The sequence below is a fragment of the Lynx rufus genome, unplaced genomic scaffold (assembly GCF_022079265.1).
Source record: "Lynx rufus isolate CCGP_SWC_20201006 ecotype Redwood Valley unplaced genomic scaffold, mLynRuf1.p SCAF_12, whole genome shotgun sequence".
Classification (NCBI taxonomy): Eukaryota; Metazoa; Chordata; class Mammalia; order Carnivora; family Felidae; genus Lynx; species Lynx rufus.
The window spans coordinates 26,661,910-26,806,088 of NW_025814826.1; the positions used below are offsets into that span (position 1 = coordinate 26,661,910).

Here is a 144,179-nt window from a genome sequence, read left to right on the forward strand (position 1 = left end):
GATATGCAACGTGACTGGAGCAAATTGTCTGAGTGTGTGTGATGATTGGAGGATATGGTAAGAAGGCTGGAGAAGGGTGCTAAGGTAATCTAAGTGGTCAGGAAATTTTTTGCCCATAGTAGAGCCTTGGCATCTGGTTCACGTTTCTTTCTCCATGTCATGGATGCTACTCTCCTTACCTCAGGCCTTTGATGACTCCTTGTTGGCTGTAGACTGAAATTCAACTGTCTTACCCTGTGCTCATATCCCTTTATGGTCTGGCTCCTTCCTTCCTTTCCCATCTCATCTTCTCATCCTCACAAGGGCCCCTGCTCCAGTTACCTAAAACTATTTGCAATCTCCCAAATAGGACATGTTGACACATTGCACATGCTCTTCTCTCTTTCCAGTATGCTCTGTTTATCATTCAGAACAAAACTGAATTGTCTCCTCACACAGGCGAGCCCCGTCTGTGTAGCCAGGACCTCTAATAATTTATCTGTATCACTCTTTTTATTTTTCTGACCTCATGTCATGCTTCCCTCTCCCCAGCTCACTCTGTATCAGCCACACTTGCCTTTATGTTCTCAGGATTTTACACTAGCTTGTGCCCTCCTTGGAGGGCCCTTTCCCCACATTTCCATATGGTTCACCCCCTCACTTCTTTTAAATATTTGCTTAAATAGCTCCTTCTTGATGTTTACTTAACCTTAAGAAAATTGTGACTGCAAACCTATTTGCCCCACACTCTCTATCCCTTTCCTTGCTTTACTTTTCTACATAGTCTTTATCACTTTCCAATATACTATATAACTTATGTCATGACATCTCCTCACTAAAGACAAAATTTGGTCTGTTTTGTTTACTGTTTGTCCACAGCACCTGGACAGGGTCAGCCACATGCTAGGTCTCAGAAAACATTATCGAGTTAGTGAGTTGGGACTGAATAAGACATTACAGAGCACTAGGATGCTGGAAAATTTTAGCTCCTGTAGAAAGGTAATGAAACATGGGAGCAAAAGAGAGGTAGTGGATTTGGTGACTGTGGAAAAAGGAGGGTTGCAGAAAGCCTCTGAATGAACTAGAAAGTTATACCATCTGCCCACAATGAGAAGGGACACGTGCTCTGCAGCACCAGCAGAAAGAGGACTTCCAAAGAGAGAGACAGAGAGAATGACAAGTGCCCAGAATACCTGTCTAGCTCTGTGAGGCCGTACTGGAGTACATTCACATGGTTCCTCCACTAGCTGTAGCTGCATTTCACAGAGCAAGCACACGATTAGTGGAAGGAGATTGGCATTTGTAAGCATTGTTTCTTAACTGAAGAAATGGCAGTGGTCTGAGAATAACTGATAGAAGAAGGCCGGTGTTGATTTGACCTTTTCTCTAGGACTTGGCAAGCAAGAAGTAGAAAAAAAAGAATAAGTTCCACTTGGTTCGATTTTCAAGGAATGTAGGATGTGTGGGTGAGAAAGGTCCACCTTTCATTTAACATAATGAGTCGAAAGAACGTTTGCAGCAACCTTAATAAGAGATTGCCCTTGGGGCGCCTGGGTGGCGCAGTCGGTTAAGCGTCCGACTTCAGCCAGGTCACGATCTCGCGGTCCGGGAGTTTGAGCCCCGCGTCGGGCTCTGGGCTGATGGCTCAGAGCCTGGAGCCTGTTTCCGATTCTGTGTCTCCCTCTCTCTCTGCTCCTCCCCCGTTCATGCTCTGTCTCTCTCTGTCCCAAAAATAAATAAACGTTGAAAAAAAAAAAAAAAAGAGATTGCCCTCCAGCTTAAGCCAACTCATACCACCCAAGCACACAGTGGAAAAAGATAGATAGCTGGCCTGCAAGGGGTGTTGGAAACAGGACTGGCCAAAGAGAATGAAAAGTGGACACAGTAGAGATGAAGTCAGTCATCTGGGGTGGTGATCGAGATCACGATAATGAAGGAAAAAAGTCTGTTGTGAGTAGTCTTGAGGGAATTTAGGAAAAAGATGATCTCAGAGTAATGCATTCAGATGATGTACTTGTGCAGTGTGGTGTTTCTTAGGTTTATTCATATTTATTCTGAATGTCTTATTATTCCCCACACTCACTGCTCAATTTACCTTGCAAGGCAGATTACTGATTCCGTAAAACTCAAGGGACAATGCCAAGACACCAGCCTGTTAAAATTTCTTGTTTTTGAGAGTAAGAGTTCCATTATTTAAAGTACATGATTTCTGTGATCATATGCTGATTGGTTGTTTTCAAACTAAGGTTTTAAATTATTTATGGGGGCACCTGGGTGGCTAAGTTGGTTGAGCATCCAACTTCGGCTCAGGTCATGATCTCAAGGTTCATGACTTCAAGCCCCACATTGGGCTCTATGCTGACAGTTCGGAGCCTAAAGCTTGCTTCAGATTCTGTATCTCTCTCTCTCCGACCCTCCACTGTTCACACTCTGTTTCTCTCTCTCAAAAATAAATAAGCACTTAAAAAAATAAAATAAATTATTTACAAACAGTATTAGAGTGCTTAAACTCCTGAGGTCTGGGATATATACTTAATATGCAAGTAGCTTAATGTAATGTTGGGTATGGCAAGAAATAAGAACTTTAGTTTGCATCTGTATTAACCCTTGAGTTATTTATCAGGCTTTTTATTTTTCTTTTAATATTAAATTCTGAGTATTTGAGACCACTAAATTCTGAGATTTGGTATTTTAAATGTGCTACTAATATATCTAATTTTCTCATTTATATCATTTCAACTTATTCAAAATGAAGTTTATCAAAAAAAATGGAATTTGTCCTTTTACAGATTGAGAGTATACAATTTTTTAAGAGGGATACAATTAAGAACTGTTGATAGGAAGCAGTATTAAATACACCTACAGATTTTTACAAATATTATAAAACCTCTAAATTTTTGAAATCACTGTATTCTCACATATTAGGTTATTATGGGCTCAACTATTTCCAAAATTATACATTTGACCTATTAATCCACTGGCCACATTTTTCCATGAACAGAATTTTATACAGTGAAAAAAAAAAAACCATGCTATTCAAAAATGTACTCAACTTTAATCCAGCCTTACAGTGCTTTTAAAAGTACTTTCTTTGACAATGGAAGAATCTACATAGCATGCCAAAGTACACATAGCCAGCACAGATATGCAAGATTTCGCTTGTTTGGTTATAATTTTTAAACTAGTCTAATTATCTACTTATCTGGTGTATGACCTGTATTGTCACCTAATATTTTCTCACCATATTCTGAATTTTAGAAAAACATTCTACCAGGATATAATATCGTCTATGGGGTAAACAATGACGTGCTCATTAAACTCCCCTACAGTATAACTACAAAGCATTCTTTGAAAACTTAGTACTTAATGTAATTAGATTATAAAGAAGCTCAATGTCACAAGGAAAGTTTTTGTAAATGTTGAAAGTACATATGGCTACAAAAAGAATGAAATGTATATAAAAGTATTGAATTCATAATGCATTTTTAGGTAAAACCTATCATATACTGGGAATGACCATAATTACTTGGATTTAAATCAAGAAGGACACCAATCCCTTCTGAAAATTTGATTCTCTCCTTAGGCATATAAATGCTATATCCATCTGTATATTTAACCAAAGACTCTCCCTCCCCAGAGAACATGCTCTGTAAGGGTAGATACTGTCTTTTTCTTTCTTTTGTGGCAATCTCATCCATTGTATCCCCAAGACTTAGTACAGTGGTTGGCCCATACTAGGGGCTCAATATGTCTTTGAGTGAATTAATAGAATAAATCTTATGAATCACCAAACATTTTAATGCCCACATGGCAAAGTTTATTATATTCTAGAATACATGGTTAGAATCAAAATTAGTTAAATATCTGAAGCCTGTTGAAAGAAAAATCTGGGGAAATTTATTTTATTGTTATCATTTTTTCAGTTTTTAAATCTTCTATTAACCCTAAACATCCATCCTCAGGGAAATGTTTTCCTAGGCTCTGGGTACATGACCACAGATGTATTGGATCAGTGTTGAAAAACTAATTGAACAACTCAGCAAATCTGTTTTGCTAATGGCTGTTTAACATGTCATGAGTTTCAGGGCCAGTACTTCTAGCTCTCTACTGACGAATGCAGGCTTATAGATGAGTCATGATTCACTGTGCCAAGACAGTTTTCAGATTTTTCTGATTGTTAGTTTTAGCACTCAAACCATGATACATGATATTCATGATCATCTCACATTATTCACCAAAAATCTGAAAGTAACAGAAGTTACAGTTAGAGATCTATCCAAGACCTTTGAACAATTACAGGACGAAAGAAAGTAGAAGAGCATTAGAGGCCAACAGAAGTGGCTTTCCTGGTATATTTTCTGACTTCAGACTTAGTTGCTCATGTTCAGTAGCTTTATGTATGTCCTAATACCTTTAAACAAATTTGTTGTCTTCTAGGGAATTATTTATATCTAAATTTATTGGATACTTAGCCTGACCATAAAGCAAAAGAATCATAAAGAGGATTTGATTGTCATGTCCTAGTATAATCTACATAAAGCCAGACTGATTTGTTTATGCCTAGAAGTCAGCCTTCTGACTGAAGACAGAGTTTTATTAAAATAACCAAGAGTCTGGCAATAGTAACAGATTAATGTAAAATAAACTATCTAATTGTCTTAGGTAGGATTCTGGAATAGAAAAAGCACATTGAGAAGAAACTAATGAATTTTGAATTAATTCCGTAGTTTAGTTAATAATGTATCAATATTGATTAATTAGGTGCAACAAATGTACTATAGTAATATAAGATGTCAATAAGAGGGGCAACTGGGTATGGGCCATTTAGCAACTCTCTGGACTATTATTATAAGTATTTTGTAAATCTAAACTTGGATTAAAGATTTTAATGTAAGACCTGAAACCATAAATCTTCTAGAAGGAAACCTAGGCAGTAAGTTCCTTGACATAGATGTTACCAATGATTTTTTAAATCTGACACCAAAAGTTAAGAGCAATAAAGCAAAAATAAACAAGTGAGACAACATCAAACTAAAAGCATCTTCACAGCAAAGGAAACCATCTGCAAAATAAAAAGGCAACTTACTGAATGGGAGAAAATATTTGGGCTTCATATATCTGATGAAGAGTTAATAATATCCAAAATATATAGAGAACTCACACAACTCAGTAGCCAAACATACAAAAAAACACAAAAAAACAAAAAACAACAAAAAACGATCCTATTAAAAATGGGCAGTATATCTGAATAACATTTTTTCAAAGAAGACACGCAAATAGCTAACAGACACATGAAAAGATGCTCAACATTATTAATCATCAGAGAAATCCAAATCAAAACCACAATGAGATACAACTTCCTACCTGTTAGAATGGCTACTATCAAAAAGACAAGAAATAGCAAATGTTAGCAAGGATGTGGAGAAAGGGGAATTCTTGCATACTGTTGGTGGGAATGTAAATTGATAAAGTCACTCTGAAAAACAGTGTGGAGGTTCCTCAAAACACTAACAATAGAAGTACCATAGAGGTGCCTGGGTGGCTCAGTCAGTTAAGCATCTGGCTCTTGATTTTAGCTCAGGTCATAGTCATGGGGATCTAGCCCTGTGTCAGGCTTTGTGCTGACAGTGCAGAACCTGTTTGGGATTCTCTCTCTTCCTCTCTCTCTTCCCCTTCTCCCCACTCTCTCTCTCTCAAAATAAATAAACATCAAGAAAAGAAGTACCATACAATCCAATAATTCCTCTCTGTATATTTACCTGAAGAAAACAGAAACACTAATTTAAAAAGATATATGTACTTCTGTGCTTGTTGTATTTACAACAAATAGCTATTTACAATAGCCAAGATAGGGGAATAACCTGAGTGTCCACTGATGAATAAATGGTAAGTAAATCGTGTGTGTGTGTGTGTGTGTGTGTGTGGGCGTCCAACTTTGGCTCAGGTCATGATCTCACTGTTTTGTGGGTTCCAGCCCCGAGTTGGGCTCTGTGCTAACAGCTCAGAGCCTGGAGCCTGCTTCAGATTCTGTGTCTCCCTCTCTCTCTGCTCCTCCCCCGCTCTCACTCTCTTTCCCTCCAAAAATAAATAAACATTAAAAAAATGTTTCAATTAAACATTTCAATTAAACATTCAATTAAACATATATATATATACACACACACACACATATATATATATACACACACACACATATGTATGCATATATGTATATATGTGTGAGAGAGTGTGTGTGTGTGTATACTCACACATATATATATATATATATATATATATATATATATATATGCAGCTTTAGAATTTAAACTTTTTTTTAATGTTTATTTTTGAGAGAAAGACCATGAGCAGGGGAGGGACAGAGAGAGAGGGAGACAGAGGATCTTAAGTGGGCTCTGTGCTGACAGCAATGAGCCCAATGTGGAGCTCAAACCCACGAATCACAAGATCATGACCTGAGTGGAAGTCAGATGCTCAACTAACTGAGCCAGCCAGGCATCCCTAGAAAAATTTAATCGAAAGAGGTACAATTTGAGATTGAGATTAGGCAAACCTGCAGTAAATACATACCATAACAACTGTAATTTAGTCCAAAAAGAGTGTGTCATCAAGTTTAATAGTAAGTGGGGATGGAATGGGAAAGCTGGTAATCTGTGTTTTATCTTGTTTTTAATATAGGATGGATAATACATTCTTCAGGTTATACATATTTTTTAATTGAAACATTTTTTTAATGTTTATTTATTTTTGGAGGGAAAGAGAGTGAGAGCGGGGGAGGAGCAGAGAGAGAGGGAGACACAGAATCTGAAGCAGGCTCCAGGCTCTGAGCTGTTAGCACAGAGCCCAACTCGGGGCTGGAACCCACAAAACAGTGAGATCATGACCTGAGCCAAAGTTGGACGCCCAACCACCTGAGCCACCCAGGCGCCCCTAGGTTATCCATATTAATTAAATATGCTTTGGAAACAAAATTCCACTTCCTATTTTGGCAAACCCACCCTACGTTCCTTAGGTTAATATTTTTACACTATTAATCGTACTGCTATAGCTAAATCAACTAAATACCAGTTTATGTAGTGTTGCTCGAAAGACCTACAGACAGCAAGGTCTATACTTACCTCAAAGGGAACTTTTTAAAATAAAGGAGGAAGTTGGGGCGCCTGGGTGGCGCAGTCGGTTAAGCGTCCGACTTCAGCCAGGTCACGATCTCGCGGTCCGTGAGTTCGAGCCCTGCGTCAGGCTCTGGGCGGATGGCTCGGAGCCTGGAGCCTGTTTCCGATTCTGTGTCTCCCTCTCTCTCTGCCCCTCCCCCGTTCATGCTCTGTCTCTCTCTGTCCCAAAAATAAATAAAAACGTTGAAAAAAAAATTTAAAAAAATAAATAAATAAATAAATAAATAAATAAATAAATAAATAAATAAATAAAATAAAATAAAGGAGGAAGCAATAATGTTCCATATGAGTGGTACTGGGCAAAATACATAATGAAATATTACTCAGCCATAAGAAAGAATGACATTTTGCCGTTTGCAACAACGTGAACGGGCCTCAAGGGCATTATGCTAAGTGATATAAGTCAGACAAAGAAAGGCAAATACCATATGATTTCTCCTATATGTGGAATCTAAAACAAAACAAAACAAAACCAAGCTCATAGATACAGAGAAAAGATTGGTGGTTTTCGGGGGCAGGGAGTAGGAAGATGGGGGAGAAATGGGTGAAGGAAATCAGAAGATTAAAAAAAAAAAGAAACTCAATCTTAGGAACCAACTTGAAACCACAGTTCTGTGACCCGTCTTGACGGTTATTTTATAACATTAAAGTGGAAAAATGGAACATAATATGATATTTTTAAAACCAAGTAATAAATTGGTTAATTATAATTATACAGAATGCTTAAATGTACCTTAGTAAAGATAGATTATTTTGAATTATAAAAATGGTTTAATATTTATTATTTTTGGTCAATTTGTTTAAGTTTGGTAGGAAATTAAAATGGAAGAAAGAGATGTACAGAAGGATGATTCAATGCAATTTAAGTAGAATCAGTTCTAAACAAGTAACTCTGTGATACTTTAAAATAAAATTTTATTTTATTTTTTTTAATGTTTATTTATTTTTGAGACAGGGAGAGACAGAGCATGAATGGGGGGAGGATCAGAGAGAGAGGGAGACACAGAATCAGAAGCAGGCTCCAGGTTCTGAGCTGTCAGCACAGAGACCCATGCGGGGCTCGAACTCACGGACCACAAGATCACGACCTGAGCCGAAGTTGGACGCTTAACCGACTGAGCCACCCAGGCGCCCCTAAAATTTTATTTTTTAAAGCAAATTGCGTTGAAATCACTCTAAAAAAAACCACTAAAGATTCCATTAAACACACCAAAATGATTGAAATGCAGCATTTTTTATTCTTATTTTCCTTAGTATCTTATGCATCATACCTGCCTCAAAAACTCTTTACACTGCCACATGAAGATTCCTAAATTCTTATCCCACAACAGACTGCTAGAGCTATTTAATTCATCCTCCTGTTTCTCATTTCTTCCCATCTATACCACAGTTTCTCTGTTATCTGCTTCATTTTTTTCTTTTTTCTTTTCTTTTTTCTCTTTTCTTTCTTTCTTTCTTTCTTTCTTTCTTTCTTTCTTTCTTTCTTTCTTTGTTTCTTTTTCTTTCTTTCTTTTTCTTTTTTCTTTCCTTCTATTAAAGTTTTGCGTCCCTCTCTGTTTTTATCTTTTTTTTTGCTTCCCTTCCCCTACATCTATTTGTTTTGTTTCTTAAATTCCACATATGAGTGAAATCATGATATTTGTCTTTCTCTGACCAACTTCTTTCACTTAGCATAATACACTTTAGTTCCATCCACATTGTTGCAAATGACAAGATTTCATTCTTTTTGATCACTGACTAGTATTCCATTGCATATATACCACACCTTCTTTATCCATTCATCAGTCAATGGACATCTGATAGTGCTTCCATAAATACTGGGGTGTACATGCCCCTTTGAATCAGCATTTTTGTATCCTTTGGATAAATACCTAGTCGTGAAATTGCTGGGTTATAGGCTGTTCTATTTTGAATTTTTTGAGGGATTTCCATACTGTTTTCCAGAGTAACTGAACCAGTTTGCATTCCCACCAACAGTGCAAAAGGGGGAAACCTGCTTCATTATTTCACCATATGCTCAGTCATACTTTTCTGCAATCATTGTGCAAGGCAAATTTTTGTATGTGTGTGAGAAAATGACTGTACATATATTCATATTTTAGAAAGCTATAGATTATAGCACAAAACGCTTTCAGCAAAACAATATTTTATAAAATAGTTCAAATGAGGTTTGAAAAAATGTTTCTTTTATTATTTTTTTAATGTTTGTTTATTGATTTTGAGAGAGAGAAAGAGAGAGGCACAGAGAGAATCCCACGCAGGCTCCACACTGTCAGTACAGAGCCAAATATAGTGTTTGATCTCATGAGTCGTGAGATTATGACCTGAGCTGAAATCAAGAGTCAGACGCCCAATCAACTGAGCCACCCAGGCACCCCAACAATGCTTCCTTTACATAATCTAGCTGTCTTCCTTGACATGGAAATGAAAGCTTGATAGCATCATATTGCCAGTTCTCTACAAATTAATGTATGCAGTCATATAAACTCTAAAGATATTCTTTCAAAATATTATGGAGCTTAAAAACTAATTCTAAAATCTGTATAGAATGGGATGGGTTCAGAAGTAGCCTAGGTAGTTCAGGAATGAGAACAAGGATAAAGAGCTGTCATTGTAAGGTAAAGTTATCACCATCTGCTATACCTATATTTTATGGTTTTTTCCTCTTTTTTCTACAAATAAAATATGTTTCTTGATGGAATATTGTCTCTCCATCCCATTGTTGTATCCCTTGTTTCTTCAGCAATGCCTAGCACATGATAGCACTGTATTAATATTTATGGAAAAAACTAATTATACACATATTATCTTTAGGTCAGTGTAGTAATTGTGGAAAGTAGCCAAATAGCAAAAGACCAAGAAACAAACACAAATATACTTGGGATCTTAGTATAAATCAAAGAAAGCATTAAAAGTCAGTTAGACTCAAAGGAATCAGGACTTTTTGGTCAATTTCATAACTGGGACAAGAAAAGAAAAAAAAATGACATGAGCCTGAAACATCTTTTCTGCAAAAATAAGAGTAAGTAAAGATGTTAGGTAACTACATTAAAGACGGAACCAAAGAATGATGGGAACACCTGTAAAAGTCATAGAAGTCATCTTGAAGGGGCTGCCACTGGCCAAATTTGGGATAATTTACACATCAAAATAAATATGATATTGGGAGATAATATATTGAACAAATTAAGAATCCATGAGTCAACATTGATATAAATGAATGAATGAATGCTGAATGAATAAAGGAATGAATGAATAGTGAATGTTCTTCGTTGCAGGAGAATGCCATCTCATAAATGTAGAAGGAATGATAGAAATATAAAATTACCATTTGCCAACCATCATAAGGAATTAGATGCAAGAAGGGGTTAATGTAAATATGTGTGTGAATCTAAATAAACATTGGCTATATAAAATAATATAAATAAAATAATATAATCTAAAATAATAATATTATAGTCTAAGTTGTTGGATTAAAATTTAATAAGACAGAACTAAAATGCTGGACAAGACCATAATATAACTTTGTACAGGTTGATTAGAGTTAAAGCATACTACACTCTTTGTATTAATCAGAAGGAGTAAGAATAAGGATTGGTTTTAGACCTTTAAAGTTAAATATGTTTTGTTGCAAAAATCTGCAAGAAATTTCGTTTGTCACTAACAGTTACAAACAAAATGTTGGTTGGGGTTATGGTAATCCAGACTAGGAAAGCTGAAGAACTACTTGCAAAGCTCACTCATATGCCTGGCAAGTTAATGCTGACCATTGACAGGAGACCTCATTGCCTTGCCTCATGAACCTCTCTATAGGACTCCTTGGGTGTCCTTTCAAAGCAGCAGCTGGCTTCCTCCAGAACAAATTATCTAACAGAGAGAGAGATTGAGAGAGAGAGAGAAAGAGAGAGAAGCCCCAATGTTATTATGACCTAGCCTTGAAAATCATACTCTGTTTTTTCCATAATATTTTATTGGTTACATATGATAGCTTTATTACATATGGAAGGAACTGCACAAGGGCAGTGAATATCAAAAGGTAAGGATAATTGGGAGACATTTTCTAAGTTGACTTTTAAAAAAATGCATATTCTACAGTTGCTGGATATGATATTATAAATACACATTAGCCCAAGATTTTTATCTATATTAATTAAATCTTCTATATTCTTATTTTTTAATTAAAATAATGTATAGCATACTAATAATAAAGCATACAAATCTTGAAATTTGACAGATGTGTACATCTATGTAACTAACATACATATCAAGAAGTAGAACATTACTGGGGCACCTGGGTGGCTCAGTCGGTTGAGCAACTGACTTCGGCTTAGGTCATGATTTCACAGTTTGTGAGTTCGAGCCCCATGTCGGCTCTGTGCTGACAGCTCAGAGCCTGGAGCCTGCTTCTGATTCTGTGTCTCCCTCTCTCTCTGCCCCTCCCCCACTCATGCTCTGTTTCTCTCTGTCTCAGAAATAAATATTTAAAAAAATTAAAAAAAGAAAAAGTAGGACATTACTAACACCCAGAAATCCCCTCCAGGCCTCCTCTGAGTAACTACTTCTCCAAAGGAGACTGGCTTTTGACACTGTAGTTTAGTTTTTCATGCCTTTTTAAAAAAGGTACATAAATATAATCATACAGTATACACTCTTTTGTGTCTACCTTCTCTTGCTCAGTTTTATGAATTTCAACCATGTGGTTTCATATAGCAATGGTTCATTCACCTTCAGTGCTATATGGAATTAGACTATTTGATTACATGAAAACATTTCTATTGTAGCTATTAATGTTCATATAGGTTATTTCCAGTTTTCAGCTATTACAAAGAATGAACCTCTAAAAAGTTTTGTACTTGTATTTGGTGTACAGATGCTTATAGTTCTATAAATGTATATAACTACAGTGAAACTGTGGAGTCAGGGTCCCAAGTGGTTTACCGAGTTATATTCCTTCCATAGGCATATGAAAGTTCAGTTGCTTCACATTCTCACCAATCCTTAATGTAAACTTTTTATATTTTAAAATTTTAGCCCTTCTAATGTATGCATAGTATAACTTGTTATAATTTTAATTTACATCTCCCTCCCTGACACTTAAAAAAAAAGTTTGTATATAATAAATATACATATCTATTAAATATAAACTTTTTTAATATAGAAGATATGTTCTGCACAATTTAAAAATAAAAATTAAATATTTATTGTAAATTCTATATAAGCATTTGATTTTTATATGATGTTTTGGTGATTTGTATGGAACTCTTGTTTCTGTAGCTAATCTTTGGTTGTATTTCTTTTTTTTTTTTAAGTTTACTAATTTATTTTTGAGAGAGACAGAGAGAGAGAGAGAGAGAGGGGAGGGACAAAGAGAGAGGAAGAGAATCCCAAGCAGGCTCTGAGTTGTCAGCACAGAACCCATTGTGGGGCTTGATCTCATGAACTGTGAGATCATGACCGGAACCAAAATCAAGAATCAGGCTTGGGGCGCCTGGGTAGCTCAGTTGGTTAAGCATCTGACTTTGATTCATGATCAAAGGTCATGATCTTATGGTTTGTGAGTTCAAGCCCTGCATTGGGCTCTGTGCTGACAGCTCACAGCCCGGAGCCTGCTTCAGACTCTGTGTCTCCCTCTTTCTCTGCCCCTCCCCTACTTGTGCTCTGTCTCCCAAAAATAAATAAATGTTAAAAAAATTTTTTAAAAAAAGATAGGACACATGATATTTTTGTTTATTATAACATTATAAATGAATTGAAACTAATTGGAGATTAATCCTCCCCTCTTCATTTTTCTTTGTTTTTAAAAGGTTAAGTTCATGGGGTGCCTGGGTGGCTCAGTTGAGGCATCCCTTTAGCTCAGGTCATTATCTCACAGTCTGTAAGGTCAAGCCCCATGTCAGGCTCTGCGCTGACAGCTCAGAGCCTGGAGCCTACTTCAGATTCTGTCTCCCTCTCTCTCTACCCCTCCCCCACTCACACGCTGTCTCTCTCTCAAAAATAAAATAAAAACATAAAAAAAACTTTAAAAAAAGGTTAAATTCATCTTGTTATCAAGTTAAAAGAATTTAAAAGTATATACAATAAAATATGAAAGATTCTTTTTATTTCACTTTCCTCACAACTGAACTCTAATTTAAGACAAAAGTAGTGAATTGTTTGGTTTGCATTATTCCAGAATGTTTTCCTGTAAATCCATTTCTAATTTATTTGGTGTATACATGGAATTATACACAGTACTCCACAACTATATACATTTTTTAATTGAAATACTTTCATCAACATATATTCATGTCTGTACATTTGGGTCTCCTATATGCTTTTTATTTTTTTTTAAGTTTGTTTGTTTGTTTATTTATTTATTTATTTATTTATTTATTTATTTATTATCCGACTGAGCCACTCAGGCACCCTCATGTGTTCTATCTTATTCTTTAAATTTCAACCATATCTCCCACAAATTAGATATTTTATTTTACCTATTTATCTTTGTAAATATTTTTTTCACTTGTCCCAAAATAATCTTCTCTAATTCTCTTTTGTGTTATATTTTTATTTTATTTTTATTTTTTATTTAAATTCCAGTTAGTTAACATACAGTGTAATATTCATTTCAGGCGTACTATATAATGATTCAACACTTCCATACAACACCTGGTGCTCATCACAAGTACATTTCTTAATCTCTATCACCTATTTCACCCATCTCCCCAAAATAAAAATTCTGCACAGTGAAGGAAACAATCAGCACAACTAAAAGGCAACCTGTAGAATGGGAGAAGATATTTGCAAATGCCATATCTTATAAAGGATGAGTATCCAAAATATATAAAGAACTTATAAAACTCAATACCCAAAAAATGAATAATCCAATTAAAAATGGGCAGAAATGAATAGACATTTCTCCACAGAAGACATCCAGATGGCCAACAGACACATGAAAAGATGCTCAACATCACTTATCATCAGGAAAATACAAATCAAAACTACAATGAACTATCACCTCACACCTGTCAGAATGGCTGAAATCAACAACACAAGAAACAAGTGTTGGGGAGGATGTGGAGAAAGTGAAACCCTCTTTCTTGTACTGTGGTGAGAATACAACTGGAGCAGCCACTGTGGAAAACAGTATGGAGGTTCCTCAAAAAGTTAAAAATAGAACTGCCCTAGGTTCCAGCAGTTGCACTACTAAATATTTACCCAAAGAATACAAAAATACTAATTCAAAGGGATACAAGCATCTTGATATTTATGGCAGCATTATCAACAATAGCCAAATTATGAAAATAGCCCAAATGTCCATCAGTTGATGGATGTATACATATATATACATACACACACCACATATTCTTTATCCTTTATATACATATATATACATATACATATATATATACACACACACAGCACATCTTCTTTATACACATACACATACACACACACACACACACACACACACACACACACACACAGACTAGAATTTTACTCAGCCATGAAAAGGAATTAAATCTTGCCGTTTGCAATGATGTGGATGGAGCTAGAGAGTATTATGCTAAGCAAGATAAATCAGTAAGGGAAAGACAAATACCATTATGATTTCACTCACATGTGGAATTTAAGAAACAATATAAACATGCATAGGGAAAAAGAGAGATGCAAACCAAGAAGCAGACTGCTAACTATAGAGTATATTATATTTTTAAATTAAAAATAGAAAGACTTCACCACAAGGAAGATGCTAGGAAGACTAGGTATTCTGAATCATTGGAGGCTGTGATAATTTTTTTCAGTTATTTCTCTAAAGCCTTTTAATATGTCTAATTTCTTTATTACTGAATGGCAGCTAATGAGGAAGCCATTCTTTTTAATTGCATTCATTCTTACAGTCTGTTGTTCTCAACCCAATAATTGTTCTTCCAGGTAATTCAACACAGACATATGTCAAATTTCTATTCCGGAAGGGCAAGGAAGGTATTTTTGAATATAGTACAGGAAAACTCCAGATGCATACTTATTTCTTGTGTATAGAAGAATTTATGTTAATTTATTAGGGTGGGAGAATTAGGGAGATGTTGTTAAAGGGTACACATTTGTGACTAATAGATAAATTAGTTCTCACAGTCTAATCACAGCATAGTGATTATAGTCAACAATATATATTATAAACTTCAGAGTTGCTAAGAGACTAGATCTGAATTGTTTTCACTGCAAAAAAAAAAAGATAATAATGTGACAAGATAGAAGCGGCAGCTAATGGTATGGTGGTAACCATATTGCAATATATAGATATATCAAATCAACAAGTTGTAAAATTCAATCTTACCCAATGTTATGTCAATTATGTCTCAATAAAAATAAACTTTGAAAAATTTAAATAAACTGTTAGCTGTTAGATCAATTAAGAGTAAGAAAAACAAAAATCTTTATTTTACCTTCACTTACTCCTTCCTTTTCTAATTCTCTTCCTTTTTTTTTTTTTTACATACATCTGAGTTTCTGACCTATATTATTTTCTCTTTTTCTGATGAATGTCTTTTAATATGTCTTGCAAGGTAGGTTAGGTCTACTGGTAACAAATTCCTTTAATTTTGTTTGCCTGAGAAAGTCTTTATTTCTCCGCTTTTGAAAGATAATTTTTTTTAATTTTTTTTCAACGTTTATTTATTTTTGGGACAGAGAGAGACAGCATGAACGGGGGAGGGGCAGAGAGAGAGGGGGACACAGAATCGGAAACAGGCTCCAGGCTCTGAGCCATCAGCCCAGAGCCTGACGTGGGGCTCGAACTCCCGGACCGCGAGATTGTGACCTGGCTGAAGTCGGACGCTTAACCGACTGCGCCACCCAGGCGCCCCGAAAGATAATTTTATAAGGTACAGATTCTAGGTCTTTTTTTCCTTCTCTCAGCACTTTAAATATTTCACTCCACTATCTTCTTTCTTGCATGGTTTCTGAGAAGCTGGATATAATTCTTATCCTTGTTCCTCAATGGGTAAGGTGTTTTTTTCCCTTTGGCTTCTTTCAGGATATTTTCCTTATTTTGTATTTACTGTAGTTTGAAAATAATATGCCTGGGTATAGTTTTCTTGGCATATTATTCTGTTTGGTATTCTCTAAGCTTCCTGGATCTGCGGTTTGATGTCTGACATTAATTTGAGGGCGTTCTGTCTTTATTGCTTCAAATATTTTTTCATTTCTGTCTTCTCTTTCTGCTATTTCATTTTTCATATATTACACCTTTTATAGTTGTCCAGCAGTTCTTGTGTATTTTCTTCTTGTTTTTCAATCTTTGTTCTCTTTGCTTTTCAGTTTTGAGGTTTTCTATTGAGACACCCTCATACTCAGAAATTCTTTCTTTAGCCGTGTCCAGCTTTGATGAGCCTATCAAAGGATCTTCATTTTGTTACAGTGACAATGTTTTTGATCTCTAGTATTTGGTTTTTTTTTATTTGTTCTTAGAATTTCCATCTCTCTACTTACATTGCCCATCTATTCTTACATGCTATCTACTTTATCCATTAGAATTCTTATCATATTAAACATTGTTGGTTTATATTTCTGGTCTCATAATTCCAAATCTTTGCCATATGTAAATCTGATTCTGGTGCTTGTTTTGTTTCTTCACACTGTATTTTTTGCCTTTTAATATGCCTTGGAATTTTTTCTTGATAGCCATACATAATTTTTAGAGTAAAAGGAACTGTGATAAATAGGCCTTTAGTAAGGTGATGGTATGGTATGGTGGTGTGGGGAAGCATTTTACAGCCCTATAATTAGATCTCAGTCTTTTTATTTATTTAATTATTTTGAGAGAGAGAGAGAGTGGGGAAGGAGCAGAGAGAGAGAGAAAGAGAATCCCAAGAAGGCTCTGCACTCTCAGTGTGGAGCCCAACATGGAACTCAAATTCATGAACGATGAGATCATGACCTGAGCCAAAATCAAGAGTCAGATGCTTATCTGACTGAACCACCCAGGCACGCACCCCACATCTCAGTCTTTTAATGAACTTGTGCCCCTTGACTGTGAACTTTCCTCCTCATCCTACCCCATTATATATGGGACATAATAGCTATGATGTGCTAGAGTTGTGTATTTCATTTCCCAGAGTAGATTAGGCTGTGATGAAATCCCAGTAGTTTAGACCGTGATGAAATAATTTCTCCTGAATATAAGCCTTGTTAAGAACCTGGAAGATATGCCAAGTGAATAAGCCAGACACAGAAAGGCAAATTTCATGATCTCACTTATATATGGAAACTTAGAAAGTTGAACTCAGTTATAGAATGGTGATTACTAAGGGTTGAGGATAAAGGAAATAGGGATATATTTGTCAAAGGGTACGAACTTTCAGCTTTAAGATGAATAAGTTCTGGAAACCTATGTACAGCATCATGATTATATACAATATACAATATATTCTATGTTATACTACATACAATGTACTATATTAAATAATAATAATGTGCATTTGAAATTTGCTAAATGTCAAGTGTTCTCAGCACATACAAAGAAAATACAATATATTATATACTATATTATAAACAGCATACTTTAAACAACAGTAATAATAATATATTGTACACTTGAAAATTGCTAAGAGAGTAGATCTCAGTTTTTCTCACCCCAAAACAAAATGTGACTATATGAGGTGATGGATATGTTAATTAACTCGTTGTAGTAATCATTTCACAAAGTATACATATATCAAAATATCATGTTGTCTACTTTAAATATATACAATTTTATTTGTCTGTTGTACCTCGATAAATCAGTGGAAAAAACAGAATGAACATGCATGGTCCTTACTCAGTTAGATGCAGATGTGATGGTGGGAGCTGAACTAGCCACTTTGGTAGTAGACATAGAAGCCAAGGGTGATAGTGACAGAGCTGCTCTGTCAGCCCTGGTCCACTGACATCTGGGCTCTTGTAAGTAAGAAATAAACTTCTATCTTATTTTTTTTTAAAGAACAAAATGCTATAGCATACATCCAAATGGTTCCTTTTCCTCTCCTTCTGCTAGAAGCAGGCGGAGATTCTTCTCTGATACTCACTGTGAGAATCTGGTTAAATTCCTGAAGGTCAAACCCACATAAGTATGGGAGCACCTTATGACTGCTCACCACTTGAGTTTTTAACTCTCAAACTAGTCCACTCTGAGCCTCCAGCAATTTGTAAAATTACAATTCACAGTTTCCTACCCCAGCATTGGTTCTTGTGGAGGTTCTTGCCCAGAAAGTTTCTGTTCTGGTAAGTTGTGCTTCTCTGTATTAACTAGTCTCTCTAATTATGAGGGCAGCAGTTTGTCCTGTGACCTCACTTCTCTGACAGACCTAAAAAGAGTTGTTCGTTTTTCAGTTTTTTCAGTTTTTACTTGGTGTTACAACATAGTGATGACTTTTAAGCCACTTCCATGCTCTACCAGAATCTGGAAATCCCTCTGATTATGCTTTTCACTTCACTTTATCGGTCTGTGCTTCTACTCCAGACACACTAACCAAGATTTAGTTCTACTAATGTTCTTTGCTCTCAAATATGATTACATCAAAAGTGAGAAAACTCTTTCAAGAAAATTAGGTTTCCGTGGAAAAGAGAGTTATGATTAGTGGAGCGTTGATGGTGAGACTAGGGTCATGGTTCGATGAATTGGTTAAAGGGGATAAGGCAAATAGCAATTTTGAAGTCATTAGGCGAAGAGAATGTAAGTGATGGAGCAGGGCCCAGAAATGAAAATGAATTTGACGCAACTTTCTTCCAAGGATGGCAGAAATTTAAATATCTCACTCTTGGGCAGCAATTACTGATTATGATTAGTGAGAAAGGAATTATAGTCTCAGAAAGTTTAAGTGACTCACTCAAAGTTACAGTGGCCAATTAGTGTAAGAAGATCCTGACATCCCAAACACACCAATGACTATCATAATTTGATTTTAAATACTTTACCACCTCACAGAAATATGAAGCCAAAAATTTTATCTACCATGAGTTTTGTACCTTCGGACCATTGCTCTTTTTTTTTTTTTTCAAAAGTGAAGTTAATTTTTCAGGGTTGTTTTTAACAAAATTGACTGTCAGAAATATTTTTAAGAAAGCCATTAAGCCATCACATGTGTAGAACTATGGTTTCAGCTTGGGCCTTCATTCTACAAAACCATTTCTTCTGATTGTGAAAGGACTTCTATACTAAGCGCCATTTCATCTTGATTACTTTGGACATGATATAAACACACATTTATATGCAGGAAAATAAGAGATGGCATTTTATTTCAAAATTATCATGATATAAAATGAAGTAGATACGAATAATGAGAAAACTGCATTTTAATACTAAAAGAGTAGCTGAAACCATAGAACTTATTCAGTAGATTGACTTTTTCAGTATAATGATGAAATTGTGCAGGCACACAATGCAATACATTAAATAATATATCAACTAAGTACTGTTAAATCACAATTTAAATAGACTACCCTTGATTGCTGAAGTTCAGAGTATACACTAGGGAAATCAAGTTGTTTTGAACTAGTTATATGGTCCTTAAATAAGTTATGCTTTGCTAATGCATTTGCTTTTGTACAGAATTTTGTTCTAGACAAAAGAAGATTCTTATATAAATACCTAATATAAAATAAGATTACCAAAATATGCTCTTATCACAATGAGAAATGCAATCCTTCTCCAAGTCAGAAATTTGATCTTGGTAGTAGTCATAATGAAAGTGGCATTGTCTTAGAATCAAAAGGACATTAGATTTTGTTAAGAGAAGTGCATTATACAACAGTCTTTGTCATTAAGTAATCATACAGTTTGGGGATGGTCATCTAGCTTTGCCAGATTTCAGTTTCCTAACTGGAAAATGAGAGTCACATAAAATAACTCAAAGATTTCTGGTTCTAATATTAAGTATCATTTGGAAAGAGCTTACCATGTGCTAAACAATTTATAAACCTTTTAATTTTGTGCATAACAATCTGTAAGGGAGATATTACTCTCATTTACAGATGAAAAGCCAGAAGTTCAGAAAGATTAAGTGTATTCACAATTAAATAGTTAATTAGTTGTAGAACCAGATTTTGAATCTCTCTTTCAGTCCCCAAAACCCACTTTATTCCCTTTCTGTCACGATAACTATTATTTTTGACTAATACTATTTGCTACCCATTTTTGAAATGACATTCTTTAAGCTTTGTAAAAAATAAAAGAAGCAAACACATTAATTCCTCTTGTCTTTTCTGAAGAAAAACAAACAAACAAAAAAATTCTACAACACACAGTAGGAGGAAATCATCACTGAAGGGCTTGCAGTTGACAGACAAAGGCATGTCTCCCTCAGTCTCAGGAAGTATGTAATAATGTCACTGTGAATATGCAAAACCTACAAACCAGAAAGTGACGACCTGTGCTATTGGCACACTCAGCCAAGTCTACTCACAGTCGGACCTGCCCACAGTTATTTTCACATGCTAAAGTACGTCTGCAGGTGATTGATTTCTCCTTTTAATAATGGAGGAAAAGGAAAATTGACTTTGCAGTAACTGAGCACTCTATGTAGGGATTGTGGAGGTGATGTGGAACTATCCCATGAAGAAGGCAATAGTGAAAGGGAATGAAGGTGTATACCTTCCTTGCCCTTCAGGTGGAAGCTGTTATGACAAGTTAAACAGATGACCTTGAATCTCTCTTGAGTTTTGCATCCAGTTTAAAATCAGAGAAAATGGGGCCCCAGGTTGGCTCAGTCGGTTAAGTGTCCAACTCTTGATTTCAGGTCAGGTCATGATCTCACAGTTTATGAGTTCAAGCCTCACATCGGGCTCTGTGCTGACAGTGTGGAGGGATTCTCTCTCTGCCCACCCCCCTTCACACTGCCCCTACCCCACTCACACACACACACTCTCTCTCTCAAAACAAACTTAAAAATTTTTTTTTTAAATTAAAGTTTTATGAATAGAATACTCACAGGGTAAATTTTAATTGAGTGATTCTTATGATTCATATGAATATTTTTAAGAGATAGTCTTGGGCCTACCTGGCATCAATACATTTTTGCTACTGGGGGGCTGGACCCTCTGCTCTTCAGAGTCACCTGTTACCCAGTCAACCAGCCTCTGTTAACACTTCTGAACTAGAAGGAGACATTACACTACAGGTCATTTGATCTGGATATCATCATAAGTTGAACTTTGACCAGTGGGAAAGCAAGAGTTAATGGAGCCATGCAGATAAAGTCCCCCCTTTAACCCACCTACCATGAATTACCCTGAGAGAGTATTGTCTGTATAGCCCATCCAGGAAAGTCCTGCATGCTGAGTGACATTGTGACTCTTCCCAGCCCATCATGAGATAGTAGTGAGCACAGTAATGTGCTTCACATGGCTTTACATCTTTCCTTGCCTCACTCCCCTTGGTACTCACTCTTGCTTTTCTGGTTTTGTACTCTCCTCCAATAAAGCATCACCACTGGCATCCTTGCCTCTGATTCTGTTCACTGGGAAATGGTCTGTGACAGTGGATCTGCTGAACTATAGAGATGATAGAATAATTTGTGAAAACCACAAAGAGTAGCCTGGGTTCTGTCAGTTGGAAGCAGAAGTCAAAGTAAAACTAGTCTTTATAGATATTCAAGGTATGGTGGGCACAATGCCTCATTTTATCATATAATTCTCATTATAAAGATAAGGAAACAAAAACTTGGAGAGATCTGTTAACTTGCCCAAGCCACAGCTTTTATAGAAAAGTGCCAGGATTCAGAATTAGGGTGTTTTTTTTTTAATCCCTAAACTGTAAACTGTCTGTAACTAATAAATGGAGGAGGTGAAAAAAGACACATTCTTGTATGGAGACATCCTAATTAAAATTTCAGTATGATAATTCACACATAAACAACTAAATTAGGAGTTCTTCCTTAGAAACAACAGGAGCTAAAGTAAAAATATTATAACCATCCTGCCATTGTGTTCCTTCTTCCAAGTTGTGTCAAATAAAGTAATTTCATTTAGGAAACATTTTGAAAAGAGTGCAAACTCTTAAAATATAACTAGTGTATAAAAAAATGACTCCAATAAAAAAGAATGAAAAATCCAAAGATTCATTGTCCTGCCGGCATATTGTTGGCAGGTATTTTAAAATCCAAACTCCAGAACTGAATGTTCAAGCTACGTAAGGGAAATGCCCAGGGGCAGTTGGTCGGGGCCTGGACCACCACTCAGACCCGTACACTGGCAGCAGGTAGTCAGTGGTGAACTTTTCAGCACAGTTGAAGGCATTTACAGGAAAGCCAAGATTGAAGGTGAAGGGAAATGAAATGGAGGAAATGAAACAGCTGTATTATTCAAATGTGCTGCAGACAAATCTTCAGCTCTGGAAAAATGCATTCTGTATTCCAGGTAAATGAATTAGGTTAACTGGTTCCAGGTGTTTTAAAGGATAATTGATTCATTCAAAAAACATTTTTTAAGTACCTACTGTGTGAAAAGCAGTGCCATTAAAAAGAATGTGTGAAGAGCCTTCAGTCATTTCTGGAATTCTTCCCAAATCCAAATCATCAGTCTTTATTTTATTTTCATACACTCACAAAATCGGAATTTTCTCCAGTATAATTATTGCTTAAGGATCTGGGAGGTTAATATGCAGTCATTCTATTTACAATCTATACTTTACCTCAAAGGTTTTCTCTCCCTCTCCCCCAATAACCTGAACTACATTTACTCTGGTATTTTTTGTGAAAAATTCCATATGTTTAAAATGCTTTGACTTTATTGTTTGCTACAGAGAATTTTCCAGATTTTACCTAGAGAATTCTAAGGTAAAGCACATTATGAATACTAAGAGAAAATTTCATTGTTTCCTGAAGTAGAAGATCTGGATAAAATAAAACCACAGAACATAGTATTATTCTTTGTCCTCAGTTTGTGGTGACTACAGGAAAATAATTAATACAACTGAAATAGTTGAAATTAAAACAACTGAGGATATTTATTATTATTACTTGCTTGTTACTTAAGCATATTTTACTATAAGAAAATTCTTTTGACAGAGGTATTGATCCTTTAGAACCTCAGTTTCATTTCATTGTGCTGGAAGTGGAACATAATGTAGTGACTTCATAATTGTAATATATATGAATATAGATGTCAGCCAAGATTCTTTGACCAAATTTTAGTCAGGCTTGTGAACCCTCTCCTAGGCTCATCTGTGCATTTTCCTGTAAAATCCAGTTTTAGTAAGAATTCTACTAACTTAAGTTAGCAGGAATCCCCCCACCATCAATATCTGTTTGGGTTCCTCATCTTTCATGATCCCCACCCAAGTGATGTCTGATTATACCGGTCTGTCTTCTGGGTAAGCCAGAATTCCTCTTACCACTGATGTTTTCTCTTAGTTTTTTTTTTCCCTTTTTTAAAGTGTTTATTAATTTTTGAGAGAGAGAAAGAGAGAGAGAGACAGAGAGACAGAGAGAAGGGGAGGGGCAGAGAGAGAGGGAGACAGACGATATGAAATGGGCTTTGCACTGACAGCAGTGAGCCTAATGGGGGGCTCCAACTCATAACTGTAAGATTGTGACCTGGGTGGAAGTCAGACACTCAACTGACTGAGCCACCCAGGCACCCCTCTCTTAGCAACCCTTTCTGCCCACTGAGCTCCACCCTGCTTCTTGGCTATAAGTTCCAATTTGCCTATGCAGTATTTAGAGTTGAACCCAGACTCTCTCCTCCATTGCAAAATTGCATTGTAGTAGTCCTTATACCTATCACGGTGGTACCCCATCCCTTTAAATAAAGCCTTCGTTAATGTGCTTAAGATGTATCATTAAACATTTATTCTTTGACATTCCTTAATTAATATTTAAAAAATAATAATACTGTGATAAATATCCTGGAGGGCAAAACCTTAGGCACATCATTTATTCTTTTTATTCTTTTTTGCTACTCTGACAGGTTGAATTCCATTACTCTGTCTTCGAGCTGACTGATTCTTTCTTTTGTTTCATCTAGTCTTTTTTTTTTTTAATTTTTTTTCAACGTTTTTTATTTATTTTTGGGACAGAGAGAGACAGAGCATGAACGGGGGAGGGGCAGAGAGAGAGGGAGACACAGAATCAGAAACAGGCTCCAGGCTCCGAGCTGTCAGCACAGAGCCCGACGTGGGGCTCGAACTCACGGACCGCGAGATCGTGACCTGGCTGATGTCGGATGCTTAACCGACTGCGCCACCCAGGCGCCCTGTTTCATCTAGTCTTATGTTGGACCCCTCTAGTGTTCAACTTTCATTTCCAGTTCAGTTATCATTTTCTGCAGCTCTGTGACCTCTATTTGGTACTGTCTTATATTAAGAAGTTCTCACCGTGTTCATCCATTCTTCTCTCCAGTTCTTTATGACCATGATTTTGAACTCTTTATTAGGAACATTACTTATCTTCATTTTATTAACGTATTTTTTTCTGAGGTTTTATCTTGTTCTTTCATTTAGAATGTATTCCTCTGTTTCTTCATTTTGCTTGACTCTCTATGTTGGCTCCTTTACAGTAGATGAAATAACCAATCTGTCTCTTACTATTGAAGGAGTAGCCTCATGTAGGAGATGAAACTTGTCTTTCAACCCTGACTCAGTTCCTGGTTGTCTCACAAACTTCTGTGCATATGCAAACAACATATTACATTTTTAATAACTCCTAGTAGTTGAGGAAGTGCCAAGACTGATCAGTGTCCCACAGGGGAGGATGTAGCACCTAAATTCTGGCTGACTGGAAGCAGCATCAGCGTTTAAAAGTGTACGCATACATACAGTCCTATGGGACTATAAGCATAAGCCCTACTGACCCCCAGAGCCTGGTGATCTAGAGGCGTCCCCTGAGCAGCAGTTACAGAAATTGCAGCTCCAAACTAGCGTACAGACTTTTTTTTAGTGATACTGGTGAACTGGAGCAAGGCAGAGGGAGAGCACCAAGATGGCATCCATAGTCTATATTCCTTGAGAGCAGCTCCGTAGGCCACTAAATGTGTGCCAAACCTAAGGCCCGCCTGTCAGGCCAAAGTTCCAGGACAAAGTGGCTTCCTTCACAGAAAGACTGGGGAGGGTCTTTTTTTCCCTTTTTTAAAGTGTTTATTAATTTTTGAGAGAGAGAAAGAGAGAGAGAGACAGAGAGACAGAGAGAAGGGGAGGGGCAGAGAGAGAGGGAGACAGACGATATGAAATGGGCTTTGCACTGACAGCAGTGAGCCTAATGGGGGGCTCCAACTCATAACTGTAAGATTGTGACCTGGGTGGAAGTCAGACACTCAACTGACTGAGCCACCCAGGCACCCCTCTCTTAGCAACCCTTTCTGCCCACTGAGCACAGTGCCCACAGACAGTGTCTGTGCAGTGCCTGGGGGTGGTAACATGCCAGAAACTCTCTCTCCAATTTCCATAGTCCCATGGGACCCAAGAATGCAAGCCCCCATGAGCAGGCAATCAAGGGGTGTCCCCTCGGCAACAGCTGTGAAAACCACAGGAGCCAGACACAAACACCAGGGCACCAGACATGTGTAAAAACCCCCTTCTAGAGACACTGGAGCACTGGAGCACAGCAGAGGGTGAATGCTAAGATTAAGCATATAAATATATTGAGCAAAAGGTTTAACTCACATAAATATTCAAATATGCAGGAAATTAATGTAATAGCTTTTATTTAGTCTTTAAGTAATTGGGCTTTTTTTTTCCTATGATTCTACTCACTTGCTAGCAGGAAGAAAATAAAAGGCCAATCTAAGTCATTCGCTGTTCTGATCATTAAAATAATCCTAGGAAGAGTTCACTCTCCCCCAGGAAATAAACACATGTGGGGCAACTCTTAGGAGCTGCTTCCTTCTGTCTTCCCTAAATAATGCTAAATGGGGGTGGAAGATTACAGGAACTATGAGAAATTATCTTTCTAGGCTGTAGTCTAGCTAGAGAATTCTATTTTGCATATCAAAAAATGAACATAACGTCATGCCTTCTGTAGCGAAGTATAACTCTCTTCCGTTTCCTCCTACCTCCACCAGATAGATGGACAAAAACACCTCTTGTTTACCGAGATGAAAGTCACCTCAAAGGAAAAAGAGAACTAGACTGAATGTTTTTCATAATGTTACCACATGACAATGAAATTCCTAGGAATGCAATGCATTCCCTTAACATGTGAGAGTGCCTTCATACTACTTTACTCTTTACATATTTCCACCTTTAAGACCAAATCATTTTTCTAATTTTTAAATTAATTAATTAATTGTATTTATTTATCTTGAGTGAGTGAGCAAAGGAAGGGAGAGAGAAAGGGAGAAAGAGAATCCCAAGCAGGCTCTGCGCCGTCAGTGTAGAACCCAATGTAGGGCTCGATCTACTGGACCTTGACATAGTGTCCTGAGCGAAGATCAAGAGCCAGATGCTTAACCGACTGAGCCACTCGGGGGCCCCATTTTTCTATTTTTGATATTTTATTTATTATTTTTCTTTCTTTAACCCACCATTCCTTCTTCTGTGTAATGTCATAACGTTTTTGCAAAATTTCCCACGAGTTCATTGACGCTGCTTTGGAAATATTAATTTTTCCTTGCCATTTAATTTTAACTATGTTTGTATGTAAGTACTGTTTCTCCTTGTTACCATTGTTTGACTTGTACAAGGTAAAAATAAAAGGGGTTGAAGATAGGAAGGTATGTGATAGAAACATAGATCCTCTTTGACTTATCCAATCAAACTTAACTTACCATGGTATCAAAAGATGAGGACCTCTCATATAATCTGCTGGCTGCCCCCTGGCTTCCATTAACAGAGTTTTCTGCTTTTTAATGTGTTTAAGTGATTCATGCCATATAATTTTTCTACTTTTGAAAGTACATTCACAGTTTTTGAAACACCAATCCAAAATTATCTCAAAACCTAGTCTAAATTTAATATATCCATAAAATCAGGTTTACAAAAATCGAGGCTTACCTTTCCTTCTGGCCTACCTAAAATATTTTACAATAACCACAACAAAAGGAAACATGAATACAGTACTTTTTTGAGCCAGCTGTTAAACTTAATATATATTAATTTACTTAATCCTTAAAACAATCCCAAAAGATAAGTACTAAACTTTTCCAGAACATACAGATGAAGAAACTGAGGCATGGTGAGTTTAGTTAACTTATCCATAGCTTTACAGTTAGTGCAACATCATTTTTTGTAGGATTTTGTAACCAGGATATATCTTAAATTTTGAAAGATCTCTGAACCCCATGAAATTCTATGAAAAATTTGGTTAGGTATTCAAATATGGATTTTTCTAGGTAGAACATCTCTATCTTTGCAGTAGATTTTGAAAGTAGTCTGGGTTTCAAAAAATGGTTACAAACTAGCTAAAGAATTTCAAGTGTTATTCTCTAAATTATCTAAAAGTATACTTTTTTGTAATTCTTCTCAATCTACATTGGAATCCAATAAATATTTTTTTTATTTGACAGAGCATCTGTCTTAACTTAGAAGTATTTAAATTGATAATAAGAGAACAAGTAAATTAACTGAGCAGAAATAAATGAAATCACAGTTCATTCATTAATCATCCTTACTAAATTATAATAATAAATGTAATCTAGAAATGGGTAGGCATATAGCAGTATTTATCTCAATATACGATTAAAATTATATTTCTCAAAGAACATAGCACAACAAAAATATATGTTATTAGATCAAGGTCAATATGTTTAGACAGTATATCATAAAAGTAGGTTTACTGAAATCCAAGATGATACTTTACCTTAAAATTGAAGATTTTTCTATAATTCTTGTAGAATACAGGTGATAATGAATATGTATTTGCTTTTGTTTTGAATTACAAAATTTTTTGAGTCTGTGATGTGGGGTTTTTTGATATCCTTTTTTTAATACTTATTTGATCTTATATTTGCTTGTCAACAAATATAATTTCGGCACTTGAGGTCATACGAGCTATAATTATGACACAGGCACACACACACACACACACACACACACACATGAACATCTCTAATGTATAATTTGTTTTTTAAGAAGCATATTTAGTAACGTCTTCTCTAGAATTTACTTATTTATATTCACATCAAAATGTGAACTCAAAAAGTATACTTTTAACAAAATCACTTTAATTCTTATCCAGTTGCTTTGATGGTTCATTCATAAATATCCAAACCTAGCATTCTGTGTTAGCATAATTTTATTCAATAGAGTAGATAAGAATAATATACATTTATTTTAGAAATGGCAGGATCTGATAACTAGACTGGTCAAGAATATATAGAAATATGAAATGAGTCATTTAAAACAACTGAAGCCCAGGTGTGACATCTTTGGAGGACAAGATTACAGTCTTGAAATGACAATGAGAATGGTTTATGTTTACAATTCTTCATGATTGCAGGCTTGTCATGAAAATAAATTGCCTGTAGTCCCTGCCATTTTCTATTCTTGTCTCATCATGATAATAAGGAATCAAGTTTTTTTTATATTCAATATATTCTGATGCAATTTCATATAAAGATGTGTAGGGTACTAAAACGCTTGCTACCTATGTTTACTTGTAGATTTCACTTACATTCATATTTCTGAAGGTGTTTCCTGCTTTGCCTACTAATACATAAAAATTAAACCAAGATTCTAAAATATGGATGCAAATGATAGTATCCCCCAATCTCACATTAATTTCTTAGACGTGAATTTTTTTTTCTAAATTCAGAAATGCCCAAAATTTTATCCTGTAACCACTGGTAATTCATGAAGTAGAATGGGAAAAGCCAATATTATTGTCATACTGTTTTTTGTTTGTTTTTTTTTTTTTTCAAAGAAACATGAATGTTTTGTGTGGTTAGGTCACTTGCTATCTTATTATTGTTTCCTAAACTACTCCCATACATCAGTCTATGGTTGCAAGGTTCTGATTTTGATATGTAAGATAATTTTCCAGTCAATCTGAGCAAGACTGTAGTGCATAAATGCTGGAATTATCACCCTATTAAGAGAATACAATTGGAATAGAGCATGCTAGTATTTTTTAAACAAGAACAGGAAGCTGTTAGTTTCAAAATCTTAAGAACTATCATAAAGATCAATACTATGTGTTTACTCTCAACATGATCATGTGATTATATTTTTGGGGACTAGAAGAATGTCAAAAAATGAGTAAAAAAAACAGGAAAATTGTGGAGATTTAAAAAAACTCTTCGGAATCATAAATAAACAAAGGAATAAATAAATGTCAGGATAAAACTATCTTACAAAGTTTGAGTAAGAGCAAAATACCTGGTACTTTCTCTGTTATAAACCTTCTCAGAATTTAATGATTTAGTTAATTCTGTTGTATGTTACATCATTAGCTTCATGAGGACAGATATAGCATGGCTATATGTCTAGTCTATGGGCACCTGTGTTCAACACATGGTGGACACTCAATAAATGTTCGCTAAACTTGTGAGTATTTATCTTGAATATCCAATAAAGAACACTGAGTGGAGACTATAGAAATATTAATAGGTTTTAAAAGTAATAAGAATGCCAGCAATATTGTATCAAATATTGAGGTAATTAGAGAAAAAATAGGAATATATTGACAATACAAAAATATAAATACACGTGTAGCTTATAGAATTGTGCCTCACTTTATTGTGCTTCAACAGGTAATTACATAATTGACAAAATTGAAGGTTTGTGTAACTTCACATAGAATAGGTCTATCAGCGCCATTTCTCCAACAGCATTTGCTCACATTTTGGTAATTCACACAATATTTCAAACTTGTGCATTACTATTATATTTGGTACAGTGATCTGTGATCAGTGATTATGACTTATGGAAGCTTAGATCATGGTTAGCATATTTTAGCAATAAAGTATTTTTAATTAAGGTATGTACATTCTTTTTGTTAGACATACTGCTATTGCACACCTTAGTATAATGTATACATAATTTGTAGTGTAAACATAACTTTTATATATGCATGGAGAAACCAAAAAATTCATTTGACTTGCTTTGGGTTATTCACTTTATTGTGGTGGTCTACGACGGAAGCCATAATCTCTCTGAGGTATGCCTGTATAATATAAAAAATGGAAAATCTTACTGCCATTTGGGATGCCTATGTATCCTCCTACCCCTTAATATTATTATAAAAACTTTGTTTTAACTAAGCTGCTCTATTTTTGTTACCAATTTCCCTTATTACAAATTATATTTCCTTATTTAACTTTTGCACATATTTTCCTATCAGTGAAAATTGGCTTCACCCCTTATACCAATCATGATTGATTCGTATTGGCTATGTTGAGGATTGCAGAGACTACTCTGTGTTTAGAGAGGAGAATGCTTGACCCTATTAGCAATGTCTGCAGAGAGTGAAAGTATTAGTTGAGGCAACCTGAACTCATATGTTTGCTGATGTTTAAAATCTTTGTGTACAATTGTTTCTCCCCTTCTTTATACTTACCCAAATGCCACCAAATCTTCAAGGCCTAGAATACATGCTATCTCTTCTATAATAGCTTTCATAAGCATTAATGCTAAATGATCTCATCTTTATAGGTATAAATATTTGCCTAATTTTATTGTTGATGTTGTTAATTATGTACCCTAATGATTTTTTGAACTATGAGATTGTAATCTCTTAAGACCAAAGGCTGTATTCCATGTAAAATCTCACTGTATCCCAATTGAAAGATAGTTTTATATGTAAAATTAATCAAGGCAGGTTTCTATATCGGTATACTGGTGTGTTCCCTTTTAAGGTTAATTATCAGCAATATATGCTTAAAATTAGTATGTAAGTTCCTACAGTTTTACATATTACTATAGTATTCTACTGTAAATGTGTTTTATTTTGTAAAACTGGTTTCAAGTTAAAACTTTTCCAATTAAACTTTGTCATAAAGTCTCATCTGTATCTTAATTCTTTTATTATTTTTATTGGCATCATGCTTGAGAATTTTCCCCAATCCCTATTTTTTAAAATATAACATATTTAAATATATTATAAAACAAAATTTCATTATTTTGAAACTCTGATATGTTTAGAATAATCCTTTGCATTGTGAAAAGTTTTCTCTATTCCAAAATTTGCTGTTGGTAGAACCAGTCTCTTTTTTTTTTTTTTTTAATTTTTTTTTTCAACGTTTATTTATTTTTGGGACAGAGAGAGACAGAGCATGAACGGGGGAGGGGCAGAGAGAGAGGGAGACACAGAATCGAAAACAGGCTCCAGGCTCTGAGCCATCAGCCCAGAGCCCGACGCGGGGCTCGAACTCCCAGACCGCAAGATCGTGACCTGGCTGAAGTCGGACGCTCAACCGACTGCGCCACCCAGGCGCCCCAGAACCAGTCTCTTTTAATAAACACAAAATTGTTCTTAGAGGAATGTTAGCATTAAAATACTAAATGCAAAATGATCTTTCAAGTTCAGAGAGAGAGGGAGACACAAAATCTGAAGCAGGCTCCTGACTCCAAGCTGTTAGCACAGAGCCCAGCGTGGGGCTCAAAGTCACAAACCATGAGATCATGACCTGAGCCAAAGTTGAACGGTTAACCAACTGAACCTCCCAGGTGCCCCCAAATTAATCCCAATTTCTAAGTTTGAGGTTGAAATGCCCTTCTGTGTATGCATCATCTTTGACAACAGGCATCACCTGACAATCTCATCCTTAACCTTAAGCTTAGCTGAAGCTTCAACTTCTTCTGGAATGTTTGATATAATCACCTAGATCCTCGTCCTGAGAAAAAGGTTCAAGCCTTTCCTCTCCATATTCCCACAGCATAATCTAAGATCCTCCAGTTACTTCTGTTAGTCTTTATCACCCACATTAAATTTGTTTGTTTACATGTATATCTACATCACAACTTGTATCTTTTTTGGAAAGCTATGCTTTTTGACTTTTTTTTTTTTTTGCATTTTATATCCTCAGGGCTTGCTACTGATTAAATAATGAATAGAATAAATAAATACACAGAAAATTGATTCACTTGGTGCTAGTAGAACTTTCAGTGCATCCTACAGTTAATGAATCCAGATCCAAAGCTGTCACTGACACTTGAGAGCTTGGGAAAATTACTTAAGTTTTCTATACCTCAGACACTTCTTGAGGGAATGGAGATATATGAGATATATGGTTGTGAAGGTGAAATTGGGAAATGCACAAAAATTAATTGTAAGCACACAGTGTGTCAAACAAATAGTATGCTGTAAATAGGTAATTTGGGTTATTTTTCTTTGTTTTGATTTTGCTGTTATTGCTATTTAAATATAATAATTATACCACTAAGTGACTACTATAAATAAAGTATGTTTAAGGGGTATCCTGGTTAACACCCAAACTCTACATTCCCTAATCTCTCTTCTTGATCATGTACGAGGCAGAGAGATGAGGAAGCTCGTGGTGGGCAATGAAAGAGGTAGGAGGCTGGTGTAGGTTCCATGAGGTTTCAGAGTTAACTGCTTCTTATCCAGTATAGGGGAGAAAGGCCCTATATGGAAATGAGGCAGAAAGTCAAAGTCTAAAACAAGTTGGAAATCAAAGCAGATAAATCACAGAAGCAAAATATGATCTGACAAATGTGGCCAACTGGAAAGAAGACTAAAGCACACAAATGAGAATTGACCCTACATTAATACCAAGGATACATGGGTGTGCTATGGGTGGTGATTGTTTGCTTCCTTACTGGTATATTTTTAATGTAGATTTTGGTTCAAATCATTTGGGGCATGACTACACGTTACACATGCATTTAAAAAGGTTGAAGCAGAATAGTATATTTGGGTTATTCTCTTGATCCAGCTAACATTTAAAAAATATTTTCAACCTACCTTTGAATGCTCAGGGACCCTAATCAATCGAGCAATCAATAAAAAGTATATATCGATTACCAAATATGTCCAGCCCATGCTGGTCTTTTAGAAGTCTAACAGACACCATCAGGGACTATTTAGGTGATTGAGTGGGTAAGACCCTTACACACATAAAACAGATCTGAAAAATCTGACAGTAGAATTTCAGCATTTATTATTAATTAAACAACATTAATTGTATATCTTTCTTAAATGTATTGAACAATTTCCTAATTTCATAAAAAGAAGAAATTTAATATAAGTAAATGGCTCTTAATAATTAGCATCCCCAGTATAAACATTATTGGCTATTCTCTAAGTATAGTATTCAGCATTTTTTTTTTATATCAGAAGCAAAGCACTTATTTCTAAAGCACTCATTTGTAAAGCAAAGCACTCAATTCAGAATTGTTGAATTAAAGAATAAAGAATAAGGGCACCTGGGTGGCTCAGTCGGTTAAGCGTCTGACTTCAGCTCAGGTCATGATCTCACAGCTTGTGAGTTCGAGCCCTGTGTTGGACTCTGTGCTGACAGCTCAGAGCCTGGAGCCTGTTTTGGATTCTGTGTCTCCCTCTCTCTCTGCGTCTCCCCTGCTCATGCTCTGGCTGTCTCTCTCAAAAATAAATAGACATTAGCAAAATTTTTTTAAAAGAATAAAGACTAAATTCTCAGGGTGCTGGATAGCTTAGTCGGTTGAGTGTAGACTCTTGATTTTTTTTTTTAATTTTTTTTTTCAACGTTTATTTATTTTTGGGACAGAGAGAGACAGAGCACGAATGGGGGAGGGGCAGAGAGAGAGGGAGACACAGAATCGGAAACAGGCTCCAGGCTCTGAGCCATCAGCCCAGAGCCCGACGCGGGGCTCGAACTCACGGACCGCCGCGGGGCTCGAACTCATGGACCGCGAGATCGTGACCTGGCTGAAGTCGGACGCTCAACCGACTGCGCCACCCAGGCGCCCCTAGACTCTTGATTTTTGACTCAGGTCATGATCTCAAGGGTTTGTGGATTCAAGCCTTGCGTCTGACTCTGTGTAGACAGTGCAGAGCCTGCTTAGGATTCTTTCTCTCTCTTTGTTTCTCTCTCCTTTTCTCTCTGCCCCACCCCCACTCATGCATGAACGTACTCTCAAAACTAAACTTTATTTAAAAAAAGAATAAATTACCTTATATTAAATATTCCTTATATAAAATATTTCATGTCTGAAGTGACATGTATACATTAAAGTGTATAATTAAATGCAACACTGTTGGATACAAGTTCCACAACTCACTTAATCTCAAAAATAAAAATATCTATGAAGTCTGCATAGTGAGGAAAACAATTAACACTCAGTAGTTATGTTTCTATTGTGTCTCCTTTGGCATGTGCTGGGTACTAAGGAAAGCCTGAAATACGTACTTAACTGAAAGAAATCTGTGCAGCACTAAAGGCATTTCAGGCAGACTCAACTGCATGTACAAAGAAACAGATTCAAGGGGGAGAGAAAACTTGGTGAACTCAGGAGATGGCAAGAAATTTTGGTTTGACTTACATGAAGGGAAATAGAGGATAGGGCAGAGAAGAGAAGATGGATGGATCCAAATGGCCAAGAACATAGAATATTCTGCTTGGATTATGAATATGGTTCTTTTTAAATTTTTTTTAACGTTTATTTATTTTTGAGACACAGAGAGACAGAGCATGAACAGGGGAGGGGCAGAGAGAGAGGGAGACACAGAATCTGAAACAGGCTCCAGGCTCTGAGCTGTCAGCACAGAGCCCGACGCGGGGCTCGAACTCACGGACCGTGAGATCATGACCTCAGCTGAAGTCGGACGCTTAACCGACCAAGCCACCCAGGCGCCCCTGAATATGGTTCTTAAATATCAGTGTGTTTCACGACAGAAAGAGAAATTAAGGAATCGATCCCATTTATAGTTGCACAAAAAACCATAAAATACCTAGGAATAAATCTAACCAAGGAGGTTAAAAATCTATACACTGAAAACTATAGAAAGCTTATGAAAGAAATTAAAGAAGACACAAAGAAATGGAAAAAGATTCCATGCTCCTGGATGGGAAGAACAAATATTGTTAAAATGTCGATATTAACCAAAGCAATCTACATATTCAATGCAATCCCTATCAAAGTAACACCAGCATTCTTCACAGAGCTAGAACAAATAATCCTAAAATTTGTATGGAAGCATAAGAGACCCCGAATAGCCAAAGCAATCTTGAAAAAGAAAACCAAAGCAGGAGGCATCACAGTCCCAGACTTCAAGCTATACTACAAAGCTGTAATCATCAAGACAGTATGGTACTGGCACAAGAACAGACACTCAGATCAATGGAATAGAATAAAGAACCCAGAAATGGACCCACAAATGTATGGCCAATTAATCTTTGACAAAGCAGGAAAGAATATCCAATGGAATAAAGACAGTCTCTTCAGCAAGTGGTGCTGGGAAAACTGGACAGCAACATGCAGAAGAATGAACCTGGACCACTTTCTTACACCATACACAAAAATAAACTCAAAGTGGATGAAAGACCTCAATGTAAGACAGGAAGTCATCAAAATCCTCGAGGAGAAAGCAGGCAAAAACCTCTTTGGTCTTGGCCGCAGAAACTTCTTACTCAACATGTCTCCTGAGGCAAGGGAAACAAAAGCAAAAATGAACTACTGGGACCTTATCAAAATAGAAAGCTTCTGCACAGCGAAGGAAACAATCAGCAAAACCAATAGGCAACCAACAGAATGGAAGAAGATATTTGCAAATGACATATCAGATAAAGGGTTAGTATCCGAAATCTACAAAGAACTTATCAAACTCAACACCCAAAAAACAAATAATCCAGTGAAGCAATGGGCAAAAGACATGAATAGACACTTCTCCAAAGAAGACATCCAGATGGCCAACCAACACATGAAAAAATGCTCAACATCACTCATCATTAGGGAAATACGAATCAAAACCACCATGAGATACCTACCTTACACCTGTCAGAATGCCTAACATGAACAACTCAAGCAACCACAGATATTGGCGAGGATGTGGAGAAAGAGGATCTCTTTTGCATTTTTGGTGGGAAAGCAAGCTGGTGCAGCCACTCTGGAAAACAGTATGGAGGTTTCTCAAAAACTAAAAATAGAACTATCCTACGACCCAGCAATTGAACTACTAGGCATTTATCCACAGGATACAGGTGTGCTGGTTCGAAGGGACACAGTCACCCTCATGTTTATAGCAGCACTATTAACAATAGCCAAAGTATGGAAAGAGTCCAAATGTCCATTGATGGATGAATGGATAAATAAAATGAGGTACACATATATAATGGAGTATTACTCGGCAATCAAAAATAATGAAATCTTGCCATTTGCAACTACGTGGATGGAACTGAAGGGTCTTATGCTAAGTAAAATTAGTGGGTCAGAGAAAGACAAAAATCATATGACTTCACTTGTATGAGGACTTCAAGAGACAAAACAGATAAACATAAGGGAAGGGAAACAAAAATAATATAAAAACAGGGAGGGGGACAAAACAGAAGAGACTCATAAGTATGGAGAACAAACTGGGTTGCTGGAGGGGTTGTGGGAGGGTGGATCGGCTAAATGGGTAAGGGGCACTAAGGAATCTACTCCTGAAATCATTGCTTCACTATACACTAACTAATTTGGATGTAAATGTTAAAAAATAAAAAAATAAAGTTAAATTACAAAGTTAAAAAAAAAATCAGTGTGTTTCAAAATCACCTGGTGACATGGTTTAAAAATGCAACTGTAACCAAGAAGGTGAAAGACCTGTACTTTGAAAACTACAAAACACTGATGAAAGAAACTGAAGATGACACAAATAGAAAATATCCCATGCTCGTGGATTGGAAAAATTAACATTGTTAAAGTGTCCATACTACCCAAAACAATTTATAGATTCAGTGCAATCCCTATAAAAATACCAAAAGCATTTGTCACATAACTAGAACAAATACTAGTGAAATTTGTATAGAACCACAAAGACCCCAAAGAGCCAAAGCACCTCTCTCCTCCCACTCCCTTCTCTTTCTTTCCTTCTTTCTTTCCTTCTTTCCTTCTTTCTTTCCTTCTTTCTTTCTTTCTTTCTTTCTTTCTTTCTTTCTTTCTTTCTTTCTTTCTTTCTTTCTTTCTTCTTCTCTTTCTTTCTTTCTTTTCTTTTTATTTCTTTCCTTCTTTCTTTTTCTTTCCTTCTTTCCTTTTTTCTGTCTTTTTCTTCAGCTGTAATTTATTGAGGAGCTACTACCTACCAGTCATTTCATTAGTGCAAAGATTCAATGTGAGCAAAACTGGGTACATTTCCTTGGAATGTCTTTGGTTTTGGCATTAGCACAATGCTGGATGGCCTCATAGAATAAGTGAGCAAGTATTCCTTCTGTTATCTTCTGAAGGAGACTGTAGATAATTGGTATGATTTCTTCCTTAAATGTTTGATAGATTTCACCAGTGAGTATATTTGGGCTTTGTATTCTCTGTTTTGGAAGGTTATTAATTACTGATTCAATTTCTTTAATGAGTATAGGCATTTTCAGATTATCTGTGTCTTATATAAGTTTTGGCAAATTGTCTTTCAAAACTTAGCTCTTTTTATCTATAGGTTATCACATTTTTGGGCATAGAGTTATTCATAATATTCCTTTATTATCCTTTTAATGTCTATGTGATCTGTAGCGATGTTACCTCTGTAATTTTTTCTTTTTTTGTAAATGTTTATTTATTTTTGATAGAGAGAGAGTGAGCGGGAGAGGGGCAGAGAGAGAGGGAGATAAAGGATCTGAACCAGGCTCTGTGCTGACAGCAGCAAGCCCAATGCAGGGCTCAACCTCAGGAACCACAAGATCATGACCTGAGCCAAAGCCAAACATTCAACAGACACTCGGCTGATTGAGCCACCCAGGCGCCCATACCTCTTTAATTTCTGATATTAGTAATTGATGTTTTCTCTCTCTTTTAGCTATCAAAAAGCCTTTTCAAGACTTCTCAATTTTATTATTTTCAAAGAACCAGCTTTTGTTTTCTTTGATTTTCTCTTTTATGTCTTCAATTTCATTGATTTATGCTCTAATTCTTATTCTTTCTTTTCTTCTGCTTACTTTAGATTTAATTTGTTCCTCTTTTCCTAGTTTGCAAGTTGGAGAGTTAGATTATTGATTTTAGATTTTCAAAAATTTTCTAATGTATATGTCTTTTTATACTACAAAATTCCCTCTAAGTACCATTTACACTACAACTCACAAATTTTGGTAAGTTGTATTTTCATTTTCATACAGTTGAAGTTTTTAAAGAATTCCTCTCGTGATTTGTTTTCTGACACATGTGTTATTTAAGAGTGAACTGATTCAACTCCATCTATTTGGATTTTCCAGTTATCTTTCTGTTATTAGTTTCTAGTTTAATTCCATTGTGGTCTGACAACAGACATGGTATGATTTCTGTTCTTTCAAATTTGGTAAAATGTGTTTTATGACCCAGAATCTGTTGTAAGTAAGTAGTCCTTGTGAGCTTGAGAACAATTCGTATTGTCCTGTTGTTGATTCAAGTAATCTGCTGATGTCAGTTATACCCACCTCACTGATGGTAGGTTATTGAGTTCAACTATGTCCTTACTGATTTTCTGCCTGCCAGCTCTATCCATTTTTTTTAATTTAAAAACAATGTTTATTCATTTTTTGGGGGGGGGGGGGCGCCTGAGTGGAGGAGGGGCAGAGAGAGAGGGAGACCCAGAATCCAAAGCAGGCTCCTGGCTCTGAGCTGTCGGCACAGAGCCCGATGCGGGGCTCAAACTCACAAACCATGAGATCATGACCTGAACCAAAGTCGGACGTCCAACCAACTGAGTCACCCAGGCACCCCTCTCTGTTTTTGATAGAGGAGTGTTGAAGTCTCCAGCTGTGATAGTGGATTCATGTATTTCTTTCTGCTGTTTTATCAGTTTTGCCTGCGCATATTCTGATGTTCTGTTGCTTTGAGCATTTAAATTAAGGATTGTTTTGTCTTCTTGGAAAATTGACCTTTTTATCATTATTTAATGCCATTCTTGATCCCTGGTAACTTACCTTGCTTTGAAGCTTGCTCTGTCTAAAATTAATATACCTACTGTTGCTTTCTTTTGATTAGTGTTAGTATGGTATATTTTTCTCCATCCATTTACTTTTATTCTGTAGGTATCTTTATATTTAAAGAGGGTTTCTTATAAGAAAAATGTAATTGAGTTTTGTTTTTTTTATCCATTCTGACCATTTCTGTCTTTTAACTGGTCCATTTAGTATATTAACATTAAAACTATTAATATAGTTGGATTAATATTTATCATATTTGTTACTGTTTTTATTTGTTGTCTGTTCTTTATTCCTATTTTTGACTTCCACTCTTTTTTACCTTTTGTGGTTTTAATGGAGCATTTTATGATTCCATTTTTTCTCTTAACATATGTTATGCTATTTTTAATGCTTTTTATTGAATTCCTTTGACTTTGAAATATATATTTACAACTAATCCAAGCTCACTTTCGATTTTTTTAGTGTTTGTTTATTTTTTTTTTAATTTTTTTAATGTTTATTTATTTTGAGAGACAGACACAGAGTGTGAGTGGGGGAGGGACAGAGAGAGAGGGAGACACAGAATCTGAAGCAGGCTCCAGGCTCTGAGCTGTGAGCACAGAGCCTGATATGGGGCTTGAACCCACAAACCATGAGATCATGACCTGAGCCAAAATCAGACACTTAACTGACTGAGCTACCCAGGCACCCCAAGTCTACTTCCAAATAATATAATGTCACTTCACTGGAAGTGTGAATACCTTATAATGATAAAATAATTCCAATTCCCTGTACCTGTCTTTTGCTATCATTGCTGTCATTCATTTCACTTATATATAAGCTAAACATAAATATATATTTATACATAAGATATGCACATAAGCATATGTAATCTGTTAGATCAATTAAGAATAAGAAAAATAAAAGTTTTTATTTTATCTTCACTATTCTTTCTCTGATGCTCTTGCTTTATTTAGATCTGAGTTTATGACCTCTTCTTTTCGTCTCTGAAGACTTTTTTTTTTTTTTTTTTACTATTTCTTGCAAAATAGGTCTATCTGGAACAAATTCAAATTTTGCTCTGAGAAAATCTTTGATTTCCTTTATCTTTTAAGGGTGCTTTTACAGGGTACACATTCTAGGTTGGTAGTGTTTTGTTTTGTTTTTTGTTTTCTCTTAATGCTTTAAATACTACACTCTGTTCTTTTTGCCTGCATGGTTTCTGAGGAGAAGTTGGGTATAATTCTTACCTTTGTTCCTTCACAGGTAAGAAGATTTCTTCTTCTGGCTTCTTTCAGGAGTTTCCCATATCTTTGATTTTCTATAATTTGAAAATTATATGCCCACATGTAGTTTTCTTGGCATTTATTCTGCTTGATTTTTCTTGAGCTTTCTGAATCTGTAGTTGGGTGTCTGACATTGGTTTGGGGACGTTCTCAGCCATTTTTGTTTCAAATATGTCTTCTGTTCCTTTCTTTCTTCTTCTGGTATCCCATTATGTATATGTTACACCTTTTGTGGTTGTCCCACATTTCTTGGATATTCTGTTCTGTTTTTTGTTTTTATTTGTTTTTTGTTTTTGTTTTTTTTTCAGTATTCTCTTCTCTTTGCTTTTCAGTTTTGGAGGTGTCTATCAAGATACCTCAAGCTCAGAATTCTGTCCTTAGCCATGTTCAGTCTATTAATGAGCTCATCAAAGGCATCCTTTATTTTTGCTACAATGTTTTTGATCTCTAATATTTCTTTTTGGTACTTAGGATTTCCATCTCTCTGCTTATTTTGCTCATCTGTTTTTGCATGCTGACTACTTTATCCATTCAAGCACCTAGGATATATATCACAATTATCTTATATTCCTGGTCTGATAATTCCAGCATCCCTGTCATGTCTGGCTCTGATGCTTGCTCTGTTTCTTCAAATTGTGGTTTTTGCCTTTTAGTAGGACTTTTAACTTTTTCTTGGTAGAGACACATGGTATACTGGGTAAAAGGAACTGCTGCAAATAGGCCTTTAGTACTGTGGTAGTGATGTGGCGGGGGGGAGGGAAGGGTTCTATAGTCCTATAATTAAGTCCCAGTCTTTTAGAGTCTGTGCCTCTGGGCTGTGAATTTCACAAGAGTTTCTCAGGCTTTCTCTCCTTCCCTTATGTAGAATAGAATGGCTAGAATAGGCTGGAATTGGACATTTTCCTTCCCTTGGGTCAGTTAGACTGATAATATCTCACAGGTTAGACTCTGGCTAACTAGTTTCCCCTGAGGGCAGGCTCTGATAAAAACAAAGAACTGTGGAATATATCAAAATGATTCTTTTTCTTCTCTTCTTGCCGGAAGCATGAGATGATTTTTCTCAGATTACTGTGATAGCCTGGTCAGGCTCCTGAAGTAAAAACTGACAAAAGTATGGGAGCCCTTTATAACTGCATCCCTCCAGACTTTTTTTTTAACTATGAGGGCTGTCCACATTGAGCCTCCAAAAACTTTTAGTGGCAGTTTGGGTTTTTTTGTTTGTTTGTTTTACTCTGGTATTGGTCCAAAAAGCAGTTTCTGCACATGAGTCTTTACTCTGGTTAAGTTTTTACTCCCTGTGTTTACATGTCTGCCTCTCCACTATTGGAAGCAGTGGTTTGCCCTGTGTCCTCCACTCTATCATGGATCAAGAAGAGTTGTTGATTTTTCATTTTGTTCATCTTTTTACTTATTGTTAGGGTGGAGTGGTGTCTTCTGGCTCTTTACATGTGGAACAGAAACTGGAAGTCTTCTAGATAGATGTCCTATCTTGTAGTTTGCTCTTCCTACCTAGATGTCTTACAGGGGAGAAGACTAATGGGAAATTATGGAAGTGGTTAAGGGCTAGGAAGAGGTGCATTAGAAACTAACCTCATCAAACCAATGTGATGTCTTGGTGGTGTGAATGTTGAGTGGGAAGAAAGAAGACACATTTATAGATAAGAATGATATGTTTCTACCAATGCAAAGAATTTTGAATCAGAAACCTTACATTCGAGTATAACCCCGTTCTTCCACCATTAACTTACATAAACTTTTTTAAGGTACTCAGTGCTCAAGATTTACTTACCTGTAAAATGATAGTAAGCGTAAAAATGTTAAAAGGCCAGCCAGCCCACAACATTAAAAGACCAAATAAGATGAAAGTGTTTTATAAATTATAACAGGCATGTTGATATTATGTGACACTATTAAACAAAGTGCCATATGAAGAAATGCTTATGCTCTCTTGAGCTTAATCTATAAATACTCATTGGCGATGATTTGTTTGCAAGTGTTTATTGTGACAAGAAGTGTAGCTATAAATTGCCCATCTCTTTGGCATTTAACTATCACAATAAAATGAGCAATGGTCATAGAGTCTGCACCTTTAGAACTGATTTTTTTGGTGATTGTTGAAATTCCTTCTTTTAGCTTCTCACTGGAGGATTTTGAAGAACCAGCCAGTCTGAAATTCCTATACAAACAAATCTACCTTTAATGTAGTCACAGTTCCATACGTTAAGTTATGGAGTTAAACTCAGGTTTCCAAAAAAAAATCTTCCTTAACAAAAAACATAAATACTCTGGCTTTCCAACTTTTATAAACTGGGTCAAAATTAAATTTCAAGAGTGAGATGTTTCCTTAATGTTTCCTTAAATGAACTGTTGACAACTCTTTGGACCATTTCAGTATTAAATTTGGCTTCCCTCACAATAAGGCTTCTTCTGTACAGATTGTTAAAATCTAGTCACCACACAACCGTAGATCCAGAATTTTCATTTTTGCTCCAAAATGTCACTGGAAGGGATTTCGTCCTTACAAACTGCATAAAATTTACAGTAGTATATTTGTAAAAGCAGAATGCTGAAATAGATCTGCTTTGATTCCTTGGTAAAGAGAAAAGGGCAAGAAGCTTCAGCTTCTATTTACCCTGGCATTAGCTCAAGATAAGCCTTAAAATTGCTTTTTGGTGTACAAACAGTGTGGTTTCTCCATCAAAAGGTTATTTGTTATAAAAGGGCTTTATTCTGTAAGACATTGGGTACATTCACTTTTTAATTAGAGCTGCCAAACTCTAGGCCAGGGTGAGGTCAAAATCATCTTTTTATGACACTCTTTTTCCTGATTATAAAAGTAATAAGTGCAACAGAACCAATTTCTTTCCCAGAGGATTCTCTCAAGTTAACTGCACCATGAAAAAAAAAATTAACCACAAACTGATGCCCCAGTGTTGCCCTTTCATGTCTTGAAGACTTTTTTAAATGCTGCATTGTGGTACAGAGAAACTATGTTTGGGCTAAAAGTGAGGTTGTGTTGTTATTGTTATTTTTTCTGTACCTCTTTCTCGTAGTCCTCTGGCACTCAATGAATGAATAAATGAATATATGAATGAATAAGTGAATGAGCTTTTACATGAGACGTTCTTTATTTTCTCACGGCCTGCCAGACGGGCAAGCCACAAAATACAGTGGCAAATACAAATTTTATGCCACTTCAGTGTTTATTGCTGAGAATTATGGCGCAATATCAGGAACACAGTGACTAAACATGAGAATTTTTATCACTTAAGTCAGTAATGAAACAGTGACAGTATATTTGAGACATTAATTGGATGATTTGTGGAGTTTTTGTTTTGTTTTTTTTTTTTTTTGGTGATGAGTTTTTTTTAGTTCTTTATATATAGTTTTTTACATTAACCCCTTTTGGATATATTGTTTGCAAATATCTTCTCCAGTTCATTAAGTTGCCTCTTAGTTTTGTTGATGGTTTCTTCTGCTATGCAAAATCTTTTTTATTTTGGTGTAGTCCCAATAGCTTATTTTTGCTTTTGTTTCTCTTGCCTGAGGACACATATCTAGAAGAATGTCGTTAAGGCCAATATCTAAGAGATTACTGCCTATGTTTTCTTTAAGGAGATTTATAGCTTTAGCCCTTGCATTTAGCTCTTTCTTTAGTTCATTTTGACTTTATTTTTATGTATGGAGTAAGAAAGTGGTCCAGTTTCATTCTTTTGCATGTAGCTGTTCAGTTTCTCAACACCATTTGTTGAAGAGACTGTCTTTCCCCCATTGTATATTCATCCTCCTCTGTTGGAGATTAATTGACCATATAGCATGGGCTTGTTTCTGGGGTCTCTTCCCTGTTCTAGTGATCTATGTGTCTCTTTCTGTGCCAGTACCACACTAGTTTAATTGCTATAGCTTTGTAGTATATTTTGAAATCTCTGATTGTAATCCCTCTGCTTTGTTCTTCTTTCTCAAGATTGTTCTTGCTGTTTGGATTTTTTTTTTTTTTGTGGTTCTGTACAAATTTAGAATTATTTGTTATGATATATTTGAGATATGAAATCAATGTGGTTTTTTTTTCACTACAGATTCCTGTTTTTCACGTCCCCTTATCAATTTAATTCTTTAATTTCTCATTTTACAGAAGTAAGGTGAACAGAGCTTAAAACAAAGACCATTCTTCAACTTTGAGTATCAAGCTTTTTAAGTATGCTTTCACAGATAAATGAAACTTTTGAAAAATAAAATCTTGTTTCAAAAATAAAAAAGAAAGGATATATTATTTCCAGTTCACAAAACACCCCTTTGCAAAGCCAGAGCAAAGTTTGAAAGTTTGAGCTTAGGGGTTTTCTATGAAAGACACAGAAGAGAGGCTGGAGCCATGTAAAAAATAAGTCCCTGCCATTCAAAGGGAAAGGACAGTCCTTTGGTGTTGGGATGGGATTGGAAAGATTTGGAAGAGAAGACATCATGTGCAGAATCAACTTTCCCTTCACTCAACCACTCAGCTAAACCCTGAAAGACAAGGCAGGATGTTCTGATAAGAAATAATAAAGCCCAAAGAAGGTGATGGGGATTGAAAGTAAAGGCCTTTTTGGTGCCTGGCTTCCTATTTAAAAAGCTGAGTGCAAACAATGTTATAGGGCATATCATAGCATCATGGTTCTTCCAAAGCAGGATGAAAGTAGAAATTTCAAGCTTGGGCCAGTTCCCCATAGTCTGTGTGGCACACATATTGGTTCTTAAGGGATTAGAGAGGAAATATGGACATGATGAGAATCCTGGTGGACCATGACTTCCAGAGTGGCCCTATTGCAGGATACCAGTGATATGAAGTCACCAGGACATCACCATGAGACAGCATGGACTGAACTAGAAGACTTTTCTTTCCCAACTTGCAAGACAGGTACTGTTTGCCCTCCACTGTATCCTACAATATTCGTACAGAAAAGAGGAAGAAAAGACCCTTCCAGATCGGAAGAAATTTGAAATGTCCATCCAAAAGACACTGACAATAGGAATAAATATTGGCATACTCAGACTAAGGTTTGATTTTGCTTTTCTCTTTTTTTCTTTCCTTAATCAGTGAGAAAGAGTACTTCAGAGCAAGGTGAAATCAGATACAGAAAATAAATCATACCACATTTTAACATGTCTGAGTTGTATATAAATTCTGACCCCACTAAAATGGCATTACCCAGACTTTCCTAGGAACTCCTCAATCTCTGCTTCCATTTTTGGCTATGAGACTGTAGCAAGGTAATATTAACATTCCCAGGTTAATAGTTGCATTTTTGGAGGAATAGGGCAACTTGTTCATTCTGAGGAAAATCCCATAATTGTGAATATGCACAACTATGCTCTCCCACACAAAATGATAGTAAAGGCTGATTATGCTAAATCGTTTCAGTATTATTGGTTACAATTTTAAATATAAAAATGTAAGTTATACTTAAAACTATAACCAAAACAAACTAACATAAATGGCTTGGAAATATTTCAGAAAAAAATATATCGAAATGAATGTTATTTTTGGAAAATAAAGGTGTGCTAAATTAATGTACCTTACACAAAGTTTTCTAAGAATCAATTATGTTAAAAACTAGTACTTGACACAGTTGTGGTACTCTTGGTTTAGTTATTTTCATTAAAAAAAATGTTTAATGCTCATTTATTTTTGAGAGGGAGACAGAGTGAGAGTGAGGAAGGGACAGAAAGAGAGAGAGACACAGAATCCGAAGCAGGCACCAGGCTCTGAGCTGTCAGCACAGAGCCTGATGTGGGGCTCGAACTCACAAACCATGAGATTATGACCTGAGCCGAAGTTTGTTTTGCCTAATTTTCCTTATGAATGCATTGACACAATGAAAGCAAAGTGAAATTTGATCATTTGGATAAATATAATTTCTTGAGTAACTTAAAGAAATAAGCCTCTTATTTTTTTTATTTTTAGAGTAGTGTTAGGGGTAGTCCTGATATCCTTTCCCCAATCCTGCATTTTAATTATCTGAATATTGTGCTTAGATTTTGCCAGTGAAAATAAAGCCCAAAGATGGAGAAATGTATATCACTTAGATCTCAAGTTCTTAACCTATAAAATCAAAAGTTTAGACCAGAAGAGAGTTAATATTTAAATGTTCAAAGTTTTGTGATTTGGACATTCTTTAAAATTCATCACATTAGTCTGATACTTATAATAAAATCAGAAGAAACAAACACACACACATAATTGCATTCATATCCATTATAGCATCACACTTAAGTTATTTCAAAACTCCATAAAAATTATGTAAGGAATTGCTTAAATCTTTGGTTTTGTAGAAGGAAAAAAAAAAAAAAACCAAAACACTGAACTTTAAAATCAAGAAAGGCCCCACATAGCCATCTGGTGGCTTCTTAGGGAAATACATCTGAATCTTCCCATCAATATTTGAAAATTGTTATATTAAAGATAATAAATTATTTTGGGGCGCCTGGGTGGCTCAGTCGGTTAAGCGGCCGACTTCGGCTCAGGTCATGATCTCGCAGTCTGTGAGTTCGAGCCTCGCATCAGGCTCTGTGCTGACCACTCAGAGCCTGGAGCCTGTTTCAGATTCTGTGTCTCCCTCTCTCTCTGACCCTCCCCTGTTCATGCTCTGTCTCTCTCTGTCTCAAAAATAAATAAACATTAAAAAAATTTAAAAAAAAATTATTCTAAGTATTTGTATGATTCTAAATATAATCTAAAACATTTTAATTACTACTAAATTTATATTTGCTTTTATATTTTTCTTCAAAGCGTGAAGATTTTCCCATCCTAATATCATTGTTCTTTGCTATTTACTCTAAATTAGTTCATTGTTACATTGTTAAGATACAGCTTCTCTAAAACATCATCCCCACATACACTAAGCACTTAAAGTTAGATAACTTTCTACATTGTCTTTTTATAAATACCTATATGTATTACTTACATATATAGGATCTTTCAATCAATACAATATACTATTATATATATATATATATATATATATATATATATATATATACACACACACACACACACACACATACACACACACACACACACAGTATACTTTTACTATTACTTATATTGCTTATACTTATACTTAATATGTATATATATACTATTAAGTATCAGGCCTCATAATCATATGGAAGGCATAGCCCAAGTTTTATAAATAACACAAAAAAGTATCTGTGTAGTAATAGATAAACCTATGCTAACATTGTTAAGCTTCATGGAAGTATAAGAAAATCAGAGAAAGACCTCATGTAGCTCTAAAGAAAGGTAATTACAGAAAAAAAAGCCTATCTGTGTATTGCTTTCATATACTATATATCATTTACATAATTTTCAAAGATTCTGAATATGTGTTTTTAAAAAAAGGCTTTGTTTTTAAGATAGTTGTTTCTAAGCAGTGACATAAAAACAAGTTTATAATATAATATGAACATGATTAAATGAAGAAAAATTATAAATATTTTAACTGAGGTTTTGTAGGCAGAGACAAAAATATGTAAATTTATTAAAAGAATGTTTTGCTATATGCCTGTATAAAAAAGGAAAGAAAGAAAAATAAATTTAAAATTATGAAAAATAATCCATGTAGTATATTTTCCCAAAAGGCAACAATATTCTCAATATATTAAAATATAAGGACTGTTCAATAAAGCAAGTAGATGAGGTTATCAGTTCATTTGCATAACACAATGATTCTGTTGGTAACAGTATTTTGCTAGGCTTTTATGGATGGCATCATTCCTTATGAAGGTTAATGTAATGTTCACTTAAATATGGAGGCTCATCTACACATATAACTGAGGTGAAAACTGCTTAGAATTGATTTTCAAATGTGTAATATCTTTATCCTGTATGATTTTATTGCCAATTTTATGAATAGTGAGTTTTTCAGTCAATAAAACTTATAGAAGCAATATAGTGAGGTGAGGATACCAATTTAGAATACAATCACTCTGATAACTAAGAAAAACATTAAAACAGTCATCAGCACTTATTCTTCAATTCTAACATTTCAATCCAGAAATGTTAGTGTGAACAAGTTCTCATTAAAATTTGAGACTTTTAGGGTGCATCTGGGTGGCTCCGTCGGTTAACTGTCTGACTCTTGGTTTCAGCTCAGGTCATGAGCTCAGGGTTTCATGAGTTTAAGCCCCACATGGGGCTCTGTGCTGACAGTGTGGAGCCCGCTTGGGATTCTCTGTCTCCCTGCCTCTCTGCCCCTCCCCCATTCATGCTGTCTCTGTCTCTCTCAAAACAAATACAAGAAAAAAAAGCTTCCAAGGGTGAGTTAAAAAAAAAAAAACACACAAAACTAAAAAACTGTGACTTTTAAAATCATTGTAGTAGAAGTAGAACTTAGCTAAGATGATCAAGACTAGTTTCCTCAATGTCTGACTTCTCAGTGTAATTTGTCCTCTCATCCTCAAGCCAAGAAAAATATGGAAACATTAATTTGTTTAGATTTAATTTTTTAGAGGTGTGTTAGGTCACAGAAAAGTTAAGAGGAAGGTACAGAGATTTCCCATATACCCTCTGCCTTCCCCCATTGTCAACATCCTCCACCAGAGTGGTACATTCATTAGGACTGAGGAACTTATATTGACACACACACCAAATCATTCAGTCTATAGTTTACCTAAGGGTTCACTTTCGGTATTGTACATTTAATGGTACATTTTATGGTTCTGACAAAGGTATAATGACATGTATCCATCATTATAATATCATACCAAATATTTTCATTGCCATAAAGTCCTCTGTGCTCCACCTCTTTATCCTCCCAACCCCCACCCTCAACCACTGGCAATTGCTGATCTTTTTACCGTCTCCACAAGGCTTGACTTTTCCAGAATGCCATATAGCTTGCGGCCTTTTCAGATTAGCTTCTTCCACTTAGTATTAAGTATTTAAACTTCCTCCATGTCTTTCATGGCTTGATAGTTCATTGCTTTTTACGGCTGAAATATATCCCATTGTCTGGATATACCACAATTTAATCCATTCACTGTTTTTGATTTTGACCATTTGAATAGGTGTGCAGCGGTATCTTGTTTTAATTTGCATTTCCCCAATGACATATGACATGAAGCATCTTTCTTCTTGATGCATCTGTGCATCTTCCTTGGTGATGTGTCTTCGGCTCATTTTTTAACTGGGTTGTTTGTTTCTTATTGTTGAGTTTTAAAAATTCATTGTATATTTTGGATAATAGTCTTATATCAAATATGTCTTTTGTGTATATTTTCTCCTATTTGTGGCTTATCTTCTCATTCTCTTGACAATATCTTTCACAGAGCAAACATTTTTAATTTCAGTGAAGTCCAACTTATCAATTCTTTCTTTCATGAATTGTGCCTTTGTTATTGTATCTAAAGTCATTGTCATACCCAAAGGCAGCCCTATAGATTTTCTCTTATGTTCTCTTCTAGGAGTTTTATAGTTTTGCATTTTATATTTAGGTCTATGATCCACTTTGCATTAACTTTTGTGATGGATGTAAGGTCTGTGTCTAGATTTTTGGTTTTTTTGCATTATGTTCATTTTGCATGTGAGTCTCTGGTTATCCAGCGCTGTTGAAAAGACTATCACTGCTTCTTTGTGTCTTTGTCAAAGAACAGTTGACTATATATGTGTGTACCTATTCCTAAGTGCTCTATTGTGTTTCACTGATCTGTTTGTCTATTTTGCCAATACCACAGTGTCTTGATTCTTTAGTTTTAAAGTCTTGAAGTTGCTACCGTGTGTCCTCCAAATTTGGTCTTGTCTTTCAGTATTGTTGTTGGCTATTCTGGGTCTGTTTCCTCTCCATCTACACTTTAGAATAAGTTTGCTGATATCTACAAAATAACACTCTAAGATTCTAATTGGGATTGCATTGAATCTATAGTTCAAGTTAGGAAAAACCAACATATTGTAATATTGAATCTTCCTATCCATGAATGTGGAATGTGTATCCATTTATTCAGTTTTTTGTAGTCTCTTTATCAGAATTTTGTAGTTTTCCTCATATTGATCTTGTCCATGTTCTGTTAGCTTAATACCTAAGCATTTCTTTTTCTTTTCTTTTTTTTTTAGGTTCTAATGTGAATAGCACCATATGTTGATTTAAAATTAAAAAATTTTTTTAATGTTTTACTTCTTTTTGAGAGAGAGACAGAAATAGAGACAGAGACAGAGACAGAGAATGGGAGGAACAGAGAGAGAGAGGGAGACACAGAATCCAAAGACAGGCTCCAGGCTCTGAGCTAGCTGTCAGCACAGAGCCTGACGCAGGGCTCGAACCCACAAACCGCAAGATCATGACTTGAGCCAAAGTTGGATGCTTAACTGACTGAGCCACCCAGGCGCCACAACCATATTTTGATTTTAAATCTCACTTCTTTATTGCTGGAATATATGAAAATGATTGACTTTTGTATATTAACCTTGTTACCTGTAACTTTGCTATACTTATTAGTTCTTGGAGTTTGTTATTATTGTTGTTATTGTTAATTCCTTAGGATTTTCTACATAAATGATGATGTTACCTGTAAACAAAAATAGATTTATATCTTTCTTCCCAATATACATACCTTTTATTTCCCTTTTTTGTCTTATTGCATTATCTAACACTTACATTGCAGTGTTAGAAAGGAGTGGTATAAAGGGACTTCCTTGTCTTGTTCTTGATCATACCAGGAAACTTTTATTTTCTCAACATTAAGTATGATGTTAGCTGTAGGGTTTTTGTATATATTCTTTATTAAGTTGAGGAAGCCTCCTGCTATTCTAATTTGCTGACAGTATTTAATATGAATGGCTATTGGATTTTGTCAGATGCATTTTCTGCATCTGTTGATATGATCATGGGATTTATTTATTTTTATCCTGTTGATGTGATGGATTACATTTACTGATCTTTTTAAAAAAATTTTTTTCAATGTTTATTTATTTTTGAGAGACAAAGAGAGACAGAGCATTAACAGGGAAGAGGGGGAGAGAGAGGAAGACACAGAATCCAAAGCAGGCTGCAGGCTCTGAACTGTCAGCACATGTCCCAACACGGGGCTCAAACCCATGAACCATGAGATCATGACCTGAGCCAAAGTCAGATGCTTAACCTACTGAGCCACCCAGGTGCCCCCACATTTATTGATTTTTTCATGTTGAACCAATCTTGCATACCTTGGATAAATCCTATTTGGTCATGGTATATAATTATTTTTTGCATTAATGCATTGAATTTACTAATATTTTGTTGAGGATTTTGCATCTATGTTCATGAGAGACATTGGGTCTGTAGTTTTCTCTTCTTGTAATGTCTTTGTCCAGTTTTGGTTTTAGGGTAATACTTGCCTCAGAGAATGAGTTAGGATGTATTTCTTCTGCTTCTATCTTATGAAATAGAATATAGAAAAATTGTATAATTTCTTCCTTAAATATGTGGTAGAATTCACCAGTGAACACATCTGGACCTGATGCTTTCTGTTTTAATTATTGATTCAATTCCTTTAATAGGTATAGACCTATTCAAATTGTCTATTTCCTTTGTCAGTTTTGGCAGATTGTGTTTTTCAAGGAAATGTTCCATTCATCTAGGGTTAACAAATTTGTGGGCATAGAGTTATTCATAATATTCCTTTATTATTTTTTTCATATCCATAGGATCTATGGTGATGTCTTCTCTTTCATTAATATTGATATCGATATCTATGTCCTCTTTCTTCTTAATCTGGTTAGGGGGTTATCAATTTAATTGATCTTTTCAATGAATAAGCTTTTGTTTTTACTCATTTTCTCTATTGATTTCCTGTTTTTAATTTCATTGATTTCTACTCTAATTCTTATAATTTATTTTCTTCTACTGTGAATTTAACATTCCCCTCTTATTCTAGCTTCAAAGATGGAGAGTTAGATTATGACTTTAAATCTATTTTTCTAACATATTCATTAAATGCTATAAAGTTCTCTCTAAGCACTGCCTTTACTGCATCCCACAAATGTTGGTAATCTGTTTTCACTTTTAAATAGTTCAAAATATTTTTAATTTCTCTTGAGATTTCTTCTTTAGAAGTATCAAATTCTGAAGATACAAAAAAAAATAAGCAAATATGTGTGGGAAGAACTGAAATCATATATATGATTCATATATATGAATCATATTGTTTTGTATTTGGGGGTTTTTCAGATTTGTTTCCTACACCTACCTAAGATTTTTGTCCAAGCTTTGCGGAGTGGCAGTATTGTAGCCAATGAGGTTTACAGAGGCGTGATTATTGCTAATTGAAACCTTTTCCCAATACCCCACCATGATGACTTGAAATATAGTACACATTGGCAATTTTTGGTAGTCTCTAGGGAGACTGGGAAAAAAGGAAGATTTTTGTCCAAAATGTTGATATAAATGATCTATATCAAAAGGTTTATGCCTTTATTACTATCCTGAGAAACACGGGTTGCATTTGTTTTTGTGTGTGGTGTGTGCTTTAAAAAAAAAAAAAAAGGGTGAGAGCGAAGATTCTGGAGTAGATATTCCTAATCTAAATGCCCATTCTACTGCTTAATAAATATCTCTTACTGAAAAATGTCTAAGAGTAGGGTAATATTGGTAATATTTTTTTCATTGTGAAATAGGGATTGTTTTCATGTCTATAAGTCACATTTTTGTGCTTCTTTACTCTTTTGTTGCTTTTGTTACTAGGCATTGTGTATACAACAGTGGAGATTAAGATATAATTTTCTTTTATTTAGTTTTATGTATTTCTCAGAAAATTCAAGCATTTTTCTCTGCCTGACATTTAGGGTGAAGGGCTAATTATTTAGATACGTCCTAAAATTGAGTTGAATGGGGGTTGGGTTATACCTTTAAATTCAATTGACTTTGCCCATGATAAGAGTAATATCCAACCTTTCATGTTGCTACCATTTTGATCATATTATTGTTGTTATTATTATTATCATTATTTTAAAGCTTATTTATTTATTTTGAGAGAGCGAGACAGAGAGCGAGAGCGAGCGCGAGAGCGAGAGCGAGCGCGAGCGAGAGAGAGAGAGAGAGAGAGAGAGAGAGAGAAAACAAGTGGGGGAGGAGCAGAGAGAGAGGGAGGGAGGAAATCCCAAGCAGGCTCCACACTCAGCAGGGGCCCTATGTGGGGCTCCATCTCACAATTGCAAGATCATAACCCGAGCCAAAATCAAGTCGGTCGCTTAACCAAGTAAGCCACCCAGGGACCCCAATCATATTATTATTTGAGGCTGGATTGCAGTTTCAGATATTTTTGAACCAAGTGGCTTTGGAAAAAAGCAGAATAAAATAAGCCTTGGCTTGGGTACACATGTAACAATCCATGACTGAATGTGGTTCTGTTATTTCATTCTGGTTTTTTCCAAAGCCACTTTTTTTCTTTTTTTTCTTTTTCCTTCCTTCCTTCCTTCCTTCCTTCCTTCCTTCCTTTCTCTTTTCCGTTTGTTTTTTGTGAGGGGTGAAATTTACATTTACATTGGAGGAGGCAGGGGACAATTGTTAGTGCCATTTGTTTTGTATTTGGGGGTTTTTCAGATTCTGTTTTGTCTTTCCAGCCCATCCTTTTTTCTAAGACCTAGATGATTCCTTCTCATCCTGCTCTTTTTTAATGACAGGGCCTTCCTCTGTCCATTCCTATCTAGACTAGATGCCCACTTCCAGTAATGGAAGCTGACACCATGGCTCTCTGCTTTCATATGGAGAGCTTATTTTGTCTGGAATTCAATTCATTGAATTCACTTTCCTTATATTCAATGTTCTTTACTAGTTGCATGGGACGTTGTTGTTGTTGTTGTTGTTGTTGTTGTTAATTTTGTCTGTGTTTTGTTGTTGCTATAGAAGCAAGAGTTTCTCACAGGTCTACATGCTAAGAGGAATGCCATTTATCTGCATTCCATATTAGACACAACATCATGTAGATCCAAGTTTAAATGAGGTAAAATAAAAATTTAGAGAATTCTATTTATTAAAAATTTAAAAAGAATACATATGCTTAAATCAATGCATAATTCCAAGTTGTCTGCTTATCTTTCTATGGCTGCACAAATATTTTCAGTGTCTCAATGTCTCGATGTAGCTTTAGGATAAGTATTGATAATTATTAGGTCAAGTTCTCCTTCCTTTTTCTTCCTCAAGACTGTCACAGTTTCTCTTGGCTTCTTGACACTTCATCAAAGCACCCATTCCTTCAATTGTATTTTAAGAGGAATTGAAATAACCACATTAATATGTGCCATAGTACAGTGACCAATAACCTTCTAAAAGCCTTAATGTCTTTTCAAAGACTTATTATCCCACATTAGACTCATATTAATGAATTTTCAGGTAATTTGATAAAATGAACTAACTTCTCAGCCAAAGGTTATGTATATAGTTGAAATGTGTATGTGTATTTTAAATAGTCTTTCTGCCTCCATTTCTTTGCTTGTGTACTTACATAAGTACAGAATTCTTTTTCATTAAAAAGAGTTCTGTTTCATTTTACCATTAAAATCTTCTGTTCAAAATTCTTAACAGGATTTAGTACTGCATGATTCCTTCTTTTATGGTTCTGTCCCACACATATCCCTTATTCATATGAACTTTTATTGAATTTTAATTATAGAATTTTGTTATGTATTATTCTCGTATTCTATAATCCTTCCACACATCTTGAATTCGGTATTATGAAACTTCTGGTTGCAAGTGACAGAAACCCAACTCAAAAAGCTTAAATATAAAAGTAAATGTATTGGCTCTACATAACTAAACCATAGAAAGACAGAAGTAGAGCGTATTTCAGTAACACAGGCTGGAGCTTGGAATTCAAATAGCATTAGCACTCTCTCTTATTTTTCCTCCAGCTTTCTCCACCTGCAACCACCATCACTGGTCTAGACTCTATATATTTTTGACTCAGGTATTTCAGAGTAGTAGGTAACTTGTCTGGGTTTATATCTTAACCAGTTTATGATTCTAAAGGAAAGAGCTATTTTCCATCTACTGTAGAAATTTAAGGAAAGACTCGGATTGTCCCAGTTTGGATCACTTCCCCACCTCTCACACACTATGACCAAGTGGATACAAAACTCTCATTAGCCCAGCCTGAGTTATGTTCCTCTCTTTGGCTGGAGAATGGGATAGGCTAGGGTAGAGTACTCTGACTGGCAACCCATCGTCACCTATCAGAACACGTAGGGTTCTGTGAAGTAGGCCCCAATGTCTGTATGTGTGTGTGGGAGTTAGGTGTGGGGATGTTCTGATATTACCCAGAAAAGAGGAGGATTTCTTGGCAGATGGAAATAACAACAAACTCTTGGAAAGCAGGAACTATAGCTTATCCTTTAGTGGCTTATTTTTCCTATTTCTCTTCTGAAGAGAGAGATCATAGGAAATATGTATGGCCTAAGTTTATTGATTAATGCTATAGTTTTAAAAGATACTTATAAGAAATTTTGTTTTGTTTTGCAATTGTATTTGGACTGAATTGAAATGATCTTGTTTTTTATACCTTTTTTTTAACATTGGTGAGGTATAATATTTATTTTTGAGAGAGAAACAAAGCATGAGTGGGGGAGGGGCAGAGACAGAGACAGAGACAGAGACAGAATCTGAAGCAGGCTCCAGGTGCCAAGCTGTCAGCACAGAGCCCAGTGCGGGGTTTGAACCACGAGCCACAAGATCATGACCTGAGCCAAAAACAGACACTTTGCCGACTGAACCACCCAGGTGCCCCAAGAAAGAAAACCAGAGAATGATAGAATGTTTACAGGATGATGTAAAAATGCTGAATTCAAACAGTTTAAGATTCATATCAATCAGTGGTAGAGCATAGGAATATATGTTTATGTTAGTTGTAGAGCTGGAATAATTTTCGCTCTCTCCCCAAGTCTTAGGCGTAATTCTAGGCATAATTTATAACCCTTCCTTCATAATCTTAGTGATCTGTGGAATTCTAGCCTTTACTAGCCTCTCCTTTGACTGATCCTACTATGCTTATTTGTTTTTGTACTGCTCCAAAGTAGAAATTTGATCATTAATTTGAAATCACAGAATAATGGGATGTTTATCTCCCTTAGTCACTTCTCACAAATATGTCTTAGCTGTTGGGGTGGCTCAGTCAGTTGAACGACTGACTTCGGCTCAGGTCATGATCTCAAGGTTTGTGAGTTCGAGCCCCATGTCGGGCTGTATGCTGACAGCTCTGAGCCTGGAGCCTGCTTCGGATTCTGTGTCTCCCTCTCTCTCTGCCCCTCCTCCACTCATGCTCTGTCTCTCTCTGTCTCAGAAATAAATAAACATTTAAAAAAATTTTTACAAATATGTCTTAGCTGTCTCAATTAGGTTGTATATTTTTCTAACAAAACAGCATGCCTTCTGCTTCTCTTTAAGTCTGTACAGTACTGATCATAGTTCTGAACATACAGTCTTTCAGCTAATATTTGTGAACAGTAAGGAGTCAGAATAAATGTCAAGAACTTTCAATAGGATGTGTCTTGTTACTACTTTGAAAGTAGTTTGGGAAAAAAGCATAATGCCTGCAAAACATGCATTCTTATGTTTACTGTTACAGATGCCAGATCTTTACCATCCTCCTAGAGATCTGGAAAAGAAGAGGATTAATGTCATAACCCTGGCTCCTTAATAGACAGGTGAATTTATGCCACTAGAAGTGTATAATCAGGAGAGGAAAGGATGGGAAACTCTGCTGGCTTCTGTAAATATATCTTCAATATAGGGGGACCAGATATTTCTCTTCTTACACCATTCAGGCTGGAACAACAATTTAGATCCTTCTGGAGTTCATCTTCAATTCTTTGGAGAAAATGACAGCATATAAATAATTGAAAATAAAAGAATTCTTTCAAAAAATGACCAAAGTCTACCTTGCCCGTATTACCTGAAATAGAACAAAGAATATATCTATTTCCATGAGAAAGCATCTGTGTTAGGGTCCTTTTCTCAATTAAACTTATTACCAGAGCCCATGAAAGTTATAAGGCAGGAGAGCCATTATTAGAGAGCCAATATTAGAGCAGCAGTACGTAGTGGAGACTAGAACCCAGGTACTAGCCCTATGTAATGTGGTTTTAACTGGTCTGCCCTTACTAAGAGGAAGATGGAGACATAGGTTTTCTGTATTCATGACAGCTATACCCTACATCTGTGGCCTTGCTAATACACTGGATACACTTCCAACATGGCATAACTAAATCAAGCAAATCCATTTCTCACTAACTACCATGCATCGCTCTCTTCTACACCTCATGATTTCAAATTTGGGTCACATGGAGCACCTGGCTGGCTCAGTTGGAAGAACATGCAACTCTTGATTTTAGGGTCATAAGTTTGAGCCCCATGTTGAGTGTAGAAATTATCAAAAACAAAGAAACCTTAAAAACAAACAAACAGGGGCTCCTGGGTGGCTCAGTTGGTTAAGCACCTGACTTCGGCTCAGGTCATGATCTCATGGTTCCCGAGGTCAAGCCCCATGTCAGCCTCTGTGTTAACAGCTCACAGCCCAGAGCCTAATTCAGATTCTGTCTCTCTCTTTCTCCCCTTCCCCTGCTTATATTCTCTCCCTCTCCTTTTCTCTGTCTCTCTCTCTCTCTCTCTCTTTTATCTCTCTCTCTCTCTCTCAGAAATAAGTAAACATTTACAAATTAAAAAATTGAGGCACCTGGGTGGCTCAGTCAGTTGAGCTTCCAACTTCAGCTCAGGTCATGATCTCACAGTTCATGGGTTTAAGCCCTGCGTCGGGCTCTGTGCTGACAGCTCAGAGCCTGGAGCCTGCTTCAGATTCTGTGTCTCCCTCTCTCTCTGCCCCTCCCCTGCTCGTGCTTTGTATGTCTGTCTCTCTCTCTCAAAATAAATAAACATTAAAAAAATTATTTAATTAAAAAATAAAAACAAACAAATTCAGGTCTCATAATTCTTCAGTCTGTAAATCACTTCTGTAAAAACTCAAATCAGTTAAGAAAAAGATAACATTTTTGTTTCCAAATATAGAGGAACAAGATCACAAAACAATATGACAGTGATAAAAGAACACAGTTGGCCTTATTCTTGAATTCCAGCACAGAAAACATTTAATTTCCTAAAACATAAAGATGCACAGATAGTTAGCAGCTGTTTTTATTGTAATGCAGACTAGTAAAGTTTAGCCCGATTTCTGACTTAGAAGTATGGTTCTTCTTGAGGCCCAAGCATGGCCCCTGGTAGTGGCTTATTTCTCTTTGCACCATTTAGACCACAAGTTTTTTGGGTGGGGTGTATTGACTGGCCATATCTGATTCCCTTCAGGAAGATTTGAAACCCAGAATTTCCCTTGGTCAGTAGAGAGTAGAGGCAGAAGAAAAGGTCGTGTATCTATGCATATACGAGTCTGAGGCAGCCTTAGAGTGGCATGGCCCAGAGTGAGATCCAAATGGACCTTGTGCCCCTGAGAGAAGTGTGGAAGTAGCCAAGAGAAGTGATTCTAGAGAAAGCCTGCAGTCAGGACCCAGGAACAGTGACACAACAGCTGGTAGGTCAAGGACCAAGAATTTTCGGGGACCACAGGCAGCTTAGGAGAAGCCAGCAGGGACAGATGGATACTAGGTACTCTTTACTGTTCAGCGTTTGGTGTTAAGAAAGCTACTGAGAATTTTGATGAGGTGAAGGTGAAGGATTGAGGAAGGATCCTGAATTAACTAAGATCACCTGGAGTTGACTAAGGCTAATTTTCTCTCACAGAGACTGGAAACTTAAAAACACATTGTTTGCTATCAAAATATAAATTTCCATTTCCAGTACAACTGGTTTTGTGGACTGAGAGTCACATCTAATACATTTGCAAAGCAAATTTGTTCCAAGAAAACAGATAATCAGTGGCAGTTACTTTAGGTTTTAAACTTTGTCTTTTGTGAGTTTCCATTATTGTGGGAAATGATTTAGGAACACAGCTGAAGAAAAGCAGACAGCAGCAGTTCCAGAGCAAGGCCCTAAGCTCTTCAAATGTGAAAGCAGACATGCCCAGGCCTGTAAGGACTGTAGGCAAGAGGAGCGTTGAGAGGCCTGCGTCGGGGGTGGAAATGCTTTGTGGGAGGAAATGGATATTAATGAAGTGGCGTTTTGTGACAAAATTTCTCAGTTTTGAAGAAGACAAAGAACAAAGTCTCCTCAGAAATTCAACCTAAATAGAGTCACAGGAATCTGGTTAAAGGAAAGTTGAGGGACAGAGGCCCAGGGAGATTTGAGTATAACTTCTGCATGACACACAGATGGACACAAGTGGCTAAGAACAATTAATTCTTCTGGTCTTAGTGATGGTGGGTCCATCAGTTCACTTTTTTGTCCCCTCCTCTCCCTGGTGGCCACTTGATGTTCCAGCCAGTTGTTCCATAGGACACGAATCACTGTGGCCAGTGTGAAACAAGGGGCTTATAGGTTAGGCCTACATGAAATGTGAAATAGAAGGTGAACAACAATGTTATAAAATATGTCATAAAATAAACTGTTTCCTTTTACAATAAACACTTTTGGCAACAAGAAAGCAAAAAAATCCTAATTGTCAAAAAATTTAGTACTGAAATTTGTTTCTCAGGACAATTGATGATAAATATATAACTGGTCTAAAATATTTGCTGACCCTATCATCTACGGTGGGAGTATAATGATATTACTAACCACATAAAAAACAGAAGAAACAAACCTGATCAAAAAGCATTAATAACTATTTCAAAAAGCAGCAGTTAAGTTAAAAAGATTATGCTTGAAGACAAAGACTGAATGAGTGTGGCTGCAGAAGGTACATTTACCTGTGATACATGACTTTTCTTATGGATCAAAAATCTGGGAGTGCCTGGGTGGCTCAGTCCCTGGGTGCCTCAGTCGGTTAAGCATCCGACTTCAGCTCAGCTCATGATCTCATGGTGAGTGAGTTCAAGCCCCAGGTCTGGCTCTGTGCTAATGGCTCAGAGCCTGGAGCCTGCTTCAGATTCTGTGTCTCCCTCTCTCTGTCCCTCCCCAGCTTGCACTCTGTGTGTGTGTCTCTCTCTCTCAAAAAATAAACATTTAAAAAAAAATGTTATTCTGAATCAATTTCAACTCTTTTATATTGGAACTATGGGTAATCATTGTATAAGCCAATTGTAATAATAACCATAATTCCTTCATACAATTTATAGAATCGGAGAGCTTTGAAAGTTTATTTTTTCTGAAGTGAAATATTTGATGTTGTTATGAATGCCACTGTGAATTCAACTAAGAAGATAAGGTTAAAGATAATTTTTTGTATTGATAATGTAAACTAATATGTTTTCATGAGATTTGGCGTCATGATCAAACAATGTAATTTTTCAGTTAGAAACCTATGGACCAGAACTATACTTGGAATTAGTTGTACTGCAAATGTAATTCACAATTGCATCTGTATTAGTTTTCTATTCCTACTGTAACAAATTACCACAAACTTCCTGGCTTAAGCAACACACATTTACTCTCTTATAATTCAGTAGATTACAAGTCCAACACAGGTCTCACTGGGTCCAAATTGAGGTGCACCAGGGCTACATTCTTCTAAGGAAGCTCCAGAGGGGAATCTATTTTGTTGTCTTTTCCAGACTCTAGAGGCTGCCTACATTCCTGGTTTGTGTCCCTTTTTCTCCATCAGCAAAGTAGCATCCTTTGGACCTGCTTCTGTCACCACACCTCTTTCTCTGAGCAGAAAAGGTTATCCATTTTTAGGACTCATGGGACTAGATAGGGTCCATTCAATCCAAGATAATCTCCCCATCTCAAGGCCCTTAACTGACTTAATTTACACAGTCCATTTTGCTATATACGTGTTCGCAGCTTCCAGGTTAGGGCATAGAAGTCTTTGGGGGACCAATATTTTGCCTACTACAGCATCCAAATAAACTGTGATATCCTACCAACCCAAATATAAGCTTCTGTAAAGACTCTGAAGTTTAACAGTCTCACGGTTACAAATCTACAAACAATAATAAGCACTATAAAACAAAATCAGAAGGGCCAGGAGAACATAGAGCAGAAAATGTTTCCTTGAAGAAGTTTGAGCTGATACCTGAAGGATGGGTAGAAGATAAATAAGCCAAGATTGTTCAGCCATGTCAGCTATAGATCACAATGCTTTCAAGAAACTAAAAGAAACCCAATATAAAGGATGTCTAATGAGTAAGGGGAAGAGTGCCATAATCTAATACCCACACAAGAAGCAGAGAACAGATCAGACAGGCTTTTTAGGTTGTTAACTTTTTTTTTTTTTTTAAATCTTAAGTGCAGTGAGAAGTAATTTAAGAGTTTTAAGCAGGAGGAAAAGTGTGGTAATCAAATTTGGGATTTTATAAGATGGTTCTGGCTTCACTGTGGAAAATATGGGAAGACACAAAAGTAGATGCAAGTTACTCAGAGGGTAGACACAGGTGCTATGGACTCATAATCTACTCTTAGACATCTGACGGTCACCTTGATCAATCTCAGGTCTTCTCACACAAACCTGGTTTTCTTTAGCATCCTCCATGTGAATAAAAAACTATCTAGTCCTGCAAGCCAAAACCTTGGAGACGTCTATGCTATTCCCTCTCCCCACTTCCCAATATCCAAGTCCCATTAGCTTTGTCTCCTAAATAGGTCTTGAATCTGTATCCATCTTTCTATCCCCACTGCCAGACCCTAGTAAAAACTGCTTTCATTTCTTGCCTGAAATCTTGAAATAGCCTTTTAACTGATATCCACATAGATTCTCGCCCTATCTGGTATTTGTACTGCAATTGGTGTGATTTTTCAAAAGCGCATATTTTATTAAAATCCTTCGATTATACTTTGCATTCCTCACTTCCCCCTCTTCACATTCACACAACACACACACACACACACACACACACACACACACACACCATGCACACATTTAGAACTCATAGATATTCTAGGCTCTCTCTGTCTCATGATAGGGCCTTTTCATGTGCAAGTTTCTCAGTCTTTCTTTCTAGAATGTTTTTCCCTATGCCTAGATCACTCTAATCTCTTTCATATCCAAATAACTCAGGGAAGCATTTCCTAATATTTTGGGTTTTTTTTTTTATGCTCTCATTAAACAGTAATGTGGACATCTGGACCCAAATCCAGCCGAATTTGATTCCTAAGCCCTTGTTTTTAATCGCTAAGATATACAACCCCCCTCTAGTATAAGTTCCCTTCTCCATTGTCCCATAGTTCAAGAAAGGCTACACTATTGAATATGTAATCGGTTTTCAATTTGATTTTCAATAAGGACATGAACCTAAAAAGCAAAAACCCGACCAACGTTGAATGAACTTTTTGTAAAAGTAATTTTTTAACTAATCTTTGTGCCCAACATGGGGCTCAAGTTCACAACCCTAAGATTAACAGTCACACGCTCTACCTACTGAGCCAGCCAGACACCCCTTTTTTTCTTTTTCTTTTTTAATGTAAAGGTAATTTAATGTTTAGTAGTTTTTGTTAACACCTCAAGTAGACACTTAATAAATGAGAATTAATGATAAGAATTTCCAAAGTCATGCTTTAAGAACAGACATAGCAAGCGGATTCGTTAGTGCTTCCGTCTGGAAGCAGGACAAATGAACCAGTGCCACTGGGAGGGCTCTCAGCCATTAACCTTCATGAAAAAAAAATTGTGAACTCAATAGGTAACTCTGCAAGTCATCTTAGCAAGTAAAAGAATAAGTAAGAAATCCTCTGTTCTTAGAGAAAAGAGGTGAGATGTACTAATGAGGCTGCTTAGAGAGGTTTGCATTTTCACTATTTGTGCTGAGATAGATAAAAAGGGCTCCAGTCTCCAAGGCTGTCACTCCATCACCCTTCACAGCACTAAATTCTCTTAATTCTCTTTTTTTACTTTAACAGCTAAGGATGTTATCACTTACTCTGAGGTCACTGAGAGGGTAATACCACTCTTGGTGACGCTAATGAAAAGGTACAGTGGTGTCATGAGTTAATTGCATAGTTACCACACAATTACCAATTTATGCTCTACGGATGTTAACAGAGAATGGAAGTTGCTAACATTATGTGTACTGAATACTGCCTTATATATAAGAACAGTGCTTGGTAGCATGTGACATTTTCATGAACAGGTTTAACTCACATAAATAGAGAGGATTGAGAAAATGTATGCTTTCCCATATTATTGTTCTAAGGCCACTTAAAAAAAGACCTTATAACAATGATCTTTCTTTTAACTATCTCCTTCCAAATCATTCAGATTTCAACTACCTGGTTGCTACATTTAAAAAAATTAATATTCAGCGACAAAAGTAGTTGTTTCACTCCTGAATATAAGCTTCAATTCAACTTTGCTTTTCTGTAAGAAAAACATGTAAGTCATATGATGAGTAAGATGTACAGAAGGTAGAAATAGATTAGGCTACACGGACTCAGTTTCCACAACAGAAAACAATTCATTAAAATACCATTTTTGTTAGATGTAAGTAAATCTCTTTTTCTGGTATTTGGTTCGTTCTTTACTTCCACCTAATTTTCAGGATCTTTGTATGTGTTTTCCCTTTTGAATCAAGTTTATTGAGGTATAATAGGCATATGGTGGAATTAATTTATTTGAAACATACAATTCAGCAAAACCCACCAAATTTAAAACAAGGCTTATTTGGTGACCCTCTGAAAGGTGGCTTCACTAAAAGCTAGGAATTGATTGCTTCTATAAAATGATCCATGGCATCTCTAGAGTAACCTCTTCAGAAATTTTACCTGAACACTAAGCAGAGTCCATATCTTACCTATAACCATACAGATGAAGAGTAAATATATGTAAAATTTCTATCAAGTAATGTCATGTTAAACAGTTTTCAGTTATACCCAACTTTAATCTACACTTTTGCTAATAATGAGGCACAATGAGCAGGGTGATAAGAGACTGTGATAAAAGTTATGAATTCCTGACATTATTCAATAAAATATATTCATTAAGTATGAGGCACTTGTAGGAAGTAGAGATACAGTAGTGAACAGGACAGAAACAGTGCCTGTAATTTGTTTCTTCATCCTTCTTAACATTTTCATAAGCTATTCAGTACTGTGTACTAAATCAGTTCCCACTTAACTGACTAGAGTAGATTCTGTTCTCTGAATGCTGACCAATACAACTACTAATGCTTTCTTTTATATTTGCATGGTCCCAAAGTCTTCTGTCTTTCACTGAATATGCCTTGACTGCTGACTCAGTATACTGCCCACACTGTAGAGTACATATGGGATTACCTCCCATTTCCATCGATGGGGAAAGCAATTTTCCAATTGTTTAGAGGTTGAATAGAATCTCCATTGTGCAGAAAAGTGACCCCCATTATGCTCGTCCTTAAACAGCTTCATGCTCATGGTTACATAGGCTGAAAAATAATGTTAAGGTTAATACTTGTACACATCAGGATCAGGATTGATTAGAACAGGTTCTCAAGTGTGGTCATTGGAGCAGCAGCAGCAGCATCACCTGGGAATCTCTTAGAAATGCAGATTCTTGGTACAACCCCAGATCTAAGTCAGAAACTCAAAAGGTGAGGTCCCAAAATCTGTGCTTTAACAAATCTTCCAGGTAATTCTGGCACACACTTAGTTGGAGAAACTCTAGGCCGAATTATGTTCAAATAATAAACTTGTAATAACTTAAAACACCAAAGGTTTATATCTTGCTCATGCAGGATACTGTGGGGTGTGTGTGTGTGTGTGTGTGTGTGTGTGTATCACCTGGGTGCTGTCTTCTATGATGTCCTTGCTTCAGAACCCAGGCTGAAGAGATGCTGCCGCCACCATTTTAGAGGGAAAAATATATCTGGCGATTAAATGTCCTGTCCTAAATTTATGCAAGTTGCTATCACTTACTTAGAACTCACTAGCTAGATGTGGTTACTTGGTCCCACACAATTATAAAAGCCTCAGGAATGCTATCTAACATATCCCTGGAAGCTTGAATTCAGAAATAGTGAAAAGCTTTTATGATGACCACAACCCATAATCTGAGAATCAAATATTTGACTCATTCTCATTTATGTAGTCAAAACATACTCAACCTCTAACCAAGGGAAATAAAACAAAATTCCCATCCAACAGAGCATCAGGCTCAAAGTCTATATTCTTTGGGTGATGCCTCAGTTTTTAAAGTTGGGGGTGATGTGTGATAGTCTTTATAGCAGACCTGGATGTAGTTCTTCCTGATCTAGACACCTGTGCATAAAAGACAGGGTAACCTCACCCCAGTACCAATAGTGGGACCCTACACCCTATGAATAGTGTGTTCCTTCAGGCTCTCCAAGAAACAGATGCCAAGTTGCAAATAAACACATAATTATTTTGTAAGGGGTAACGCCTATGAAAAAGAATGGGGATAGATCCAGAGAAGGGGAGAAGAGATATCAGAATGAAATGTAAATCTGACCCTGAATGAAGGAGAAAGGAAAGAAGTGTTGGGTATAAGCATCCTAGATGGCTGTGCTGTCAAAAAAAAAAAAAAATGCTCAACCTAGGCTTTTAGGAGTTTCTATAAGCAAAGTCAGCTATCAGAGTAATTCTTTATCTCCTAGAAATGGGCTACCTTAGTATCCCTGGTAACTCAGTCACCAACTGTGAGAACACATGGGAAGAGTGATACAAAGGTAAACATGGAAACAGATATCAAAGTGGAGCATGTGTTCAATCAAGATCCATGTAGTCAGAGGTCTGTAAGGCAGAATCTCATGGACACCACAATCTTCAACCTGTGTCATACAGATACACTTCTCACACAGGTTCGAGGTACAGCTCCTCATGGTTCCTAGGGACCCCTTTTCCTGAATGGAACTTCAGGAGAGGGAGTTTAGTGGGATGAACTACACTCCTATTGTTGCATTTGATCCTGGGGACAGAACTGGTAAGCTACCTCTCCCTCCTCCACCCTCCATTCTAATAACCCTCACCTTTAGCTACCACCTTGGTATTTACAGGTGGAAAAGCAGCCTTACCTTCTCCTGATAATCCGGATTTATCCAGTAGGATGATTCCTTTTATCTGCTGGGCCCTGGAAACAAGGAATCCCAGCTGCTCTGATAGCAGCCATGACTTGTAGTTCGAGAGGAACCTTGCTATGTCCTCTTCAAGAGTATACCTCTTTAGGTACTAGAACTTCCAAACCTACAGATACCAGAGTTGTGGGGATAGGAAACACTGTATTTCTTAGTGGGTCATTGGAATGATATAGAAGCCACTTTTGCTCTCATTTCCTGATTCCTGGACACAGGCATCTTTCCACGTGTAGACATAAGACCATGTAGAGTTCTCTGATTTGATAAATACTCCTATCTTGAAGGATGGCACTCCAAGCTTGCAGCTGTTTCTTCTAACATGGTGCTTCAGTTGTGCCTTTGGAAGGCTGACACACAGTTCTATGAAGCTGGCTGCCTCCGAGTCATGCGGCATGTGACATGACCCATATATCTTCTGGTAATGGGTCTGCTCTCACACCTCTGGTTAGATAAGCTGGTGTGTGGGTTTTACCGGAATTTAATTCTAGTTACCAACCTGGCATACAGAAAGGAAATGTGGGAAGCTTCTAAACTAGAAGGAAAACATTTTTTCTCTTGATTGGGAAAGTTTTCTCCAGCATCTTCTAGCTCTTGCTAGAGAAGCCTGGGCCACTTCTGTAACCCCAAAGGGTCCAGGGGGTTTACATGGCCTTAAGGACATCCAGCTAGTTGTGCTGTGTGTTCCAAGTATCATGTGTATCATGATTCAAGATTCAAGGTTTTTTTCCTTATAGTGTCCTGACCTTTATGTAACAGAGTTGCCATGGCTGTGCATTCAAATGTGTTTGATGTCCTATAATTCTACCAGTTAAGTCTTCAGCCTTCCCTCAATTGTAACTGTATTTCTACTACAGGTAATAAGGGTCTTTTTGTAAGCTCTTTGACTTTCATACTCAATTTCTAACTGCTGGTTAAAAGCCCTCACTCCCTCATCATTCTTCTGCATGATGTGACTACAACTGAGCAGAAATAAGTGACCTCGGCTGTCCTTTTAGGCATTGTTCCCTTCATATTTTTATGGATACCTGAATCATGATTATCTGTTCCATAACATTCCCCTACACTGGAAGCTTTTTCCAGGTCACCTCTTGTGAAGTCTTGAGCAGTTGTTCAGCCATTTTGTGCCAGTGATTATCTCTATTCCATCCACCAACCAATATGGTGTCCTCCTCACCTGCCTGGTGATAGGTATACTAGTTTATCTTTTACTCTATGGAGTTAAGAAATATTTGAATCTTCCAAATTTACATGTCCCTAAGCATTTTTATTCTCTTTCAGTTCTTCTTATAAATCAGAAAAATCACCTTTTAGTCATCTTTTTTCTTGTGATAGTCAAACATATTCAACAGCAACAGGCATTGTACCTAACTACTACTTTCTGATCGTGTTTCCTAGCACTCAAGTTAACTAGGCATATAATCTGACTTCCAAGTTAATACAATCTAATTTACAAAATGCTTCACGGACACACTTCATGGATCCCAGTTTCTGAAACCAGTTTGCTCACCATAAATGTATGCCCAGCCCTTTAACTACTGCCACATATTTTACAGTCTTAGTTTCTCTGTAACGCAGCATCCTACCACTGGTACCAACTTGTTTCAGTTAAAATTGGCAGATTATACTGCATTAACAAACAAACCTACAGATCTCAGCTTAAAAACAAGGATTTTTCTCTCACTTATACAAATATCCCCAGTGGAGCAGCTGCAGATTGTATTCTGCACTGTACTCCCTTTTGCAACCCAGGCTGATGGAAGATCCACTATCTGGATCATGAGTGAGAAAGAAAGCTCTTAAGGATGTCCTAGCATCAATTAAATGCATCAGCCCACAAGTGGCACTGCTTCTGCTCACGACTAGTTACATGGTCCCACCTACCTATGGACATACAGGAAGTGCAGAAAACAGAATAAGAAATATTCAGAAGGTATCATCAATAGCTATCATAGCACCAAAAGAATGACAGAGGAAAAAAAAATGTTTCTATAAGAATTCAAGAAAAATAGAAAACTCTTTGAATTATGGTGATTGGAACATTTTCTTCCCCCCAAATGTACAGAGCTTTTATTGTTATGCCTTAAGAGAATTGGAATAAATATTCCACGAGAGTGAGACAACCAATACAAAGGGATGGATGGTTCCAAGCTTTATTTTTAAGAAGTGGCAAATACCATGAGTTTACTAAGTTCCATTTCATCTTTTTCTTTTCATCCCACACAACAATTACAATTCCTTGTTATTCACTGTTAGGTGGGGCCATGTAGCTATTTCTGGACAAAGGGATGTGTATCTGTCTGAGGCTGAGGCAGTGAAAAGCTCCTTAGTGATTCTCCAGTCTCTCCTAGTTCATGCTGTAGTGAATATGGAGGTATCTTGCTGAAATGGAGAGCCACAAGTTCTGAGTAGCACTGATAATTGTCGTTTTTTTAGAGCACACCTTCGCTGAAGCAGCCTTTACATGGAAAGTATACTACTTTTTTTTTTTTTTAATTATGCCACTGAGATTTTGGCCTTTTGTGTTGCTGCCACCCAGCCTACCCTAATATAATTAATATAGGGAAAAAAGCTGTAGAAAAAGTTGGGACCAGATGTGAATATCCATGTGTGCTCCCGTTAGAAGTTTTAATAATAGTTCTTTCCAGTTATTCAGATATCATTTAAAATATTGGACACACAAAGCTTAATAAACAAAGTAAATTTTGTTGTAGGAAAAAAAATACACTTACAGCATGTTGGTTGGCTTGGGAAAGGCAGAAACTAAAGGCAAAGAAACCGGTTAATGTATGACTCCATTGGTTTAATGGAAGGGGAAAAGAGACACAAAAGCTTTTGTAAAGAAAAACGCCAGAAGTTTGTGAGTAAATGGCCATGAAGAACAAGGATTAGGGAGATTACTCTGAGGTGTCATGCAAACATGCTAAGGAAAAGGGTGGCAACTTTCTCAGAAACAGGAATTTTGTGGGGAGAGGATATTTCAGTGAGTTTATTTGAGGTGATGGTAAGGGTACAATCAGATGAAGATGCCAAGCAGATAGAAATACAAAGTTGGAATTCAAGAAACGTAGGCCAATGAGATTTGGAGTATGGTTAAAGGTGAGTGAAGGCACAAATAATAAATAAATAAATATATATATATATATTTATATACATATATACATACACATATATGCATGTATATATATATATAAAACGGGGGTGCCTGGGTGGCTCAGTTGGTTAAGTGTCCCACTCTTGATTTTGGCTCAAGTCATGATCTTAGGTTCGTGGGTTTGAGCTCCTTGTCAGCCTCTACGCTGCCTGCATAGAACCTGCTTGGGATTCTCTCTCCCTCTCTTTCTGCCCAATTTTTAATTAATGATTATTGCCATTATTAGTAATTGTGGAAACATAGTAATAGTAGGGGTAGTATTTTTAGAGAATCACAAATGCATCTGCAAAACTTGACAAGCAGCCCCACAAAAATTCACTGGTTCCTTTTTTTTTTTTTTTTTTTAATTTACCATGTCTGCAATGTGTAAATTGGAACATTGATAACCTTATGCATACGAGAAAGAGATAGACAGAAATGTGGTTAAATTTAAGGGAAATCCCACTGCCCTGACTCTTGATGATGTCTGAAATTCCACCATTCAAGGTTTAGTTCCTCGATTTAAAATCTTTGCCTGGTGGGGCACCTGGGTGGCTCAGTCGGTTAAGTGTCCAACTTCAGCTCAGGTCATGATCTTGTGGTTTGTGAGTTCCAGCCCCGCATCTGGCTCCGTGCTGACAGCTCAGAGCCCTGAGCCTGCTTCAGATTCTGTGTCTCCCTATTCCTCTGCCCCTCCCCTGCTCATGCTTTGACTCTGTCTTTCAATAATAAATAAACGTTAACAAAAAATTAAAATCTTTGTCTGGTAGTATTAAAATGCAGATGGCCTTGGAAGAAATAAATCATTAAACTATCAGTAATTATGAATTTGTTTCTCATAGTTCACCAACGGCTTATCTATATGGACTAAGATGAAGAAATTTAGAGCATGAAGTGCTTTCTGAGGTAAGGCTTTGGCAGCCAAAGGGCAAGCAACTACTACCACCTCCAAATTTTATTGAAAGGAAATGTAAAAGGAACCTCAAATACATATTACATAATAATAGAAGAATAAAACGTTCTAATAGGGAAAGCCAAATTTATTTGCTAATAGTCACAAAACCTGTTTTCAAGATTAAAGACATGTAAAAATTAACTTCAAGGGATGAAGAAATAAGACAAGTGTGGTATATATATAAGGAAACAGGTAGTGCAGAGGGGAAAACTGATAGACTGTTGGAGGGAGCTTGATAGGGGGCTACAGGAAAAGATTCATTTACAGAAAAGGCAATGTGCATAACAATGAGTGAATGCTCATCAGAAAGCAAATTCTGTTTTTCTTTCTTTTTCTTCCTTTCTTTCTTTCTTTCTTTCTTTCTTTCTTTCTTTCTTTCTTTCTTTCTTTCTCTCTCCTTTTTTCTTTCTTTCTCACTCTTCCTTTCTTTTCTTTCTTTCTTTCTTTCTTTCTTTCTTTCTTTCTTTCTTTCTTTCTTTCTTTCCCTTCCTTCCTCTTTCTCTCTCCTTCCTTCCTTCCTTTTCTTTTTGTCATACTTTTTAGTTTGTTGGTAAGACAAACATATTTATAGCCCTCAGGGAAGAAGCCACTGGAGAGACAGAGTTTGAAGATACAAGAAAAAGAAGTAATTGATAGAACAGGCCAGGCATAGACAGGAAGGGGTGGGATCAAGAACACAGGTGATGGGATTAACCTTAAATGAGAGCTGAATCTCTTCTTCCTGTCACAATATCAGTATTTATTCCTGGGAAGGGGAAGGTGCACTTAGATCTACATGGATACACAGGAGAAATACAAAGGGCCTGACTGCTATAGTCTCCAGCTTTTATTTGTTGTCTGATCTTGATTGGAGGTATGCAAGAGATCAGGAAGGCAAAACTGGTGACTTCATTTGTGAGTTATTAAACCATGGCAGGAATCCCAAGCCAGCTGCTATCAGCTTTTGAAAACATTCACTACTTTTAATTCATACCTAGGTAATACAGTGCTACTTAATAATTAATATTTCAAATCTTAGGGATTAAAATAAACAAACCAAAGCAGGAAACACCTTGGATCAAAGACTAATCATTCATCTACAGTTTCTAAAATGACCAATATACCAACCTCGTTCTCATGTCACAGCCATATGCAGAGAATTTGAGTACATTAATTGTGATGATTTAAGATTCTTGACTCCTGAACTAAGTCATATTTATAAAGTAGCTGCCCTGAAAAGAGGAGAATATTTTGCGTAATTAGAAAAAAGATAAAGTATGTTTGGAATGTATATACGTTTTGTTTAGGAAATGAAATTTGAAATTAGCATGAGGTAAGGAAGGAAGATAATTGAGCTGACAACGCCAGTTAAATTCAGGGATAAATCTTTAGCAGTATGTTGGAGGGCTTTTCATGCACTGTTTTGCTTAGCATTGGTAACTTCATTACTTGAAATTAAGGAACCTGTGGACATAAACTATAGGACAAATCTACAGAAAAGGTTTGCATATCTGTCAAAAATTATACTCAACAGATGAGGTGAATGAATATGTTATTTACTCACAACAATATGTTTTTTTTAGTACTTGATGTTTGTGAGTGGTAATTTTTTTTTTCTTTTCATTTGGATGTCCAATATTCTGTAGACCAAATTTTAGCATTCAAACAAATGTTTCTTTTGGATGTATTTCATATCCACTGTATCCCATAACATGAACTTCTGTGGTCTCTTCTTGCCACTTTTCTCTATGGGAGGCAGTATGACCTGAAAGATGCCAGCCTTGACTCTGGAACCAGATCAGCTCTGCACTTACCAGCTTTATAATTCTGATCCTCAGCTTTCTCACCTATAAAATTGTGTTAATAATACAAATCTTCTAAGGTTGTTGTAAGCACTCAAGTGTTAACTGACTGAAAGCCCATAAAACTGTGCCTGGCACAATGTAAGCACACACACACACAAGTCAGCTATCATTAAAATATGATGATGATCTTTTAATGACTATTCTATTCAGCAAACTTTCTTTTTTTTTCGATAAACTTGTCAAAAACTTTCAATGTAAATTTTTTTTTCAATATTTTATAGTGCGAACCTCAAGAAAATATAAGTTGCCATAACCAAATAGATTTTAACCTGTCCTGTTTTTGATATTTTGTGAAGTCAGTTTTTAGAGAAGTATAATACTTGTAACAAGGCATCAAAAGCAAGTGTATAAATATAATTAACTTTATCTTCTCAATTTTTTTTCTTTCCTTCCTTTCTTTTCTCTTATTGTCTTGCAAAATGGAAGATGTTAATTTAAGAATCCAAATAGGAAAGATATTAGCTTCCTTTTCAATTTTTTTAAAAATTTAAATATCAACTGAAACCAAAACTGATAGTGAGATTAAGCCAAAAGAAAACAACATAAAATCTATGTGAAGAGGATATGCAGAAGAAAAACAAGTATAATAATAAAATGATTATCTTAGCAAAGCTCAGTAACCTTAATGATTACTAAAAACAAAAGGAAATGGAGTTCAATTGAATGATTATGTTACAAAGTCCCCAATATAATACAATTATTTATTTCCTTTCCTTCAGCTTTAAATTTTCTTGTTCATTTCTTAGACTTGTTTTGTTTACAAATAAGAAAACAGCTAGAGGAGACTTTAAAGGATGTCTTCAATCAGCATTTTCTTTTATGCCCACTAGATGGCAGGTATAGGATTCTGAATACCTTTCAGAAGCTATGTGTCTGCTATTCTTATTTGCAGCACTAGATGAGAAAACCGATTTGGTTCAAAGTACGAAATTTTAGAAATTAGACTCTTTTTTACTTTTCCCACTCATCTCCTACACATAGTCTTAAAAAAAAAAAAAGAACTGGTAAAACCTGCAAAGGGGTATAAAGCTTCTATCTATAGTTAGAGTAAAGCAGCCCTCTTGCATGTTTGTTTTCTTTATTGAAAAACTATAAAACTAAAATATAACAACAAATCTATACGTAACTAGACATGTATTCTCATGTAAAATGTTTGAGATTTTTTTCCCCTCCTTTGGGCACATACAACCTAAAAGAGTGTGTTGTCTCTGTATGATCTCAATCCTTTTATTTTCTCTCAGTGGAAGGATCCGTGGATCCCTGTTTTGCAAGGGGCAGTTAGAGATTATGTTATAACTTGGTAATTGATTTTTTTTTCTTTATGATAGGAGATAGTACGGATGTAGGGAACGTTAAAAAAATTCTTTTTCTTTTTGCCCCACAGTTTTAATTAGAATTTTTTCCCCTGGTTTAAAACGAAGTTGAAATAATCAAATTTTCTGGTTTGAACACGTGTGCCTTTCCACTGAGGGGTCAAGGCCTTGGAAATGTAAAGGGCCAATCGTTGTTACAGAGGGGTTCATTGCAGAGAAGGGCGTGTTCTGCAAAGACAAACAAGTCCCACAGATAGTTGCCAAGGGCACCAAATACATCTTTGCATTACACCTTGAACTAGCATGCTCATATCACTTCTTTTTTATTGCATGCACCATAAATGACTGTAAAAGTTTGCAAATCTTGCAGAGACCTTGGCAATCAATACTTCAGTAGGAAATCTACAAAGAGAGGGGGTGGGGAAAAGAGATCCAGCCTAGCAGTTTGCTTTTTATTTTGGCAGGGGAAAAACGTTTGGAAGGTTGATGCTGAGAATCATTTAAGGTTGGATTTTCATAGTGTCTCAGCCAAATTAGTAACACAAGCAGTGCAGTTTCAATCTAGACATTATATCTGAAATGTTGGCTTTATTTATGTTCACAGGTGAGGTAGTCTGGAGACACTCCTGTGGCCTTACTTACAAGGGCTTACTCCGGGTGCTCCTGGTCTGTGACTTGAGCATAAAATAAAGACTAATTTTTATCTGGATCAGTGTGTGACCAAGCAGGGTGCCTAGCCCTGGAGGCCATGACTTTTCCCAACTGTTTTTAAGCACCTGACTCCCCCAAAAGGGCCAGGCAAGGTTCTGGAAGTTGCTTTTTAGGATCTATCTGCACGGTGTTGGTGTTGGTGCTGCTGGACAGATGCTGGACAGATGCTCATGAATCCCTCCTCCGTATTCAGTCTGCCTGTTCTACTGGTTTTGTTTTACCACGTTAAATTCAAGGCATTAAAGGTGGGTGTTCCATGAAAAGTCTGGCAAATCAGATAGCTGACGAGGGTACCAAAGCCCGGAATCGAAGTCACAATCCCCTACCGCTCTAGGCCCAAGGCGCAGACCCAGCTGGAGGCTAACTGTGCAGGGTCGGAGGAGATGAGATGGCTCAACATTCCCCCTCCTGGGGGCAGGAGCCTGCAGCTCTACAGCTCCGGCGATCTGTGCCCTCGCTTTGGGCTGCTCTAGGGAGCAAAAAGGCTGTTCTTTCCCTAAAAAGGACGGGGGCAGCGAGCGGCCCTGCACCCGAGGCCTCGCTGGCTTCAGGGCTGTTCCCGCCTCCACCCCCACCCCCGACCTTGCTGACAGAGCCCTTCCCCCGCTCCCAGTCCCAGTGACCGGAATCCCGGCCTTCTCTTCTGATGCATAAAACATTCAGTGGCCTCCAGGGAGTTTTTGAAATTCTGGCGTAGGCTGCTTTACCGGTGCTTTCGCCCCCAGGGTCAAACACAACTCCAACGGTTTTGTTGGGGACGCGTTTAGCGCCGCTCCAGAGTCTTTAATTTCACCTGAGTCCCCGTGGCCACATCCCGCCCGCGGTCCTTTACATTACGAGGACCTTGGAAGGGGTCACTGGGCTTTGCCCAAATCCAGAAAGGACCAGCAGGTGGAGAATTGTATGAGTTTTTGATTTCTCCTTTTCCTTCTTTTTTCTTTTTCTTTTTTTTTTAATATCCTGGGTGCAAACGCGCGTGAGGGTGGTTGGTAATCCCCACTGATTGCGCCCGTGCGTGCGATGGCCGGCTGCAGTGTGGGTGTGACTGCGATCGTGGAGGGGCTGGTGCTTAACCAGGTCAGCAGAGGTGGAGAGGAAGAGGGCAGTTCCCGTTTGGGTCCTGTGATGGTGTTATGTGCAGGGCGAGGGGAGTGGAGCTGCCCTCCGAAATGGGGTCTCTGAGTGCTGAAATCTGGAGCACTTTTCCGCTCGAGGTTACCCGCGCCTGCCGGCACTCTCCCCACCTCCTGAGAGCTCTGCCCGTGGCTTCTGCTTTAATTAATAGTATCAGAACCGCTCGTGGGAAAAAACCGGAGCTCTTATCAAGATGATCAGGTGCCGCTGGGAAAAAGAAACAAAACAAAACAAGACAACGGTCTAAAAAAGATGTTCCAAGCGGAAAAAGAACAGGCTAAATGAGACATTTAACAGGAAAGTGAAGTAAAGGGGTGTTGACTCTACATTTTCTGCTTAGTTTTAGGTTGAAAGAGTAGATGTGACAAATACACATGTGTATAGTCTCCTTCTAAACGCTAAATATTGAAACAGAACTTTGTCTTCTGAGAACCCTTCTCTTAACATTTATCCTTATCTCTTCTCTATCATTGCGTTCCTCCCACACCCTCCTCAATGCATCAGGGACAACTCTCTGTAGAACACATTTTTCATTTTCAGCATCATAAACCCATGCCATGAAAACTTGTAGTAAATTAGTTTCAGGGACAATATAAGTGATGCTCTGAAGTTTTGTCAGTTGGCATTGGCTGTTCTAGTAAAGACTGCTGAGCCAACTTCTCCTACCTTCCTTTAGCTCTTAAGGTCCTTTTTTGTTTGTTTGTTTGTTTGTTTAGTCATCTGAAGCCACCCCCTTCTTGCAGTGGGCGAGGGAGGTTTGGCCGTGCTACAGAAACTCTTGGAGATTTTTCTACATTAAACAAATGCAGTGCTTCCTTTAAATAATAACTAAGTCTTAACAGAGTTTATACTTCTTTAATTGCACTGTCATTTCTCTCACCGCTAGTCAAAATCCTTGTGACAAAATTCTCTGGCAAAGGTTCTACATGTTGTGTCAAAATAACTGTGAACACAGAACATGGTGATGATCATTTCCTGGTAGATCAGTGAATCTACTACACATCGATGATGAATCGATCACCCCAAACCGAACCCATTCACATCACAGATTGTTAGTAGTGAAGTAAACGGAGACTCTTGAACTAAAATATGGCTTCTCTGCTGGGAATAACGGATGGGATGTCAGGTAAGCATTAAAGCTCCCGTGAATGGGGACGGAGAATTTGTCTTCAGACTGTTAGCGTTTTGTGGTAACTATATTTATATTTTCACATATGATATGACAATATTCACTAAGGATCTGGGAATAGTTTTAAGGAGAATGTCCACAGGTGATCTTTAAACAGCACACCTATGAAAGACTTGTGTAACAAGCATAAGCCGTTAATTGTTACCCCTCTGCCTCAACTGTCTCTGGACGGTTTCCTGGAGCCCACGTGGACAGAGGCCGCTTTGGTGACTCGGTTTGCACACCGCGTGGGCAACAAGGACCCAAAGAATGTGTTTTGCTCAAGAGGGTCGATTTAAAGAAAATAGTATATGATTTCTCTCCTTTGTTCTGATTTCTAAAACAACCAACTACTTGTTTTTAAAAGAGCCTTTCTTTGAGCAAGAGATTCAGAAGGAGGAAACTGAGAAAGTTTTGTAAGCCCGATCTAAAAAGAAAAAGAAAAAAATACCTAGCTCTTTGATCTCCTTGGCATTGTTATTACAGTCTTAAAATAACCGCCACCCCCCTGGTCGGAAAAGAAAAACCTTACGGATTAAGTAACTATTTATCTCATGAGGATAATTACTTGTTTGACCTGAAGTCATTCATTCCCGAAACCACCAAGTTAAATTGTTGAGATGTTTTTTAAAGCCACAGCTTTTGGGCTATATTGCCTAGTGAACAAAAGCCTGACCCAGATGACCAGCAAGTGCCGAAAGGGTCTGAGCATCATTTCGTGAAGTCTAAAGCTTGAGAAGGCGCCTAGGGTTTGAGAGGGAGAAAGAAAGCTTTCCATCAGATACATATGTAAAGAGGTACTTAATGACTGAATCCACAGGTGGCTGGGTAGGCAGGGGAAGGAGAAACTAGTCTCCCACCTCTTCCCAGAACTCTTGCTGAGCAAGGTGGCCACAACCATCCGGGCAGAAGTTAACCCCAGCGGCCAAGGTGCAGATTAATGAAATGGTTGCGGCTTCCCCTAGTGGTGTGGCCGCAGTGCTGTCCCTAGGAACCTATTCAGTTCCCTTCAATAATACTTCCGGCCCTTTTCTGGACCTCATTGGCTCAGAATTATATCTGCATTCTGGGGTCAGCAGGCTTTCTCCACCAACGTCGGTCCAAACGCACCGCCTCAAGGTTAACACCGCCCTAGACTAGGCGTGACCGGGAGAGGACGGTGCCCGCGGTGCGGGCCGGGCGCGGAAGCTGGTGGGGCTCCCCCAGTGCGGGAGGCTGGCGAGGACTCCAAACGGTCAAGCGTTGGAGGGCCTCACCCTGATGGTGGGAATTTAGGCATGTGGCGTGTGGCAGTTACCTCCGGGCGGCCTCGGGGAGGCCCCGGTGAGCCACTACGGTCAACGGGAGGCCGGGGTTCGGGGCTTGCTGGCCCGCCCGCCGGTCACCCAGGGGCCTTGGGAACAGGGAAATGCGCGCGCCGAGGCGGTGGCGGCCTCGCCGCTTTCAGTTTTCATTGAGGCTGCTGGTTACTGTTTAACATCCCCACCCACGTTTCAGTTTGTTTAGTAAATCGATCGTTCGGTGAGAGTCAGGCCGCTGCCTTGTCGCCATTGAGCAAAACTAATATCCTTCAGCATACGGTCAAAAGTCTTTGCTAGAGATCAAGACAAACAAACAAACAAACAAACCACAAAATCCTTAAGCCTCCTCTCCCAGCTCCCCCCAGCCCCACCCCCACCTCCCACCTCCGCGCTTTCAGCCAACTTCCCAGGCTCGGAAAAGTGCGGCACGGGACGCCGCTGCTGGGGTGGGTGGGGGGAACGTGCCGCCGGGAGATGCGGCGGCTGCGGCGCAGCTGACTGCGACGCGGGAGCTACGGGAGCGCCTCCGCGCAGGTAAGTTTCTCTGCCCGCGCCGCGCGCGCCGGGGGCCGAGCCCGAGTCCACCGCCCCCGGCCGGTGTCGGGCGGGAGGAGTCTCGGGGCCCCTCGGGCTGCTGAAGGAGGGGCGCCCGCCCGCCCGCCCGCGAGCGGCTGAGCCTTGGGATTCCTACGCCAGGCAGGGATGAAAGGAGATACCTCGAGGCCTCCCCCAGCCTGCGGTGGAGGGAAGAAGAAAGGGTTGCAGGAGGGGCGGTGGGGGGCACGCGCAAGCCGCTCACCCAGAAAAAGTAAAAGAAAAGTTGGATTTGTTTGGGAGACAAAGCTTTGGTGTCGTCGGCGGGTCACATGGTTGCCAGGTCTCCGGGGGCTTCGGTGGAGTTTTGTTTTTGTCCCCCCCCCCCCCACCTTGGCCTGGGGCAAGGCCGGGGCAAATGGGTATCTACGGGCCCCTGAGGTTTGTGGGGAGGTGCTTGGTCCTGGAGCATCATCCCAACGCCTCGCTCCAGTCTCACTCAGTTCTCCCATAGAGACGTTTTGGGAGTGGGCATCTTCCGGTGAGGCTGCTGGGAGATTCTATGGGAAACATACATATATAGTTGTATCTATAACAGTAGATAATCTATAGATCTATAGATACAACTATAGATAATCTATAGATCTATAGATACAACTATAGATAATCTATAGATCTATAGATATAACTAGATAATCTATAGATCTATAGTTATAGTTATCTGTAATATATATCAATAGTTGTAGTTAATATCTATCTATAACTATAGATAGGTATAACTATATATGTACATGAATATATAAAATTCTATCTAAACCAATTTTGCTTCCTTTGGGCAGAGATCCCTTGCAAGCTTGTTTGAACACTGCGCCATTTGAGTGCTTCCGTGTCTGAAGAGAATAAGCCAGCACGTGATGTGATCTTTGAATTGAATATAGTATGTGCTTCATACCTGATGAGCCTGTTACTAAGGCTTGCTCAAAAAAGTCCAAGAACCCCTCTCCAACCTGCAGTCTTCAGTAAACTTTCATTTGACAACAAGGGCTGGAGAGCACAGAATACAGAAGCTCTAAACCTAAAGGGTTGTCCTGAAAGCTTACCACCTCATAGATAGCAACATTTCCTGGTTTTGTTCTGTTCCTTTTCCCACTTTTCCATCCGTTTTATCTGTATCTTCTCCCTCTTCACAAACATTTACTCCTCATTAAAATACTTTTCCTCTCCTGCTATCCCTACTTTTACATAATAATCCCGCAGTTCCCACCCTCTCACCACACCTTTCTCTGTTTTTCCTCTTTTGTGGACACATCATCAAGCCACCTGATATATTATTGTGTGTTGAAGTCAGTGGCCCAGTAGGGTTGGCTCCTCCCTGGGGGAAGAGGAGACAGAGGTGTGAGTGTTGCTAAACTACTCAGTTTTCTCTTTTCAAAGTGGAGAAGAGGGGTTCTTGGCTGGCTCTGTTGGTGGAGCATGTGACTCTTGGTCTTGAGGGTCCTGAGTTCCATCCCCTCATTGGGTGTAAAGATTACTTTAAAAAAAAAAAAACAAACTGGAATGGAAATTGAGAGCCATTGTTCTCTTTCCATTTCTCCTAAGCTCCATTTATGGGCCTACAAATATGTAATTTTTCTCAACATGCTTTAGGAGGGTAGTACAATGCTTAAAGTACTATATGGGTCTATTAAGATCTTTTAAGCCTTTTACTCTGTAGTTGTTATCTAAGCATATGGGACAGTGCAAATTTTGGGGGGATTGCTAAGCTTTTTTTTTTTTTTTTTAATTTTTTTTAATTTTTTTTTTCAACGTTTATTTTATTTTTGGGACAGAGAGAGACAGAGCATGAACGGGGGAGGGGCAGAGAGAGAGGGAGACACAGAATCGGAAACAGGCTCCAGGCTCTGAGCCATCAGCCCAGAGCCTGACGCGGGGCTCGAACTCACGGACCGCGAGATCGTGACCTGGCTGAAGTCGGACGCTTAACCGACTGCGCCACCCAGGCGCCCCTAAGCTTTTTTTTTTTTTTTTTTTTTTTTTAATACCGTCATGCAAATAATTTTGGTTTTGAGTGCCCCATTTCTTTGAAATTTTTTGTTATTTCTGTGAATTCTGAAAATAGTACTTGCTTATAAAGCAATATGAATATTATAGTAAAATATAAAGTGAACCCCCTTCCCTATTCCACTTCATATGTGTAACTGCCATTGATAGTTGGGTTTGTGTCCCTTCATGTGTGTGACCACAGGAATTTTTCTTTCATTATTGCAAAAGATTGGCTAATGGCTCATATCAATATCATACTAGTGTTTTGAAGTTTATTTTTCAGTTAATATTTATCAAATATTTCTATGTCAATATATGAAGATTCTTCTTTTCTTAATGTATCTACCCAGTGTAGCCAGCCACCATATCACAGAATATTCACTTGGTCGTAGGGTTGTTCACTGCGCAGAGGTGACCAGCTAAGGGGGAAGTGAGGACTGAAACCTTGATGTTACAAATAGTGATGCAGTGAATGTCTGTGTACATTATCTTTGCAAGGGTACTGCAGAAGATTTATTCTGAGAAGAGAATTGCTGGCTCTAGGGGGATGTTCACTTCAAATTCAATAGATATTGCAAGGAAACTTCTTAAGTACCCACAGCGTATTTGCTATGCTCTTGCCAACACTGGATAATATTGGTGTGTTTAAAATGTTGCCAATCTGATAGAAAAATTGATTTCTCCTTGTTGGAGTTTTATAATTTGGAAATTATATAAACCAGTCTTGGAACATCTGACTTGGAGAGCTTGAGAATTTTGTTTTAAAAATATAAGAAAGTAGAAAAGGACTTGACTGCATTTCAAAATACCATCTCATTTTGAGCTTGTAAATGATACCACTGCATTTACTACTATCTTTCCATTTACTAAATGGCTAGAGATGCTGATACATGGTAAGTGAGAATTCCTGGGTCACAAACATGTGGCTCTGGTGTGCCTTGTAGTTGCTGTTGGGATTTTTGGCTCTTGACTTACATGTTTGCCACCTTCGTTAAAGAGGTTTCACACTCCTGGAAATGAAAGCTCAATTTTAGACGAGATATCATAGCTTTAGATCCTTAAGCTATAGATGCAAACAAAATAACCAGATGTGCAATGATACCTTCAGGTAGAATCCGTTCTGTTCGCTCTCCACATAGGAACTGTCACCTGCTAATATTGATCAGCTCATACACAGACACAAGGAGTGTTTCAAAAATGGCTTACTCTTACAGCTGGACAACTTGTTTAGGAATATCAAGACTATATATAATATATACTTATATGTATGTGTAATATACATATTTAGCTAATACTGAATTCTTGGTATGTGCTATAAACTGTTGTAAGTTATTTGTATGCATTTTTTTCTTTCTCATATATTCTTTAAACAAATTTCTGTAGTTCATACTAATATTGTCCCCATTTTCAGATGGGAAAAATGAAGCACAAAGACATTTAAAAACTCCACTAAAGTTACACATGTCCAGGTGATGAAACTGGGGATTCAAATCCAGTCCCCATGGCTCTAGGCCATGAGAGTAACAATGGCTGCTCTACGGGGTCATCAGGTTGCTCACTGCACAGGGATGACCAACTGAAGGGGACGTGAGCACTGAAACCTTGATCCCACCCTGCAGGCCAAACTATGTTCTTTTGCTTTCATCCGAGTGTTACGTAGGGCAGGTACTTTTCTGAGTCACAAGTCTGTAAGGGCTCATAGAAACCCTGCTCCTGATGTATTGGGAGCTGTATGTATACAGATGTGCTTGTGAAACTAAGTGCCTTTGTAACTCAATACTATTGTGCCCATTCATTATGGATACACCTTCAAGAACAGATCTGCCCTATTGCCTATACTTCTTAACTTATATTTAATACATAATGGCACAGTATGATCTCTGCATGGGAGAATTAGCTCATAGCCTCTGATGTTGTGTTGCCATGAAAACCATTGGTTTTATCAAGATGGTTTTCTGGAAAATGCATAAGGACTTCATTGTCTTTTTCTTTTTTTGTGATTTTTCATAACATTTTGATGGACATGAAGGTCTTTGAGGATGACCAACTCACGGCATATAAGCCAAGAAAGAAGGCTTTGTTTCATGTAGAGAGGTTTTTATCCCTGCCCTACCATTTACTAATAGGGGAGTAGGGTGGAGGGGACGTGGGCAAGTCCATCTTTTTTCATTTTTGAAGTGTATGGGATTATAATACCTATCTTATAGAATTGGTATACTGATTATATATGTTAATACATGAAAACATTTAGAACAATGATTTGGCATACATTAAGTAGCCACTGTGTATTCTGTGTTGCTGCTGTTGTTTTCATAGAATGAGATAATGCATCTAAAACACTACTTGATTTACAGTAAGTTGTTAATAAGTGTCACCTGTTTTTATTGACCTTCTCTCTAGAGAAATTCTATTTGCATACACAAACAAATTACGTATGTCTTCAAGAGTTTATAGAGCCCTAGAGACCTGGGTAAGCCCTCTAATAGGCCTCAGAGATACAATGATGAATAAGATAGACATAGTTCCTGACTTCATGGTGCTTTTAGCTAAACAGGGTACAGGGATTGCCCTGAGTATGTTCAGTGATTAGAGCATGGAGTTTGGATCATTAAGATCTGTGTGCAAATCTGTTTTGCTCTCTGCCAGCTTTGTATCCCTGAGTAAGTTACTTAATGTTTCTGTACCTGAGTTTAAAAAGTTGTAACATGAGAATAGTCATTACTCTCAAAGTATATGGGTATTAATGCTTGTATTATTTATACCAAGCATTTCATTTTTTGAAAGTTTGATACTTTCTCTATACTCTATTTCAGTATAGCAGAATCACAGTTATATATGATAGCAAAAAGTCAGCATAAGCATCTAGGCATTGTGTCCTCATCTCATTTATTTTTTTTTAAGATTTTTAAAAAAATTTTTTTACATTGATTTATTTTTGAGAAACAGAGTGAGACAAAGCGTGAGCAGGGGAGGGGCAGAGAGAGAAGGAGACACAGAATCTGAAGCAGGCTCCAGGCTCAGAGCAAGCGGTTAGCACAGAGCCTGATGCAGGGCTCAAACTCACAAACTGTGAGGTCATGACCTGAGCCGAAGTCGGACACTCAACTGACTGAGCCACCCAGGCACCCCATGTCCTCATTTCATTTAAAAGTATTAGCTAATCACATCATCTGGGCCCAGTAACTTAGTAATTTTTAATATTTTAAATCTTTGAGTATTGTTCCTCTAGGCTCACATACTGTGTTGTGTTTTTCTCATGCTCTTAGCATACTTAAGATTATGACATCTGTCCCACTATTTGTTTTGCATTTTCTTATTTCAGACATCGTGGCTATAGGTTGCACATGAAGTTGATATATGTTAATTTAGCAGGCATTAAGTTATACACACCATACTAGGTGCCTGGAATACAAATATAAATAAAGTAGTGTCCCTGCCCTCAAACACAAGTAATCTGCTTGGAAGACAAATACATAGAATCATCAGTAATGTAAGGTGACAACTATTCCATTAGTATAATGGGTAGAAGTACCATGGAAAATGGAAACACAAAGGATACATTTAGCCTGACTAACCTGGAGAGGAGTTAATGATTCTCTGGTTAGAAGTTGTTGAGTAGGGAAGAATCAGAAAGGTGTTTGGGACAGAGGAGATTACAGTTGGAGCAGGTGGTATGGCAGGGATGACGTGAAGAAGGCACACAGGCCAGACTATGACTGGGTGCCAAAGAGTTGGGCTCTGTCCTCTAGGCATTGAAGGGCCATCAAAAGTATGTAAGTAGGTTGGGTTATTAAAGTTCACTCTCTTTTTTTTTTTCCCTTAAGATTGACTAGAAGCATTTGAGTCAGATTGTTAGGTACTTACGGAGAGGACTGTCTCCCTACGTTAGGCTAATTTTCAGCAAAATAATGATTATTTCTAACCTGAATTTTTGCAGCAACCATTTTCCCTTCCTAGTCTTACCGGTCTCCAGTCAGTTTCCCAAGTAGCAGTTAGACAGATGTAGAGAATACCGATTGGATCATTGTTTTATTTTGTTTTGTGTTTTCCTTTCATTTAAAATTCTTTTAACATTCATTCATTTTTGAGAGAGAGAGAGAGAGAGAGAGAGAGAGAGCAAGAAACGAGCAGAGGAGAGGCAGAAAGAGAGGGAGACACAGAATCCAAAGCAGGCTCCAGGCTCTGAGCTGTCAGCACAGAGCCTGATGCGGGGCTCAAGTCACTGTGAGATCATGACCTGAGCCGAAGTTGAAGTCGGAAGCTCAAGTGACTGAGCCACTCCGACACCCCGTGTTTCCCTTCATTTAAAACAATCTGTTAACTTCTTAATGCCCTTAGCATGAAGTGCTATGTGACTTGGTCCATGATTTGCAATTAAAACTTCACTTACTTTTCTTGAGATCCATTACTTTCCTTCAGCTGGAATAGATGTCTTAGTTTCTCAAATGTACCATGCTCTGTGCCTTCAGGGTGCTGCTTCTATTCTTTGGCACTCTTAGCCACCATCACCATCATTTTTCCCTCAGCATTTTAGCCAAATTCCACTTATCTTGTAGGTCAGTGCTTAAAAAAACACCTTCAAAATCTTTCCTGACTCCTGATCCAATACATCAACTTCCTTGGATCTTGCTCCCTCCCTGACATGATGCTTACCAACTTTATCACACATCGTGTTTGGATATTTGATGATCATTCTTCCAGACCAATTGTTGGGCCTCTGAGGGCAGGAACCGTATTGCTCTTGCCCACTTCTTTAGTTGGGCATTTAGCTAAAGCTTAATGAGTATGTGCTCACTGAATGAAATAACTGTAAGGGAGGAGGAAGTTGAAATACCAAGAATAGAATTAAACTTTTTGTTAGAAACCTGATTTTCCAGCACTATATTCTCTACTGGGGATTAAGCAATGACTGGAAATGATTCTCTCCTAAGTTTTTCATGTCTGGTTGGGGATATGAATAAAAACACTATTCCTGTGATAAGTGCAAATATAGAGTACCGGAGAAGGATTACAGAAACCTACCAGAAAGCCCACTAACTTTTCCTGGAGTAGGTTGCACAAGAGATGACATAGTAATCCTTTATCTTTAAGTTAAGAGGGATATAATCTATTGATATTGAGATATAATTACATTGAGATAATTATATTGAGATAGAACTTCCATTGAGTAAAATCCATCCTTTTCAGTGAGTTTTGACCGATGTATGCAATCGTGTAATCACTACCACAATGCAGATATAGAACATTTCTGTACCCACTTTACCCCAAATTCCCTCATGCCGTTTAGCAGACAGCCCCTTCCATCTCTCCACAGCAACCAATGATGTAATTTCTATCTCCAGTGTTGCCTTTTCCAGAATAATATATAAATAGAATAGTGTAGGGGCACCTTGTGACCCAGTCAGTTGAGTGTCCAACTCTTGATTTCTACTCAGGTCATGATCCCAGGGTCGTGGGATTGAGCCCTGGGTTGGGCCCTGCACTGAGCATGGAGTGTGCTTAAGATTCTCTCTCTCTCTCTCTCTCTCTCTCTCTCTCTCCCTCTGCTGCTCGCGCCCCCCCCCAAATAAAAAAAAATTAAAAATAATAAAAAAGTAAAATAGTGTAGTAGTGTATAGCCTTTTGTGTCCTGCTTTTTTTCATTTAGCATAATAATTTTGAGATTCTGTCATGTTGTATGTATCAGCTTATTTATTCCTTTAAAAAAACCAGATATATGAGGTACAATTGACATATTATAAGCTGCATATATTTAAAGTGAACAATTTAAAAAGTTTTGACATATGTATATACCAGTGAAGCAATCACAATAAAGGTAGTGAATGTAGCCAACACCTGAAAGGTTTTTTCAGGGTCCTTTATAAACCCTACCTCCCGCTCCTACCTCAGATAACTACTGATCTACTTTCTGCCCTTGCAAATTAGTTTGCATTTTCTAGAATTTTATATCCATGGGATCACACAGTATTCTTTTGTGTCTGACTTCTTTAACTCAGCATAATTCTTTTAAGATTCATTCATTCTGTTGCATCTCTCAATTCTTGTTTATTTGTTTGCTAAATAGCATTTTTTATATTGACCTGTTGATGACCATTTGTGGGTTTTTTTTGTTTTTTTTTTAAATATTTTTTTTTAACATTTTATTTATTTTTGGGACAGAGAGAGACAGAGCATGAACGGGGGAGGGGCAGAGAGAGAGGGAGACACAGAATTGGAAGCAGGCTCCAGGCTCTGAGCCATCAGCCCAGAGCCCGATGCGGGGCTCGAACTCACGGACCGCGAGATCGTGACCTGAGCTGAAGTCGGATGCTTAACCGACTGAGCCACCCAGGCGCCCCATGTTGATGACCACTTGAATTGTTTCATTTCTGTTTCAGTTTTGGCTTCTGCAAGTAAAGCTGTTATGAACATTCCTGAACAAAGTTGTTGTGTGAACATATCCTTCCCTTTGTTTTGTATACAGTTGACCCTTGAAAACATGGGTTTGAACTGCACAGACCCACTTATACGTGGTACTTTGAATATATTTTCTCTTCCTTATGATTTTCTCAATAACATTTTCTTTTTTCTAGCTTACTGTATTGTAAGAATACAGTATATAATACATATAACATACAAAGTGTGTGTTAATCGACTGTTTATGCTATTTGTAAGGCTTCCAGTTAACAGTAGGCTGTTAGTAGTTAAGGTTTGGGGAAGTAAAAAGTCATATGTGGAGTTTCAACTGCATTTGTGTGTGTGTGTGGGGGGGGGTCAGTGTCCCTAACCTCTGTTGTTCAAAGGTCAACTGTAATTACTTAGAAGTATAATGGCTAGGGGCGCCTGGGTGGCTCAGTCGGTTAAGCATCTGACTTCAGCTCAGGTCCTGCTCTAAACAGTACGTGAGTTCCAGCCCCGTACTGGGCTCTGTGCTGACAGCTCAGATTCTGTGTCTCTCTCTCACTCTGCCCCTCCCCCACTCGTGCTCTGTCTCTCTCTCTCTCTCTCTCTCTCTCTCAAGAATAAATAACATTAAAATAAATGAATGAATGAATGAATGAATGAATGAAGTATAATGGATGGATCATATAGAAGAGACTGTCAAACTGGTTTCCTGAGTAATTGTACCAATTTATGTTCCCACCAGTAGTTCTAGTTTCTTTGCATTCTTGCCAACACTTGGTATGCCCAGTCTTTTAATTTTAGACATTCTAAAAGATATGCAATGAGATCTCATTGTGGTTTCAATTTGCATTTTCCTAATGATGAATGTATCTGAGCATCTTTTCATGAGCTTATGTATGTGCATGTACTTTGATGAAGTTTTGTTCAATACCTATGCATCTCCCTACACCTTTTAAAATTTGAGTTGTCTTCTTATTATCAAGTTGTAAGAGTTCTATATATTTTATAGCTACAAGTCCTTTATCAGGTATGTTTGAAGTATTCTTCCCCATATGAATTTATGTTTTGTACAAGGGGTACAATTTGACCAAGAGATGAAGAAAATAAATGATAATTCAATTATAAAAAGAATAATGTGCAAGTGAAAAAAATAAAGCTAGTTTTATGGTTTTATGAGGCTCCAATGTATAGTAAAGCAGGAGAAGGTGGTAGAAAGTGATTTTACAAAAATAGGAAGAGGCTTGAAAATAGACACTTTTTAATGTCATGTATGGAACTTAGACTGTCTTTTTTTGTGTGTGAGCACCAATATTAATAAATACCAGTATAATAACAATAATTATACTAATATGTGACCTTTGCAGTTTATGGAATTCTTTTATATGCACAGTTTATAGTGTTTTCCCCTACATTATTTTATTTAACTCCTCTGACAGCCATGGGAAGACAAAGACTTGGAGGTGTGTGTAGTCAATGTCAAATATAAATTTTTGGATTTTGAGCCAATTCTTTTTAGCTAATGTCTGTGTGTGTGTGTGTGTGTGAGTTTAATGTGTGAGGCAAGAATGACGCTTGGGTTGGTCACAACGGCTCAAGAGTACACTTTCCCAGTGGGGCAGAGGGCAGTGTCCTACTGAGCTCTGGGAGAGGGTATAGTAGACCCTGGTAAAGGTTGGGGAGTATAGTTATACTTTGAAAATGACAATTCACAGTTAATGTAGAAATGTTTTACAAAAATTCCAGAATCTCAGAGGATTTTCTAGACTCTGTGATTTTTCTTTTAATTTTCCTTTATTTGTAAACTGATTCTAGGTGAATAAAGTAAAACTGTATGTATTTGTTAGTTAATTTGCTAAGGAAACATATAGTGTGACCTTGTTTTTTTATTTTTTTAATTTTATTATTTTTTTAGTTTGGGGAAGTTCAAAGATAATGGGAAGTTTTTAAATATCACCTGTATATTTTGGTTGAGTATATTCTGTCTCCATTGTCCTGTCCAGGGCCCTGACTTCTTTTCCCATACCAATCACATGTACCACTTGTCAGCTTCAGAAACAGGAAAAAAATTACATGCTGAACAATCTCACAATTTAGGATTTCTCTCTCATTCTTTTTCCCTAACTTCCTTCCTTCCTTCCTTCCTTCCTTCCTTCCTTCCTTCCTTCCTTCCTTTTTCTTTCTTTTCTCTCTTGGAAGTTTTGGCATTTCCCCATTCGCTCCATTTTTTGCAAGTTTCATCCATTTCTAACTCCTGTGGGTTCTTTTCATGGTAAAGAAATAACAGGATGGTAAGCCAGAGTAACTGAAATACTCCTATTCTCAAGTGAGGGATTTATTCACATTCAAAATACTCTCTTACCAAGAATGGAAAAGTGAATTAAAATTGATTATGTTTAATGTGTCCATACATATTGTTGTATATTACCTGTATATCTTTTGTGTAATCATTCCAAATTCACTTTAAGAAATGCTCTAGTGCTGTGTAGTATGTCTATGCAGATTTAGCATGGGACTGCAGTTTTCTCACAGATTAACCTGGAATGCCAGAGTGTCTTTTAAAGCATATTTGCAAAATCCTTCTCATCAAGTGTATACTACTTAGATAGTTTGGGGCATTGGAAAGACTATGCAGGCTTTGGAGTCAATTAGACTTAATTCAAAGCTGTAGGGCTTTGGGCATGTTAGCCAACTGACCAGAGCCCCACCTTCCTCATGGGCACAGTGTGTTGTTAGAGTTAAATGAGGAACTCCGGACTGGCTCAATAGGTAGAACATGGGATTCTTGATCTCGGGATCATGAGTTCAAGCCCCACTTTGGGTGTAGAGCCTACTAAAAAAAGAAAAAAAAGTTAAATGAGATAGCATTTAAAGAGTTCAGTATAGAGTCATTCACAAGGCATATAATGAGATTGCTTCATAGTTTGCATCCTCTTTCTATCAAATTAATATTTCTATATATTTATCCCTATTTCTGTAGGTTTTATATACATACATATAAATATAAACACGTATACACATACTTATTACCATCATTAATCACTAGGACTAGTTAACATTTATTAAACACTTTCTGTGTGCTGGGCACTAAGTGCCTCACATAAATCATTTAAGCTTTACACTAACACCATAAGATATAAACTATTATTATCTCCATTGTGCAGATAAGGAAACTGAGGCAAAGAGGTAAATACCTGGCTGAGACTGCAGAGCCAGGGGTATTAGGGGTGAACCAAGGCCATTCAACACCAGAGCTCAATTTCTTTTTCTAATAGAGTTGTTATTCAATTAATCTCATCTCAATTTTCACAGTATCTTTTAAGTCTAAATGAAAGAAGTTAATTTTATTTTCCTTATGTTTTGGAAATAATTATCATTATTTATATGATGCATGTAAATGATTTCAATGGGCTCATTTGATCATCTATCAAGTTAAAGTAACTTATCTGCTACTTCATATATAAACAAATAGCATGGTGGATTGACGTCTGAGACAGAGTAGATTGTAAAACACTGAATTTAATAAATTAATTTCAATTAAAATTAGCTTTTAATTGAAACTAATTTATTTAAAAAATTTTTTAATGTTTATTTATTTTTGAGAGAGATAGAGACAGAATGTGAGTGGGTTAGGGGCAGAGAGAGAAGGAGACACAGAATCCAAAGCAGGCTCCAGGGTCTGAGCCATCAGCACAGAGCCCGATGCAGACCTCGAACTCACGAGCTGTGAGATCATGACCTGAGCCCAAGTCGGACGCTCAACCGACTGAGGCACCCAGGTGCCCTGAAACTAATTTATTAAATCAAGAATAACAATTATAATAGCACATATTTGATGAAATAAAACGTGATGCTTATGGTATTGACTAAGAATTTTAACTAGTTTTTGAGAGGGTGCAATCAGGGGTGGGGTGGGGAGGAGCAGAGAGATGGGGACAGAGGATCTGAAGTGGGCTTTGTGCTGACAGCAGCAAGCCTGATGTGGGGCTTAAACTCATGAACCGCAAGATCATGACCTGAACTGAAGTCGGATGCTCAACTGACTAAGCCACCCAAGGGTCCCTGTTGAAAAGTTTCTTAGGTCTTGATTATTTGTTAAAGAAACTTCTTAGGAAGCAAGACTTACAATTTAGAAGACTTAGAGTGTTTTAAAAGATGATTTTCCTTTCTTAGTTTAGTTGATAAACTTCTTTCTGGACAAAGAATTCTGCTACCTGAAATTATCTTCGTTATAGATATGTCAAATAGGAAATATAAAGATATTTATACCTAGCATATGTAGTATATATTGAAGTACTTTCTGTTACCACATGACTTATGAATTTTAATGGTCATATTTTTCTTCTATTTATGCACTGATTCCCAGAAAGTTGAATCTTACTACAACTTGCAAAGTAATTGTTATCTAAGTAGAGAGTATTTTTGATATATATCCTCAAACTGCATGGAACACTTAAATTATAATGGAGAACAAACAATATGCATGAGTAACATACTTCTCTTATTTAAGCCTAGAACAATTTTAATGACATTGCCATTTTCTACCTATAGAACACATGTATTTTTTCTTATGAGTCTGAAACATGACATTTCATTTTGTGAAACTGAATTGATAACTTGTATATTTGAAACCAGTAGCTATGATAAAAATGTATCCTTCATTAATAAGTGTTATAATTTGGGGCACCTGAGTGGCTCAATCCATTAAGCAGCCGACTTCGGCTCAGGTCATGATCTCACAGCTCCTGAGTTCGAGCCCCACGTCAGGCTGTGTGCTGACAGCTCAGAACCTGGACCCTGCTTCAGATTCTGTGTCTCCCTCTCTCTCTCTCAGCCCCACCCCCACTCATACTTTGTTTCTCTCTCTCTCTCTCTGTCAAAAATAAATAAAACATTAGAAAAAAATTTTTAAAAGCGTTGTAATTCAATTAAGCAAGAGTTTTTGAGTATTATGTGCAAAACATATAGTGGCTTAAGTGATATAAGGAATAAATAGAATTCCTAGAGTTTAAGAATTAGCAAAATAGTTGGAGAAATAAATACAAAAATAATTCTCATTCAGGTTGGCTTGTGGTAAATGTTGTAATATATAAATCACTTATTCCTGGATACTGACATATATATATATATATATATATATATATATATATATATATATATGTAATAAATGAATTATATGAATCCATTTTTATACAAATATATACACCAAAGAGACTGCATAGTTCCTCTTGTTGATATCGTGTATGCCAGATATAAGGAAAGTATCCAGAGCTTATCTCAAAAATATTTTTTTGTCTAGTTGAAGAAAACTAATGAATAAAATCTTTTTTTGATGTAAGTGTTTTAGTATGCTGGGGCTGCCATAACAAAATGCCACAGGCTGGGTGTTTTGAAAACAGAAATTTATTTTCTTGCAGCTTTGGGGCCTAGATGTCCAGGATCAAGGTGTTCGCAGATCTGGTTTCTTCTGAGTCCTCTCCCCTTAGCTTACAGATGGCCATCTTCTTGTGTCCTGGTGTTACTTTTGTGAGTGTCTGTATCCTAGTCTTCTCTTATAACTACACCAGTTTTATGTTTTGGCTCATCCGTATGATCTCCTTTTACCTTGATTGCTCTTTAAAGACACTGTCTCTAACTATAGTTGTATTTTGAGGTACTGGGGGTTAGGTTTGGGGGTTATGGTGGGGGGGGCACAATTCATCACATAACATCAGGGTAACCATAAAGTGAGTTAGCTTTATCACAGTCTTATACATTCATATCTTCCTTATGGAAATGCATACATTTGTTTTAGACTATAAATTATATCAGCTCAGTCCAAAACCAAAACCATTTGTGTTGACATCTAGAAGGCTTCTTCTCTCTTAACACTCACCTCCTATCCATACTTCTGTCATTATTGCCTTCATGCATCTTCCCTTTTGACCAGTCTGTCCGTTTGGGACATATGGTAAACGTTGATGTGGCTTGTGGATACCATCTAGAATCACTGAATAATACATAGAAGGATGAATCTTCTATGAATAATCTGGACTATAAATAATAAGTCTTTTTTTTTTAAATACTTCTATATGCTCTGTATGTACATATTTCTATTTTCCATGTTGGCCTTTGAGTAAATGAGGTAATGTTTTGATTAGCAGTGGAGGGAAATTCTGTAGGTATGTATATTTGCATCCCTGAGACTACGAGAAGTTAAAGAGCTATGCCCAATTAAGCTGAACTGCAAAATAGGGCAGGTACTGTGTTTGCATTTTGGGAAAAACATTTTAAATACGTCTTTCTTTCAGATTTCACTCTCTACTGTGTCCAAGGCCTCATGTATGTAAGACATGCATACCTCATCTTAATTTGGAAGTGCTGAGTTTAAGTGAGAAGTGTTGGATGTACAAAGGAATATATGAAATAATTCAAGGGTTGCTAAACTGTGTAATTCATGAATTAATGGGAAAGAGACATACAGCAGAGCACCACTGATGCTGATGGCAAAAGCGCGAAAATGCCAGAGCAGTTCTGAGGGACACTGTCCATGGCTGCGTCCTCTCTTCCCTAGTTGAGAGAGAGAAACAATTCACAAGGCCTCTAAGGTACAAAGGGCAGTGTCTGTATTTGAAGTTATGCATTAAACAGATTGTTTCAGTTTCTCAGGTAGAATCCTAACAACTCAGCTCACAGTAAAAGCTCCAGGATTCATTCTCACAAACGCTTTCGTTTTACTAACAATATAATTGCAAATTACGGGCGTTTGGAGCAGTGTGCTCACTCCAATGGGTCTGTTCTCAAATCTTAGAAGATTGGTCGCATTATGTCTTTAGCCATCTTGCAATAAATATCTTAGGAACAGTAGTTCACTGATTTAGAGAAAATGATCAGTCTTGGTATGGGGTGGTATGTGTAAAGCATTTAAGACAGAGGGAATTAGACAGTAGACTAAGCTACTGAGTGACCCTTGACAAGTTATTTAACTTGTTTGTGCTTTAGTTTGCCTGTCTCTAATCTAAAGGATTACTACCTACTTTCAGAGGGTTCCTGAAAAACTTAAATTGGACAACATATATAAGACACCACCCAGCACCATTTTCTAGTACTTGGCAGTTTCTTAATAAATGGAAATATCCTTTCTTTTCATCTTCATGATTCCTCTCCATCCTTCCTGTTACGGTGCCGGAAGTAGATATTTTTAAAAAGAACCCTCTAAATTTTTCGCTTAAACCATAAGCCAGGAGTTATCCTGAATTTCTGTTTTTTCCTTATACACCTGGTCTAATTTGTTAGCAAGTCAGAGACCTGCCAATATTACCTCCAAACGAGCCTCGCAATTTCCACTTACTCTCCCCTCTCTGCTGCCGTGTCATCCAAGCCACAGTAATTGCATAGCTGGGCAACTCCAGCTGTCTTGTTAACCGCTCTCTCAGTTTCCATGTTGTTCCCTGCAAGGGTGATCTTAAAACATAAATAAGAACCTATCCTCCCCTTGCCAAAACCAATCCAATTGGTTGTCCATTGTGCCAGGAATAAAGGCCGGACAATGTCGTGGCCTCTGAGGCATTTGACATTCTGCCTTCCTATGGCCACTCTCTTACCTCTGCCCATATCCAGCTTTAATCAGTTCTCAAAAAGTCTAAGTTTGCCCTTTTCATGCAAAACACCCTCTGAACTCACCCCCACCTCTCACACATAAACATGACCTGAATATCTTCATCCTTCCCGTCTCATTTAGATATCACCTCCATAGAGAGGGTGCCAGGAGTTTCCTCTGATTTGTGCCTTCTTCCATACTTATGGTTTGCAGATAATCACCTCGGCCCAGCTGGCTGGAAGGTCTCAGCAGCAGAAGCTTGAGTGGACATTGTAAAAAGGGATAAAACAAAAGGCCAGGAGGAAAAGAGAAGAAAGGAAATACTAAATATTTAATAAAGTTAAAAAAAAAAAGAGACATTCTTTAATCTACTTGAAAACTTTAATAACTTGAAAACTTGTTTCATGACATACATTTTTGTTTGGATTAAGATACAATTATTGCTAACTGCTGGTTTAGGACACTACAGCAGCACTCTGCAATAGAAATGCCATGCAACCCCATGTGTACTTGTTTATATTTTTTTTTTTTAATTTTTTTTTTTAATTTTTTTTTTTTCAACGTTTATTTATTTTTGGGACAGAGAGAGACAGAGCATGAACGGGGGAGGGGCAGAGAGAGAGGGAGACACAGAATCAGAAACAGGCTCCAGGCTCTGAGCCATCAGCCCAGAGCCTGACGCGGGGCTCGAACTCACGGACTGCGAGATCGTGACCTGGCTGAAGTCGGACGCTTAACCGACTGCGCCACCCAGGCGCCCCGACTTGTTTATATTTTTAACATAGCCGCATGGCAGGAAGGTTGAAACAAGGGACAGTAATTTTCATAATCCGTTTACTTAACCCAGTATATCCAATATATCATTTCTGTGTTAATCAATATAAACATAAAAATTATTAATTATATAGTTTACATTGTTTTTCAGAGTAAGCTTTCAACATCTAGGACATTTTTGTGCTTGCAGCGCATGTCTGTTCCCGCTAGGCACAGTTCAGGTACTCAGCAGCCACATGTGGCTAGTGGCCGTGGTTTTGGTGAGTGTGGATCCAGTGGTGACTCCAGTAAGATCCAATCTATATACCACTCTTTCATCATCTCGGATGAGTTTTTACTTACTTTTGTGACAATCTAACTTCGAATTGGTTTTTTAGATTAGACATGTCAAAGACTTTTTTAAAAAAATGTTTATTGGGGCGCCTGGGTGGCGCAGTCGGTTAAGCGTCCGACTTCAGCCAGGTCACGATCTCGCGGTCCGGGAGTTCAAGCCCCGCGTCGGGCTCTGGGCTGACGGCTCGGAGCCTGGAGCCTGTTTCCGATTCTGTGTCTCCCTCTCTCTCTGCCCCTCCCCCGTTCATGCTCTGTCTCTCTCTGTCCCAAAAATAAATAAAAACGTTGAAAAAAAAAATTAAAAAAAAAATGTTTATTGATTTATTTTTGAGAGAGAGAGAGAGAGAGAGACTGCGCTTTTGTGTGCGTGAAGAGCCCAGTGCAGGGCTCAAACATGCGTATTGTGAGATCATGACCTGAGCTGAAATCAAGAGTCAGAAACTCAAGCACCTAAGCCACCCAGGTGCCCGTGTCATAGACTTTTTAATCAATTTATGGGACAATATTTTCTCACACTTATGAAAGTGAAAAGCCTATCATTTTTCTCTCAATTATATTTGAAGATAAAATAGAGTTAAAAAGGGTTAGTTTACACCAGAGAGTTGATGGTTCTTCTAGACTTTCTGCTACTTGTAAGATTTAGTTGTGAGGCAGTTTACACAGAATGGCACTTACAAGTGATTCTCAAAGTTGAGTGGACATTGGAATCACCTGAGACCTCGTGACCGTGCAGATTATTGGGCCCACCAGCAGAATTTTGATGTGTGGATGGAGCTGAGAATCTGCATTTCCGGTATGCTTCCGGGTGCCACTGCTGTAGCTGATGAGGGCTGTCCCTCGTCTGCCCTCGGGCACAGTGCCTGTCAGGACAGTTCTGAGCTGCACCTTTCACTTCTTTGTGGTTGGTGATGGAGACCTTGGAAACCACTACTTTGATTGTCTGTGTGTTTTGTGTGTTGGGGAGTGGCGGTGATAGATGGAGGACATTACCTATCCATTCTTTATAGTGCTGTATTTCATTTGTAGAGTAGAGGTGCAAAAGAACCTTAAAGGTAGTGGAAAGAGAACCAAATAACAAATTTCAGAACAGACCACTAAGATCGGGGGGGGGGGGGTGTGACAATACAAGCTCCTTGGTGACTACTTTTTTGTTTTTTCTAAATATTTATTTTATTTTTGAGAGGTGGGGAGGGACAGAGAGAGAGGGGAACAGAGGATCTGAAGCAGACTCTACTCTGACAGCAGAGAGCAGGACGCGGGGCTCGAACTCACAAACCGTAAGGTCAGATCGTGACCTGAGCCGAAATCACACGCTTCACTGACTGAGCCACCTGGTGACTATTTCTTATGTTTTACCACTTCTGCTTAGAGGGGTAAGGAACAGTGTCTATATTCTAGGTCCAGATGATAGACTTTTACTGAAGCAATAGTAGCTCTGTTGAATCCTTAACCAAAAGTTTAATGTGTCCCCTCTGTAGCTTATCTATTTTTCTAGACATTGAATACCCACTAAGTTCCAATTCTTAAAATTAGCTTTGAAGCTCACGTGGAAACAAGTACCATTGTTTATATGAAAAGAGTAATGCTCATATAGCTACTGTATCATGTTGAAGTTCTACAAAGCTGAAATTTGTGTGAATCATGCCTCTGAATACTAGATAAAATTAATATTCAATTTCTGAGTAATGGGAAAAGTCATTATCAAACTAAATATAACTTTGATAATGCTGTGTGTTTGAAAAATCTCTAAATGCTAAACTTAGAAAAAATCAGATAAAATTAATCTTTATTTCTTCTGTAAGCTTGAATTTTCCTATTGCATTATCTAATATTTATTGAGCACTTATTATTGGCAGGCGTTGTTCTAAATGCCTTACCTGCTTTAACTTGTTTAGTCCTCAGAACAGCCCAGTGATTCCATTCTTATTTTATAGCTGGACATTATTCAACTAGTTAGTAGCAGAGGTAATATTCTTTTCTTTTTTTAAAAAAAAAGTGTTTATTTTTTAAGAGAGACGGAGAGAGGGAGGGCCAGAGAGTGAAGGAGACAGAATCCCAAGCAAGCTCTGCGATGTCAGCGCAGAGTCTGATGCAAGGCTTAAACTCACTAACTCTGAGGTCATGACCTGAGCTGAAACCAAGAATCAGCCGCTTAACCAACTGAGCCACTCAGGTGCCCCCAGAGATAGTATTCTGAAACACTTAACTGCTATATTATATTCTCTTATCTGCTATTCAGCTGCCTTAATTTGTTCTTTTTTTATTTAAAACAATTTTTTTAATGTTAGTTTTTGAGAGAGAGAGGCAGAGTGTGAGTGGTGGAGGGGCAGAGAGAGAGGGAGACACAGAATCCCAAGCAGGATCCAGGCTCTGAGCTGTCAGCACAGAGCCTGACACAGGCCTAGAACTCACAAACCTTGAGATCATGACCTGAGTTGAAGTCAGACACTCAACTGACTGAGCCACCCAGGCACCCCATTAATTTGTTCTTTTGAGGCAGGAATTCTCTCTTCCTTGGTCTCCTTCTATTCTACAGATTTACACCCAACTACACATCCATTTCAATTTTTTTGTCCAGAATTTTCCCCCTTTTGGATAATTTAGTACTTTTGCTTTCCTCTGTATCTTCCCTATGCCACTGACCTTATCTGAAGTAAAATCCCTTTTCATTTTGCTTAGATCTGCCCCTTAGTAACATTTTACATTAATTAGTTCTTGAGTTTTTGAATATATTTATACCTGTTCTTAGTTTTATCAGAACACAATTATAACAACTTCAAGGAATTTTTTTAAATGAAAATTGAATTGCCTACTATTCAGCACACACACATTTCCTTTTTGTACATTGCTACCTAGTCTTTAATACATGTGTGTTTATGGGCATGCATATGTTTAATATTTATTCACTATGAGCAATTTGTGTTAGGATGTTTTCACTGACTATTTAATTAAAATTTTTTTCTTACTAGAGAAATTTTTAGAATTATTTTTATAATGTCACATAAAATCCCATTAAATTGAAAAAATACAATCTACCTAACCATTTTCCTATTGTTGTACAGGATGATTTTAATTTTTTCCTATTCATGTGCAATGAATGTTTGTATATGAAAACAGTATTTAAAACATTGATTTATTTCCCTAGTGTTAATTTCCAGAAGTTAATTTAGTAAGTCAACAAATCAGCCTTTTTTAGCTTTTGACACATATTGTTGTATTGTTTTTGCTTTTAACTAAAGTTTTTTTTATTGAGTTTTAACTAATCTTAAGCATCCATTCAAATTTTTAGATATATAAAATGTAACCATTGACACCTAGAGTATTTCCAGTTAAAAAAATACCATTGTGCTCCTACTCACACGTAGGTTAAATTTACCTATTAGCTATGTTATTGTATATATTAGTAGCTTATTCTTTTTCATTGTTCTGCAATATGCTGTTGAATGAATAAACAGCAATCAATTAAGTCTACTGTAAGTGGACATTTGGGTTGTTTCCAGTTTGGGACTATTACAAATAAAGTTACCTTGAATGTATATTACATGTCTTTTGTTGGACCTGAGCCCTCATTTCTGATGAGTGTATTCCCAAGGACAGAATTACTGGATCATAGAAGATGTATATTTTAGCTAACATTGATTTTTTTTTATCATTTAAAATCAATTTAAAATACTAGCACAAATAATTCAATGTTGTAAATTGATAAGAATATTACACTCATCATACAAAAGGAGAGAGAATAAGTAATTTAGGAAAACAGTAACCAAGTTGAATCTAGAAATTCTGTCTTTCGTTCAAGGCAAAACTTAACAAGTTACATCTACCTTGGATGATTCCCTTTCTTTCTGAATGAATTTATCATAAATATAACTGTATAATTATTAGTCCACATACATATATTCCTAAACTGTTATGGTTTTCTTAGAATAATAAAAATAGTGATAGCTATTTTTTTAATTGAGATGTGATTGGCATACAACTATTATTACTACTTTGGCTATATAAACGTCTTTTACTTCTTCTCTTCATGGAGTTTGCTCATGTGTGTCACCTCACATTTAGTTAGAACTGAATACGCACTACCAACTGACAGGTAGGTATTTGTTTATGTTAATGAACCTCAGGAAACTATCCCCTTGCACTGTGTTTAAGATACAGTGCACGTAATCAGTTGAGGTAAGCGTAGCACACACAAACACTACACACACAAATCCTGAGCTGTATTGTGTGTTAGTGACTACGATTTTGTAAACATGCTTTGTATTGAAGTAAGGTTATGAGAACAAGAGTTTTAAAGAACTTGAGCTATTCTTATAAATTTTATCTTCTGCTTATATTATGGCAAAAAATTGCTCTAAATCAGGTGATTCTTTTATATCCTCTCTTACACCTCTGAACCAGGAAGTGAGCACAAAAAACTCCTTTAACACAGGCTTTCATGCATAGTCATTAAGCAGCTTTTATTTGTTAGGGTGTGTTGGCAATAAATATCTTCTCTCTGGGACACCCAAATTATAGCCCGGTGTGAAGCTTAATTATATCATTGAACTGCAGACCAGACAATGTTTCCATTATTGCAATTCTTATTTATTGGAAGATTAAAGCATGTAAAGTGAAAAGAGTAGTTGGGAAGTGATAATGATTGGCTAAGTACTATGGAACTCGCTGCCACTGATCCAACTATGTTAATGTTTATTTTAGGACTCAGGAGTATTATAGTCACCTGTTAAAACTTCATCATGTAAAGCCATTTCTAGACCTGGGGGTTATGATGAAGTAGGAGAGAAATGGAGTGATTTACTTTAAAAGCAAGACAGAAATCAGATTTAAGTATTTTAAATCTGTGTGTTCTTTCCCATATTGTTATATAGGTAACTTTGCTTTTGGGGAAACAAAACAAAACAAAACAAAACACAGTGTTGGGGGCAATGTTCAAAGATACTGCTATTACATTGGAAGTGAAGCAATAATAGGTAATTTTTTAAGGACAGTTTTAGCAGCAAATTACAACATACCACATATTGGCTCTTTGTAGGTACTTCTTTACTCATGCTCTCAACTCTGGTTCTTAACATCAGAATGAACCCCACCTTCTGAAGACCTGTGGGTGGGCTGTGGTGTTGAGCTTCTAACAAGTATCCAGATTCTGTCTGTTGGAATAATTATTAAAAAAATAAGAATATTGTGGCATCTGGTATAGCACCTAACAGTTGGTGAGTGTCTTTAATATTTGTTGAATAAATGAATATATTAATGGAGGAGGTAAACAAATTTTAAAAAGTGTGTGCTTTGATTTAGATAATAGCAGATATATTGAGAAAAAAATAGAAAATAAAATTTACATAATACTTCAATAAATGCATATGTATAGCAAAAAATAGAATTTATAATTTGTTAATTTAAATGGCCTCTGAAGGTTTGTGTAGCACTTTAAGCCAGCAGCTCTCTTCTCAGCTGTGTACCCTAGCCAAGCACTTGCACACATGTACGAGGAGCCATGTACAGCAAGACCTAAAGTTTGTTTACTTATTTTGAGAGGGAGGGAGAGACTGTGTGTGGGGAGGAACAGAGAGAGAGGGGGAGAGAGAATCCCAAGCAGGCTCTGCACCGTCATCACAGAGCCCGACGCAGGGCTTGAACCCATGAACCATGAGATCGTGACCTGAGCTGAAGTCGGATGCTTAGCCAACTGAGCCACCCAGGAGCCCCAGAGAATGATATATTGGGTATGATTTCCTTTATGTAATTTCAAAATGTAGAAAATCTAAACACTTTTCACATAATACCTAAATATGAATGTAATTAATTCTATTCTGTTAAGGGAAGAGTGGGAAAAATGATCAAAATCTCGTGTTAATGCTTATTTTGGCATATACCTGGCAGGTGGATATATGATTGTGGAGAGGCACAAATGAGGCTTCCACAGGCTGTCAGTGTGCGCTTTCTCTATTTGGGTAATGCTATTCAGTGTTTCATTTACTATTAACATTTAACCTGTGCAAGTGCATTATATACATGGTTCCTTTTCTGATATATTTTACAATTAAAAATGAAATGAACTGCCCCTTTGGGGCAGTAGTGTGTTAGATAATATCCTTGTATTCTTGGAGTTTTCAGCTAGAGTAAAGGTAGACATTAATTCAATTACTGCAATTACTCTAGGCTTACTGAGTGCAAAGTATGTGGTGCTATAAGGCTAGGCAATAGGTGATATGATCTAATCAAGAAGTGCAGAAAGAGTTTCACTGAGAAAGTGGGAATTGAGCTAATATCTAAATAATGAGTGGAAACTAACTTGGAAAAGAAAAAAACAAAGGTAAGAGTATTTCTTGTAGAGAAACTCATTCATACAAAGGCTTTGTGGTGCGGGAAGGAGCACTATGGATATGAAGAAAAGAAAGAAGGACAATGTAGTTGGTGCAAAGAGAGAAATGAGTATTGGGAAGAATATTATTAGCCGAGATCAAAACATCGATCTTATAGATAATATTAAGGCTTTTGTCTTTTCCCAGAGTGATGAGAAGCTATAAAGATGTTTTAAGTAGGGAACAGATTTACATTTTGAATATATCACTCTGGCTGCAGTTGGGTAGGGGCCAAGGTAGATATGGGTAGACTGGCGGAGAGATTATTGTAGTAGTCCAGGTAACACATTATGAGAGCTGGGATGAAGGTACTGGTAGAGGGGATGAGAAGACATAGATTGATTTCAGAAAAATTTTGAGGGCAAAATGTAGGGGATTTGGTAATGAAGTGGATTTGGGAAGTGAGTGAGAAATACCTCAAGAATGATTCTTAAGTTTCTAGCTTGGCTAAATGAATGGCTGGTGGTTCTCTTAACTGAGAGGGAATAGAGGAAGAACACCATTGGTTATAGGGACTCTGTACCTGTCTATTCATGTTTGTACATATTAAATATGTGCATGTTAGACCTCGGAGAGCAGATACTGATCTAATTTAGACAACCTTTCAAAAGTGTGTTTCTCTGCTGTGTATATTATGTCTTGCTCTGAATATTCAATATAAGACCAGTTTTTTCTCTCTTCCTTTTTCAGACAACAGACAGACATATGAATATAAAGGAAGCCTTTTTTGTCTCTTCCTCTCTTCCATTTCAATTTCCAACCATCACCCTTTCCTTCTAGCATAGGAATCTCTTACTCTAGATTTAACATAGTGGAGGATTATTGGTTTTTTGCTGCTCTCCATGGTTAAAATAATACCTTCTCTCAGTAATGAAGCAAGTAATGCCCAATGTTAGGCCTGTTCCAGTATTAGTGAAGATCTTGACATTTCATAAAGGTGTAATGATTTAAAGAGTAGTTCTGTGCTGTCACCTTTGAAGAGGAAAGGCTAATAAGGGCCTTCTTGAGTCTGAATTTAAGATAGTAGGCTAGAATCATAATATGTCATTGCTCTCTTCCAACCAGAAATCCCATGTTCGTTTTTCCCTTTAATTTCTGGCAATATGGTAGATGTGTGTCTATAGAAATCTTCCCATTAGTGAAAACTAAAAAAATACCAACAGAGTATAGTTTTCAAAAAATCTATTTTTTAAAAAGATTATTTAATTGTATAGCTGAGTTTGCGGGAAAGCAAAGGGAATTTTAAGAGTCCATGAACACCATGAAGTCACAATTCAAGAGAAGTTAACAAGCACTGAAGCAGACATTTTTCCTGGGATATTTGGCAGTTCCTCATGGCATCCAGTTTAGGATTTGAGAACATTTTTGATTAACAAAAAATACCATTGACTGGCAAAAATTGGTTAGATTGTACCGGAAAACGCTTTGCATAAATAGGATCTCTGGAAAAAAACCCTTCTTGTGACTTCAATTGAACAAATAAGATATGAAAGTGAGTGAGAGAGAGAGAGAGGGAGAGAGAGAGAGAATATGCTCTTGAAAGAGAGAGTCGTAATAATTACTTTTCTTGGCCTCGCTTCTGGGTGCAGTGTAAGCAAAGGAAAGTTTTACCTGAAAAAAATTCGTAACTTCACCTTCATGTAATTCAAAGTCACATCTGAAAATAAATTTCAGTTTTAAGGTTGATAATTTCCCCAAGTACTTTGCAGAAGCAAGCAAATTCCCGCAAAAAGAAAAGCACTTTAAGTCAAAGCCTTAAATAATTCTTACAGATAAAATTTCAAAGGGCATGAGATCATATCAAAAAATCAGCATTAAATAAGGCAGAACAAAAGGTAAAGTTATTTGGAAAAACAAACACCAGAAACAGATACAAAAAGATTGTAGCTACTAGAACTTTCATTTATAAAATACAAATTAGTTATATTTAATATGCTTAAAAATAATATAGATTATCTAAAATATAGTAAAAACAAAAGACTGAAAACAAGCATAAATTTGAAAAAGAACCAAACAGTAGTTTGAGATATAAAAAAAAATGAACAAACAGTACTTGAAATTCACTTTATGGGTTATACAGCAGATGAGACACAGCTGTAATGGGAATTTTCTGAAATAAAAGATAGATCTGAAGAAATTACACAGAATATAGAACAGAGAGACAGCTAGAAAATATGAAAGAGACTTAAAGAGCAATGGAGGATAAAAAAATTGTCACATATACCTAATTGAAGAACCAGATAGAGGGAAGAGAGAAAATAAGGGTGAGACAATATTCAAAGTAATGATGGCTGAAATAGATTTTGAATTGATGAAAGACACTGATCTTCATATTCACAAAGCAAAACAAATCTCAAGCCAATAATACAGTGTAGTATAATCAACAGAACACTTTAATATATTATAGCAAAATCACCGAACATTGATCAAGATGAAGACCAAAAAAAAGTTAACTGAAAGCAGAAGGGTAGTAGTAGATGGTAGAAACAAATCTAAACTTAGCAGCGGTCCTTATAAACATGAATGAATCACAATTTCCAGTTAAAAGACGTTATTAGGCAGAAGACAAAACAAAAGACATCCAGGTTCTATTATTAATAGGAAAACTGTTAAACTGAAGAATACATAAAATGTGAAAAATAAAAATTGGGAAAGATATACAAAAGAATTGGTAAGCAACAACAACAAAAAAGTTTACTTTTTAAATAACAGATAAAGGAAATTCTAAAAAATATTGTTCCATGTAGTAGCCAGCCTCTGAGCTGACCCCCAGTGATCCTTGCTTTCTGATATTCATGGCTTTGTGTAGTTTCTTATCCTAATGAATAGGCATGACCTATATAACCAATAAGATATTCCAGAAATGATAATGTGAGGTGGGGAACACGGAGGGAAGAAAGGAAAGAAAGTTATTAAGCTTTGAGAGGAAAGAAACGAATTATGATTTGTTATGTAGGTGACATGATTTCCCATTTAGGGAAAAAAAATCTACAAATTATTAGTCATTAATAAAATCAAAATAACAAAATTCAAGTACAATTCCATATATTAATACTTAGTTAATATTTTAATTTGGGAAGATGTTCTATTTTAATAACAACATAAATTATAAGGTATCTTAAGAATAATGAAAATAGTGCAATTTTTTTTCATGGAAAATTATAAAATTGTGTTCAAAAACATTGAAATACATCCAAGTAAAGAGAGAATCACACTATAGATAAGAAGATACTATTTTTAAAATGATACTTTTCCTCAAATTATTGTATGATTTAATGCAATTCCTATCAAGTCTCAACAAGACTTTTCATGAAGACTGACTACCTCATATTTACATTCACATGGTAGATCAAAGGGACAAGAATTACTAATTCACCTCTGAAAAAGTAGTACGGGGGAGCACCTCTTGTCCTATCAGATATCAAGATATGTTTTAAACCTATTGTAATTATTACAGTGTGTTAGTTCAGGAATAGATTGCCAGAACAGAGTGCTTAGCTCGTAAACAACCCACATGTATATGGAAACTTGTTCTGGCCAGCATTGCAGATCCCTGGAGGACACTTGGTCCTCTGGCAAAAGGTGTTGGGAAAATTAGCAATTAGTATGGAAAAGATAAAACTGGACGCCACCTCACTCCTACTTAACAAAAATCAAGTCCAATTGGATTAATAAATTAAATTTGAAAGGGGACATTATAGAATATCTTTCTGATCTCTTTCTATGAAAGGATTACTTTTAAAAAGATGCACAAGATTCTGGACAGTTTGATAAATTTCACTTCCTTCAGATTAAGGGCTTCCTCTATTGAAAGGCACTGTGGAAGTTGTGAAATGACAGTTCCCAAAGCTGGAATAAAATATTTGTGTTGCCCATGACCAACAGAATTTATAATCTAGAATATATAAAAAGTTGGTATTATTAATGAAAAAGACAAACAACCAGTAGAAAAGTAGGGATAAGGCATAGATAGTCATTTCATAGAAAAGAAATCAAAACAGCCAGGAAGTATTTGTAATAAACAAACATGCCGATACTAATCTGTAACAAGGGAAAGGCAAATTTAAACCACAATGAATGTTATATCTCACCTTATTTCCAGCAATAAATGACAATGTCAGTATTACTGGACAACCAGAACTGGCACACGCTGTAGATGACAGTGTATCATTGCACAATACTGTAGACAACTATTTGGAATTGATGGTAAAAATCAGCATTAATGGTGAACAGCAGTTCCATTGCTAAGTGTACCCCAGGGTAGAGCTTCTTGAACTATCCAGGACAAAGGAATCCTAGTTCTGAAATTTTCCTCCTTCCCTCCCTTTCTTTATTCCCTTTTCTCCTTTCTCTCCTCCCTTCCTTTCTTTCTCCTCCTGTAGGGTTATGATATTCATTTGAAATACAATTTAACTACATTTGTTTCATCTTGATTTCAGGTTTCTGCACCCCCTGCTTCTTGCTCTTAATTATTTAATTTTATTTTTCCAGTATGTATGTTATGCTTTCAAAAATAAAAACTATATATAAAAAGGGATTCCTTTCAGAAGCCACACTCTCTCCTGTTTCCCTTCCACCCTGTATCCTTCCCATGTAACCAACTGTATTGGGATTTTTTTTTTTTTTTGCCATGATTAGAAGATATATGTGTACTAATGTATTTTTCTTTCTTTCACAAATGGGGCTATTATGCTTTTTGCATTTTGATTTTCTTTCACTTCATTCTTTTTTTACATACTACTCCATTGTGTCTATACATCACAGTACATTCAACTAACATCTTTTGAAATCACTTCTTTTGTCTTTATTTTGTTTATTGGTACTACTACATTCTTGAAAGGTACGTTTTGTCTTAACAACATCAAAAAATCAATTGGGGGCCCCTGGGTGGCTCAGGAGGTTAAGCTTCCGACTTCAGCTCAGGTCATGATCTCCTGAGTCATGGTTCAAGCCCCGCATCAGGCTCCCTGCTGACAGTTCAGAGCCTGGAGCCTGCTTCAGATTCTGTGTCTCCTTCTCTCTCTGCCCCTCCACCACTCAAGCGCGCGCTCACAAATGAATAAATGAATAAACATTAAAAAAAATTAGAACAAAAACAAAAAATCAATTGAAGCTTATATTGCTGTCAATAAATTAGGCACAAAAATAAATGACACAAATTTTACTTCTCTAATTTAGTTATAAGGTTAAATGATATATTTTTAAAACAGGATTAATTACAAATGAAAAGAATGTGCAGACATTTATAAAATATATATGTACTTATATCTTAGCCAAATTCTATTCATTTTTGGATTACAGTTGCCAATGTAATCTTAAAAATATCACATGATCAGGGGCACCTGGGTGGCTCAGTCGGTTAGGCATCTGACTTCAGCTCAGGTCATGATCTCACAGTCCATGAGCTCGAGCCCCACATCAGGCTCTGTGCTGACAGCTCAGAGCCTGGAGCCTGCTTTGGATTCTGTGTCTCCCTCTCTCTCTGCCCCTCCCCTGCTCATGCTCTGTCTCTCTCTGTCTCAAAAATAAATAAAACATTAAAAAAATTTTTTTTTAAATATCATATGATCATAACTGCACTTGACTTGCATGTGGTTTTTGTCATAGTGTGACTCACCACAAGAGCTCATCACCATCAAACTGGTAAAGCCCCATTAAATGAGATGAATTCACTGATCATCTTGGGTGTTATAGCAAAATCCAATTACCATTAAAGCTTCTAACTGCTTACCCTCCATTTCTGTACTTTTCCCATCATGCACTTATAACAAACAATTCATGAACTGGCTTGTGTCTACAAACCACGTGTTTATATGTGTGCCTGGAAACATTTACCAGAATATTTATAGCAGCACTATTTGTAAAAGCAAATATTGGAAACACCCCAAATGTATATCAATAGTAGAATGCATAAATGCATTGTGGCATGTTCACATGGTGATTTATCATAAAACAGAAAATAAATCACTCCTCTATCCATCAACATAAATAAATCTCATAAACACCAAGTCCAGTTAAAAAAATCAAAGAATAATACATTATAGTAATATTTTCATTTATATAAAGACCCAAACAGAAACAATAGTACATTGTTATTAATTTATAGATATGTGGTAAACTCAAAGTAATGTAAGAAATTATTAACTCTAGGAGTGGGGTTCAATCAAGGAATGGTATCCGGGGGCCTTCAAAGTCATGGTTTATGTTCTACTTCATAAACTCAGTACTGGGCATGTGGATATTTGTTTTATTATTATTACTAAACTGAACAGAGTCAAGTGCAGTTACGATCATGTGATATATCTAAGATTACATTGGCAACTGTAATCCAAAAATGTATAGAAGTTGGATAAGATATAAGTACGTATATATTTTATAAAGGTCCGGTCATGGTCTCACAGTACCTGAGTTCAAGCCCTGGACTGGGCTTTCTGCTGTCAGCATGGAGCCCACTTCGGATCCTCTGACCCCACCTCTCTCTGCCCCTTCCCCGCTTGCACGTGTGCTCAATCTCTCTCTTTCTCAAAAATAAACATTAAAAAAAAAAAAAGATATGAATAAATAGGAAGACATTCCTGCATGGAAAGACTCAGAATTATAATGATTCTAGTTTACATGAATACTACACATTTGATCCAATTCCATTCAGAAAAGGAAACAAAATAAAATTCAAAAATTCATATCTATAAATATCTTAGTATCTGGGAAGGGTAGGAGGTCATTATTGCATACTGAGTTTCAATATAAGTATTTGAAAATGACAACATAAAAATTCGGTTGTTAGAGTGTTTTGGGATAAAATATATAACAAAATGCCTACATTCAGTGAGTTGGCCAGACCCAGTTTAGAATTAATACTCAGACCTCTGTAACTGAAAATCGTGACAGAGAGCAGGGGTGCTGAATCTCAGGCTCTACTATTTACTGACCTCATGTTTTTAATTAGCACACTTAACTGCATTATCCAATTTGCTAGTATCTAAAGTGAAAATAATAATATTTGTCTATTACTATTACTTGTCTTGGCCTCACTGTAATGGAGAACTCTATGACATTAGATTATTTGCAGGTTTACTTTTGAAAATGAGAACATATGACATGTAATGTTGTAGTGTGATTTTTTTCATCCATAGTGTGAACATCCATGTTGATCTTTTTCTGTAGTTGTGATAAATAAATTAAATAAATTATAGTTTATTTTATATTTATACCTTGACAAAATAGAATTTTTAAAAAGCACCCCATTCCCCCAAAAGTTAAAGACTAAATATGAATGAATAAGAATGACTTGACATACTAGATATTAATTGAATTCTAAAACTATAATTAAAGCTTTATGATACTACTTTGAGAAAAGAAGAATAGAAAAACGGAATAACATAAAACTCTGAAATCCTAAGGTTTATAAATTTATAATATACGATTATATAATATACATCTGAATAACTGTTATAAGATATAAATAATTATAACACATCTATGGGGGAACTATTCAATAGTACTGCTAGGTGCCATTTGGAATGAAAAAGATACGTGAAATATAAAGATTATAAAAAAACACACCAAAAAAGGGTAAATATCTACTTATGCTTGGAAAAAGGAAAACTATAACTTAGAACAACATGAGAAACCCTAAGAGGAAGTAATGTTAAGTTTGATGGAAGAAATATTTTAAAAATTATATGGAAATATCATTAACCTGAAAGTCAAACAATATATGGATATTATTTTCCATAAATATTTTGACATAGGTTTAAATCTCTAACATACCAAAACTTCATAAATTAAGAAGAAAAATTCTCAAATTTCAATAAAAATGACACACATAGCATAACTTCATAAAAACTCAGCTTTCCTGGTGTATTAGTCAGGATGAAAATTATGCTGCTAGAAGTAAATGGCCCAAAAGGGTTGCTTAGATAAAAGAGAAGTTTATTTCCCTCCCACTTAACAATCCCTAAGTCTCTGGTCTAGGTTGAATGATTACTTATGTTTCACATGGTCATCTGGGGACTCAGATTGTTTCTCTCTTTTTGCTTTGCTGTCTCCTAGGACAGCAGTTGACCGTTTTTGTTTTGTTCTTTTCTGTAAAGGGCCAGATAGCAAATATTGTATGATTTGGGGGCCATACGGTATCTGTTGCAATTACTCAACTCTGCAGTTATAGGGGGAAAGTGGCCACAGACAATGCATAAACAAATGGGCCTGGCTGTGCTCCAAAAACACTCTTGTTTACAAAACAGTCAGCTCTGTAGTTTTAGGACCCTTGACCCAGGGCATTGTCCTACTCTGCCTGGTAGAAGGTAAATCACAGACACATCTGTATTTCAGCTTCAGGAAGGCGGGAGCATGGAGATCCCATGCACAGTATCTTAAAGCCTAGCCCTGTAAGTAGCAGGCATCACTTACAATCACATTGCATCCTTGGAAACTTAGCTATACCCAGCTGCCAGGGTGGCCGAGAAATGTGACCTCCAATTCCAAAGTGCCCATTACTTATCTCTTGCTGTGAAAGGAGGAACATATCTAAGGGAACTGCTAGTTGCCTCTGCCAGACTGTAATCAAATACGTTCAAAATTACTTTAAATTTTATACTAAATGCTATAAGTAATTATTATCAAAGAACAAAAAAGATAATATCCAGTGTTGGCACTATACCATTACTAGTGGGTGCAGTAATAATCTATGCAGTTTTAATATGTGTCCAGCATCCTTTGGTCCTAACATAACCTCAAAGCATTTATTGTCACCACTTTGCAAATGAGTGTCTGAGTGTTAAAGAATTTAAAGACTAAAGTATGCGATTAGTGAGTGGTTGAGCCATGATTCCACTGTGGTCACCTCTGTTCCAAAGCCTATGCTCTTCACTAATGGATGATGAAACAAGACCACTTTTGTGAAGAGTACATTGACACTATAGGTCATCATCTATAAAATAATTCATACCATCTGACAATTATTCCACTTCTAGGATTTTTTTCTCTTTTAAAATAATTAGTGACATAGTCAAAGTCAATACAGTTTATTTACTATCCAGCCATTAAAATAATGTTTTCAAATAATAACGATAATAGGACAATGCTCAGGGTGTAATACTGTGTAAAAACAAAAGGTTGAAAAAACTCCAAATAGAGAATAATCTATATAGAGGGAATAATGTATATTGTACATTTGCTATATGTGGAAGCATATGCATGTATCTGTATAACATGTATATGTATGTGTGTGCGTATAATGTACATGCACTTACAAACATTTGTAAATATCTAATGTAAGACTATATTAAAAGTGGTACTTCAGATGGTAAAATTATAGGTTTTTTAATAGTTCTGTATATTTTACAAAATTTTCAATAACAGGTATATATTTTGTTTATAATCAAATACCAAATTTAATAATTAAAAACTAGACTTTCTAACTATTAAACCTCTGATTTTCTAGTTTTTTTTTTTTAAGGTTTATTTATTTGAGAGAGATGTTGTGAGCAGGGGAGGGGCAGAGACAGAAAGAGAGAGAGAATCCCAAGCAGGCTCTACACTGTCAGCACGGAGCCGGATGAGGTGCTCCAATTCATGAACCGTGAAATCATGACCTAAGCTGAAACCAAAAGTCATACACTTAACCAACTGAGCCACCCAGGTGCCCCAAATTTTCTAGCATTAATGATAATGCCTAATATAATTCCTCAAACAATAATTAACATTAAAAAAAACTGATTAAATCAAGTAAATTAAATTTAGACTTTATTCTGTGTGTAGATGTGTCACTTATATTATGAGTGCATTTTCCTAACATATGTATGTCTTTATTTTTATTAGTTTTTAGTCCTATATGTGTACCATTGGTAAACCACTTTATATTCTTCTTGGTTTTAATTTCTGCCAGGAATGACATATTTCCGAAGTCCTTTCTGTTTTAGTGAATAGAATAATACCAGTAGGATTTCAGCTTATTTAATTGAGCATTCAGTTTTAGTTGACAAGAGAGTGGATCAGTGGCACAAAAAGCATTTGAAATGGCTCATTAAATGATATTTCAAAAGAAGTAAATCTTAATTTTTTTCTTTTCTCTCTCTGATATTAAATTTAATTATTATTTATCACACTGTTTTTTATTTTAATGTAAGCACCATGCTCTATGTGGGCTTGAATTCACAACCCTGAGATCAAGAGTCAAGATCAGAGTCTCATGCTCTGCAGTCTGAGCCAGCCAGGTGCCCCATGACACTATTTTAAGGCTTGAGAAAAGTGACAGTATTCCCAACCATAACTTATCTTCCAAATCAGGAAACTTTTGAGAGTAGCAAGGGAAGCTATTATTAAGCATGCTTGGGCAAGACTCTTGTATCACTCTTCTGTGCAAATTTGGGCTACTGGTCACCGTAAAAAGGGTTAACTATGACCAAATTAAATTTCAGTGTTTGAATGGAAGATTTCTTAGTCAGAAATTGCAAAGTAATCATAAGCCCCTTTTAACATGGCATTTCTGTTAAAACATATTTGATTCTACTGATTCCTTCTTTTAGAATGGTAACAACATTGTTTCCATCTTTTTTTTTTTTTTTTTTTTTTAAATTTTTTTTTTTTTTTTTTTCAACGTTTATTTTATTTTTGGGACAGAGAGAGACAGAGCATGAACGGGGGAGGGGCAGAGAGAGGGGGAGACACAGAATCGGAAACAGGCTCCAGGCTCTGAGCCATCAGCCCAGAGCCTGATGTGGGGCTCGAACTCACGGACCGCGAGATCGTGACCTGGCTGAAGTCGGACGCTTAACCGACTGCGCCACCCAGGCGCCCCACATTGTTTCCATCTTTATGATATATTATTTCATTTCCAGGAAGGTGGAGACTATAGGAACTGACTTTTCTTTGTTTCCATTGGGAACATTGGTAAGTTTGTGTATGTCATAGATCCAACCTAAACTTCAACATTTTACTTTTGAATTTTTCAAAAATTTTAATTTTCTGGCTCAGAATTATTAATTTCTCAGAATTCTGCATGTTTTCTCTGTTTTACCGGCACTGTGGTAGAGAAATAGGATTTTAATTCCTCAAGAGGGATGGCATCTACTTTATAGAGAAAGCTGCTTCAAGATGGAGGTACTAAGTTCAGCTTAATTCGCCCTCCAGTTCATTGACCTGCTCTTACATTTAGTCTCTTATCTAGAGTTTCGTTATGTAGGCCTCAGCATATAATTTATCACTGGGCAGGCTCCTTTCTTATTCTTGGGCTTATTCAAACCCTCAGTAGCTAAATTTGCAGATGTAAATTATCCAGACTAGTTGTTACTGAAGATACATGTCACTGGTTATGTAAGTTTGAGTCTTTCAAGCTTAATGCCTCTAAAATTATACTGTAAAAAACCTGACTTAATTAAAAAAAATGTTTAATGTTTATTTTTGAGACAGAGACAGAGCATAAGCAGGGGAGAGGCATAGAGAGAGGGAGACACAGAATCTGAAGCAGGCTCCAGGCTCTGAGCTGTCAGCACACAACCCGACGCGGGGCTCAAACTTGTCAACTGAGAGATCATGACCTGAGCTGAAGTCAGACGCTCAACCGACTGAGCCACCCAGGCACCCCCTGATTTAATTTTTTAATGTTAAAGGAAAGTAGAATATGCATAGTTTCCCTATGCACGTTTCATTGTTGAAATACTTATATACTTAGGTTAAATTATTTCCATCCACTGTTGTTGTTATCAATGAAGAAATTCATGACTTGTGAAGATTTCTGAGTATATGACTTATTATTAGAGAAATATTTTAGAATTACAGGGATTATTACAGGAAGGAGAGAGAGGGGAACCCAGTATAGCCTCATGTCTGCCAAAAAATTTTTAGGTTTTATGATGGGAATTTATGCAATATTGTTTTCTCACAAGATGCACAGACTATTACTCAATGACTGACAGAATAAAACATTAGAGGTGAGGAGGTCCTAATGTGATCATGTATCTTCATTCCCCAATTTTCCTGGCTTTGTATTTTTATAACACATTTTCTACTTATTTATTGGACTTACATTGTCTTGAATGATATGTCCATAGGTGTGCTTTCCACTTGAATGGGGAATCTGTGAACATGAATATTGAATATGAGTAACATTCAGTTATTATTCATTTTAATTCTTGATCACGTTGCCTACTCCATATTGGGCCTTTAATAAATATGTTTAGAGTCAATTAATGAAGAAATGGATGATTATATAGGGAGTTTATGTTCACACGGAACATTTAGAGATTAAATGATTGCTCAAAACCATCCAGTAGGGTAGCAATGATGTCAGGCCTCCAGAATTTAAGCTTTCTATTCTCTACACCAGCAGCCTGTTCTAGTATCTGCAGCCAGATTCCTTGTTCCAGGACTGTAGGCTGTGTCTGTGTTGTTCCTCCCGGAATTAAGTGATTGATCTGCCTCAGTCATGGGCTAGTTATTCCATATTTCTGATGTTAATGTTTTATGTTTTGTTTTGTAAAATGAGGCAAATGATGTATATCACATGTGATGGTACTGAACATCAAGTAAGATAAATTTTTAGTATGTTTGCTAGTACATCCTAACTTACCCTTCTGTTCTCCAGTTGCACTGGCCTACCTGACGTTTGCAGAATGTACAGGGATTGTTGGTGCTTGGGTGTTGCTGCTGCTGTGCTCTCCCCAGAAGCTCTTTTCTCCCTGATTATTTGCTAGGTCTTTTCCTAAATGTCCAATTCTTAGAGACTCTTATCAGATCAGCCTATCAAAGTAGCCCCACTCATGCTATCCTCTCATCTTGTTTTATCTCTCTTCCTTGTACTTAGCAGTCCCTGACATTTTGATATATCAATTTTATAGCGCCCCTCTTGTTCACAAGAATGAGATCCACGAAGGCAGGGACTTTGTGTTCTTTATTCACTGCTCTCTAACCCCAGTGCTTAGTAGAGAACTTGGTCTGTGACATCATGAGATATCTATTTTTTCACTGAATGAAAGGAATGGTATAAGAAAATGCTGCTATTAAGAATCAAAACTACTTAGAAATGCTTGCATATGTGCATATCACTATAAACGTTAGCATTTTGTAGGGAATAACAAAATTGTCAATCATACATGAAAAATGATATGTAGGTCTTCAGTCCTTCCCTGTTGCTCCCACACCCATACCTTTTGTGCAAATAATGTAGTCCCATAAATGCATTTTTCTGTCTCATCAAAAGCCAAACAAGAAAATTCATCTTCAAATTACATATATCAACCCTCAACAGAATAAAACACTAACTATACATTTTTGGGAAATTAACTTCCTAAAAAATGAATGTCAGATTACTATATGCTATTTGAGGACACAGAATGTGGTTTTTAAGAACATAAAAATTTATGAACTTTTTAAAATCTAAGTGATATATTTCATATAGCTCTCCCGTCTGTCTCTATTTAGAGGTATTTTATTTATTTTGTTGTATAACATTGCTTCTAGATGATTAATAATTAAAAATTACATTTCACAGCATGTTGGTATCTTTAGTTACACACATTTCCAACAATGACAGTGTGGGAAGTAATGTTCAAGTAGTTTATACTCTAGAGAAAAATTAAATCATCTGCTACAACCTGGTGTTGTCTGTTTGCATGAACATGGAGGACTATAATTTTCTGGATAGTTGTTCTTAAAGTATAGCAAAATGAAATGTGCAAGTCACTAAAGAAAATGTTTTACTAACATTTATCTTGATAAATTATTTCAGTTCTACATTTGATTTTGCAGACACATCCACAATGTCATTTAATTAGTGAAATAACTGGAAAGCTCATGAAAGTGGTAATTACCTTTATAGTTTTGGGGAGGATATTAAAAAGATTTTTAGAGATAACCATGATGCTCTCTTAATACACTTTCTTCTATAAGTTACTTTTGCTGCTTTTAAAATACTAGTAGTTGCAATGTTTGCATATTTTCGGTATGCAAACTTATTTAATCTCATCTTCAAAAAACTATAGCTCTATGGAATTAGGTATTCTAAATTAGAGCTAGTTATAATGAGTTGTATGGACTTTTCCATCTAGTGAACATTATTGACTAAGTGGTTATGGGAACCATAAAATGCACTCCTTATCTGGGACTTCTTTGTCCAGAAGTACACAAAATTTTACAAATCTGTCCAGAGCCACATGTATCTAACAGGTGCATTTTCTACACTTTGGAGATCTCAATTTTTTGTGTGAGATCTTAGTTGAATCATTCAAAATTCAACATAAACATTATGAGGAAATAGAAATGTGGAGTTAATATTGAATGCATTGAGCATCTACTAAGAATGAAATTACAAATGTTTGAGAGTGGTATGATACATAACACAATTCAAGACTGGATTTCTGGAGATATTATAAGAATTTGTTGATTTGTATACATGAGATGTTTTAAAAAAGTCTTTTTTTCTATTTCCTCTAAAGCACAGTCCTGTGAAAAATGTAATTCTTTCTGTGTTTTACTGGATAACTTAGTTTTCATTTCAAGTTTTGTATTTGCTATTCTATCTTATTTGGGCCTTTTTAGGCCTAATTCCTTTAAAAAATGATGCATAAAGAATTGACTTCAATATTTCCTTAGAAACTATAAAAAATACAGTTTTTACCAGGATGGTAACTGAAACCTCTTCTTGGTATTGTGAAGGTAAAATTAACACTCTATGTCAAAGCCACATAGAATAAATGATCTATTTTAATTTTTTTAAAATATTTATGAAGCAATTGTCTGATATATCCAGAACAGATCTATTGATTAATTAATTTAGTCATTTACCAAGTATCCGAAGTATTCAGAGCAGATTCCAAGGCTCCATATTAATAGCAATGAACTATTCTGCAGACTAGTTGTAAAAGAATACATGTGCATCAGTTTTCACAATGAAGATCCGTATCTCTTACGTGTCTGTTCATCTAAAAGAAAGTGAGAAGATGAGGATGTGCATTAACTCCCGCCTCTCTGCTCCTTTTTTGGCATAATAAGGTAGCCTTGATTAATCAGGTAGCTTTATATGACCCGCTGTGTTGGCCTGAAGATAGAAGGGAAGTTGGTGTCCACCATGGACCATATATTTTATGCCTGCCCCTCACCATACCCTGGGTAAATCTTTCTTTAGAAGAAGAAACTGAAGTTGTCCACAATGAGGTAAGTAGCAGACCCAGGATTAAAACCTGGGTCTATGTGACTCAAGCCATTCCCTTAGATTTTACTATGAATTATTTGAGGAGGCAGGTAATATCTTAGGCTGAAACGTTCACGGAGCATCACATATAACATTGAATATGCTAGGTGGATCTTCTGCTGTGTGCTCTAGAGAACATGTCTGAGAAGGTATGTGGAACATCTGGGGTGAAGGAGTGGTGGAGGTAGGGTAGGTTGGTGGCTGCTCAGGTCTTGTTCAGCAAAAAGATATTTACTCATGGGAGCATTACTGTAGGGTCGAGTAGGCTCCTTTCTAGAGATGAAGAGGCAGGATCTAGATCTTAAATCTAATGGAGTCAGAGCCTGAGCGGAGCATCTGTAGGTGAGCTCATGGGCCCTAAGCAGCTTCAAGGGGAGCCTGGTATCAGCATGAAGCTGGATTCAAGATGAAATGGTTAATTAAGTGAGAAGAGTGACCATAGTAAGGAAGCATTCATCATTAGTTAAAATTTTTAAGAAAATAAAAACTTGCTGTCACTGCTGCAGAAATGAGCTTTTTCTTCCTAAGGAATTATCAAAATGAGTTTGTGACAGGTGCAGTATATAGAATGAAAGACCTGCAATACCTTTTAAAAAAATACAAATCTATCTATCTATCTATCTATCTATCTATCTATCTATCTATCCTTACAATTGTGTGTGTGTGTGTGTGTGTGTGTGTGTGTGTGTGTGTGTATAGTTATATATATTGCCAAGAGTGAGGTGATAGACATTTTCAGTAGAGGACAAATTGGAGAATGATGCTAATTTTAAGGAAAACATAATGAGCTGCTATGTTTTAAGACTGTTATGTTTTAAGACTAACACTGGTACGTGGTTAGGATTAGAAATATAAATTTGGGAAGTAATAATAATACTAGGAGGTCCTGTTTTTCATAAGGTGCATGAATTAATGTGTATTTAGGTAAACAAGATAAAATTAAAGACCAAGTCTTGCCTTAAGGATGGGAGGAAAATGTATAACCCAACAGAAGAAATAAGCAAGGAAGAAAATAAGAGAAAGAAGACCAGTGTTTGTTTGTATTTAAAGGGCTAGACTTTATTTACTTATCACAGAGGAATAGTTGTCAAAATGAGAGAAACCCTGAGAACAAAGAGATACTCTGACTCATTTTTAAAGGCTTCATTTTCCCAAAGGGAACAGGAATCAAATTTAAATTCATAATTTCCACTGGAGACCAAAAAACAAACGAACAAAACAAACAAAGCAAAAAAACAAAAACAAAGAAAGAAAGAAATAAAAAAAAAAAACCCAAAACAAAAAACTTGTTCTGACTTTGACAATTAAATATACATGTATTATGTAAATGTCTCCACTATCCTGTAAGCTCCTTGAAGGCAGAGGAATTGTGTCTTCTTTCTTCGTTTCCTAAATGCCTGGTACATGTGGTACATTTGTTTAATTGAATTTACACCCTCATAGGAAAAGCAATAACCTCCACTTACAGGTTGGCATTCGGGGGCAGAGTTCATGTTGCTTCAGCATTGCAACTGGGTCAAAGTTAAGAACGGTTTTAATCTCACGTATGCTTTTTAAATCAAAAGTGAAAGCTAAAAGAATAATGCTAATCACTCTTGCTCAATTTTATTTTTCTAATGGCTTTCTGACTTTTTAACTATTTAATGGATATGATATTAATGGAAAAGAAGTTGATTATCTTAAAATACATATTTTTAAGGTACAGTACTGGTTTCTGTCTCAGGCAGGCAAGATTATGAAACAAACTATTATAATTATATTCAAAATACAGCAATATAAAATATTAGGCATTTTTAGTTTTCTCATTTTTTATTCACTAATAATGACTACATTTGTTTGACATTCATTGAACAAATGTCTATTATCTATCTATCTATCTATCTATCTTTCTCACTCTTCTAGGCAGGGTGGGATTATATAAAGAGACATAATTCCTATTCCCTAATAGGACGGAGCTTCATTGTAGCTGGGCAAATAACATATAAAATTGAACAGAATGCAGGCTAAATAATAATGCCAAGTGTGTCTTATAACAGTATATGGTCATGTCCCTAGTCATTAGGATATTCATAAAGTGTCATGAGTTCTTAGGAAAGAGAGATCACTGTAGCCTGTCAAGATTATGAAACCTATTATATGTGCAGAATTTTAAACTTGTGCCTGAATTGTTCTCATTATGTGGAAAAAAATAGTCTGATTTTTCTGTGCTAAACTATTTAAAATATGATCAGGAAACTAATAGGAACATGAAAAATATAGTTGTTTTGTTGGGTGATAGGATTCTGAATAATGAAATAATTTATTCTAGTCTTCACTTCAAAATGTTGCTTGTGTAGTGGTGTTTATAAATGAACTGTGTACTTTGGCTTCATGTAGGCAAAGAGAAGTAAACTCTGCTCTGTCCTTGTGTAAAATCAAGTAACTAATTCATACATATGTTCGTTCAGGAAATGTTTGCTCATTTATGCATTGAATCATATGCATGTTTATTCATACCCCCTGTCTTAGTCAGTTTAGGCTGCGCTAACAAATTACTGGGTGGCTTCAACAACAAACACTTATTTCTTACCGTTCCGGAGGATCATGGCCCAGTTCCAGGATCATGGGGCCAGCATGCTCGGGTTCCGGTGAAAGCCCTCTTCCGGGTTGTAGACAGCCCACTTCTTGCTGTATCCTCCCAAGGCTGAAAAAGAGCTAGCTCGCCCTCTGGCCTTTTCCTATGAAGACACTAATCCCATTCATAAGAACCCCTGCACATAAGACCTAGTTACCTCCTGAAGGCTTCACCTCACCTTTAATGTTTCCTTAAAGAGTGGATTTTCAGATAACATAGGTCATATCTCAAAGGGATGCCCATACCAGTGAAGAACCATACACGATGGAATAGGGGGAATGATGTCGTAAATCATTTTTTCTTAGTCACACTTTATACTTTTTTGAGTGATTATGGTTTTCAGTGAGAATTCGCCTATTTGTGAGGCCCCATGGGTAGTAATTAACTGGTGCAATGTTACAATACGTACACAGAAAGCTTAAGATGTTGCATCTGAGGAGAAAAATATCCTTAAATACAGTGTGAACACAAAGAATTCCTGCCAAATGGCTGGTGTCTAAGTGGTTTGAAAGAGTTAATATAGTTCCCTACAGGCCTAGTTAATGAAGGAGTATCTATCCCTATATTGACAAGATGGACATCGTTTTCAAATATAGTCAATTTATGTGGGGAGACTGTGGTGACAGAAAATACCTATTTCCTTTAATTCAGTTTACCATTTAATCTATAAATGCAAACTATGTTAAAGGATACTTGAAAAAAATAAGCTTGAAAGTCAACCTTAACCTCCCAAGGACCAGCTGAAGGTGCTCAAAAGACAATAAAAGTAAAATTTCATTATACAGACTTCAAGTGGGTTTTTTAAAAAACACATAGCCTTTCCAACTAAAATGATGAATGCTGTCCTGATTCTAATTGACAAGTATCATATAAAAAAGAGTTCTTGCCTTCGTTCTTATCAAAACTGTGGGGATTTCCAATGATAGGACAATATTATGTGGGTGGAAACTTCTCAGAAGAATAGAGAACTTATCAGTATTTACTTAAGTTCTATTACATTCAGAGCCATAAAAGCAACTACACTCATAAATTTATAGCCAGTCAAGGATATTGCCTCTTCCCCAAAGAGGCTAGATATTAAAGGAGTACAGTGAATAAGCTCAAATCATGAAGTGGTTTCAATATTGGAAGAGTTTTCCTCCTTCATATTTCAACTTGTAGCCAATATGTTATGAAGAATCACTGGCTAGCTAACTTCGGGGGTTTGGAAGCAAAAAACAATCTTAGCCATTTTTTTCTTACAAATTTTGTTTTTCTTCTATTGTTAGTACTTAATAATAGCACTTACCCATTAATGAGCTCTAACCACAGATGAATGATCACCACACTTGCTATTTATAATTTCAAAATGCAGATAAAGAAACAGAAATTCATAGAGGTTAAGAATCTTGCCCCACATCACAGCAGAGACAAGACTTAAGCCCAGATCTTTCTGATTCTGAAACTATTTCTGAATTAGCTTCATATGTGTGTTGTAACAAATTACCACAAACTGAGTGGCTTGAGATAACATTTATTATTATGCGTGTTATTATTTTACAGCACAAGAAGTTCCAAGGGGTCTCTTTGGGCTAAATTTAAAATGTCAGGAGGGCTGCATTCCTCTGGAGACTCTGGTGGAGAATCCATTTCCTTGCTTTTCCAGCTTCTTGAGTCTTCCTCCACTCCTTGGCTCATGGCCCCCTCTCCCATCTTCCACCTTCAAAGCTAACAATCCCATTCTAACGTCTGTTTCTGTCACCACAGCTCCTTTTCTGATTCTTCTGACTCCTCGTTCCATCTTTTTAACATACCCTTGTGATTCCATTGGGCCCACCTGCTTTAGTCAGGATTCTCACCCTGTTTTAAGAGCCTCATCTTCATCACATCTTCAAAGTCACTTGCCATGTAAAGTAACATATTTAGAGCTTCCGAGGACATTTTTGGAAGGCCATTACTCTGCTTACCACAGAAACTAAGGAAGATCTAGGTAAACATAGTACAATTGTGTGTGTTTTAAGATTACTATTTTGATATTATAATTTAGTAGACTAAAATGATCATCGGTAGGATTAATGATCACTAAAATGATTATAGTAGTCTAATATAACAGAAGTAGTTTTGGATCCAGAACACTCCTTACTCCATCATTTACTAACCTCAGATAAATCTCTTAGTGCTATTGCTTTAGAGTTGATATGGTGGTAAAATTATACCAAATTTTAGTCCTGAGAACAGAGACATATTTAAACACTTCACTGGTAGGTGTTTAATAAATGCTTATTTCTTCTCCCCTATTTCTAGAAAATAAAAAAGAGAATACAGGTAAAATGGTACATGCTATGTGTAAATATCATAAGTACTGAATGACAATAAATATGCAAAAACTGTATTTTCTAAATATGTTTAACATTCTGCATTAAATATATTAAATTTGGGCATTTGAATTAATTCATCAGCCTGGTGATGGCTTTTTCTCATTCCATTTTAGGTTCTTAATTTTTAAGGTGAAGGTTTATTATTATTTGTTGCTATTATAAGTATGCAGCTAGTAGTATTATGGGACGTGAATTCTGAGTCATTCTTTTAAAAATCTTTTTTTTTTAATTAATCACAATCCCATGTTACAGGATGGTTATAATAAAAAGTACTCTCTTTACCTTGTCATTCCTTCACTCTCATCAAATTCTCAGGCAACTCATAACTGTTGTTTTTTAATTCCTTCCTGTTGCAATGCTACTCTATAAATGGTGATCACATGCTTATCAACTTTAAAGCAGAGTCATCGACTCCTGCTCTGATAGTTGAGGATCTGTCCCCCTTAACTTACCCATCTTTCCTCGCCCTTCCTTTCAATATTGAACATTTTTATTTTTCATTTTGTTCTTTTACTGATTACTTTTATCACTTGAAATAATGTTGTTAAGAATTCTCTTTTTTTTTAACAAGTCTATACTTTTAATTTTTTAAGACAAGTTATTATTACTTCTGCTAATTTCCTCAACTTTTCCTTTCTCCTGTGGCTTACCTTTGGTCAGCTAAACTTTTATGTTGTGAAGCTTACTTATATTTATATTTTTTCTATAACCATCACCAAGTCTTCCTTTTTTTTAATCTATTGCCTCTAAAAGTTGGAAACGGGTAAACAATATGGACAGTCCAGAAGCATGTCTAATGTGCAGTGTGCTCTTCTATGGGGATATAGGTTCACCCCTAGAAACCTAGGAAATGCTTGGGAAAAATTGTTATGTGTTCAAATGGAGTCTCGTTCTTTCTGTTTAATATTTAACTCAATTGCTTGAAATTATTCCAAATTTACATCTGCTTTATGTCTGGGCTTTGATTTTTTTCAGACAAGTTTGTTTTTAACCTTGAAATTTCAAATTCAGTTTCTTTGTTTTCTCCTCTAAATTTGCTATTACTTTATCCTCATTTTTTTTTAATGCTCAAAGTCTTAGGTTGTCTCAGATTTTCTCCCCCACTCCAAAACTTCCCTTGTGGGGCTCTGCATGTTTTTGAAAATCTTAGGATGCACTGTGTTACAAAATTTCAAAAGGATATGAGTGTGGGCCTTTTGTCATTCTTTGTCTTGACATCCCCATGGACCTGTTCAATTTTGAAATCTTATATTTTGCTTTAGTTTGGGGACATTTTCTAGTGTTGGTTTGTTTTTTTAAATGATTTTTTTCTTTCCTATTTCTTTGTTTTCATTTTCTTATTTTTGTTTCATTTTCTTATTTTGTTGGACCTCCCAGAGTAGTTTTGTCTCCTGACTTTTATTTCATATTTTCATTATCTTTTTGCGTTTATTTTTTATGTAAGAAATATTTTTATTGTTTACTTTTTAGGCTTCTGATGCATTTTGCATTTTGGTTATATATGTTTAATCTCTAAGATCTCTTTTTAGTTCTGTAATTATTTCCATTATTTATTTTAATATTTTTAAATATACATGCATAAAAGCAAATAAGGTAGTGTCTTCAAGATTGTCTTGGATATTCTTATTCTTTTGTTTAGAATGAGTTTATTAATATTCACTACAAATCATGCATGAATTTCCATTGATATACTGTAACTTTACTGATAAATTTGCAGAGTTGAAAACCTTGATTTATAGAGTCATCTATCGATACCATCTTCAACTTTGAGGTCTTCTGCACCAAAGCATTATATATACATTTTGCAAATATATTATGCCTTGGGGCACCTGGGTGGCTCAGTCGGTTAGGCCTCTGACTTTCGCTCAGGTCATGATCTCGCGGTTCGTGGGTTGGAGTCCCACGTCGGGCTCTGTGCTGACAGCTTGGAGCCTGGAACCTGCTTTGGATTCTGTGTCTCCTGTCTTTGCCCCTCCCTTGTTCGTGCTGTCTCTCCCTATCAAAAAAATAAATAAATAAGCATTAAAAAATTAAAAAAAAAACCCACCAAGTACATTATGCTTGTATAGCAAACCATAGTCTTAAGGGAAAAAACACACACCTCTGTTCCTTTACTCTGAGGTAAGGGAAAACCTGTTGTAGTCAGCTGTTGCTACAGTAATGCTGCATAACAACAACAACAAGAAGCCATAAAATGCTTAGTGCCTTACTGTTATTTTATTTATTTTCATACTCTCAAGGGTGTAATCGGGCTGATCTAAGCGAGGCTCCTTAGGATTAGGCTGTACTGCAGGCTTCTGACTACATTTCAGGTATGAGGTGCAGTTGAAGGAGCAGTAGATAGAGTGTCATATTCTTTTTGTGACAGATCACAGGTACACAAGAGAGCAAGCCAAGCCATGCAAAGAATTAAAGCTTCTGTTACATCATGTCCACTGACATTCTATTAGTCAAAGCGATTTTTTTTTTTAATTTTTTTCAACGTTTATTTATTTTTGGGACAGAGAGAGACAGAGCATGAACGGGGGGAGGAGCAGAGAGAGAGGGAGACACAGAATCGGAAACAGGCTCCAGGCTCTGAGCCATCAGCCCAGAGCCTGACGCGGGGCTTGAACTCCCGGACCGCGAGATCGTGACCTGGCTGAAGTCGGACGCTCAACCGACTGCGCCACCCAGGCGCCCCAGTCAAAGCGATTTCTTGACCAAGCTCATCATTACTGCGATAGGGAAGTATATTCTACCCACAGTGCAGGCACTGTAAAATTACTTAGCACAGGATGTGGATGTCTAAACCTAGTGAGAGAAACTGAATGATGGGGACAATAACCCAGTTTATATCAGAAAGAAAGTATATGAATATAAGTATGAGTATTCTTGATGTGTATGATTTTTTGTTTGGCCATTATTAGAAACTTCAAACTTTTTAAAAACATTTTTATTTAAGAAAATTGTTTCTTTAATTTTTTTTAATTTTTACTCATTTTTGAGAGACAGAGAGAGACAGAGCATGAGCAGGGGAGGGGCAAAGAGAGGGGGAGACACGGAATCCAAAGTAGACTACTGAACTGTCAGCACAGAGCCTGAAAGTGGGGCTCGAACCCAGGAACCATGAGATCATGACCTGAGCCGAAGTCCGACCCTTAATCAACTGAGCCATCCAAGCACCCAAGCTTTTTTGTTTTTGTTTTGTTTTGTTTTGTTTTGTTTTTAAAGAATTTCACTTATAAGGTTAAAAACATGGGGTGCTGGGGTGGCTCAGTTGGTGAAGCATTCGACTCTTGATTTCAGCTCAGGTCATGATCTCTTGGTCCATGAGTTCCAGGCCCACATCAGGCTCCATGTTGACAGTGTGGGCCTGTTTGGGATCCTCTCTCTCTCCCTCTCTGCCTCTCCCTGCTCCCTCTCTCTCTCTCACTCGCTCTGTCTCTTTCTTTCATAAATAAATACATAAATAAACATTAAAAAAAGATTAAAAGCATTACTTACTTGCTAGTGATATATAATTAGTTACTTTACTGTAACAGTGGTGAAAATCAGAGGAGAAAGGACCTCAGTCTTTCTCTTGGATAGAAAACCTGTGTTCAAACTGTCCAGTGAATAATCCTCAGTATGCACCAGGGATTTCATTAACTCTTCATTTGCCCTAATCCTGCTCTCTCTGAGTTATCCATTGGTTTTTCTTTCTTCTCACCCCTCTCTGCACTTAGTGGACAGGTCCTGTCAGTTCCAACTCAATGGACCTTTCAAACCTACTGACTCAGTTTTTATTCCATTAGGAGTTTTCATCCTCAACCAAGAGTTTTACCTCACAGATTTTTGGAGTCAGAAACATCTTAGAAAAGAGAAATCTGAAAGTGTCCCAGGTTTAGAGGCCCCAACTGCTAGAGCCCTGGCTTCCCATTGACTACAGGATAAAATCCAGATGTCGTTAGGTTGGCATCTAAAGCCCTTGACAGCTTGGTCTCCTTATTTTTCTCTCCTGAGGAGCATTCAGTTTCCCACACTTCTCCCTCATCCATCACTCGAACTGTATGGAAAGCTGACTTTAAAACTTTTTCTTCTTCTAGATGATTCTCTCAGTACTACAGCTATCATCCACTGTCTTCTACACTGTCTTCTACACTGTCATTGACTATCCAGAGACAATTCAGAAGTCACTTTTGCTCCCAGGGTTTGCCTTACTCTCAGTCAGTAGTGGTCTTTTTCTGGGATTTTTACAGCATTCTCCCCAGACATTCGTTAAAGAATTTCTCTCTTGAACCCTTTACTTTTGATTATAAGTGTACAAAAAACATTCTTCCAGGGGCGCCTGGGTGGCGCAGTCGGTTAAGCGTCCGACTTCAGCCAGGTCACGATCTCGCGGTCCGTGGGTTCGAGCCCCGCGTCGGGCTCTGGGCTGATGGCTCAGAGCCTGGAGCCTGTTTCCGATGCTGTGTCTCCCTCTCTCTCTGCCCCTCCCCCGTTCATGCTCTGTCTCTCTCTGTCCCAAAAATAAATAAACGTTGAAAAAAAAAAATTAAAAAAAAAAAAAAACATTCTTCCAAAAACCAGAAAGCAGAAAATAAAGTCTAATAATCACTGTTCTCCTCTGCTTAAGAGAATGCAGTTAATGTTTTGGTACTGTTTGGTTTTAAAGGTCAGTTTACTTCATTTAACAACATGGCAGAGGCATTTTTTCAGTGACATCCCATTGTAAAAATTAACTTAGCTGTTTCTCTCTCACGCTAGATTGCTCATTCCTCCAAGGAGCATCTATTCTCAGTTCATGCCTTCTTTCCAGTGAACAGTGCAACGTCTGGCAGATAGGAAGCATTTAATAATAGTTTCGTGAATGTTAAATGAAATGGGAATATGTTTCTAAGCCCAAATACCTCAGTGAATCTAAAGAAGTTTAACTATAGTCAATGACAGATTCCAAAAGTTGTAGTGTTTACTAATGTCAGGATATATTGTTATGTTAAATATCATTTTTTTGGAACGCTGGCACTGTGGCAAGGCAATAATTATGTTGTAATTGTTCGTTAATCCAGTTTCTCGGCTTTGACCTTTGGAAGTGATTTGCCATAAGGAATTCAGTCACATAAGGCTTTAATATTGATCCAATAATGCTGCAGCTTTAATGCTGGTAAAAGATACAAAGGGTTAAGTCATTCTGGTCTTTTTAAAAGACATGTAACTCTTTTGTCTGATCTCCTTATGGTCCTTGTCACAACTGTATGGCTTTTAATCACTCATACATTCAGTGAGTTACTGCTCTGTTGGAGCCTTAATAATGTTCTAGTTTGTTTGGATGATCTTCCTGATAAGGTCCTGACAATCTCTCAGTATAATGGGAAGACAATCAAAATAAAAAATGTTCTAAGAGTTCAGGTAGTAGAGCATGCTATTATTTTTCACATGGTACAAGGATATTAAAATACTGACTTCCATGCTTTTGATTGAGTTTGTGATGAAATTCAAGAAAAATTGAAAATTTGAATTATTCTGCTGCTGGTAGGGATTGTATATCATGAACAGAAAGCAGGCATATATAACCAACTGTTGTATCATAATCTCAAGAGTGTCAGATCGTCCTTGTTTTATAGGAGTTTCTGTAGTATATCTAAGCAATTAATTCATTATATAGCTCTTTTATATTTGCAATTACCACATGGAATTTTACAAAAACATAAAATGTCAATGTCAGTGCACACTGTTTGAATAATTAATAATAATGGCTGATATTGATTATTTCAGATTTTTCAAGGTGCTTTCCATGATCTCATTTTCATTATCTCATTTAACTCACTAGCCCTCTTAAGTAAGCAGTGGAATTGTTATAATTCTCCACTTGTGCCATCCATTCTGCCTCCTTCCCTCTTCCTGTTTCCTTATTTTTCTTTCTTTCTTTTAAAGGAGAAAATTTGGTGTATGGAAAGAGCACAGAATATGAATTCAGGTATTGTGCTCCATGCTTGCTCCCATTGAATTATTTTACCATCGGGCAGATCACTTTCATTTCTTAGAACCTTGGTTTCCTAATTGGCAAAATAAGAATAATGCAGAACTATATTCCTCAAAGTTGTGAGGATTAAGATGAAATATAAGAAAAGCAAAAAAACAAAAACAAAAAAAAATAAAGGGCATATGTAATGTCCTTGTTAGGTTCTTTTAAGGGTAGCTTGGGATAATGGAAAGAGAATATTTTGGCCTCACTGCTTCTTAATTATAGTACCTGATCAAGTTATCCAACCTTCCTGAGCTTCATTTTTCTCATGTGTAAAATGAGCCTAATAATTCCTATCTTGTGAAGTTTTTAATAGAAAAAATAAAGTAACATATATACTGTTCCTAGCAATTTTTGAAACCCAGTAGTGTATAAACTCTATTAGAAGTATTTTGTCTTCTTTCCTGCCTCTTTCCTACCTCATTTCCTCCTACCTTATTCTTCTTCCCCCACCTCAACTTGTATGGCAGAGAAGGTAGAGCACACGATTGCAAACTCTGGAGATTTAATAATTAAAACGTTTTTAACACTGAGACCTGTCTTTTTTCCAAACAGAATTGTAAGCTGCAATTGAGGAAGGAGAAGGGGATCCAAGCCCTGATGTCCCTTTTTTGAGTGAAGACCCTTCTTCTCATGCTTTGGAACCTGCATTGAATCCTGAAAACTTTTGCAGTAGAATTTGAAAACCACTGACCTAGCCCAACCCCCTCATTTTACAGATGAAGAAACTGAACTTGAGGGAAGTTGAGTGACTGGCCCACCGTTGCAAAGCTGGTAAGTGGTGCACTAAGGCTAGAACTCATTGTGTTCTTACTTTACCCCATTGTTCCCCCTACTAAATGAAGGTACAGAGTGCAAATATGTGTAATTAAGATTCCTTTCTTAAGTGGCCTGGGTGGCTCAGTCAGTTAAGCATCTGACTCTTATTCTTGGCTTAGGTTCTGATCTCGGGGTTATGAGTTGGAACCCCATATTGGGCTCCACACTGGGCCTGAAACCTACTTTAAAAAAAAAAAAAAAGGGAAAAAAGGGATTCCTCTCTTGAAGGAAATTATAGTTTATTTGTGGAGATAGGATTTAGAATAAAAAGATGAAGAAATGTAAAGTAGCATGATATAGCTATGAAATGGATAAATTAGGTAAATATTTTAAGAAGAGAGGAGCATGGATGATCATTGTCTTTTGGGATGGACTCTACAAACTCCATGAGGGCAGGAATTTGTTTGCTTATATTTTATTCCCAGTGCTGACAGAAATGCATGACTTCCAACAGGGCATTATTACTTATTCTTTTAAATTTTGTTTTTAACATTTATTTTTGAAGGAGAGAGAGACAGAGCGTGAGTTGGGGGGGGGGGAGCGGGCAGAGAGAGAGGGAGGCACAGAATCCGAGCAGGCTGCAGGCTCTGAGCCAACAGCACAGAGCCCTATGCGGGACTTGAACCCACAAACCGTGAGATCATGATCTAGGCCAAAGTCAGACGCTTAACCAACTGAGCCACCCAGGCACCCCTATTACTTGTTCTTTTGAATGAAATGAATGATGGCATAATGAAGTACATAATTGAATCAAATTTAGAAAAAGGTTAGGGATGTAGATAATCTACATCAGGGTGTTCAAACTGTGGGTTGCTCTTTATTACTGGGTAAAGAAGTAAGTTCAGTGGATCGTGATTTACATGTAAAAAGTTACAGAGTGTCATTATGTCAAGAAATTTTTTGGATTTATATGTGATACTGACATACATATGTTTAATTGTGTGTATACTTGGTCACAATTTTATGTCTCACTTTAGGTCATGGTTAAAAATGTTTGAAAAATGCTGTTTTAGACAAAGGGAATACTAAAATTTGAGGCAGGCATGTAAATGTTTTGTGGAAGAATAGTGACTTTTACAGTTTTGTTAAATCAGAGGTGAAAAGAATAGTGAAATGAAATAAAATTTATCCAGAGGAAGAGGAATCAGTTTGGTTCTGTAGCTGCTGAAGAACCATTGGGAATCCTTTTTGCCTTCCACTATCACCATACTTCGCTCTAAAAGGATTTAACCAAACTACGCTTTAGAAAGATTAATTCATCAGGAAGAGTGAATGTGATTGGAATTGACGAGACCAGAGAGGAAACTATGTAAAAGAGGTATCACAGGATAAGGATTTGTGGCCTAGACTGGTGACAGCTAGTAGAGAAAAAGTTTCTTAGCATGACTGTGGCAGAGTGAGGTTAAAAAAAGTGAGTGGGTGATGTTGACATGGAGCCCAAATAGCAAACAATTTCTTAGAACTGAGGGGGTAAGATTAAAGAAAAACAGTAGGACAGTGGAGTCAAGACAAGATTTTTGTTAAGATGGGAAGAAGGTGAGAATCTCTGTGGTCAAGTAGGGAGACTCAATAGAGAATGCTCCTAGACATGACTAAAAATGTATCTAGAGAAGACATCAAGATTCTAGCTAAAGAGAATATATTGAAAGGAGGAGAAGTCCCTTGTTCTAAAATACCAGAGAGGGGTGTCTGGGTGGCTCAGTCTGTTGAGCCTCCGCTTTTTTACTTCTGCTCTGTTCATGATCTCAAGGTTCATGAGTTCGAGCCCCACATGGGGCTCTGCATTGACCATATGGAACCTGCTTGGGATTTTTTCTCTCTGCACCTCCTTGCTCCTGCTCTCTCTTTCTCTCTCTCTCTGAAAATAAATAAATAAACTTAAAAAAATAAAAATAAATAAAATTGCTTTCTGTAAATTGAAGGTTGACCAGGGACAACTATTTTAATCAAGGATATGGCATTGCTTTACTAATTATTTTGTTACTAATAAGAGATATTTTTTAAGTGTGTGAAAACATTTTATTTGTCATGTAAAAAACATATGCTTTATTCACCCTAAATTTGTCTAAGACACTACTGTCACTTGAGAGATTACATAGTTTTGAGCATTCTCCATATTATGGGTAAGTTAGGAAGTTAGAAAGAAGGTGAGTACTATATGAAAATTTTGGATTCCCTGTCCTTAAAAACTACTTAAAATGAATTTGATAATGATAAAACAAGTTCAGAAACCTAGAAATGTAATTACAGAGGGTTATAACATATTCATATTAATTGAACCTTTCTTTCTGGCTTGGGTTTATCTGCCATTCATAGGAAATTTAGAGGCTTCAAATTATAACTAATTATAATTTAAAGAGAAAGCCATTGCTTGGCTGATCTATTTAGTAAAGGAAACTAAATAATACCGCTTTGTTGTTTACTAAAGGAAAGATATGATGGCATTATAGATGTCCCATAAATGTGTGTCTGTGAGTTTACATAATTAGAGAGAGAGAGAGAGTGTGTATGTGTGTGTGTGTGTGTAATGAAACTGTCTCTAGGCATGGTCAGGTACAAAGGTCCATCACTTAAGTCTCAGAACTAAATAAACATGTGAGGTTATGATTATTTTATTGAGCTTTCTTATTTTATGAGCCACTAATGGCCCTTGGATCAGTTATTTTCATGAGCACTGGCAACCTACAGCTTCAGTGAAGCTTTATTTATTTATTGTTTTTATTTTAAAGTGCCAAGAAGAAAATGCCCAGTTCCCCGTCTTATTTTTCATTTACGATAAACCATAGAAATAAAATTTTTTTTATTACAGAGAAAGAACTAAAATATATGTTAAGTGTTTATAACTGGCAATTTGCTTACGACTTTCTAATTTACTTTCAATTTCCAATGCAATTAGTTGAACTTCTGAGTTTGAGTATATGTACTGTTATCAACTTTAACGTCAGGCTCACTTATGTTGCTTTTTACACTTGTTAGGCTGAACATGCTGGCAAAATTAACAGGGTTATGTGGTTGAGCATTTGTGAGGAAATGCTGTGTAATGAAACACAATATTTTAAAATTTGTTTTTATTTTGTTCTTGCATCTACTGTAGTGTATTCATGTAATTTATATGTATTCATGTAATTTATTCATGTCATTTTTTCGAGAATTCCTTTCTGTGTAACCTTCTGTGGGAACTTGCAGGCAGAAACAGGGTCTAGAGAGAGCTCTGCATCCCACTTAGTCTTTCCAAATTTGCCAACCAGGTAAGTCCCTCACCATTCTAGTGGTGGGTAAATAAATCAATTTTACTGATTGCACCTCTCCTAGACTTGGTCGGGTAAAATAGAGGCATTTGCCAGTTTAGCTTCAAGTATCTTAACTATTTTGTGTTTTTAGATTATCCTAAAACGAAAAAGGAAACTATTTGACTTGATATGTGCATGTGTTCCCTGTGGCCAAAGCCTACCGTTAAATTTTGAAAGGATTCTTAGGTTAATTTTTTAAATCATGGACTTTTAGCATTAAAATATTAAAATCACACTATGGAGAATGAGAAGTATTATCAGCTGAATCCGGTATATTTAGAATTAAATCCTTCAAGTTTCTTTATATGTATAGAAGTTGAAGAACAGTTGGTTTCTGGTGACCAAATTTGGAGTGTAAGGGCAAAGGGTATCTAATCAGAAGAGAAATACCTATTTTTCTAAGTATATAAATATTCTAAATAGGATTTATGTCCAAGTCAAATAAAACCAAAATCTAGGGTTTGTTATTCTGCTAACCCTTAGAATTTCTTTGTATTTCTTGTTATTCTACTAACCCAAAGAATTTCTTTGTATTACTATTTGCACCATTATAAAAATTACTAAAACAAATTCTCATGATTCATGACCTTACATAAATTCAAATGATCTTGAAATTCAAATGATTCTGGGAATAGAGGATAAAGACCTTATAAGGGAATTCCTGGATATGAGAGCTCTAGTAATATTTCCACAGGAATTTCTAAGGTTCTAAAACTTGTTTAGATTCCAAAATCCAAGTCTTGTAGAGTGGATTTTATAACAAATATTTTTCTTTCCGTAAAGATGGTAAAATTTATAGTAAGGTAAGAGCTACATGTTGAGTGTGGGAACAGAGCAGCTAATGAGCCCACTCTAAAAACTAAATAAAGTGGCTTGTTCAGACTCTGGAGTCCTCAGATGAGACGGTGACCCCTGAAAATGCATTTGGTATCAGGTACATTTAGGTTAGAATCTTGTCCTTGTCAGTGGTGCGTGTCCCTGCTCAAGTTCCTGAACTGTTTTGAGTGTCAGTTTTCTCATTTATAAAACCGGGACAGTAACACATCTCAGTGTAAAATCTGGTTAGGATTAAATGAGAAAAGGGCCTCCTAAAAATGCCTGGCTCAGAACTGACCCCTCCTATCTGTTAAGCACAGTACCCGCCTTTCAAATGCAACTCTCTGAATTGCCCTGCCCAAGCTCCAACCCTTTTTAAGAGATAGATTGGCTTCTTAGATTATTCTCCTCGTTTTGCTCATGAATGAAGGCAAATGATTGTTTTACTTAAAGAAATAGAAATGATTGCCTTTAACAGCTGCTGACATATACACTAAAAAAGCTGGGGGTGGGGGTGGGGTGGGTGGTGGCACTGTATTTCCTGCAAGTTAAACTTTTTATTTCTTGCATATCTTAAGAATTTTAAAATCTACGTGTTTTTTTGTTTAGTTTTATAATCCATATAGACTATCTGGATTTTCTTCTACCTTTGAAAAAAGAAATTTGTGAATCTTTCATTTGTTTATCATTTAGGACTAGTAATAACACACTGATTATTTTACAAATGTCAGTTACAATACTAAGCGATTCACTGTATTAACATACTTTTTCCTCAGTTACATATGAGATATTATTTCATTTTTACACATAAGGAAATTGAGGCAAAAGGAATTTAGGTACATTTCCCTGAGGTCACATAATTAATAAAGGGTAGAGCTGGGATTTGAACTTTCAGAGACTGTCTTTAGAGTCATATGCTTATCATGTCACAGTAAATAATAAGACATAAAGTCAGTCTGGAAAATAATACCAGGCTATGTCATTAATGAGGTTCTGTCACTTGTTTTTAATGTTTTTTGGTGTGTGTGTGTGTGTGTGTGTGTGTGTGTGTGTGTGTATTGTGTAAAGAAATTGTTATGCTGTGTATAAGTATTATTTGCTGAATGAATGTTTTGTTTATTAGAAACTGGATAACAAGAGGGAATATAATAAATGTAATGGATGTGGGCGTGAAGGAGCATTTTACCATAAGCTGAAAGAATTTGAAAAATGTATTTTTTAAATCCCTGATGTTTAAATATTTTTTGGTGTTTGGGTAAGAATTTTCTTATTGAAAACAAATTCTGTGCAATTTAAGAACAATGTAATTTTTATTGAATGCATGCTTACTTGCCTTATAGCTCATATTTGACTTATTTATGTTATATATAAGGGACTCATTTTATTCATCAAAATAATTTTATTTTTTATTATTTTTCTAATTTTTAAAAATATTTTATTTATTTTTGAGACAGAGAGAGACAGAGCATGAACAGGGGAGGGGCAGAGAGAGAGGGAGACAGAATCCGAAGCAGGCTCCAGGCTCTGAGCTGTCAGCACAGAGCCCAGTGCAAGGTTTGAACCCACGAACCGTGGGATCATGATCTGAACTGAGTTGGATGCTTAACCAATTGAGCCACCCAGGCACCCCAATCAAAATATTTTAGAAGCTTATCAAGAATTAATAACACAAAGCCTTAATAGGTAAACTAGAAAATATGTAATGTGCAGTGAATTAAATCTGAACTTGGGCAAAATAACCTTCATTTCTTTGAGCAGGACACAAATTGATTGCCCATGTTGGAAGTGTCCAAGAGAGCAAAGCTGGAAGCTCTGGCAGAATCCTACAATATGACTGAGATTTAATGTCCAGCTACAGGTCTTCTAGGGGATTTTCAGTTTTACATTAAAAAAAAATTTGTTCCTCAGGGAAATTACGAGTGAACAATAAAGATCACATTTAATTGGGGCGCCTGGGTGGCACAGTCGGTTAAGCGTCCGACTTTAGCCAGGTCACGATCTCGCGGTCCGTGAGTTCGAGCCCCGCGTCAGGCTCTGGGCTGGTGGCTCGGAGCCTGGAGCCTGTTTCCGATTCTGTGTCTCCCTCTCTCTCTGCCCCTCCCCCGTTCATGCTCTGTCTCTCTCTGTCCCCAAAATAAATAAAAACGTTGAAAAAAAAATTTAAAAAAAAAGATCACATTTAAAATAAAACAAAATTCAGCTGGAGGTTAAGAAACGGTTCGCCACTGTTATTTTTCTTCATATCGAAGTATGGTATCTGAGTAATATTTTACCTTATTTCTCGAACCTTGCCTGAAAATTGCTTAGCTAATCCGTAGTGCTATACATGGATAGCAGAGTAAGGAGAGTAAGTAAAGGACTCTTAGTCTTCAATTCTAATAATGACCTTGAGTGAGTAGCGTCATTTCTCTGGGTCTCATTTTCTCCTCAGAGGATAGAATTAGGTTGTTAGTTTTCAAACAGTGCTCTGCCAAGTCTAACAGATCTGAAGTGCTTTAGTTTCCCACACAAGTCTGTCTTTGATATTTTACCTATTGGTTGCACGCTTGATATTTGTTTAGAAGATACTTCCATAAGTAAAGATTTGAAAAGCTCCTGGACTAGATTACATCTGGAATTCCTTCCACCTTTGACGTTTTATTATCCATTTCTTCCTCTCTAATCCCTGTGCTAGAATCAGACACACAAATTACCACTGCTTTATACTCCAGCCTTTTCATGAAATGCCCATTTACCCCATTTTTACCAGTTCTACTTCTTTTTTCAAGGTCCAACTCTATGGCCGTCTCTAATGAATAGCCTTAATAAGCCAAGGAAAAACTCTCATTCTTTGGAATTTTAGTGAAGTATTTTAGTATCTTTTTTTATGAGGCACTCACCTGGTCTTCATTCTATCATGGTTATTATGTATTTGGAGAGTCGCTGTCTCTAATTCCTGTAGGGGCTAGCAAGAGTATCAGGATGAATAAAAGATAATGATGGGATGATAGCGCACTCCCTGGAGAGCACGTGTGTCACCAGGAGGGGTCAGAACCTTAATGGGCTTCCTGGAGAGTGTCCACAGGGAAATTTAAGATCAATATTACCAAATTGTGTTTCAATAAAAAATAAAAAAAAATAAAGAAGTACACTCGAATGTCTTATGAAAGTTTTAACTTTTTGAAATTTACACAAAAAATAAATAAATGAAAACCAAATAATGCCAGAACAACAAACAAGTATGTGATGACCGCTTATGTATACCTCTGGACTGAGCATGCATGTGTGTCTTCCTTCCCTAACATGAATGCAATCCATTTACCTGTATCTTTGTTCACCAAAATTTAGTGAATCCTATTGGAAATGATCAGATAGCCTTTCTATATAGGCTGGAATAAAATCATCATAGTGTAAGCTTGACTGTCAAGAGCAATATGACAATGTCCTCAAAATGATAAAATTGGAAGTAGGTCATCTTCAAAGGTAAAATCTTTTGCTCTTAACTCCAGTGTCCCCTACCTGATGCTTTGCAGTATAATGTAAATACCTTCCAGAACCAGAAGGACATTAAAGAACATTTCACAGTTTTACTGCAGTTAAGCAGAGGCAGATGGATTGGCCAGTTGCCTAGAAGAAAAAATCTCATCTGAAAATTTAGGTGGGTTTTAATGCAACCTCCTTCGGTTCATCTAAAGGAGATAATTTCTAATTAGAGCTTGTTTTTCTTTTTGTTGCTTTTCTTCAGCACCTTTGGTACTCCTAAATACCCCAGAATGCCAGAATGCTGACGAGTTTGTATTCTTTTAAACGTTGATCTGCTGGTGATCACATTTACTTATTCTCATCAAAAACAGTTTTAATTTTAGACTATCCAAACAAAATTTTAAGCACTCATATTTTCATTCTCTATATAATAGTGACAGTGTTTATATCAGATTCACACTATTGTTTCCTATTTGAAGTAATCCCCAATTAAGTTTCCATATTCTAGTTAAAGTTTTAATCTAATCCTTTATTCTGTTTATGACTAAATAACAGAGTATTCAGTAGTGACTGGGGGATCCGAACTCAATGACCTATGAACTTAACACACACACACACACAAAATAAAGTTTGAAATGCTGTGTTTATGATAAGATGATAGCGTTTCAATTATGAGGAAATCCCTATTGTTTATCATCTTACATTTTACTAAACTTAAGTATAAAATTGATTATATTTCTAAAAAAGTATTGATTTATTAAAATATTCATTCATCTGTTTCAAATAGTTTGAATAAAATTTTTCCTAATTTTATTTTAGTAAATCAGCCAAGTGCAGTTCACATTTTCTTTCCAGCACAAATGAAATTCTTTAAGTGGTTTTCATGGTTTAGAGCTCCCTGCACCACTCAGTACCTTTTCTTTTTAACAGTCCCATTAACAAAGTAGGCAGAGATGCTCTCTCATTAATAAAGAAGAATAATCCACCTATTCTGCCCAGGGAAATTCCCACTGGAGCAGGGCCCCTCCCTGCACAGACTGCTACAGTCCTGACTCCTTTCCTCAGCCTTTGTTACACTGCCCCCTGCATCTCACCAAGTGGCCTCACAGTGTATATTGTTCAGGTTGCTCATCTGTTTTTTTCTCCCTAAAAATGTGTACAGTCTGTGCAGCTTTTCATTGAAGTTCAGTATCATTGATCGAAAGTTGGGTTTATTCAGTGATAAGTCTACTCTCTTTAAATCTAAGGAAAAAGATAATATATAAACAAAGTAGATAATATTTTTAAACTCAATTTGCAATAGCTCAATATTTGCAAATGAATCACCGTGATTCATCACTGTAAGAGAAAGAATAAGAACCACATAATCATCTCAATAGAACCAAAAAAAAAGCATTTGAAAAAGTTTGACAAATATTATCTACCTTGCTTAAATATTATCTTTTCCCTTGAAAATTTATCACAATAACGTCCATTACAGGATTAAACAGGCTAAGATCTTATTGCATATTATTAGTTATAGTTGCTTAGAACTATTATCCCTATGTCACTACGCTTGGTCAATAGTAACTAACCGCATTGATAAAAGAATAACCAACGTAACACAACTTTCTATACAGATGACCCTTTCATATGAAATACCTCATTGGATTATATCTACCCTAGTATTCGTAGTTGTAGTAGTAGTAATAGCAGCAGTAGTAGTAGTATTATAGATATTATTAAAGATTCAAAAATAAAGTTGGGGCACCTGGGTGGCTTAGTTGGTTAAGCATCTGACTCTTATTTCAGTCAGGTCATGATCTCCTCGTGAGTTCGAGCCCTGCACTGGGCTCTGCGCTGACAGCACAGAGCCTGCTTGGGATTCTTTCTCTCCCTCTCTTCTGTTCTGCTTGTGCATGCATATATGCTCCCTCTCTCAAAACCTGTAAACCTACTTTGTTGAGGGTTTTTCTCATGAATGGATGTTGAACTTTGTCAAATGCTTTTTTTTTTTTTTGCTTCTGTGGAGATGATTATATGGTTCTTATTCTTTCTCTTACAGTGATGAATCATGGTGATTGATTTGCGAATATTGAGCCACCCTAGCAAGCCAGGAATAAATCCCACTTGATCGTGGTGAATGATTCTTTTAATGTGTGGAGTCTGTTTGCTAGTATTTTGTTGAGGTTTTTGCACCTGTGCTCATCAAGGATATTGGCCTATAGTTCTCTTTTTTTAGTGGTATGTTCATCTCATCTTGGTATCAGGGTAATGCTGGCCTTACTGAATAAATTTGGAAGTTTCCCTTCCTTTCTATTTTTTTGGAATAGTTTGAGAAGAATAGGTGTTAACTCTTCTTTAAATGTTTGGTATGATTTGCCTGTGAAGCCGTCTGGTCCTGAACTTTTGTTTGTTAGGAGTTTTCTGATTACTGATTGAATTTCTTCACTGGTTATTGGCCTGTTAAAATTTTCAGTTTCTTCCTATTATGATCTTGGTTATTTATATGTTTCTAGGAATGTATCCATTTCTTCCAGGTTGTCCAATTTGTTGGCATATAGTTTTTCATAATGTTTTCTTATAATTCTTTGTAATCTGTGGTATTGGTTGTTATTTTTCCTCCCTCATTTGTGATTTTATTTGAGTCCTTTCTCTTTTTTTTTCTTGGTAAGTCTTGCTAGAAGTGTATCAATTTTATTGATTTTTTTCAAACAGCCAGCTCCTGGTTTCATTGATCTGTTTTATTGTGTGTATGTTTTTTTTTTTAATTTCTACATCATTTATTTCTGTTCTAAACTTTATCATTTCTTTCCTTCTGCTAGTTTTAGGTTTTGGTTGTTGTTCTTTTTGTGGCTCCTTTAGGTGTAAGGTTAGATTGTTTATTTAAGATTTTTCTTGCTTCTTGAGATAGACCTGTATAGCTATAAACTTCCCTCTTGCAAATGCTTTTGCTGCATCGCAAAAGTTTTGGACTGTTGTATTTTCATTTTCATTTGTTTACATGTACTTTTTTATTGTTTCTTTGATTTCCTGGCTGACCCATTCATTGTTTAGTAGCATGTTATTTAACCTCCATGTATGTGTGGTCTTTCCAGATTTTTTCTTGTTGTTGACTTCTAGTTTCATAGCACTGCGGTCAGAAACGATGCATGGTATGACTTCAGTTTTTTTAAATTTTTTGAGGCTCCTTTTGTGGGCTAATATGTGATGAGTTCTGGAGAATGTTCCATGTGCACTTGAAAAGAATGTGTATTCTACTGTTTTAGGATGAAATGTTCCAAATATATCCTTCTGTTTCAGTTCATGATTCAAAGCCACTGTTTCCTTGTTGATTTTGTTTAGATGATCTGTCCTTTTTGTAAGTGGGATGTTAAAATCTCCTACTATTGGGGCGCCTGGGTGGCTCAGTCGGTTAAGCATCCGACTTAGTCTCAGGTCATGATCTCAGGTAGGGTTCATGAGTTCGAGCTCCACATAGGGCTCTGTGCTGACAGCTCAGAGCCTGGAACCTGCTTCAGGTTCTGTGCCTCCCTCTCTCTCTGCCCTCCCCCGCTTGTGCTCTGTCTCCCTCTCTCTCAAAAATAAACAAACATTGGGGCGCCTGGGTGGCGCAGTCGGTAAGCGTCCGACTTCAGCCAGGTCACGATCTCGGGGTCCGTGAGTTCGAGCCCCGCGTCAGGCTCTGGGCTGATGGCTCGGAGCCTGGAGCCTGTTTCCAATTCTGTGTCTCCCTCTCTCTCTGCCCCTCCCCCATTCATGCTCTGTCTCTCTCTGTCCCAAAAATAAATAAAAAATGTTGAAAAAAAATTAAAAAAAATAAACATTAAAAAAAAATTTTAAATAAAGTCTATTGTATTATTATTGTATTATTATTGATTAGTTCCTTTTTTGTTTATTATTAATTGTTTTATGTATTTGGGTGCTGCTGTGTTGGTGCACAAGTATTTACAATTGTTATATCAGAAAATGCTCTCAGGTAATGATAAGTGAAAAGAGCAGGATATACAAATATATAGTGCATATTATCACAATTATGGAAACATACCTCTGAGTCCTGAGCCTGAAATGCTCCAGTACGCAAAGCATCCACTCATTTCAGGGCTTTTTCTGGAATTCTCTTGGTCCACTTCTTTGCTCGGCTGCTTCTCCTTCAGGTTCCAGATTAAATGTTACTTTCTCAGGAAAGCATTTGCTGGTCCTCAGGGTCACTTCAGACTGGGTATGCTCCCTCTCCAGTTACATATTTTCATAACACTTAAATTTTCCTTCATCACACTTATGATTACAGTTAATCACCTTGTACTATCTTTTGAGTATCTGTCTTCCTCAATAGACTGTAAGTTTCATTTGAGTAATAACTATGTCAGCCTTATTTGCTCAAAAGCCTGGCACAGAATATGGGACATAGAATGAATTCAGTAAACACTTGTTGAAGAAATGAATGAATGAATGAATGAATGAGTGAATGCAAGGCACTGTGCTAAGAACTTTTCACGTAATCTTTTTGAGACCCCACAAAAAACTTAACGGAGTAAGGAACATCTTTATCACATTTTATGGATATTGTATAACTAAATCTAAGAGAAAATTGTCCAGTTATATAGCAAGTAAGTGGACAGCCTAAATTTAAATGCTGATATTTTGGAATGTAGTGCCCAAGCTCTTAGACACTGATTGTGTAAAAGTGGTTGCACTGAAATTTTTTAAATTTCCATTTGAAATTCTATGTAAAATCTAAGACTGCAGAACAAGAAGCCACATTACGTCTTTGTCATAGAAAGTCTTAATTAAGGTTTTGAGCTGGTTAAATATATATACATATATATATAATAAATATATATATACATATATATTATATGTATATAATATGTATAATATATATTATAATATTATAATATATATAATATGTATATATAATATATATGTATATATATACCTTTTACTTTTCCCAATATTTTCTCTCCCAGACACTGCTAGCAATCAAATTTGTAGCATCCAGTTTTAGAGATACATGTTTTCTTTATTACAAGCATTAGTATTTAAGATAAAACTGGCTTTCAAAAGTTAGTTTTGATTCTGAAACCTATCAAGGCAACATAATTTAAACTTTATTTCTATAGTTTCCCCATATTTTTTCTTTTGACTTCCCTTCCTATGATTGTATCTTGATTGTCCCTGATCTTTAAGTAGGTACAAATGAGCAAGGATTCTGAATAACAGCAAGTTCAGGCCACCCCAGTTTGTTAAATACTTTTAACAGGAAATGGTCAGTTATTTTGGGATATGGCATTTGATGGGCATGGAGTTAGGTCATGCTACCTACGCACAGAACCTGAAGATTGTCACAGCTGTTGGCTCCATAGAAGTTGGCTCCAGCAGCCTATTATTCATTAGGTCCAAAAAATCAGATATGAATCCTAAGTGATTTTACAGGGCCTTGTCTTACATATGTCTCACCAGTCTTGAGTGAATGGATGAATGAATGAACAGCCCCCACCTCAACTGGATTCTGAATTTCCAACTATTGTTTCTTGACAATCACATTGGACTTCTTAGCCCTGCATTTATAAATGAACCCGATTGTTCTTCCTGTGTGCATTTTTCTTAAAGACCAGCCTTTGCCAAAATATTTCCCCTTAAGCTCTCCACATGTCTTAAAGTATAACTTTCATTGTCTCTCTTGAAGGGACCTCAGCATAACTTCTTTTTGAACATTGACAGTAATTTTGATATATTTTAATAACTGGATTTAATTAACCGGATTTGGCTTTCCTTTTTTCCTTCATTGATCATATGCATGTTGAATGTGTATTATCTGCAAAAAAGTGAGCTAAGTCTTGAGAGAGAAGACAAAATACGCTTAAACAATTTGCTAATGTTTCATTTGCAAAATCAGTCTGTATCTTTATAGATGGAACTGGCCAACTTCAAGCAAATAACAAACAAAATTTTAAAACCGTTTCTAGGCTTAAAATTTCAATGTTGATTTTCAAAATTCACTCTACAAAAGTCAATTCAAAAACTGAGTAATTTAAAAATCTCACAACATCTCAACAATTTAAAGTATGATAAAACTGGTAACCCATTTGTTTGTTTACTCACTCTTTTCTGAATGATGTCAATATTTTAAAACTTATTTTCAAAATCTTTAATTTCCTTCATGTTTATCTTGAGGCAGACTCCATTTGCCAACTCACAGACAGGCTGTTCTTTCACATGTAATTGTATGTATGGATCAGCCATTCTTTTTATATATTATAATATATGTAATATACTATATATAAATATATAATAGTATAATATAAGATAATGTACTCAATAATAAAATGTATATTATAATATATTATAATATTTTATACATATATATCCTGTTCTTGGCTCCAGGACTTGCCACATTTAAGACTTCCATAAGAGATGTATATTTGGTCATTATTTTATCTTTTGATTTATATACATATTTGCTCAAAAAACCTTTAATGCCTTCTGATCATTCATGGAAACAAGTCTGAAAATTTCTGCCTAGTTCTCTCTAAACCTCCATAATATGGTCCTACTCTAAAAGTCCAATGACATTTCTCACACACTCTTTAAAATATCCATCACTTGCTTTGCTTTACCACAAAGTCTCTTTTTTTCACCAAGCAAAATTTGGTCATTTTGTAAAGCCTCGCTTAGACCTGATATCATTGATCCTTGTCATCTTCAATTATGAATCATCCTCTGAATGTCAGAAGCAACTAGAGTTAGAATAATGTGATTGCCCCGTTATTCATGCTAATTATTCTTAACAGTTCTCTCTACAAATAGGTTAAGACTCGTTGAGAGCAGAAACTGTGTTTTCTATCTTTATGTCCTCAGACCCTAGCACAATGGTATTCTTTACCATTAAGGGCCCCATAATAGGGAGTTTAGAAATTGCTTCTGTTATATATAATTTGACCAAAGTGAACATCTGGACATTCTAAACCACAAGCTTAGAATCATGCAATCTTAGAACTTTTAAGCATTAGGGATCTTAAAAATTAATATACCTAATTCTTCATTTTACAGATAAAACTGGGATTTAAATGGGGACAGTATGGATCAGCCATTCCTGGTAGATTTTATCTCAGTGTCTTTGATATCCTTTCTCACTCTGTATCCTCAAACTTTAAGTGGAAAACATGTGTTGTGATGTTTTTGGTCTATTAAAAATATTAAAAGACAGTGTCTCATGCATGATTTGGTCAGAAAAGCAGAAATCACTTTAGGAATTTGAAGCAGGAAGGGATTAAATTGAAAAAACAAAGTGCTCACAACACAATTGGAAAGCCTAGAGAAACAAAATTCAGGAAGGAAGGCTATTAGCTTTCAGGTTCACAGCTAACTTTGGAGTCAGGGAGCTGCCATCATGGATCAAACTATCTCCAACATCAAAGGTGGCTGAGTTCCAGGAAAACAACACAGGCCATTAGAGAAACTTCTATACGGTGAAGCCCAAGCATTTATTTACCTCCTACTGCTGCATGAGCAACAGCTTCTGCATTTCTTCCACCTTCTAAATGGCAGAAAAAAGAAACATATTTTTATGTTTGCATCTTAATTTTCTATTTGGCACCTTTCCACGCACCTCAGTAGCTTACAAATGATGAACCTGAACAATAATTGATGTTTATAATAATAGAACTGTTAGTGCCGAAAGGAACTAGAAGTGCATTGAACTCATCTTCTCATTTAAAAGGTCAAAGTCA

At 36.6% G+C, this 144,179-nt stretch overlaps 1 non-coding gene across 1 annotated transcript; it reads left to right on the forward strand.

Annotated features, from left to right (window-relative positions):
- The first annotated feature begins 52,541 nt into the window (after window positions 1-52,541).
- LOC124507952 (U4 spliceosomal RNA) lies at window positions 52,542-52,681 on the forward strand. Its single transcript, XR_006961173.1, has one exon. It is a non-coding gene; the product is annotated as a U4 spliceosomal RNA (small nuclear RNA).
- Window positions 52,682-144,179: the final 91,498 nt, after the last annotated feature.